Source organism: Bidens hawaiensis, unplaced genomic scaffold (genome assembly GCF_021521415.1).
Source record: "Bidens hawaiensis isolate Kalapana, Puna unplaced genomic scaffold, B.hawaiensis_p1.1 tig00038981_1, whole genome shotgun sequence".
Classification (NCBI taxonomy): Eukaryota; Viridiplantae; Streptophyta; class Magnoliopsida; order Asterales; family Asteraceae; genus Bidens; species Bidens hawaiensis.
In genome coordinates, this window is record NW_027505580.1 from 3,783 (window position 1) to 147,961 (window position 144,179).

Here is a 144,179-nt window from a genome sequence, read left to right on the forward strand (position 1 = left end):
GCACCTTTTCTCTGCGCAACCTACTTCAAGATAAATTTCGGGACGAAATTTCTTAAAGTAGGGGAGACTGTGACATCTGCCCAAATCCGACCCGACCCAGGTACCCGTTTTCGAATCCGATTCTTTTTATGATTTAAAATTTGATTATTAATCTTTGTAAATTTAACATTTAATAAATTATATATATTTTTATATTACTTAATAATAATAATAATTCCTTTCCGCCGTCCCGACCTTTTCTCTCTTGTCGCCGTCCCGCCCTTTTCTCTCTTGTCGCCGTCCCGTCCCTCTGCTTAACCCTTAAGCCTGGAACCCCTTTTTCTCAACTCTTTGCTTGTCATTTGGTTCTTCCCGCCTAAGGATGTCTGCGCAGCTCCACGCGCCAGACTCCTTACAAGGAAGCCTGCGTGAAGACCAGCTGTTCCTGCGATACGCGAGACGAACTCTTCCCGCGGCGCGCTAAGAATTGTAGTTCTTCCCGCGACGCGCTAAGGATTGTAGTTCTTCCCGCGGCGCGTTAAGGATTGTAGTTCTTCCCGCGACGCGCAAAGGATTGTAGTTCTTCCCGCGACGCGCTAAGGATTGTAGTTCTTCCCGCGGCTCGCTAAGGATTGTAGTTCTTCCCGCGACGCGCTAAGGATTTAAGTTCTTCCCGCGGCGCGCTAAGGATTGTTCTGTCTGCCTTCGCCCTCGCGCGCTCGAGTCTTCTCGCGCTAGACCTTAAGTCTTTTCTTCAGTTTAGGTCAGCTTGTATGCTTTTGAAATATCTTATCTTTTGTATGAGCACTGTAGGTCAGTTCCGACATCTGTCCGAAAAGCCACTTAGGTCAGCTTGTTTATTTGTATGTGTGAATCATTAACCGCTTTGTTCGGCCTATTCCGAAGTTTTCATGGATCCATTAGATGAACACGGGAGACCTATCGTTTACGGTTTTCTTGTTTTGTTTACACATGCACGTATGATTATTTGTTTTTGTGCTCGATTGGGAGCACGGATTGAACTATGAGCTATGATCTATTTAGGCTTGATCACAATCTGATTACACCCTATGTTAAACCCCAGTTAAGCACATGTTGCGCGCAGTGTTTGTTATTATCTATTTATATCTATTAAACTTGATTTCTCACCGACACGCAAGTGTTGACGTTTTATTTTAACACATGTTCAGGTTTGCTGTAGCTGCTCTTGGAAATCTCAAGGATACGTAGGATGTTTTCTTTTTCTTTGGACCTAGAATAAAATGTAACAAGACAAATTATGTTATTTGAATATTTTGAGTTATGATATGATTTATGTTACTCTACGATTTGTGTTCTGCGCGTGCGCAATGAAAATGTATTTATTAAATATTGACACCCAAATAGTGTCACGAGTAATGTAACAATACGTTGCGCCCCGATGTATAATCCGCCATCGGTCGGGGTGTTACAAGGAGATGGATCAAATTACACACAAATTCATACAAGTAGACGGGCTAAAGCTTCATATAGCTGAGATCGGATCAGAGTCCACCCCAGCAGTGATTTTTCTTCACGGGTTCCTGGAGATATGGTACACCTGGCGCCATCAAATGATAGCCGTCGCAAACGCTGGTTATAGAGTCATCGCACCTGATTTCCGAGGATATGGATTGTCTGATGCACCCCTTGAACCTAGAGGTGCACAAACCGGTTTTTTTAAAAAAACCGGTTCGGTTAATAACCGGACCGGTTAATAACCGGTTTTTTTCTGTCAAAACCCTAACCGGTCTAACCGGTTTAGAAACCGGTTAGAACCGGTTAATAAACCGGTTTTTTTATTAACCGGTTTTTTAATAACCGGTTTTTAGGTTAACCGGTTTTTTTTTTTTTTTTTTTTTAAATTTCGCGGTTTCAAATACGAATATTTGTTTTTTATATTTTGTACTTAATGAAGACCATTATTTTTTCACAGTATAAACAAACCGGTAACTACAAGGCAAACCGGTAACTACAAGGCAAAACGGACTGACCGAAGCCATTCTTTGCTTTCGTTGTTAGGGTTCTTTGCTTGGAAGATGAGTATGAGTGTGTGTTGGTGAATGTGTTTTCAACAAACCAAAGATTAAAAACACATAACTTTCATTTATAGTTTTTACATTAAAAATACAAACATTAAATCGTTATCGCATATTCGTAACTCAAAAATACAAACATTAAATCATTAACACTGAAGAAATCTCTGCCAAGAACTGTTGTTCATGATTTAACTCAAAAATACAAACATTAAATCGTGAACTAGCAGATGCTCCTGTTGTTCCCAATCGCAGTTTGTTCATGATTTGCCTCCATGTTTGCTGTTTCTTTAACTAAATTAGAAAAATCCAAATCAACAAGTAAATAAGAGCACATATTAGGAAAAAGAATGCTTAGACACGATTACATGAACAACTTGCTGTTTCTTACTCATGATTTGCCTCCATGTTTGCTGTTTCTTTAACTAATTTTCTTCGCTACCCCGATCCCGAGCTATTTCTTAGGTAATCGTCGTACGCGGCTTCTTCATCGGTCATTGGTTGAGTGTGTCCTTCATTGACCTCGTCTTCATACAAGCCCGCTTCATACTCCATTTCCCCCTCGAGTAAGCGTTGATGTTGTGCCCTATCTAAAGAGTCCAAGTAATCCTTGTAGCAAATCGACATCTCTATAGCTGGTGCAGTGAGTCGAGTCCTCCTAATCGATATAACCCTGCCAGAAACAGAAAAAGCAGACTCCGAAGCTACCGTGGAAGCTTGCGTGGAAGCTTGGACCGTTAGTAAATCTTTGGCCATGGCGGCGAGGATCGGAAACTCATCCTCCTTACCTCTCCATCAAGCCAGCAAATCAAGACTTCTAAATTCATCCGGAGTCATGTGTTTCACAAAGTTGGTACCACCATACCTTCCAAGTTCACTGCTTGGGGTGTTTACCCTTTGACGTTTACCGGCGTCTTCCCAAATCATGTAGTACATCCCCATTTCAAGGTCGGTTTGGGATTGGGATTGGGCAACAGCTCTTAACGAGTCATGAATTTGGGAAGACGACCCGTATTTTGTAAGGTAGACATCATACATGTTTGACAAGGTGGTGTTGAAAGCATTCTTTAAAGTTTGGCTATAATAGGGGTTTTGATCGTCGTTTAACCCAAGCTCATCACAAATTTTTTCTATTAAAGCATCAACACCACCAACATTGATGCAAGGGTTTAACGCAGCAGCACATGTCAAAACAGCGGGTAGTTGTTGAAAATATTTTCTAAATTTTTCTTTCATTTTTACACCCATATCAAAATAAGGTGCACCCCTACAATCAAGTTCACTCAACTTTGTGCACATGACAGCAATTTTTGGTAAAGCAATGGGGCTTGTTGGATAAACTAGTTGTGCAAGATTTAAAAATTTGAAGGACCTCCGTAACGATCTCAATCAATAACCAGTTTCTAGGATCATATGATGCACATTTACCCCTACTTGACAAAATTTGATGAAACGCAATTAATGATTCTTTTTGTTGGATGGCTTTCTCAAACATATTACAAGTCGAGTTCCATCTTGTTGGACAATCCCAATTTGGCCCCAACCATTGACAATTAGCTTCTACACAAAATTTTTTGTATCTTGAAAATGTTTTATTGTTGCTAAAAACATCTCGTAACATTCTTTTAAAACTGTTTCTTTGCGTTTCGATCACGTTTAACCCATCTTGCACGGCCAAGTTGATAATATGTGCAATGCATCGGCTATGAAAAAACGCTCCATCATAAATAGGTTTATACTTTAATTTTAAATGGCCAACCGCGGCCGTATTGTTGGACGCGTTATCAAACGAAATTGAAAAGATTTTATCTTCAATTTTGTATTGTCGAATGACTTTATCCAAGATTTGAAAAATATTTCTACCCGTGTGCGGGTAATCAAACAATTGAAACGCAACGGTTCGTTTCATCATTTGCCACGACTCGGGGTCAACCCAATGAGCCGTCACACAAATGTATGAGTCGGGCGAACCATGAGGTACCGACCAAACATCCGTTGTTAAGTTTACACCAGTTTGTAAGTTTGAAAAGTATGAAATTAGTTCGGATTTAGCGTTTTTCCATGCTTTAAGACAATCTCTTCTAAGGGTCGAACGACTTACGTGTTGGTAGCGTGGTTGAACATAGTTTTGCATCATCTCCGTGAATTGAGGGTTGTCGAAGTGGTTGAAAGGAAGTGTTTGTTGAATCACAAAGTTTGAAAACTGTTGACGTACAGCTTCAACGTCGTACGTAAACACCCCTCCTTGATTCGTCATCTCCGGCTGCGAACTACTTCCCGCTTCGTCCTTCAAGGCCTTGCAAAAGCGCTGTTGTATATGCGCTTTTAAAGTGGAGTTTGCATCTTTGGCATAGAACTTCAAACAGTGCTTGCATCGAGCTTTTTGGCGACCGTTAGACAGTTCGCATAGGTCGAAATGTTGCCACACATCTTGGTTTCGTTTCGTGGGGATGATCCGAACGACCGTTATGTCTGTGTTCGAGGCACCCATGTTGACGGATGAAGCAGCACTTTGGGAGGCCATGATAATAAGAGCGTATAATCGAGTACGAGTATGAAATAAACGACTACGAAATAAGAGCGTATGGAGTGGTAATGTGGTATAATTGAGTGTGAGATAACAAAATAATCGCGTATGAAATAAACGTTTAGAGCTAGTAGAGTTGTATAATCGAGTGTGAGCTAACCTACCCAACCTAAACTATATATAGTTGTTTGTGGGGGTAAAATGTTAAAAAAAAACGGCTAGAAATCAAGAAAAAAAGGGCAAAAAAGGACCCAAACGGTCATATGGCCGTTTTATAACGGTCAAAAACCGGTTAACCTAAAAACCGGTTAACCGGTTTTTAGGTTAACCGGTTTTTGACCGTTAACCGGTTAACCGGTTTTTAAATTTAACCGGTTTTTTTACTAACCGGTTCAATAACCGGTTTTTGTCCACGAATGAGTAACCGAAGTACTAACCGGCGGTTCAATAACCGGTCTAACCGGTTTTTAAAAAACCGGTTTTCGTAAAAACCGGTTTCCGGTTTAAACCGGTAAACCGGTTCCCCAACCGGTTTTTTTGAACACCTCTACTTGAACCTGAGAAAACCTCGTTCACTCATCTTATTAATGATTCTACATCGATCCTTGATGCTCTCGAAATTTCTAAGGTAAAGCATACAGGGCGGGCCCGGAGAATACAAAATAGTTCCGGGGCCTGAAGTGGCGAACCCAGAAATATATTCTACTGGGTCGGAGGAGGACCAGTGTCAAAATTTTATAAAAACTGATTGAGAATCTAACATATACGATATATGTGCCCATAAAAAAATATTTCACAGGGGGTCGGCGACACTGCCTGGGGTGTTTAAAAAGATGGCCCCTAAAATGCAAACTTAATTGCTTATATATAATTTTTTTGATAAATTTCAATAACGGTCGGATTAACGATTTCGAAGTTGGGGAGTTTTATATTATTTAGTACTAATCATCAAGAAATTTATAGTTAATAGTACCAAATTTGATGCCGCAGAGACATTTTCTTTTCTTTTTCTTAGGTAGTGTTTGGTATGTGGTAATGAAAGAGAGAATGGAATAATTCATTCGCGGGTAATGAACTTAAACATGTTTGGTTATCAAAAGGAATGGAATAATCAATTCCACATGGAATCCCATTCAGTAGAAATCATTCCTCCCCTGTTTTATCCTTGCCGATGAGCATATGCAACAACAGTCCATTCATGATTCACCAATTCGTCTGTTCATACATTTGCATTTGCTATTGTTGAAAACTTGAAATAATCAATTACACAATGGACTTTCATCATCTCCGTCAATGGCTAGTCCTCCTTTCCCTCATCAATTTTCAATCTTCTTCAATCAATCACCGTCGAACGATTATCATCAGAAACATATGAAGTGCGTATTTGTCTATGAGAGCTGTGTATTTGTTAAAATAGATACACAAACTGAATCAATTTTAATTTGTAAAAGTAAGCTTTGATCTTCAAAGTCAGGAATCTGGATCTGTGAATATAGTAACAGGCCTTCAGTTTTTCATTTGGTTTTTATTGTACATTTCTTATTCGTGAAATTTTAATCAGTATTGCAATCTTCAGCTTCATACACCATTTAATTGATTTTGATTACTTTATTATTGTTATTCAAATGTTTCATATTACTGATTTTAATTGGATAAAGCTGTGAAAAATGAACATAATATTTTTTTATTTTAATGTATGGATATTTTTGTCAATTCATATAAAAAGTATTCTATTTCATCGTTTTTTTCAGTCTACCAAAAAACACAAAGTAATGGTGTTTTTCATTCCCGTTGAGTAAGCAAACATGACAAAGGAATGCAATGATCAATTCCATTCCCGTGTTCATTCAATTCCATCGTCAATTACATTCCACCGTTCATTCTATTACCACATACCAAACACACCCTTAGTTTGTATCTTATTTTTGATGCAGTTGAGGGAAATAATTTGATAAAAAGCTAAAACAAGTTAAAATTCATTGAGATAATTGTTGTCAAAGAGTTAAATCAGGACCGTCTTCGAGAATTTATATGCCTCGGCCGAGCCGAAATAAAAGGCCCGTAAACTCTAACGAGTAACGAAATAATATAAGCAAAAAAAATAAATTACACCTTATTTAAATGGTTTTTTGTTTGGTTTAAACAATTAAATTTTTAAATAAGCTTACTTTGTCATGATTTAGGTTGTGTAAAAAACTTTTTGTATAAAAATAAACTTAAATTGGTGTGAGGTTATAGATGTTGTGTTGAACTATTTATATATATGAAACGAACCCTTGACGGTTAGAAAATTCTGTAAGCTGAACCAAGGCTTGGACTATAGGTCCGCGAACTGACGTTCGTTCTCATATTGTAAAAGCTTCCACCTAGTTTTTAAACTCCTAACCGTGTAAGGGATTAAGAAGGCCACAAATGAACTCTGGAACTAGATTGTGTTAAACCCAAATATGTTACAAACTAAAACTACAAAGATCGACATTGACTTTTTAAAGTTATACCTCAAATGTGTTAATCATGTCGAATCGATTCAAATCCCAAATTCGAAATCGAGACTTGTCAAAATTATATTATATAAATCATTAACTAACTATAAAAACTCTAAACTTGTTGTAATATTAATCTTTTGAAAGATATAAAATGCCAAATATCTTATTTATTTGAACATTCTTAGGCATTTGTGATTGCTAAAGATTTTGGAGGATGGATTGCGTATGCACTCGCACTCCTCTACCCGAAAAAAGTGGCCGCAATCATAACATTAAATGTGCTATTTATGCTTCCTGGTGCTATCACCGATCACTTTGTCTTACCGGAGGGCTTCTACTTCATTAGATGGCAGGTAAAACACCATGGCTTAAAACTTACATTATATTCATACTTATAACTGATAGTTATTGTGGATTTTAACTAGAAACCGGGTAGAGCCGAAGCGGATTTCAGCCGTCTTGATGTTAAAACGGTGGTTAGAAATATCTACATATTGTTTAGTCAAAGTGAAGTGCCGAGCGCAGGTGAAAACGAGGAGATAATGGATTTGGTGAAGCCATCAACTCCTTTACCGTCGTGGATTACCGAGGAGGATATTGGAACTTACGGGAGTTTGTACAACAAGAATGGGTTTCGAACCGCACTTCAAGTCCCATATAGGTATGCATATTTTGTCATGCGATAAAATACCCAACATATAGCTTATATGTGGTAAAAAAAATGTGTTGGGAGCATCCGTGACCGTGGGGTTTGAGTATTTTTGGGTTTACTTATTGGGTGTGTTTTTAGTATTTTTATAAAAAAATGAGTATTTATAAATGACAACTGACTAGTGACTAGACATGTTTTAAAGTGTTGTCAGATTCCTTATTGTGGATGGTCTTAGCATAGTATATGATATATCTGTCGTTTATAGGTTAATTGGGTGGAGGCCTAATTACTTTATGCATTTGATTGTTTTGTGTATTTGGTTAACTGATGATTAAACAAAGTGTAAAAATAGGTTTATATTGTGTGTTAGTAATAATTGAGGATTAGGCAGGGGTGTATGTTTGTGAAACTGTATAATAATTAACGATAAAAACGTACCTAGGTACATACATGGGTATATACATAGATACATACGTACGTACGTACCTACGTGCCTACGCGTGTATGTCCCTACGCATGGACGTACCTACATGCGTACACGCCTGCGTGTACATCCCTACGTGTTTACGTACCTACGTGCGTACATGACTGCGTGTACATCCCCTATGTATGGGCGTCCGTATGTACATACAACTGACATATGTACCTACAAACGAACAATCATGTGCATACATACCTACATACAAATAGTTTGGTTATGTATGAATTAAAAAATATGCTATGGTGTGTATTAGTTATGCTAAGTGTGTACTGATTAGTATTACTTGTGTATGTTATTTGAAATGGAAGCTACTATTTAGACTATGTAAGGATGAGTACCATGTTATGCAGCGAGAAATTCGTGGTGTTATAAAGGATAAAATCACTTTAAATAATAAAAATAATTTATGATCATGTTAATAATAATAAAACTAGTTATCACATAAATTGTTTACGTGGGCATAAGTTGTTTGTTATGTAGGATGTGATGTTGTAAATATTGCATAGGTAGTAAAAATATGAAAATGTATATGTGATTACTTTTTTATGAGAATTATGGCATAAACTATTGTTCATTGCTGTAGGAGAGGATCATCAAGGAAGAAACAAAAAGTTCTTTATTCAAGGACAAAGTATGAAGCTAAAATTATGTTATCTGACATAAATACAATTATACGAAATGAGCCAACATTATGTATGTTCTTAGTTAAGAATGACGATTTGGTTTTAAGCAGCTTTTTATACCACATATGTTATGATGATTTTAATAGCCTTTTTTTTAGTATGTCGAACTCATTGATGTGTTTGGGATTTTTTTTGAAGTGATAATGAAGTGTGTTTAAAATCTGATTGTGAAATATGTGTTTGTGTATTCTAAGTAGCGTGCACTAAAATAATTTGCTTAGTTAGTGTGATACTGTGATGTTAAAGAGTTATACTATGTATTGACTTTTTGGACAAAACAAGATTGCAAGAATTTTTTATATTTGAACTAAAACTCATGCTACATTTTATATTTAGATTCTTTTAAGAAGATTCAAAGATGTATATAATATTAAGTTGCTTTTGAGTAGCAAAATATCCACGAGTATTGGAAAATAAACATTAAAAGTTTTATAAAAAGGATATTAAAAAATGTGTAACCCTCCCAGATAAGTATTAGTTACCAAATATATAAAAAATACCTTTTTACCAATTTACCCCCAATGATTAAAATAAATGAAAACCAAAAGATAAATTGTGATTGGTTGGATTTATTTTTCGCACTTCTCGCACTAAAAATACTTTTGAAATGAACCTAATCCTATATATACATATACATAATATATATATATATATATATCACTCACAAACATATATAATATTAATATATATACAAACACAAGCATGCGAGAATTAGTTCGCGCCCCCCTTATCGCCACACAAATCGCCCCGGGGGGGGGGGGGGGTTGCACCCCAACTCGCTGGAAATCGCCCCAAATGTCCGCCCACTACGTTTAGCCTTATATGTTCCCAGATAGTCCGCAACAACCTCTGAGCAGATCTTATCGAGTATTTGAAGTATTTGTATCTCTTAAACCAATTAAATAACCAATTTTATCTTTTTAGTTAATAATTATTGCATTTTAAATATAATCAAGTAAGTTTTTCTATATTTATTTTGTATTTAATTAATAAAAACATAAATGTGTAGTATTTTTTTTATTTAAAAAGAAATCAAACAGAAGCACTAAGAAAAAATGCAATGACACACCATCCCAATTCCCATATATAGAACAAAAACAAGAAAAAATGGAAAAAAACTTACTTGTCATGTAGGGAAAACTAGAAACAGTGGGATGACTCCCTCCACTAACATAAGAAAAATAAATATCTTTGATGGCCTACATCGCATAAATAACGTGGCTGAAGTACATTAATGCATTGCCCACCTTGCAAACACATTTTTTGTTTTCATGAAGATATATTCAACGTACATACATTAACTTTATTTTTGAAGTTTTCAAATACACACACATATATATGCTAATATGCATTGCATTAACTTGGGTTTTGGTAAACCTCCCTAAAAGCACACAGGCGGATTCGGTTAAAGCATTATAACTAGAGTCAATTAAAACGTTAGGTTCACCTCCACGAAGAATGGAGGTACGTATTACAATTTACAAGTCATGTATTATGTGGAATACTTTATGAGTAAATAAAGGCAAATAATGTTTACGGCGTGCCCATTAGTCCATCACAAGTGATCGAAGACAAGCAAACTGATACAATCGAACACAATCCGTCCTGCTCCCATAAACAGATTCGACAGTTATGGTTACTCATCATGACTTATGACTTGTGCTAGTCATGGTTTCATTCTGTGTTCCATAGGTCATTGTCATTTATTCTTGTATATGTTAGGACAAAAAATATGGCTCATCATTCAATAATTGAAGAAACACTAATTGACCCCGGGCAGATTATGGATAATCTGGGGGTTAAATAGATGTTTCCCATGAGGGGTTAGGTCCGGCAAAGATGGTTCTTCTGATGACCTGCAAAACAGACACCGTGAGCTCGTCACTGAGAAGGGGAGGTACCTCCTTGTGACCACCCTCCGGCGTGAGAATCAGACTAGATTGCTCTTGAATATAAGTGTATATTAAGAGATTGCTAGAGAAGATAAGATGTGATAAGATATATGATAATGTGTCCATACCATTCCAAGGTGTTGGAGTATTTATAGCCGAAGGTAGGTTTCCAAGAAGGTACAGCCGGCTGAATAGTATTCCTGTTCTGCCAACTGTGGGCTACGCACATGCCATGCTGGTGGTTGGTAGGTAGGCAGCGGCTGATAGTGACCAGGCCGGCTGTGTACTATTCCTTTTCCATCAACTGCAGGCTATGCACGTGCTACGACAGGTTGGTGAGTAGGCAGCGGCTGATAGTGACATTAAGTAATAGAGCATGCTGCTCGTTGTACTGTTGTCAGTGAGCTGTCGTAACTTTGGTCAGATCTTTTGTCCATACCTCGTCAGGTACAGTACAAAAGATCCTCCAGTATCGTACGGACTGGCTCATTTGGGCGGGAGTTTTCCCGGCTTTGTGCGGGAGTATTCCCGGCTTGCTCACTCCTTCTTCAGGTGACATTACTGAATTATTTAAGAGTTAAGTGCCTTGTGCGTGTAGCCTTGCTGCGCGGGTAGCCTTCCCTGATGGCTAGTATCCGTTGCTGCGGGAACAGGCGGAGTACGTCGACCATTGGGAGGCTTTTCCTGCGGGAACAGCTTGCGTACTGCGCGTAAGGACGTCACGTCTCTGAGCATGGTGGATCCTGCGGATCCAGTTGGTTTCTGCACAGACGTCTCTCTTCAAGGTGAGTCTTGCGAGTTTAGCCTTTGCGCAGACGTCCCTGTTGAAGGTGAGTCTTGCGGGTTCAACTGCGCAGACGTCCCTCTTTGAGGTGAGTCTTGCGGGTTCAACTGGACTCTGCTGGGACCTACCTCTTCAATAATGGAGAAAATCAATTGTAATGGGGACCGGGGCCGGGGCTTTTTCCTCTCAGCATCTTGCTGATTTTGTTTGTTGTATTTGGTTTTGAATTTTGATAAATGAAAGTTGGTTTTACTGGTAATTTAAAAACAGAAATATGTAAATTTCAAGCACATGGCGTCAGCTATTTCATTATATCCATGGCCTACATTGCACAAATAACGTGGTATTAGGGGGGGAGGGGTGGTAGATGTGATGGCATCACTCATCACACATCCCACCCAATTATACTGTATCACATCACCAACCCAAAATCCATCACATGTGATGGTTTTTTACTAGGGGTGGTGATGTGGTGTGATAGTGTGTGATGGAATTTTTTATTTTTTATTTTTTTTGTAACTTTAAAAATTAAAACAATATTTAATAAAACTTAAAAATAAAAACAGTAGTTTAATAGCACATAATTCAACTTAAAATTTAGAAATAAAAAATAAAAGTTACAACGAATGTCTACTCCTCGTTTGAATCCGGAAATTCCAAACCTAAAGAACCTATATGCGCAACAAGATCCCATGTCAACCGATGATGAATATTTTCATCCCGCAAGTCTAATTGGACATCATCGGGAACGGGAACTTGAGTCGGAGTATCTGGTACCCAATCTGGAGAAATTGCATTTCCATATTCTTTTATTAACAAATGGGTAATATGATGCATGCATACACGTAGCTAGAGATCGTGGGTTTTTTCATTGCACGAACCGGTCGACTGAGTATGCACCATCTACCCTTTAAAACACCGAAAGCTCTCTCGACATCTTTTCTTGCTGATTCTTGCAACTTCTTGAACGCCTTTTCATTGGTCTCGACAGGAAACGAAAAGGCTTTCACAAAAACAGACCATTGCGGGTAGATACCATCGACAAGATAGTAGTCACGTCTGTAATATCTCTCGTTGACAAAGTACGGACAGAAAGGTGCGGTGCCATCTGTTACGCTCTGAAACAACGGTGATGTGTACAGAACAGTGATGTCGTTGTTTGAGCCGGGAACATCAAAATAAGAATGCCAAATCCATAAATCATTTGACGCAACCGCTTCTAGTGAGATGGTCGGTCGTTTGATATCACCCCTAACATACGCCCCTCGCAACTCCCGTGGACAATTCCTCCATTCGATATGTGTACAATCGATGCTACCGAGCATCCCTGGAAAATGCCATCTAGCCTCGTGTGTGGCGTAAAGACGTGTAATGTCGTGTCTTGTTGGTTTCGTAGAAACTCTTTGGCATACAATTTTATAATCGCGTTACAAAAGAATTGTAGACATTCACGTGAAGTTCTCTCAGACATTTGTAAGTATTCATCGAATTGGTCGGGTGGGTTACCTGTCGCTAGTTGACAAATAGCGGATGTGCATTTTTGAAACGGCGTAAAACTTCGTTTGCCTCTCGCGTCGTAAGATTCTTGAAACCATTCTTCGTTTGCTTCGACGTCGGCTACAATCTTTAAGAATAAATATTTCGGCAAACGAAAGCGTTCCCTAAACGTTTCGTCAATGTACTTCGGCTCCTCCACAAAATAGTCGTTCATTAGCACGTTGTGGGCATGTATACGATCACGCACCACCACCTTTTTCTTTGGACGACTCGGGCCTTCAAGTTCTTTGTATAGCAACGGGAACCATTCGAGAATGTCATCGTCCGAAGATGAAGAGCTATCGGTGTCTAAGGGCATCGAGTGTTTCGGAAATTCCATATTTTTTTGTTGTGAATGAAGGGGAAGTTTGAGAGTGTTTTTGAGTTGGATTTGGTTTATGTTTTTGTTTTGGTTTTATATTGTTTTTTTTATTTAACCCCCCCCCCCCCACTCCTCCAACGGCTACATTTCTTGGAAACCACCCCCCTTCACGCGTGACAACCATCACGCAAACAATCCTTTTTAGCGTGACAAGGGGGCGGCGGCGGTGTTGAAAGTGCCATCACGAGTGATGGGGAGGCCACCACGCACCGCCCTTACTGTGATACCAAATAATGCTATGTCCCCATTTAAATGATCATATAGACATATATTCTTTTGTTCTATATACGTTGACCACTTGACCTCTTTGAAAATTTGAAATTATATAAATTCTTTTAATTTTTTAATCTATAAAATGTTCAATATATATCGATCTTTTGTAATTAGAAAGTAAATTTACCATTGTTATTCATCGTTTCTTTATTTATGTTGAAATTGAAGTTGGAATTGTATTTAGCCTAGGCTTTAGAATTTCAAAAACATAAATTACATTTAGAAAAAAAACTTTTATATGTTTATTAATAGGGACAAAAATGAGAAGATGAAAAAAATTTGTATTCACAACATAACTTTCAACATTGTGTTATATTACTCAACATTGTGTTATATTTTGCAATCTATTGTGTCTTTTTTTTAATTATCATTGTGTTTTTTATTTATTATAATCATTGTTTTTTTTTCGGTGTTGTGTTTTTTAGTTGTTTTTTCTTTTGTACGAGAATGACCGGATAAGCATTTTTTTTTTTATTATTTTTTGTTTTTTAATTCTAATTTGAGTTATGATTTTTTTAATTATTTTTTTAAGATTTACTATACCACAATTTTTGTCTCTCTTTACATTTTAACTTTTATGTTTAATTTCGATCAATAAACTGTATGAACAAAAATTATGTTTAACTTTTTCAATCATTCCAAATCATAATATCTTCATCATCACATCTATAAACAAGATCTAACAACTATAAAAACAACAAATAAAAGTTAAAACAAGAACTACAATTACATATCTTCTTACATGTGTTGGAGTTAGGCCTGTAAACGAAACAAATAAACACAAACATGGCATTGTTCATGTTCGTTTGTTAAGAAAATAATGCGTTCACGAACGGTTCACAAACACTTACCGAACGAGATTTTATGTTCGTATTCGTTCATTAAGGAAGTTAGTGTGTTCACGAACACAAATAAAATTAGTAGAGCCTAGATATTTAAATCAATTTATTTATCACTGTGAATAATGAAAGTCTGTAAACGAATCACATGAACATGAACAAGGGCATGTATGTGTTCGTTCATTAAACACAAACACTTAATCGAACCAATATTTATGTTCATGTTTGTTTATTTAAAAATTGACATTTGTGTTCGTTTATGTTCGTTTTTATAAATCTAAACGAACATAATTGAACAAATATAAACGAACAAATATGAACAAATGTAAAAGAACACAAACAAACATAGACGGACTTAAATGAAAACATTTAAATTAACACAAATAACAAATATAAAACATTTAAGCAGATGATCTATCTAGATAATATTTAATTATTTTATATTAATAACATAAACGAACATAAATAAACAGACATAAACGAACGTTCATGAGCATAAATGAACGAACGGAACATGTGTTCATGTTCGTTCGTTTAATTAAACGTACACAAATTTTTTGTTCATGCTCGTTCGTTTATTAAATAAGCGAACATAAATGAACTCATCGCCAAACGGTTCACGAACAATTCTTCGAATGTTCGGTTCGTTTACAGGCCTAATTGGAGTTGAAGCAATGTGATTATGGAGAATTCTTGTATTGGAGTTGAAGTAATGTGATTATGGAGAATTCTTGATCTATTTTCTTGAAATGATATGCATAATTCCTTTTTTAAGCGTTAATTTTATTTTGAAATTAAAGCTAACTTTGACATGCTTAGGTAACTGTGTGCCTTGCTTATTTTTACCGTCGTTTAGGTTAAAGCCTAGAAAATCTTTATTAATTCATCTGTATACCAGCAAACAAATACATTCTCACCAGCACCATCCTACAGTCCATCGCAAAGTGCGAGCTTAAATACTAGTTCATAAACCAATACAAAAAAAAATAAGATAACTTCCGCGGGACATGACATCAAATCAATAACCAACAACTATGTATTTAATCCGTCCAAAATGCACGGTTATGTAGTTATAGCTTCCTTAAAATCTTTATTTCTTTTGAACATACATAAATTACAAACACATGTAATCAAACTAAGAAATATATATTGAAAACTTCAAGTTGGGTTTGCACGAGTTTAACTACGTACACTTGGTTCCCAAGAACTTAAAATAGTTACACAACCTATTTTTAATATTGTTGAACCATAAGCCAGATGTTCTTGCCATATGATGAATCATTTCATTCTTTAAATAAAGCATAAACCAAACATTGTTGAATTTAAAACTTTAGGGCTGATGTTCCTCATAGGCCTTTTAGAAAGTCGATGATTGTTCATAATAAACCGATCATGATACCGGACACTAATCATCACATTCCCCTTTTTTGGCACTGCTTGGAAAGTTGTATGTGGCTTTGTGCATTTGTGTAGTTCATGTTTTGGGGAAACATAGATTGCTTTCGCTATGTTTGACTGTAGTTCAGATTCCGTGTCATATAAGTTGGATGAGTTAAATAACATCTGAAATACCTTGAAGCATGACAAATGAAGGTGCTTCCATTCATTAGGAAAATCACCATCATCATCTGTAAATACATGTTTGAGCAACCCGTTCCTTTTCATATCTAGCAACCTTTTCACTGTCGAGATTGAATGATCCATGCTTGCATCTGGATTTTGGTTGAAGTGAAGCAACACAAGGTTCGTTGTTCCCTCCTCCTGTTCCTTCTGCTTGAAAGTAATATAATTACTTAATAAGTATTGTATAAACTATAAAGATTGTTTATGTAAAAACTGCCTAATAAACATAGGTATACATGGGAGAAAAAAGTGGGGTGTATTATGTGGTTTTCACAGTTATTAACAAATTATTGGTCGTTAATTCATTCAACCCATTAAGGTTATATAAAATGTTCTGATGGATGACCTGGTAGCTTTGAATATCATTTAGAAGTCGAGTAGTAGCCATTAGTGATTGTGTGATGTTCTCGTATTTTTGGGGCTTGACTTTGTTTTCGGGTATGCTTGGATCCAGGAAACACGAAGACGTGAGGACCAAGATATGTGTAGCAATAGAGATCATGCTGGTTTGCAGGTACTCATCCACTGAAGGTATGTAGCCACTCCTTCCCCATGCAGTTTCCGTTAGCCACGAGTTAAATGTCTCTTTCCACTATCAATTTATAAGGTTAATCAGACGTTTTAAGAGTAAATTACTCGTAAAAAACATATACGACAATCCAAAAAAGGTTTTTTCTTTAACATTTCATAATAATAAACTAACCAAGCTTCTAAAATCTTCGGTTAAGTCAATCTTTCCATGAAGCACCAACGTGTTTGTGATATCTCTCACAAGATCATCCAACACATCGAATATCACCTTGCTCGGTCCACTTAAACCGTCTCCGTCCCATCTATTATTAATAAATAGAATCATTAGACACTTAACTTTTGGTAAAAAGCAAATCTAATATTTATCATAGCAAAGCCTTAAGGTTGGCTTAGTGCGTGTGAACTGTGAAGGATACCTATTAATAGCGTCAATCATGAAGTGTAACTCTTCAAGAGAGCCTCTCATATCAAAAAAATCATCTGCGACTGTAATCAAGATCGCACTTTTTGCCACGAGCATTCGTATAAGAGAATCATGCGGTAAACAAGTACTAGCTGAAACAGCGAAGTAGCAATACAATGTTTTTTCTCGACCGAATCCCATTTCACTAAGCCCCCATTTCTTGGACCACCTACACATTATATGAAATCATATTAACGCATACATGAGGGGAATGCTTAATGCATGATAAATTAGTTCAAAAATGTACCTTTTCAGTTCCTCTAGTTCGTTTTGATAAATTAGTTGCTTGAACTTGTAATTTTGTAACGCAAGTTGCATTAACTCCATATTATGAACACATGATAATCTATAAAAAGAGGCCTTCCCAATCCACAGTGGTCCTTCTTTGTTTTGTTCAATCCACATCCTATGGTCAAGATGGTCAAGCCTTGCGGTCCACGGTGTGTTTAGCTCTTCAAAGATCTACAAGATCATTAATGATAAAAATAATAGTGAGGTCATGACAGAGAACCTGTAGAGCAATAATAAACTTTTACATGGACCTTGACTATGCAATGGTTTTATCATTTTTTCAAAATGTTTCATCATGTTTTGTAAAATTATAAAAAAGGGTTATACAAAACATTTCTAAAGTTTCTAATAATTTAAGTTGTTTTACAATAACCTTAACTTTAATTTTTGTTTAATAGCTACTCACACAATACCTAATATAATCTACTACTAACACATTCATTGACAACCATGTATTCAAACCCATAGAAATGTTCTCTAGATTTTGTGGTTTCTAAATGAAACACGCACAGACACACATTTATACATACATACATACATACGTACATACATACATACATATAGAGGGAGAGAGAGTGATGGACAGTATGCATACCATTTGCAATAAATTGGGGAATATGACAACATTATCATCATCTACATTTTTCATGGCTGAGATTTTCTGAAGCATTTTTCTTGAAAATGATCTTGCGTCGTGTACATCATTTTCTTCGTAGAAGAAAAGATCTGTAGCTTTATATACATTATACAACGCACTTGAAAATTGCGCATAGTTGTGCTCCAGGTGACGCAAGATTTCATTATCATGTAGAAACCAACAAAAGGTACCTTCAATAAATAAGGTAAATGTATTAAATGTCAAAATATTTCATCGTAGACTGCTCTATAGACTATAGTAACGTAAATATACTTACTTGGGCATATATTATACCCATGAGTCCGGAAAAGTCGAAAAGCTAACGAGTCCTTGAATAACTTTTCAGCTATAGAGCGGTTATCTTCCGGTGAATATTCCTTGACCAAATAGCTCCTGAAACATTATATTTTGATGTCATAACGTCTCATATTAAATAATTGTTCTACATATAGTTTCTTTGATATAATTGATATTCACCTGTATACTTTTCTCAGGATGTGATCAATCTCATCCGCAAAATACTCGGATAAGCCTAGCCTCTGCACTTGATCAACCATGCTGAGTTCAACAAGTTCTTGATCCATCGGGTACTTTTGTGGAACTGGTAATTAAGAGGTCATGACAATATTTGAGTCACTCAACTATCAAGTCATGTGAAAATTAAGGATATGAATATCTAGTTAATTACCTCCATTTGGACACTTTTCAACAAGTGACATCAGATATTTAAGGCACTTTGGGTTTGTAGTAGATATGTAAGCTTGTGCTGTAGCTGAGGGTGATTGGAAAAGTGAGCCATCTTCACTTAAATGCTTTGTTATGGTTTCTTGATCAATATCATATTTTGCTGACTGAAATGTCTCTAAGTAAGCCAGCAGTGGAAAGTTTTGCCATTTATCAACAATCTCTTCCCTGCAATATAATTCAATTTATTCACAATTTTGTCACACTTGAAGTTAGAAAAAAAAAAAAAACTGTCATCATTATTAAGACAAATAGACCTGATTGGAATAGTGATGGTATGCTTACTTGCAAAGAATTTGTTGTCTTTGGTTGGATATTTCAGCAATCAGGGACTTTGTGTAGTCACAGATGTTAAGCTCTATGCCTGATGATTCTGCAAGCTCAATAGTTGCTGGGAACACAATAGAGAACCATCGAGGAAGACAATGACGTTGATCGTGAAGCATATCCACCATATTTGCATTAACAAACTTTAAGCCTACATATATATGCTTTAAAATTATTTTTGTGGAACAAAATTTAGAAACATATTTGGGTCGTTAAGAGGGATGCGCAAGAATGTTTTTGATTCGGCTAAATATTTCTATTCTTTTTTGAAGTTATTGTACTTGTGTGGGAAACGAACTCCATTGAGTGTGGTAAAATATCATAAGTGAGAGGTTAAATTTTGTGAACTCCATACCAAGTGAACTTCAATACAAACTGTCAGAATTTGCATGAGTTCACTTGCACCGGGTAGCGAACTACCTAGAACTAAAAAACTTTCATAAAACGGCTAAAAGTAATTAGTTATATATTTAACCAAGCTAGTTGATTTTTTGAACATAAATTTGTAGCATACATAATCCGTTCATTTTAATATGTTAGGATCAATGCACCAATACCTTTTTCTATGTTCTTTGCACCGACTCCCCACTTTCGGAGCACAACCATTGAAGCAATAGTAGCAGGAAGAACATCAATGGTGGGAAGATCCCCATTAGCGGATTCTCCCCAGTAACCTTGTTCCGTTTGGTTATCGACTAACCATTCTAGGCAGCCACGAAACAAGGGGTTACTATGTTCCACAGGGTGAGGTATCATTGCTAACCATGCAGTGTCATAAGCAGATGGTGAAACAAATAATTGATGATTCTCAGATTTTACTTTTGAAAACAGATCTTTCTTTAGTTTAGTGACCAAAGCATGGATAGAGGCTAGAGAAGGTTCCATGGAAAGCCACAAATAGAAGGAATATATTTAAGTGGAAATGTTTTAAGGTGTCTTTTGTGGTGAACAAAAACTGTTATATATGGACGTTATATATAGGCCAGTTTGGATATCAATAGTCAATATTTAATTTTTATACGGTTCTACATGTGCATACTTCACGTGTTCACAGGACAATTTTATTCATGTGGCCCCTACTCATGCCCAACATTCTACATTACAAATATGACCTTTCATGCGTGTGGCCCCTTCTAACTCGTGTACCACATTTTTCAATCTATATATATATGACCCAAGGTATTTAAAGCGACGGACCAAGTAACATTTTCTCTACGGTGGGTGTTTGAAAAATATATATGCCCAAGTTGTGGGACTAATTAAGTTTGTTCACATGTAAAATCTAAGGCTGGTCATGAAGATCCAAGTGTCCTATACAAGCAAAGAAAAATTACCTTAGGTCTGGATGAAGTATATAAATTAATAAATTTTAAAAGACGATTAACATTATAGTAATACACCTAGCAGAATTATAGTATTAGAATACCGTAATAACTAACCTGTAATTCGTGAAGTTTGACACGTTCTTCGCCTCTTTTAGTTCTACTTCCACAAGCAATTGTTCTATAACATGTTCTTGCTCTTGTGTGTCTTATAATTCTACTTCTACGATCTGCTCTTTAACATGTGTCTCAACATTCTAAGCCATGAAAGTCGTGTCATTTGGGTTCGATACTTTGTACAAGCCTAAGCTGTATAACGTCACGATAGGGTGGACATGCCTATTGTGTTTGGTTAGTTTAAGTACAGTAATCTTTTGTTGGAAAATTTTGAACAAAATAATGACTTTTAGTATTTATTATTACTAATAAATTAATTATTAACATGATCGAATAGTAAAGATGAATCTGATATCGATACTTTAATATGTGTGTTAGGTGAAATGGACAAATGAGTTTGTCTCATATTGGTAGAATGATAAACTTGTGAGTGTCCAGTGCAAAAAAATTTCATTTTAAAACGGTTAAATGAGGTTTACACAATGGTTTCAAATCTGTTTTAAATGCCACAACGCTTTTATACCAAAAAACAACGCCTCTTTGTAGTAAAAAAAAATTGAAAAAACTATTGTAAATGATAATGCTTATTTGATTATATCAAAAAAACTATTCTACACATTTGGCTTCTTTTTAAATTAAATTAGGTTTGTAGTAACCAACACATTGTAGTAACCAAAAGCTCAAAATTCAAATTTGTGGGGGAGGCTGTAAAACTTATATTTATATCTTTGTTTAAATAAACTGAACATGTTGCCAAAAGCTAAACTCCATGTGTTTATATATTTTGTTTAATAAAATTCCAAATTAGGATATGTGTAATGGAGGGGCTATAAAATGGGTGCTGCTAAACGTACCCCACCCCCATCCATTTTTACTAAACATACCCCCTCCTTTAGGTTATACATAATACGATTTAAACATTTTTGTTGTTTTTTTGTCATCTTGTTATCTTTTATTATCATTATTATTTTAATAAAAGCATTTTTATTCTATTTTTATTTAACAACTTTTTTTTTCTATTTATCTTTTTATGTATATTTAAAAGCCTTTAATAAAAACATATTTTTTCGTAATCAGAAAAATGTTTTTTTTCTTATATAATAAACATTGTTTTTCTTGTTTTAAAAAATGTTTTTTTTCAATACTTGTTTTAATCTTTTTGAAGAGCGTTCTTTTTAAATTAAGAGAGTTTACATTCTTTTATAAAAAATCATATTAGTTTTTATAAATAAAAAGGTTAAATAACATACAACTTGATAAACAAATTTGGCTCTTTTTTCAAGTAACATTAACTCATGTATCTAAACCTAACAAAAAACAATCTAAGTAGTGCTATTCAGGGGACTCTATCCAGATCTATGGATCTCCCCAGCATCCAAGCGAGACTCCATCCAATTTGTTGACTATTACTTATCAGATCTTGCTCTACAATCTGGTTTGCTTTTGTAGTCCAAATAATCCCGTACCATGACGTATCTGGAATAGTAGTCATTAGTGAAACAAAAAGACTTGTACAGACCACGGAAGTTACTCCATCTCCCACGGTCCAAAGACGGGGCTCTTTTTTCAAGTAACATTAACTCATGTATCTAAACCTAACAAAAAACAATCAAACTGTTTTGAATACATTTTATATAAAAAAAAATTAGCTAGAGAAAACATACAAAACTTTTTAATACATGTAAAAAAAATAAACAAAATTTTAATAAGATATTAATGAAATAAAATAATAAAATCAATAACAAAAATATATAAATAATTGTAAAACAAAAATAAAAACTTAATCATTTTTTATTTGATATTTTGAGAGAATTATAAAATAAAATAAGAGGGACTATAATGTCAATTACAAATGTTAAGGGGAAATAAAAGTTCGGGGGGGGGGGGGGGGGGGGGGGGGGTGTATGGTTAGTAAGGGAGGGGGGTACGTTTAGCCTGACCCTATAAAACTGAGCAACTTGTGACATGTGACTTTCAGTCAATAAATGATGGATATTTGTTTTAGGGGTGTAATGGTGTTGTAGCTCTATGTATGTATGTATGTATGTATGTATGTATGTATGTATATATATCACACAAACTATTATAAAAACAATAATAAAACAACAAACATTGCAGGCGACAAAAACTAGTCGCCCCCACCCTTGTCTCCCTCTTGTCTCTCAATTGTGGGGGAGGGGGGTTGTTCTCGCCCCTTGTCGTCGAAAATTGTAGTCCATTTCGCATAGCCTAAGAAACTAATAATATATTTCAGTTCGATTTGTGGTGGGAGGAATCAATATTATTAAAAGAAATAAAACTTCATCTTTTGAGAGCATCTCATCCCACCATTATCTCCAAACCAAAATTTACAATAAAACGCACTATATTTCTTCTCTCTATTTCAAATAAATAATATTTTTTTAATGTCTTTATCATTATTTTTTTCTTTTTCTCTCGCTCACAACCACTTTTAAAAAATATTTAAAAATTATAGTGAGTGAACAATAACTTTTCAAATATACAGAAAAAATCACTACATTTTCTAAATTATAAAAATTATTCACTCAAAACATCCTAAATCACTTTTCAAAATTATATTAACATCCCTTACATATCAGGGGGTTTGATGAGAATGTTGTGAGCATTTGTATCTAGTTTCAAAGAAAAACAAATAATAATAATAATAATAATAATAATAATAATAATAATAAATCATTTATAAACTTACACAAGCCCAATGAACCAACCCAGTTTAGGCAGCCCAACAAATGAATTGATCGCCGTTAAAACGTGATGTACATACATGGTATCAGTGGTAAAAATCGCAAGTCGTTAGTCAGGGGTGGGTGAGGACTAGCGATTAATCGAGATTAATTAATTATCAACTAACAATTTTAAGTTTTATGTATACACACATTTTTTTATTTAATTTTCAGTTTTATACATACACGCACATTTTGACCGGAAATTGGCTAGAATCTCGTTGAAAGCCGCTGATTTTTGCTAAAATCTCGTCGAAAACCGCTGATTTTGGTCGGAATTTTGCTAGAAACCACTGTATTTTGGCCCGATTTGACCATTGACCGATTTATTGGCCGATTAGCCCAAAATTTATTAGTGAAATAGAGGCTAGCGATTAATCGACATTAATCGCCGTTTAGTCAGAATTTTTGCAACACTGCATGAGACGATGATGATGGATTTTTAAAGTATTTCCCCTTTTACGCCCGGAGATATTATTAAACTACAAACCAGCCCCTAAACTTTAAACTTCAAATATTTACATTTAAACTTAAACACCATTTCGTTACTAAATAATCATCGATCAAAGCATATAACTTTAAATACTTTAATCATAAAAGATATATCTGATTACACCAAAAGTTCAAAACAGGTCGGGTTTCGGTTTCAAAAATTGATAGAATCTCACCTTTTCTTTTAACATGTTCAATGTTTACTTTGATGCTTTGGATCTCATTTACTCGGTCGGTATGGTAGACGTTTACAGATTAATGTGTTATTTTTTAAAATCATTTTATTCCTATGTAGTTTACCATAAAGGCTATTATGATCAGGTTAATCTAAGGGGACATTGGTGATCAGATTCGTATCTTAGCAAGTCAATACCTGGATGGCATGGTCTTGGACTATGCAACCGTGAATTTGCAGCAATTCTGATCTCACTATTACACATTTGAGCCTATGCGATTGACCTTCTGGTATGATCAGTTTACATGTTATGCACACACGTGGCTAGAGATGGTTTACTATTGCTCCATTACATAATTACAATGTCTTTATTACATGCAAAAACACTTGAGGTTATATTGGCTATACATGCTTTACGATACAAACGAGGTTGTTGTTAACTTGATGCTGCCAGAGCTTTACAATCGTCTATGGTGGTGATGGACAACCGATTTATAAGGAGACAAAGACAAACATAAGAGGTGGGCCATTTGGACTGGATTTTTCGGCAACCATCTATGGCGGCGGCGAACGATGATATATTGTTAGTCGTTGGCTCCTCATATTATGATAATTTTCCAAATTGGTGATGTGAGGGCTTTTCCCGTTATACGACTTGTGTACGTATGGGTTCATGATTTGCAATTTTATGGTCGTTTATGGTACTGGCAATGATGATTGAGGTCTTTTGTTGTTGTGCTGTTTTGTTGCCGGCTTGCTGTAACAGTGTAGCATAACCACACGATAATATTGTTCGCTTTGACCGGGACATACCACCATCACCTCACCTAGTAGTACCGTGAAACCTTTATTTGTTATGAACATACGGTTTTGTCTGTAGATCTAGTTTTAAGGCAGCAACAAATTTTGATGAACATTAGTAAATTACAAACATATGCAATCAGACTAAGAAATATATATTCTAAACTTCAAAGTTGGGTTTCACAGGTGTACCCAAGAATCTCAAGAGTTACACAACATACATGCTTTACGATACAAACGAGGTTGTTGTTAACTTGATGCTGCCAGCGGCTTTACAATCGTCTATGGTGGTGATGGACAACCGATTTATAAGGAGACAAAGACAAACATAAGAGGTGGGCCATATGGACTGGATTTTTCGGCAACCATCTATGGCGGCGGCGAACGATGATATATTGTTAGTCGTTGGCTCCTCATATTATGATAATTTTCCAAATTGGTGATGTGAGGGCTTTTCCCGTTATACGACTTGTGTACGTATGGGTTCATGATTTGCAATTTTATGGTCGTTTATGGTACTGGCAATGATGATTGAGGTCTTTTGTTGTTGTGCTGTTTTGTTGCCGGCTTGCTGTAACAGTGTAGCATAACCACACGATAATATTGTTCGCTTTGACCGGGACATACCACCATCACCTCACCTAGTAGTACCGTGAAACCTTTATTTGTTATGAACATACGGTTTTGTCTGTTGATCTAGTTTTAAGGCAGCAACAAATTTTGATGAACATTAGTAAATTACAAACATATGCAATCAGACTAAGAAATATATATTCTAAACTTCAAAGTTGGGTTTCACAGGTGTACCCAAGAATCTCAAGAGTTACACAACATACATTCGAAGAAGCCTAACATTCTTGTGATTTAATGATCATTTCATTCTTCAAGTGAAACATATGCCAAACATTGTTGAATTTAACACTTTAGAGCTGAAGTTTCTCACAGGCTTTTTAGAGAGTTGAGTAGGGATTTGAGCGTATCTGGCAGTGATCATCACGTTTCCCTTTTTGTGCACTACCCGGAAAGTTTTATGCGGCTTTATACGTTTGGGAAATTCATGTCTCGGGGGAACATAAATTGCTTTCTCTATATCTGAATGTAGGTCTGAGTCTATCAAATGGATTGGCTGAGTTAAATAACATTTGAAACACCTTGAAGCAAGACAAATGAAGATGCTTCCATTGATTAGGAAAATCGCCATCGTCATTTGTAAAAACATGTTTGAGCAATTCATTCCTTTTCTCATCTAACAAGTTATTCACTTCAGATATTGAATCATCCATGCTTGCATCTGGATTTTGGTTGAAATGAAGTAACACAAGGTTGGTTGTTCCCTCTTCTTTTTCCTTCTGCTTGAAAATGATATTACTTATTAAGTATTGTGGAAAGAAAGTTTATGTTATTTATAAATTTATAAGATGTTCGAATGAATGACCTGGTAGCTTTGAATGTCATTTAGAAGTCGAGTAGTAGCCATCAGTGATTGTGTGATATTCTCGTATTTTTGGGGCTTCACTTTGTTTTCCGGTATGCTTGGATTCAGGAAACATGAAGAAGTGAGGACCAAGATATGTGTAGCAATAGAGATCATACTGGTTTGCAAGTATTCATCCACTGAAGGTATGTAGCCACTCCTTCCCCATGTAGTTTCCGTTAGCCATGAGTTAAACGTCTCTCTCCACTATCAATTTATAATGTTAACAAGGTGTGTTAAGAGTATATCAAAAAACATATACAACAATTCAAAAACGGTTATGTTTCTTTTAACATTTCAAATTAATAAACTAACCAAGCTTCTAAAATCTTCGGTTAAGTTGATCTTTCCACGAAGGACCAGTGTTTGTGTGATATCTCTCACAAGATCATCCAACACATCAAAGATCACCTTGCTTGGTCCACTTAAACCTTCTCCATCCCATCCATTATTTATAAATGGAATTAATTGTAAAACTTTTGGTACTGTGAAAGCGAATAATAATTCTTTAGGTTGGCAAAGAGCAAGAAAAGGGTACCTATTAATAGCATGAATCAAGATGTGTAACTCTTCTAGCGAGCCTCTCATATCAAAAAAATCATCAGCAACAGTAATCAATATCGCACATTTTGCTACCAGCATTCGTATAAGAGAATCATGAGGCAAAGACGTACTGGCTGAAACCGCAAAGTAGCAATACAAAGTTTTCTCTCGACCAAATCCCATTTCAGTAAGTCCCCACTTCTTGGACCACCTACAGGATATAAATGAACTATATTAACAATACATTAAAGCCTCTTTAGTTCATATGAAAGTAATTCATTATGTTTACCTCTTTAGTTCTTCTAGTTCATTTTGGTAAATTAGTTGCTTGAACTTGTAGTTTTTTAGAGCAAGTTGCATTAGCTCCATATTATGAAGACATGATAATCGGTAGTAAGTGGCTTTCCCAATCCACAGAGGAACTTCTCTGTTTTGTTCAATCCACATCCTATGATCAAGATGGTCAAGTCTTGCAAACCATGGTGTGCTTAGCTCTTTATAAATCTAGAAAAGTCATAAATTGTAAACTTAATCATGATGTGTGTATTTGAAATGGGATTATGTACGACGATAATCATTAATCGTATTGATAAGTGGAATTAAAAAAACAATCTAATATACACACTTTGTTCATAATGTATGGAACAGAATCACATGTCGTTGGAAGAGTAAAACAGGTGGCTATAAATCCGGTCTTGTGTATATCATACAAAACAATTTTCTATAGATGTGTGCACTTGTAGTATATTAATTATATCCCCGGTCACACACATATTCATAGCGATTTAATGTGTGTGTATATATTCATGGCGTATTTATTGGTTACAATAATCATGTCCCTTTTCTTGTTTGATGGTTTTGATTTTTCAGATCGGTTGTCTACATTATTCAGGTTTCTAAATGAGGACACGCTTACACCCATGCATTCCGCGCCACACATAGATATAGATAGAGAAAGAGATGGCCAGTGTTTACCATTTGCAATAAATCAGGGAATATGACAATATTATCATAATGTATGTTTTTTGTGGCAGAGATTTTCCAAAGCATTTTTCTTGAAAATGATCTGGCCTCGTGTACTAAAGTTTCTCCACTGAACATAAGATCGGTAGCTTTGTAGATGTTATATAATAAGCTTGTAAACTGTCCGTAGTTGTGCTCCAGGTGATGCAACATTTCGTTATCATGTAAGAACCAACAAAAGGTGCCTAAAAGATATTAAGTCATAAATCAGATAAAGTTATTATTCGTATGACAGTAATTAACTAGCAACTGTGTTTGTGACTTAGTGTCCTATCCTACTTACTTGGGCATATATTATACCCATGCATCCGGAAAAGTCGAAAAGCTAAAGAGTCCTTGTATAACTTTTCATTAATAAAGCTCCAATTATCTTGCAGTAAATATTCTTGGAGTATATAGCTCCTGAAACATCATATTTGGTCATATTAGTGAAAACTTCTATTAATTGGTGAATATCAATCAATCAATCATACCCAGTAAAATCCCACCGACAGCAGAGCTATAGGTAGGGTCTGGGGAGGGTGGGATGTAGGCACACCGTACCTCTATCCAAAGGAATAAAGAGGTGGCTTCCAGAGAGACCCTCGGCTCTAATTGGTGAATATATCTTCATTAATTAAACAATTGATATTCACCTGTATACTTTTCTCAGGATGTGATCAATCTCATCCGAAAAATACTCGGATAAGCCTAGCCTCTGCACTTGATCAACCATGCTGAGTTCAACAAGTTCTTGATCCATCGGGTACTTTTGTGGAACTGGTAATTAAGAGGTCATGACAATATTTGAGTCACTGTATCAAGTCATGTGAAAATTTAAGTGATACTTTGTAAGGATATAATGATCTTGTTAATTATTACCTCCATTTGGGCACTTTTCAACAAGTGACATCAGATATTTAAGGCACTTTGGGTTTCTAGTAGATATGTAAGCCTGTGCTGTAGCTGAGGGTGATTGGAAAAGTGAGCCATCTTCACTTAAATGCTTTGTTATGGTTTCTTGATCAACATCATATTTTGCTGACTGAAATGTCTCTAAGTAAGCCAACAGTGGAAAGTTTTGCCATTTATCAACAATCTCTTCCCTGCAGTAAAATTCAATTATTCAAGATTTTGTAACACTTGAAATTATAAAAAATAAAAAATAAAAAAAACCCTGTCATTATTATTAAGACAAATAGACCTGATTGGAATAGTGATGGTATGCTTACTTGCAAAGAATTTGTTGTCTTTGGTTGGATATTTCAGCAATCAGGGACTTTGTGTAGTCACAGATGTTAAGCTCTATGCCTGATGATTCTGCAAGCTCAATAGTTGCTGGGAAAACAATAGAGAACCATCGAGGAAGACGATGACGTTGATCATGAAGCATATCCAACATATTTGCATTAATAAACCTCAAGCCTACATATATAACACGCTTTAAAATTATATTCAACAAATTTTGGAAACATATTTAACTGGTTTTATTAAGTTCTTGTACTTCTAGACGTGTCCGTACGTTACCTCTCCATGAGAACTCAACAAGTCTACTTGGGTGGGAAGCTATGGAGTGTGGTGAAAAACTGTAAGTGAGAGGTTAAATTTCGTGAATTCTATATATGGAGTTCTTTTTGTCAAGCAAATGAACTTCAAAACAAACTTTCAAGAAGTTGCATGAGTTCGCTTGCGTTGGCCGGGTTGCGAACTAGCTAACCTCCTAGAACTAAAAAACTTTTAAAAAAATAACGGCTAAAAGTAATTAGCTGAATATTTTAAAGATTAAACTGCGGTTTTTGTCACTGTTGTTTTGACTAAATATGCGATTTTAGTCCAAAAGTTTCAAATTTGCGATTTTCGTCATTGTGGTTACATTCACTTGCAATTAAACCCGACCCCACTAACCCCATTAATCCATGTCGTTAAACCCATTAGCGTGCCCTTCACGTGAGGGACAGTTTTGTCTTTTTTCTTCTCAAATAATCCTCAATCATAATTCGCAAGCCCCTTCACGTGAGGGGTTAGGGGGTGCATTTTGAAAAAAAAAGGAAAAAACTGCCCATAACGTAAGGGCACGTTGATGGATTCAACGACCAGACTTAACGGAGTTAGTGGGGTCGGGTTTAATTGCAAGTGAATTGAAACCACAGGGGCGAAAATCGCAAATATGAAACTATTTGACTAAAATCGCATATTTAGACAAACCACATAGACGAGAACCGTACTCTATTTTAAATTTAAACTTGTAGTATGCACTATGCATGATCCTTCATATTAATATATTAATGTCGATACACAATACCTTTTTCTATGTTCTTTGCACCGACTACCCACTTTCGGAGCACAGCCATGGAAGCAATAGTAGCAGGAAGAGCATCAATGGCGGGAAGATCACCATTACCGGATTCTCCCCAGTAACCTTGTTCCGTTTGGTTATCGACTAAGTATTCTAGGCAGCCACGAAACAAGGGGTTACTATGTTCCACAGGGTGAGGTATCATTGCTAACCATGCAGTGTCATAAGCAGATGGTGAAACAAATAATTGATGATTCTCAGATTTTACTTTTGAAAACATCTCTTCCTTTAGTTTAGTGACCAAAGTATGGATTGAGGTCAGAGAAGTCTCCATTGAAAGCCACAAAATTAATGTAAGGAAGTGTTTTGTCGTGAACAAGAACTTGATGGCATGTGCAAAGCATGTTATATATATAGACGGTTCCTTTTAGGTACATATGAATAATCAATATAAAAGTTATGTACGGTACCATAGTGCATACTTCACGTGTTCACAGGAAACATTTATGTTTGGGGCCTCTTATCATTCAAGACATGACTTTTTATTTATGTACCCCCTTCTATCTCGTGTACCACATTTTGTAGTATTGAAGAACCACATCCATAACACAAGTGTAAACATATTTATTTTCGAAGGAAACCAATTTTAAATCAAACAATGAAGGAAATCATTAGAGCATCCCTAAGGGTGCGTTTGGTTTGGTTTGGTTTGTGAATTATATTGGTTTAGGGGGGGTTGTATTGGTTTATAAGGTTATTTGTGTAAATTACCAATACTATTTTGAAATCCTTTGGAATATGGAAAGAATCTCAATTCCTATACGATGAACTTGATTGGACATTATATCCAATTCCAATCCCCTCTCTTACCCAACCAAACACGGCAGGCAATGGAATTCGAATTCCAAATCCCCTGAAAATCCCTTGAAATCCTCCAACCAAACATGCCCTAAGACCTTCCGTTGTGAGCTGTATCGAGGCGTTTTAGGGGCGGCTTGGACGGCGAACACCGCCGAAGGGCGGTATAGGGGTTGGGTCATATGGTGAGGACGGATGGTTAGGGGGGAGGGGGGAATATGTGGGTCATAAGGAATTTTGGTGGAACCAGGTCAAATCCAACGGTCTCTCGATGGTTTAATTAAATAAAATTCCATCTCTCTTTTATATATCTCATTTTCTTTAATACGCTATCAAAACATCTCATCATCCTCTCTATACTTTTAATTTTTTCTCCAAAAAAGGGACTACAACTCATCTTCGACACCCGATCATACACGTGACTTTTATCACCCCAAACCCGACGCAATTCTAGCTTCGGATTCAAAGGATGAAGCGATATTTGCTACGGTTCGAGAGGATTCTCAACAATTAGTAAAGCATTGCGAAAGCTCACAACCACGTACAAGACGACCTCCTCTTGAAGGGGGTCGTCCGAGCGCTCATGACCGGTTGATAAGAGATTATTTTACCACAAACCCATATTTAATTCAAAAAAAAACTATGTTGTTGTTTTGAATGAGTTGCCAGCTATTTTTATGAATTGTTGGTTATTTAGAACGCGAGTATGAACATTTCCAACAAAATGAGGATGCAAGACGTGAACTATGATTTTCTCCTTTCCAAAAATGCATGGCGGTAATTCTTCAATTGGCATACGGGACTTTGAGAGCATGGAAGAGTATTTTCATATTTAGGATTACAACATGTCTAAAGCTTGATGTTGTACATTCTATTCGGGTTTCTCTGAACCTTCATCAATAATCTTCCATTCTTATCACGTAGCCTTAAAATCCCATTGGTTATTTCAATCTTACATCATTTTTCATCCAACTGACCCAAGCTAAGAATATTGGTCTTTAATTTAGACATATATAAAACATCACAAAACGTTTTCTTTTCACCGGTCTTACTTACCACAGTCACATTCATTATCAAGCTCAAGCTCGCCTACTATATGTGTGTGCGAGCGCACGTGCGTATGTATGCCAACCTATTAATGTTTATATATTTATATTTTTATTAGTTATAAGGATAGTGTTGTAAAAAAAATTTAAAAAAGATAAAAATAAAATATGTAACTCAAATGTTGATCAGTTCTTCATGTAAGTAATATAAAACATGATAAATATTAAACCTATGAACCTGTTACAGCATGAAGAGTAGTAATCACAGCAAGATATGGATGTAGAAGACATAGTTGTCAGTTTGATCGAGTTCCCCTTTAGGATGTATTGTTAAGGATGGTTAGGGTTCTTGAGAGAAACCCGGTTTAGGAGAGAGGAGGCACACAAAATTGTTATGTGTGTGTGATTCGGTTATGATGTTAATATTTATCTCTCTATACATACACCCAAGGGAAAACCCTTTATTAGTTAATAAAGGTAATACGGTCCATCAACAATTACCAAACTAATATATGATAAGGTATAATTAATATTTTGATATAATATAATATAAATGATAATAATTACCATATTAATAAATATATAATATATATTTATTGTTACATCAAGTCCATAAAGTCACATATAAGTTACCCAAGTAATAACATATGTGTATCTTATACAACGTATATATATGTAGCTTACGAGATACACATATTTAACATGCTATACATATTATCTTTTGTCCCAAAAAATAAGATATAAAAAGAATGAAAAGAGAACCATTGTTTGGAAGTCATTTTTACAAAGTTTTCTTATATATAAGATTTTTCAAACAAACATATAAAAAACAATAAATTAAACACAACTGGCATTTGACAACCTGTATTCCATAAAAGATCAATTTTATCAGTTTGTACAGCTAAACATTGTTTTATTGAAAGAGACATGATGGAACTAGTCTAAGTTGGGGATGTGTCAAAACATTTCTATACACATGTACATGTGATAAGTTATTCTTATGATGTCATGTATAAACTCAACACAACTAAAGAATTCTCTTTACATGGTCCATATTGCATAAAAAACATGCCACCACTTAATCCCCCACACCCACCCACCACACACACACACACACAACCACGTATGGCCTTAGTGGTCATAGCAATTAAAAAGTATGGCTAAATAGTACCAATATTTAGAAAACTCATGAATTAAAGATAAAACGTTAATTTACTTCTTTTACATGATTAAAACCAAATCGAGTCATCAAATACGTTTAACGGCTATATCCTCCATCTTCTATTACACATTTCTACTGATTATCTATATAACAATTTTATAAAATACGTCAACGACAATTGTTGGTGAACACGCTGACACTAAACCATTTGTATAACCATTTAGCTTCACACGTAACAACTTAGTGGCCCTATAGACCAGCGTAACAAATATATCACATAGTTAAGCGCTAACGGCCCTATAGACCGACTCAGTAAGCAGGGACATGATGGTAAGTATGGTGTGGTATGCCTACCTTCCAACCACATATGTGTGGACAATGGCGGACCCAAAAAATATTTTAAGGGCGGGGGTTGGGTGATTTTTAGAGTCGTTTGCCTATCGTCATATAACAAATATATTTTGTTCGAATCAGGTGAGTGATCAAAAACGAAATGAGTAAAGTGTCGTTCAAAATTAATATTCTAAATTTATATATATTATGTGTATATATTAAATGGGAAAAAATCAAATTTGACAAGGTAAAAAGTAAAAGAACTATTTTAGACCGAATAAATGTACACAAACAATAAAATAATTAATACAATAAAATTAAAAATGAAAATATACATGAAGACAAATATTATATACTCTTATTGGTAGCATACACTTTCTTATTGGAACTAGTAAGACTATCTCACTTCTCTTCAATTGAAATTATTCATCGTTAAATTGTTCATTTTCATCTTTCTCCCTTTATTTCACCATCAATGTTCACCTGAAAATGTCATGTATATAATCTAACATAACTATTTCACACTTCATGAAATTAACTTTTTGATCTTTCTTATACTCTACCTAAACAAACAACCACCGATTGCCGCCCTCCACCACTAGCCGCTGCGTTCTGTCACCTACTGACAATTTCAAGACATTTCAATGTCTGCTAAGCTCTAAATGTGGTGAAGAACAAGAGGGCAGGGGGCAACCAGAGGATTCGGGCCAATAGTATTTTTTGCTTAAAAACTACCCTACATATATTTTTTCAAGGGGAGCAGCTGCCCACCCTACTGATACCCTCGGTCCGCCTCTGTGTATGGATCCAGACACATGTATATCTAGCATAAGAGCCAGCGAATACTAAAGTTTTAAGGACCTATAATATAATGTAAACTTTTAACTAGTTCTAATGACTTAATAAATAGTATAAACGAGTTTGGGGTATTCACCTTTTGATGAATAATTAACAATTTCTCTATATTTGATAATGATTACATTGAACAAATAGTTCAATAATAATAGTTTAATAATTACTCTAGATCCAATAATCTAGCTTTCAGATGGATTTGATTCATGAAGTATATGTGCGAAAATCCCAAATCATAGAACTCATTTATATATTTATTTTTGTAAAATCAATATCATCCAACGTTTAAGAACAAACGGGGCAGAAAGCTTGTTTGACATGTTTTTTGTGCGTCAAGTTTTTGGGATGAGAGTATGAGACGATGACCGGTGGTAGAAAAATTTAATGGGATTAAATTAAAACAAATAATTAAAATAAAAAACCTAATTTAGTAAGTAGTTATGAAAAAACCCTATTTTGGTAAATATTTTTTCCAAAATCCCAAATCTAGTAAAAGGTTAAGGTTAAAATACAAGGTCAAGTTATTTTACAAAGCGAAACAAAAATGAGAATGATTTGTAGCAAAAAAAAACCCCACAAAAAAATAATACAAATATCATAAATCAAAATTTAATAGAAACTTCCGTTTAAATTACTCGTAGTGGTTTAACACCCTCAGATAAGGAACTTCCGTTTAAATTGAAGAGAATGCAGTTTCCAGTTGCAGTTTACTTTGCAATGACCATTAACAAAAGTTAATGTCAGTTTAAACATGGTCAACTTTGTATAGTTTTATCAAGAGTAATCGTAGAGACAATGTTAAAATGCTTGTATTAGAGAAGCAAAGTAAAGTTATAAACAAAATAACAAATATGGTTTATAAGAAAATATTTAGCAGTTTATGAATTTTATATTTTGAAATTTTAATTATGTTTCTAAACATTGTACTATGTATCCTATTTTTTTTTTAAGTTTATGTTTTTGAATTTTTTTTCGTATCAATATTAATTGCAATTAAATATCATGTTCTCGTCTCAAAAATTATATTAAAACATGTTTGAAATTACATGAATTTATTAAACGATTTATATATTTTCATCTCGTACACGAATTAATATGCTATGAATAAAGTTCAAAAACAAATTAATACATGGAAACAACGTACCTACAATAATGTATTTTAATTAGGACTCATTAATGCATGTGGGCCTTCCGCCTTCATGCACTCATACTTCAACATCAAAAATAATTTACATCAATAATATTTTACGACAGAAATATGGACCTATGCTTTCTACCGCTAATTTGTTATAAGGATTTATGTCATCATCAAGAATGCTTGGGGATTGATGGTATTTTAAAGTAGGAATGAGCAAGTTCGGTATTGATACAGGTACTGATTTGGTACCGTCGGTATCAAACGTTATCAAAAGTTTTGAGTTTCAGGATCGGTATGGTACCAGTACCGGTATCTTCCAAATTTTTACCTTCAACACCGGTACTGTAGGTATCGAACCGAATATTTCGGTACCGGTACCGATACCAAGAATTTGTGATTTTTGAGATCGGGATTTTCGGTACCGGTACAGGTCAACCCCAACTTCAGAGTAAATTAATTATAGAAAACGACATTTCTCCTTATGCCTAGTTGCATGTTTGGTGAACTGATATATATGATACTTTCATATGGACACTGGACGGCTAGGAGATTTTTGACAGCGTTACATGCCCAATTTTTAATATATGGATTGAATTTTGTGGGCACATTAAGCTAAGCCTTTTTGGATTCAATTGTCATATGGATACCGGTTTTCAATCTGGGACCGGATTAAACTTGAAATGGGTCAACACACCAACCCGGTCGACTATTTCTAAAACATTCCAACACAGCGAGTCAGGGCTAATATCTCATCGGATCATAAACTAATCTCATGGTTACTTTGTTATATAACTTACGGTAGATATAAAGTTCTAACCAAGCAAAGCCAAAACTGATTAAATAAATCGAACAGACAATTGAATCCAAAAAGGCTTAGCTTAATGTGCCCACAAAATTCAATCCATATATTAAAACAAAAAGAATGAAATGGTCACTCACACGAACCCTACACCTGAGGTGATTACAATCAAACTTGTGTTTCACCCGGCGTGTTGCGCCCGACAGGTCAGTAAAACACAAGTGTTATCAGTCCCGAGCATTGAGGCGTTAATTTGACGTTAATTCGATCGCTTTCGGTTACGTGTGTTATGATACTGGACGGACTAAAACAAAATAAAAAATATGAAAATTGAGATGGACCAACGGGGTGGCGTCGGTTGGTAAAACTCGGGCGCTGGTAAAACCCAAATGTTGTTGATCCCAAACGTTGAGGCGATGAGTCTAGAAAAATCCGGCGGTTTCCGTCACGTTACGGTACCGGAAATAAAAAAAATAAATTGAAAATCCGGTTGGTTGTTCCTCCCCTGGAATTGTCGTGTGCTTTATCAGTTTATCTTTCATTTTCTACTTGGGCAGCCAAGTACAAGGCCCACATTATTATCTCCCTTTCAAGCCCACAATCACCTAGGCCACTTAATCAGCTCACAAGGCCCACATTGTTTTTGTTCATACTATGTTACTTGCATAGTGTTCCATTAATCAAAAATCACACATGAAACGGAGGACAACACATTCTACTATATATATTCATACCATGTACCTATATATATATATATACATTGCCAAATCATTCAACATGTTCTTCATCCTTTCTGTCTGTCTGCATGCCCTTCATCCAACAAAGCTAGACTTTCTTTGTATCCACCAACATAAATCGCCTCTTCAATGACAAACTGTGTGTACCGGTTAAGAAAATAACCGACATTGTAGTCAAAGATTTTCAAATCTCCATATCTAGATCCCATGATTATCCCTGCATCGTCTCTCAGTTGCAAAACACACCCCATATCATTAGGATAATGAACGTCATAAATCAATGTCCAAGACGATGCGTTCTTATACTCTCTCATAGAACATATGATATAGCTACATATACCAGGAAATGACAACCTACTACGACTTGAATATATGACAGTCAAACGTCCTCTGACCACACTCACCTTAAGAAACATCGCGGGTTTTTTGACCAAATATTTTGGCAACTCAATTTCACCAAAAAGCTCGGTACTCATGTCAAATGTCATGACTGAAGAATTTGACTCCCCGACTGCCCAATCGCATATGATCCAATTCACACATCCATTGATGAACACTTGTGACCACGCATCGAGACACATGGAGTAAAAAGGCAAATCATGAGGAAACCTCACTACTCTTGAAACTCCACTATTGACACTGTACACCTCCACCTGAAATGGTAACAATTTATGCCAGTTTCTATACTTTATGATTATAATAATAATAGTGATGAACTAATACTAGTAATAGTGATGCAATACCGATATCAGAAAGTACTATATGTTAAGCAACATTTACCTGAGGTGTAGAGAATAGACGATAATCATAAGCCAGTCTAACAACCTTAAAATCATCGATTGTCTTGTCATACCCAAACCCGTAAACAAGACGCAAGTGTTGCACATCGCTCGAGTGAAACATAGAGGGAGTTAGAGTCAAGTGTTTTCTAATTGAAGGGTTCCATAAAATGACTTTATCTTCTCTAGATTTACATTTATCATGAGAAAGGCATATAACACCGTTGACACACCCGACTATCTTGAAAAAGGATTTGGGGCAAAATTTACAAAAGTCGAAAGGAAATTTAACTAGAGTACAAGGGTCTAGCGTTAAACTCTCATCGTCAAAATGCACGCTATACAGTTCTTTGTTCCCAATAACATCAAAGTGGCGAATAAAATTGCGCCGGTTTAAATTGTTGAAAACTTTAAGATGCATTAGTTTGAATTTCTTAGAAGAAATCAAAGAACACCAAGATCTGCACACGGACCGGAAACAAAGAAGTGATTTTGATGGTAGTCTTGTAAGGATGTCAAAGATCAACTCCTCAGGAAAGTGATTAGTCATTTTTTTTCCTAGAGAGAGAAGAACAAATCTTTTATACCGATTTAGAACATGAATGTTTGACTTTTATAAGTGAATTGAGTAGATATAATATAGATATGAATAGAAATTTGGTCAAGGAACATCTTAGCAATACCTATATATAGGGTTTGGTAGCGGTGCAATGAATTTAGAAGATATCCTATAGTTTTCTAACCGTTTCGTGTTGTATGTTATCCGAATACTATACTTTTGTCACACCCTGTCATGGGGGATGGATCGTTTGTGAACAAATTAAAAATCTTGCTGAAATATCCTTATCTTTAACATAAAAATCTTGCAGATTTAGTGAAAAATACGCGAAGTGGTTAAAATTTCAAACCATGTACAAGAGACCATATGTTATGAACTTATGCTTGATACTCAAGTGATTAAAATAGATAAACCTTGTAGACGAAAACCGAACTTGACTCTAGTATAAAATATCTTCATATTTAAGTATCAAGCTATATGTAATCCTTTTAGTACAAGTGAAAGTAAAATGGTTCTAAACTGATCAAAGTTGGTAAAATGCATTGAAGGTACTATTTGAAAGTCAACAGTAATGCCGATTGAAGTACCTTGATTCCCAAGGTTGAGGCGAGTCAAAAGTCAAAGGTTGACTTTTTCGGTGTAGCGGATATGAAAACTCTCAAAAGAGGATTGGGTCGGCAAAGGATGGTTGTGGGAGGGGGTAGAGGCGCTGAACATCCACCACAACCGCCTAGAAATCAAAAGAAAAAAAACATGATAATGCAGATTTGTTGATAGCTGTAGTTGTTGTCCGTTTTCAAATTAATTTTTTTTACAGAAAATTTTAATATACCGGTAGTTAGGCATGTAAACGAACCGAACGTTCGGCGAACTGTTCGTGATTTGTTCGACGGGAAGTTCGTTTATGTTTGTTTATTTATTAAACAAACGAACATGAACAAAAAAATTTTGTTCGTTTAATTAAACGAACGAACATGAACACATGTTCCGTTCGTTCATTTATGTTCATGAATGTTCGTTTATGTCTGTTTATTTATATTTGCTTATGTATTAATAAACAATAATTAAATATTATTTGGATGAGTCATCTATTTAAAGTTTATATTTGTTCATTTGTATTCATTTAAGTGTTTCTATTTATGTTTGTTTATGTTTGTTTGCATTCATATATATTCATTTATCTTTGTTCAGTTATATTCGCTTGGATTAAAAAAACATATATAAACGAACACAAATGTTCATTTTTTAAATAAACGAACATGAACATAAATATATGTTCGATTAAGTGTTCGTGTTCGTTTAAAGATAATTGAACGAACACGAACATGCCCTTGTTCGTGTTCGTTCAATTCGTTTACATGCTTTCATTATTCACATTGATGAATACATTGGTCTTAATCTCTAGGCTCTGCCGATTTTATTTGTGTTCGTGAACCGTTCGTGAGCACATTAATTTCCTTAATGAACGAACACGAACATAAAATCTTGTTTGGTAAGTGTTCGTGAACACATTATTTCCTTAACGAACGAACACGAACAATGTTCGGTTCGTTTACAACCCTACCGTTAGTCAAGTTGTCAGTTAGGGAAATCTTGAAAAAGATTACTGTTAATACACGAAGTGCAAGTGAGTATATTTGTATTGTTGTTAACGTTTGTAAAAGATTTAAAGTTTATTCAACTCTTTGATGCTGATAGAGTGATAGACCAAACACCCTTAGTTACAAGACTAATTATTTGAGAACTCACAAGTTTCATTTAGAAACAAGTACAATCCTTTATAATTAAGTGACCAACTCTCTTTGTGTGATCAGTTTTCTTTTAAACATTTTGCAAACAATGCTTGAAAGGTTACAAAATTTCAAATTTCAGAAACTCAAGTCCTACCAAATGAACGATGATTAATGTAGCACCTCAACTCGGTTAAAGCTAGCGTGTCACACGATACAGTAAATCAAAATCATAGTTTACCGATTTGGAAGAGATGTTGAAGAACTACAAAATCAAAGTGGGTTCGGTTTGGGCGAAAATAGTGTTGTTTGAAATGGACACCTCTAAAAGCCTTTTGCTTTGTGTATGGAATTTGATAAGAGATGGAGTTCCTTTGGTGGTAAACTTGACAAAGGGGTGTGTGATTGTAGGTTGGATGTGTGTAAATTGTGTAACAAAGCTGTTCAAAACTCTACGCACTTGGCTTTGAATTGTTAAATTGCCTTAGAGATATGAAACAAAATTATAAACAGGGCCGGATGCAGTTCCGGGGAGGGGGGGGGGTCTTTCGAGTCACAACTGGAGTTGGTAGATAATGCGCAAGTGTTAAAGGTGCTTAAAAAGGCAACTTGTTGTGTGTTGTGGAAGAACCAGAACGTTTTCATGTTAAAAGGTGTGATTCAACTGATCAAAATGATAACTGAAGAAGTTACGATGCTTGCTTTTAACTAAATTAAAAATTAAAAGGAGATCCATGTGGGACACAAAGCTTCTAGTTGTAATTGTTCGATTGCGTTATTTCTGTTTTCTTTTCCTGGCTTTTAGCAACTTGCTGAGAGCATCCTCAATGGATGTTTTTAAAAGTGCTTTTGAAGAGAGAGAGAGAGAGAGAGAGAGAGAGAGAGAGTATATGGAGGAGACATGGAGAGGATTAGTTTTTGTATAAAAACATTCAAAAACAAGTTTTTATGTGTGATTAGGAAAATGAGGAGAGAAATGATATTTTTACAAGGTTGTGAGTAGCGCAACAAAGAGAAAAGATGATGATTGATTAAGCAAGTGCGAACTTGTCACACAAAAACACTTTGAAAACTGAACTAAGGCTCTATATTCACACCCACGATGAAATAGAGTAAAATAGGGTAAAGTAGATGATGTTATGTCTAGTAAAATTAAGAAACGTAAATGTATAGCCAATGGCTTATTGTGGATGCTTAAGTACTTTAATCTATTCATTTCTTTACGCTTAAAAAAAAGTGGTTTACACTTTCCAAAACAAAATGACGATAGAAGAACAAACATTTATAAAGTGAATGCTAACGTTAAATTGTTTACAACATTTGTTTTCACATGCTTATGCTGGGGACCAATAACACTAAATTAATTATTAATTCTCTTCCTTTTACCTACCTTTATAAATGGAAGAAATTCATGATTCTTATTTCGATTTAATATGTAATAATTAACAATAGAATTATAGTTGGCAATTATTAAGTGCATAACACAACAATCAATAAAGTAACGGACCAAATGTTTATGTGGGTGTAGAGATATATTTTAGTAGATTAGGATAAAAATCATAAAGGTACTCTCTTTTTTTGTTTTTTTTTGTTTTCGAACGGTGACTTTCACAGTTAAGTTATCTCACTGCGTGAACACGTCGCGTCCCGCCACCCCCACTCAGGCCAACTATGTTGACATGATCGGGATCCACGCTGGCATCCCAGTTTGGCTTGGCGTTCCCGGTAAAATCCAGTTGTCTCACCCCGCCCGAAGGCACGACATGTTTTAATGCTCTGGTAAAATCCGGTCGAAATCAGGATTTGAACCCGGGACATCCGGGTCATCCATCATGTTCCTGGCCATCGGAGCAAGCCCCTCTTGTTACTCTCTTTTTTTTTGTTAATCATACTTGTTTTTTAAACTTTCATTTTCTTTAACTTTTTGTAGATGTAGGGTACCAAAAAGACCCAAATACCTTTAAGTACCACCCGCAGGTTACAGAGAATCCTCTTATAAGCCACCCGCGGGACACATGGACCACCCGCATATCACGAATGATGAGGAACGTCCTCACAACACGCGCGGAAGCATCCTGGCATCCTAAAAAGTCGTCCGCAGGATGGGATATCTATCCGCCTCAACATCCGGAAGACAATGACAGCGGGACAGCTGTCATCACTCAAATACTCTCTAAAAGGAGGTTCATGATTCTTACTTGGGGGATACGTGACTAAACAACCAATGAATAAAGGACATCTGGCCAGTTTGTTATAACCGTGCACATGGCCAGGGTGCAATCCATCCTATCATTGGGCGACGCGTGTCTAGGTTGTTATACTCATGCACATGGGACGTATAGCTCTACCTATCACAAGAGGACACGCGTCCAGGCAGTTATCAAAGATCTTCTAGAAGAGGACAGCTGGCCCAATCACTTTCCTACATCCTTCGGCTATAAAACCTTGTCAAACGGTATGAGGTATTCATTCACTCACTTGCATTTTGACTACACTTAGTCTGTTTACTTCAGTACTTTCTTCATTTACAAACGTTACTGATTCTCACGCCGGATGGTGGTTACAGGAAGACCCCCCCCCCCCCCCTCTTGTCCTTCCTGTAACGAGACTCACGGTGTCTGTTGCAGGTTCCGGTCATTGCACTTTAGGAAGTCACACTCATATCATTGGTAGTAATTATCGTATCTTACCCAGTAGACTCATTGGATCCAGGACCCATACCCGGGGAGTGGATCCGTGTTTCTTCATTGGCGCTATCCTGTTGGTGTTAGAACTGCATAATTTTGTCTCTGTCGGTTTTTGGTTCGTTTGATATGAGTAAACTTCCTGAAGGGCCGACGGGAACTGCTGCACCCGATTCACGTGTAACTAACACAGAATCACCTCCGGGTCTTAGTGTTTTTGCACGTATTACGACTCCGGGTGGCCGTGCTCTTGAACGTGTCACTGCTCCGGGGTCACGAATCACTGAGGTAACACCTGGGGGTTTTTCCCTAGAAAATGTTACAGCACCAACCGATCTCACTCCCACAAACATGGGACGTGCCTTGGCACCGGAAGGTTCTAATTTGGGTCAAAAACGAATTACGGATGAGACTCTCCGGAAACGGCCAGAATTGGATCTGGAAAATAATTCAGGCGATTCTGACATCGCGAGATCTCACCAACGTAATTCTAGATCCAGAGGAGCATTAACTCCTGAAGAGTGGCTCCGCATGCAACAACAAAATTTGGTGGCTGAATACGAGCGAAGAAAACGTAATGAAAGACTTCACGCTCGCACTTTGGATTATGAGGAATCCCCTAGAGGATCTCCTTCCCCTCCACCAATAGTGCGAGGAAGTCAGATTCATTACAGCCAACAGGCGGAGCCGGAGTTTGGCGAGTTACCAAGGCTACGCCCTCGTCCTCGCATAGACATGCGGATACCATCTTATTTGGACGAGTTTAATAGTTACGATTCATCTTACCACCCGGGAGATTACAGTATGTATACCGGGGAAGTAAGATGAGCTCCCAGGCGAGAAGTAGTCGTCTACATGACACCGTCCGCCACACCGAGTACCATAGCAATGCTGAGCGAGACTTTACCAAACCATATCGCCCCGCGGCTTTCGCCAAAAAATCAAAATTTATACCGAGCATTGCCACATCACCCTTTCCTGTTAATGCTAAAATACCTACATCGGTAGGTAAATACAATGGTATGACTGATCCAAGCGATCATCTCCGGAACTTTGTGGCGGTAGGTGGTGTTAGTGGTTGGACGCTTCCCTATTGGTGTCACATGTTCGCATTGACACTAACAGGGGCAGCAAGAGAGTGGTTTGAAAAGTTGCCTGATGGTGAAATTTCCAGCTAGGACGATTTGGTGAAAAAATTTTCTCAGCAGTTTAGTCAGCAGAAGAAACATACTCGCAGAAATTTTAGATGTCGTTCGTCGCGATAACGAGTATAGAAGATTTTATCACCAGGTTCAACGATGAGAGCCTGAACATCGGTGGAATTAGTAAAGACATACTTCGGGGCGCCTTTCGCAAAAACGTCAGATGTGATGATTTAGTCCGCACACTTACTGGCAGAGATGGAATGCCAAAAGAGTGGGACGATCTCATGACTGCGGCAAAGGTGTATGCTAACACTGAGAAAACATTGAGAAATGGTAACCCGAAGCAAAAATTCAAAGTCGAGTTTCAAATTCCAAGACCTAATAGACAGGCGAAAGGCCCTATTTGGTCAAGGCTTCAGCCAAGTGCGGAAGCATCAAAACCATTTGATGCACGATCCCTCATAGGCAACTAGGCCACGATGCCCTTAAAGTCTATATGCGATAGATAGACTCTTGTAACCATGCAGGACCCTCGAACCGAGGTCCCAATAATTGGACTCCTCTTTCAAAGACTTCTGCTGAAATTCTCACAACGGAGAATGTGATTTTAAAAAACCACAATCACTGACTAGAAGATCATTCCTTGACCCGAAAAAGCGTTGTTCGTATCATGATGACATTGGTCATAATATGAATGAATGCAGAACATTAAAAAATGAAATTGAAGCAGCTGTAAAGTCTGGAAAACTTGGACACTTGGTAAAAGATGGAAAACCTGACAATGGTAAAGCTCCCGTACGGGATATCCAAGGCCCGAGTAAAAAGCAAGTCAGAAATTTAAACGTCCATATGATACAAGGCGGGTACGATACAAGGAAAAAGAGGAAGGAGTCTGATGATGAGGACTGGAAGAATGAGCCAATGATCTTTCCTCGTATCAAGGGGGGACCGAATAACAAAAACCTCTTGATTATCACTGCCCAATTCGGACATTACCGTTCCCAATACGTCTTCTTCGACACCGGTAGTACTTCCGACATTATGTATGAACAATGTTTTGAACAGCTTGACGAGGAAGATAAGGAAAGATTAAAACCTATCCACGCTCCAGTATCGGGGTTTGGAGGGGAAATAATGCATCCGCGGGGTGTAATTTCATTCCCAGTCACCTTAAGTGACGGAATTCACTCTATGACTGAGGAAGTCGAGTTTTTGGTTCTGCCAGCAACATCAAAACATGACATTATTCTTGGACGAGAAGCGATTGGTGACTTTAATGCTCATCCGTCCACAGCACACGGTGCAGTAGGAGTTCCAACTTACACTGGCATAGCAATAATTTATGTTAATCGGCAGTGCTTTGCAACCGAGAGCTCAAAACCAAGCAAAATTCCAAAACAAACTGTGAAGACTGAACCAGAGAAATGGGTTTTGAACAAAAAATTTCCTGATCAAACTGTAACAATAGGACCTGCTATTTCCGAGATAGTGAGGACCTCCTTGAAACAGTTATTATCAAAGAATATTGATGTTTTTGCATGGCAACCCGCGGATATGACCGGTGTTCCAAGGAACATTGCGCAACACAAGTTAAGGGTAAACCCGTTGTTTACGCCAATTGTTCAGAAACAACGTAAGATGGGTCCGGAACAAACAAAAGCAATGAATGAGCAAGTCCAGGACCTCTTACAAGCTGGGATCATCCGCCCAATTCGTTAGCAGACCTTGGTTGCTAATCCAGTTATGGTTCCCAAAAGCAATGGGTCATGGCGGATGTGCATTGATTTCAAAGATCTAAATAAAGCATGTCCCAAAGATTGTTATCCCTTACCCGAAATAGATCTTAAAGTTGATGTTGTGGCACCATTCAAATTCAAATGCTTCCTGGATGCCTACAAGGGCTACCATCAGATCCGCATGGCAGCGGACGATGAGGACAAAACAACATTTCGTACAGATCAAGGCACTTTGTGTTACAAAATGATGCCTTTTGGACTGAAAAATGCGGGAGCCACATATCAACGAGTAATGGACATAGCGTTCAAAGACCAAATTGGCCGAAACTTAGAAGTGTATATGGATGATCTCATAATAAAAAGTGTTGAGGAAGACCAGATGTTGAGAGATATTGAAGAGACGTTCGAAACCTTGAAAGGTATCAACATGAAGCTGAATCCGGCCAAGTGCTCATTTGGAATGGAAGAAGGAAAGTTTTTGGGAGTGATTGTCACGGATGCGGGCTTCAAAGCTAATCCAGATAAAGTTCAAGCTATAGCCCTCATGCCTTCCCCATCTTCCCTCAAAGAAGTTCAGACATTAAATGGTCGACTGGTTGCCTTGAATCGTTTTTTGGCGAATCATGCAGCCAAGTCCCATCCTTTCATTTCAACTTTAAGAAATTGTCTCAAGAAAGCACAATTTAAGTGGACCGCCGAGGCCGAAAAAGCTTTTTTGGAGGTTAAAAAATGTTTGATGGAACTTCCCACGTTAACAGCACCCCAAGCGGGAGAACCTTTAACGTTATACCTATCAGCTTCAGACATTGCTATCGGGGTTGTCCTTCTGACAGATCTCAAGAATGTTCAAACACCAATCTACTACGTCAGCAGAACACTATCAGACCCAGAAACAAGATATTCCATGCTAGAAAAACTTGTTTTGGCACTGGTCTACGCTGCACGACGCCTCCGCAGATACTTTCAAGGGCACCCCATCAATGTCTTAACTGGATACAAGCTCAAAAACGTTCTCAGCAAGCCAGAATTGTCTGGGCGATTGGCCAAATGGGCCATCGAACTAGGTGAACACGCAATAGAATACAAACCTAGGCCAGTAATCAAAGGGCAAGTGTTGGCGGACTTCGTGACAGAGGTCCCGCATCACAAAGAAAAAGAATGTTTGATTGAGCAACAACCCCAAGCACCCCCGGAATCAGGACAGATTTCGTCCTTATTTACGAACGGAGCTTCAAGCAGTGAGGGATGTGGCGCAGGCCTCAGGTTAGTCAATCCCGAAGGCCATGAGTTTACATATGCCATAAAGTTGGACTTCAAAAGTACCAACAACGAGGCAGAATATGAAGCTTTTTTGGCAGGCTTGAGGATAGCTAAAAAGCTTGGGGTTAAGCATTTAGAAGCCCGAGTGGATTCCATGTTGATTGCGGGACAGATCAATGGCACATACGAAGCAAAAAATGATATCATGGCTTCATATGTGTCACAGGCGAAAGATCTGATGCTCCAATTCTCTTCTTGCAAAGTCATTCATATAAAGAGAAGTGAGAACAGATCAGCGGATGCCCTCAGTAAATTGGCTTCAACAAACTTCGAACACTTTGCCAAAGACATCCGCATCGAAATATTAGACCGCCCGTCTGTCCCGCAACGTCAGGTTTTAGTGATTCAAACGGGAGTGGAATCCTGGATGACACCGATTACAGCATACCTGTCGTCTGGAGTACTTCCGGAGGGTAAAACAGCGGCCAGGAAGATAAAGCACAAAGCCTTGAATTACCAGATTCTCAATGGTGCCTTATACCGACGTTCTTTCCTCGGACCACTATTACGATGTGTGGATGCTGAAGACGCGAACTACTTAATCAGAGAGGTTCACGAAGGCATTTGTGGTCTTCACGCTGGCCCGCGTATGGTCATGGCGAAGTTAATGAATGCCGGATATTATTGGCCAGAGATGCACTTGGATGCTGTGAAAGAAATCAAAAAGTGCGATTCTTGTCAACGGCATGCCCCTAACACGCTGCGACCAAAGAACGAGTTAGTTCCAGTCACCTCATCTTGGCCGTTCCAAAAATGGGCTATTGATATCATGGGACCTTTCCCTAAAGCCCCTGGACGGGTCAAATACTTAATAGTAGCCATCGACTACTTTTACAAAGTGGGTAGAGGCTAAACCGGTTGCTTTCATAACAGCAGCAAATGTTAAAAAATTCCTGTGGGAATTCATCATATGCCGGTTCGGCCTCCCTCTGGAGCTCGTTAGTGACAACGGGACACAATTTGCGAACAGTGGGTTACAGGAATGGTTAAAAGAGCTACACATTTCTCAAACCTTTACCTCTGTAGCTCACCCGCAAGCGAATGGTCAAGTTGAAAGAACTAATCGGACCATCAAAGAGGGAATCAAGGCCAGATTAGAAACTAAAAGGACGGGTTGGGTCGATGAATTGCCCCATGTGTTATGGGCCTTCCGCACTCAGAAAAATTCCAGTAATTTCGAAACCCCTTTAGTTTAACTTATGGCAAAGAGGCCATGATTCCGGCCGAAATCGGAATCCCATCCGCCAGAGTTCTCATGATTGAAGATAACGATCATGAACTCCGGATGAACCTTAACCTCCTTGAGGAAAGGAGGGAATTGGCATCAATCCGAGAACATAATTATAAACGCCAGTTGCAAAAATATTATAAATCTCGGATCCAAAGATGTGAATTCGACGCGGGAGACTTCGTCTTCCGCAGTAATGAAGCCTCAGGGCAAGAGCCTCCGGGCAAGTTAGCCCCTACCTGGGAAGGACCTTATAGAATCCAGAAAATTCTATCTAAAGGTGCCTATAAACTAGAAAGGCTGGACGGGACGGAGATCCCTAGGTCTTGGAATGGGGCTCAACTGAGGAAGTGTTACTTTTAGTAAGTTTGTCTATTGGCCTGCGTGCCTAGTCAGATGTCAAAAACCATTGTAATTTCGTTTCTTGTAATACGGCTTACGCCTCAGTTATGAAAAATTTCTTTTCAGTCATACAAGACTTGTATTATTATGTAATCCTTTATTGGCATACAAAGAAGATCCTATACACATTTATATTATGACAAATAAACAAAATATAGTGGATACAAAATCAAACCTTCTTTATTCACACAAATGGGATTACAAACAAACAAAAAAAAAGGGATCAAGTTACAAGAACAGAAAAATTCATGGTGCAGCATCATTATGCAATGCACCCTCGCCTCCCGCATCATCAGCATGATCGTCATCTTCTTCTTCTTCGTTTTCTTCATCAAGTTCAAGAAGAGTCTTTAGTTGCTGGATGCTATCCTCCTTATCAGCAAGCTCGGATATCTGTTCCGTCAAAGAGAATTTCAAAGAATCAAAGTCCTTTGATTTCTGTTTAAGGATGGCAACAGTATCTTGGCCAGCCAAAACATACTCCTCGGGAAGCTTGGAGTTTAATCCAAACTGATAACCTTTTTGGAAGCCTAGTTGGCGACCGGCCTGTTTGGAAGCTTTGAGGAGGATAGCAACACAATTCCCAAGCTCATCACTAGCCCGGACATCAGCAATGACCTGCCAAAATCATCATGCATAAATAACTCTAAACACTTAGATTATTTGTGACTAGAATAAAATACATACCTTGGGAATAGCTTCCGCCAATAGCCATTTTTGATCCGCCTTGGCCCGGACAAGCTCCATCTTGTGACCAGCGCATTCCAAGGCTTGATCACAGTTTCTGACATTAAGATCAGCCAGGCGCTTGTCCGTGGCTGCTGACTCAGCCTGCAGGGTTTCCAGCAACTTGGTCTGGTCAACCATCATCTTGGATTGTTCATCCAGTTGCTTTTGGAGAGTAATCCTGGCTTCCTCGGAAGCAGATCGGACAACCTTCTCCGCCTCCAGAGCTTGGTTGGCTTCGCTAGCTTCATTGATAGCCCTAAGAGCTTCTTCTTTGGCATCGGAAGAAGAGGCCGCCAGTTCATCCCATTCTTCATTCATCGCCAGCCAATCTCTGGTTATCTCATGGGTAATGGAAATAGAATTTGCTACATAGTAAGTATGGGAGTTCAGCAACTCCTGGCGGACACTGAGGCGACGTCTTTCCTTTTCACCATGCGGAAGACTCTCCCGCAGAAATTCATAACATGCGTTCACGTCACGGAATGTCGAATCCCGACGTAAGGTCCAATTAGGTTGATGCGGGGCAGGGTCTTCCTCTTCATGAGTAGGGGAAGTTTGGGAAGCATAAGGGAACGTGCTTATCCCCCGTTGATCCCTGAAACGGTAAACATTATAAGAGGGCGACACCTTAGCATGATCAGTCGTGTCGACCCTCTTACCCTTCAAAGGCGAATCATCCGCCACAACTACCGGGTCCTCGGCAGTATTAGGAGGCGGTGGTGGCGGACGAACAGGAGAATCCTTCAAACCGGAAATACCTTCAGGGAGGTTATCCAGGTTCACTGAAAAACATCAACAAATGAGTTAGACACATTCTAATTCACATAATAAAGATTTAGCTTACCTAACGAAGGATCGTCAGCGTCGAGTTGATCCAAACGAGCTCCCAAAGCAGCAGGGTTCGTCTTTTTAGATTTCTTCTTCTTTGAGACATCCTTGATTGGATTAACCTTGCGTTTTCCAGCCGCTTTGGAGACGCCCGTCTCACTCGCTTGACTATCACCCTCAGCGGTGAGGTCATCAAACGCAGGTCTCTTACCTTCTGCCTCAATTGTAGCATCATCTTGATCCGCCGTTTGGCTAAGATGCAGCCCTCTGACGAGTGTGACCTGCGGATGAGTCCACAGCTCTATTAACATCAGTTGAACAAGCTTCTTCTTAAAGTGATGACTCCTCGCTAGACGAGAAGAGCACAATCACTCCGCTGGAAGTAATAGCAGTCATAGGTTTGGGTTTCATAATGCCCTCACCTTTCTGGATACAATCTTTAACATATGCCTCACCTTTGGCATACATCGCCTCGAAAACTTTAGGTTCCGGGCGGAAAGCTGTAGGGAATATAAAATTATGACGGGTGCGCTCAAGGAAAGGCGCATCCCTCTTATCGATTGGGCGTCGCACCATCATTCCCCCCTCGCGATCCAACAAAGTACTAAAGGCGGAACCTTCACCTACATAAAGCAAGAAAACAAAGTTAGAAAATACTTAATGATAAAACAGAGATAACAACAAACTTACTCTTGTTGGTCTCCTCGTAGTATGGCTCTAGACTTGGAAACGGCCACAGGCGGCTAATCTTTGCACACACCATCGCCCCTTCATGAATTGGGCGTAGAGGAGTTGGGGTGGAGATCAGCGTTTCATACCACGCCTGATCTTCGTGAGCGCTGGCAAGAACTACGGGCATGGGAGCATCCGCCTTACGTTTCGTCATCTTGAACGGAATGACGTCCTCATGAATCCAGAAAAACTTTGGCTTCCAGCCATGAAGGCTACAGAGCCATTCCGTCCCTATAATCCTCTTCTCCATGGAGGCAAAGCTGTACCATCCATCACGAAAGGTCATCTTATAAAAAACGGCAAACATGCCAACAGTCGGTTCTAAGTTATGAGTGTGGCAACAAAATTTGAAATGTCGAATTCTCAACATCTCAAAGGGATGGATCTGGGATAGATGAATCCCATAAGTCGTTAAGATCGACCGACAAATTTGGTAATCGGAACCCGGAAGTTCCCCGTGGTGAAATGGTCCACGTAGACAGCCATTTTATTCGGAGGAGGATTAGTGGCAATAGAACCACTAGCAGGACGTTCCGGTTTCCACTCCGTCGTTAATCCGTAAACATTAACAACGTCATTATAATCTTCTTCTTTAAGACAGACAACAACGTCGTTGATGGTGGGAGTATTCTTCTTCTCTTTAGCCATTTCAGTTTCAAGAAAATTAAGGAATCTCAGAAAGTTGCAGAAAAGTTTCAAGTGTTTGGGAGAAATCTGAAAGCGATAAAGATTAAGTGGAAACTGCAAGGGTTATATTTATACCCATCGCAATTAATGCGGTACATAGAGTGACAGAGGAGAGAGAAATGACGGACCGCCAGATGGTTGACACGTCAGGAGGGAAATTCAAGATAGTGAAAACAGGCTGTCATAAGGCGCCAGACACGTCTTATCAGTTGTCCTCAATGAGCTTCTCTCTCCGCCACGTCATCATAAGTTATCCAAACGTTTAAACATTTCAAAAAGCTGTAAATTTCAAAAATATCTTTTAGAGATATTTTTTTCCAAATAGTTGAATGTCCACAAAATTCGAAGAGGTTTTCTCATTAATGATTCAAAAGATAATTACAAAATGAGAAAGAAAAATTACAAGTGATAAAAATCTAAGAACATCCTAAGGGTTCGAGCCTGATGGATCTTCCGGAACCTTCTGCGAAGCATCTTCGGAGGAATCATCCTCAGATTCTTCCCCAAGGTAACTCTTCAAAAGTTTTACGCCGTCGTATACGGAAGCAAACTACGGAAGCACATCTTGTAAAGGAAATACTAGAGTGTCATGCTCCTTGACCCGGTCCACACGATCTTGTTTGACGTTTACACCATATAGCGGATGGTCTTGAAATGTGCGGTTGCTTCGAGCATAACTTACTCCTTCATGGAAGCCCGCCACACGCACAAGCGAAGAAGAGGCAGCCATCACATTAGCAAAGCTATCATTCAGCTCCTTACTTCCTTTAATATGGCGGACGACCTGTTGAGACAAAAACATAAGTTCCCAATATCAAAGAATAAGAGAGAAATAATAAACGATAAAGTTTAACTTACAGCATCAACTCCCTGAGTAAGGAACCACTGACGGTCCTGCTCTGTACGCCCCGCCCGCGCTTGGAATTCCTTCGGTTCCGCGATAGTTTCCTCATGAGCTTTGAGGAGGGAGTCATAAGCAGTCTGAATTTCACCGCATTTTGATCTTTAAGACTGACTCGTTCCTTTTTCAACTTTAGCTCCTTCTCAAGCTTATGAATTCGGGCACCCTGAAGAGCAACTTGATTCTCTAATGAGGAGTTGGTTTCCTGGGCACGGGCTAAATCATCTTTTTCCTTCTAAGCCTTGGCCCGATCTGCCTCACGAATAGAATTTTGCCTTTCACAGGCATCTTTCCATCGTCGAGCAGTGTCCGCGTTACGATCCTTCTCACTCTTGAGGGCGTTCTCCGCGTCGACTTGCTTCCATCTAGCAGTTTGGGCGGCAATACGATGCCCCTCAGCCTCTTTTTTGGCAGCCTCAGTGGCCCGCCGAGCTTCTGCCACTTTCCCGCCAAGAGTACGCCACTCACTTAAGACCTCCTGGCTACCGGCCAAAGCATTAGCTAGATGATAAGCTACGTTTGTGTGAAGGTCATGAAGGTCACGTTGAACTGCCATCTCAGCGGGTGGCGTACAATGTTCGACGAAATCCATACAAGTTCTAGGATGGGAGAACCATGACCCGTTAGTAATTCCCCATGAAGGGACAAACAATTCGTGAGTATCACCCAGACCCGTATCCCCATAGTAACGAGAACCCGAAGGTTTAAGGCGAGCTGGGGTTGAAAAAGGCTGTTGGGGAGGAGGCTGAAGAGGAGACTCCTCAGTCCTATAACCTTCCTCATTAACAGCAGGATCGTCCTGTTGACCACCAGTACCACCCCCAGCCTCAAAAAGATAGTTAAAACGATCATCAGTCTCAAACTGGATGTTAACCCCATCTATAGTGGCAGTATCAATCGGAGGGGTTGGCGCTCTCTCCTCTACCAAAGGTGAGGATGGTTGATCCTCCGTGTTAATATTACTAGGAGGAGTCGGAGGCTTATCCTCTACATTTTTCTCTGGAGAAGGAGATGGTTGCTGATCAGTTTGAGGAGTTGGTGTAGGCAACTTCTCAGAGACATCTTCACTAAAGATCAGTGGATCTACAAACACAAAAGTTATTTTTAGTTACACATCTTATGAAAATATAGTACTTAAAAAGATTAATATGTACCTTCAACAGTGTCAATACGGTCAGCAAGGCTATATTGTGGCTTTTTAGCACGGCGAATTTTTCGTTTCTTCTTCGAAGGTCCCTCCTCAACATCCGCAGTCTCGACGCCCGCTTGTCCTGCTTGAGAAGCCATAAAAGCTCTCTTTTTCTCTAATTTTGCCAACAAATGGGAGACGGAAGAAGGTTCAGGTATGTCATCATCAGATTCCCTCTCTCCTTGGGAGATCGAGAAGTCAGAACTATCGTCGTCATCGTCATTCGACAATAAAGTGGCGATCGTCCCGTCAGAAGTAATAGCAAAAAGCGGATGAGGGTTCAGAACATACGCACCTGTTTCAAAGGTGGCGTTAGAGACAATGGGCTCAGCCCGCACATTCTTTGGGAAAAGGAAGCGGGACTTAGTTTTCTCGAGAATAGGCATGTCACTGGCATCCCGGATGCCATGTCGGACACAACCCCTATCTTCAAAAAGGGCGTCGAACATCGAACCCCGACCTGAGGAGATAAAAAAAATTAATTATAGAAGGTATCGCAAAAAGAAGAAAAAATAGTAAGAATAACTTACGCTCATATAAGTCAACAAAAATAGGCTCCATAAATTCTGAGGCCCATAAGCGACTCATGTCTGCCCACACCAGGGCTTCTTCTGGCAGTGCCCGCATTTGTGTTGGTTCCATCGTAAGTACACGATACCATTCTTGACCTTCATGATTAGCAGTAATAATATCCGGAAGGGCAGAACTCACCGGACGACGAACCATGTTCAACGGAACCACGTCCTCAGAAATCCAAAAGAACTTATTCCGCCAATCTTTAGATACTTTTTCAACTTCATATCCGATGCTTCGGTCAGAAAACCCCTGACATGTATACCAACCATCACGAATGGCAAGGCGGTAAAAAACTGGAAATCGATCAATATGTGGCACCATGTCACGTGCTATGCATACGAATTCGCATCATAGCACGAGGATGCAATTGAGATAAATGGATTCCATAGGCAGTTAACACCTTCTGAAGGAATCTCGTTATGGGTAAACGGAAGTTCCCATGAACAAAATAATCGGTATACAAAGCCATTTTCCCAGGCGGTGGGAAACTAGCTATAGAACCGATAGAAGGAAACTCTGGTTCCCACTCGGGTGGAATACCATACCTTTCCAGTAATTTTTCATATTCTGAGTAGTCCCATGCAATTTCTATCTCATCAACTTCAGTTTGAACATTCGACATTTTAGGAAGATTTAAGGAAGACATATAAGAAAGATTCGATACTTTATCAAAGAGAAAATAAGAAGATAATCAGAGGAAAAGAGAGATAAAACTTCTGAAGAAAGGAGTCTCTTCTTATTTATACCCATCGCAATTAATGCGATGGGATATGAACAGTAGAGAGAGAAAGCATCACCCAACCGGTGACTGCCACGTCACGCGGGAAATTCGAAAAAGAGAAAAAGTTGTACAGTTGGGTACAGTGACAGCCGTAAAAAACGTTCCATCACCTGTTCACGCGCTTGCGAGTGGTCAACTTGTCATTTTTCATGATTATCCATACCATCAGAAGATATTTTCTACCTAACTTCTGAACTATAAAAATCCCCAAAACGCATTAAGTCCAGAATTTCACCCGCATAAAGGTTTCACACAGAAGAAACACTGGATTGGGGGGACTTGTAGAGGTAGGGTACCAAAAAGACCCAAATACCCTTAAGTACCACCCGCGGGTTACAGAGAATCCTCTTATAAGCCACCCGCGGGACACATGGACCACCCGCATATCACGAATGAGGAGGAACGTCCTCACAACACGCGCGGAAGCATCCTGGCATCCTAAAAAGTCATCCGCAGGACGGGGTATTTGTCCGCCTCAACATCCGGAAGACAATGCCAGCGGGACAGCTGTCATCACTCAAATACTCTCTAAAAGGAGGTTCATGATTCTTACTTGGGGGATACGTGACTAAACAACCAATGAATAAAGGACATCTGGCCAGTTTGTTATAACCGTGCACATGGCCAGGGTGCAATCCATCATATTATTGGGCGACGCGTGTCTAGGTTGTTATACTCATGCACATGGGACGTATAGCTCAACCTATCACAAGAGGACACGCGTCCAGGCAGTTATCAAAGATCTTCTAGAAGAGGATAGCTGGCCCAATCACTTTCCTACATCCTTCGGCTATAAAACCTTGTCAAACGTTATGAGGTATTCATTCACTCACTTGCATTTTGACTACACTTAGTCTGTTTACTTCAGTACTTTCTTCATTTACGAACGTTACTGATTCTCACGCCGGATGGTGGTTACAGGAAGACCCCCCCCCCCCTATTGTCCTTCCTGTAACGAGACTCACGGTGTCTGTTTTGCAGGTTCCGGTCATTGGACTTTAGGAAGTCACACTCATATCATTGGTAGTAATTATCGTATCTTACCCAGTAGACTCATTGGATCCAGGACCCATACCCGGGGAGTGGATCCGTGTTTCTTCACATTTTTCTTGACATATTAGTCCTTCTAATATATTTTTTTTAAATTTTTAATTCCTTCAAAATATTAAATAAAAACTATTTGTTTTTCAATCATTTCATATATTTCTATTAATTTTGTCTTATTTCTAGAGAGATATTCCAACAAACCCGTCGATGTCGCCATAATACTAATACTAATAATAATAATAATAATAATAATATATTATTATTATTATTATTATTATTAATTTAAAACGTGTGAACTCCGACACTCTCTCGTTAAGGAGGAATGAATCACTACTCATCATAGTGAGAGTAACAGTCAAAGCAATAATACCATTACCCGCGGCTATTTTTGTTCATTCATAATTACACACACACACACACACACACACTCAGTCAGTCGCCGGAAACCACCATTATTATCGGAATCATCATCCTCCTTCACTTCACTTCACTCTTCACTCATTCATCTGCCTGCCAATTTCTCAGGTCACCCACTCTTCCGATCTCTTCTTATTAAATCTCAATAGTTGCTGTACGATCTACCGACGAAATTCACTCACACCCAATGAGACACACAGATTGATTAATTAATTTATTTATTTATCTATATACATACTCTTGTTTTGCGTGCCTGCTTGTTTTTTGTTGAAATTTGGAGTTTTTTTTTAATTATTATTATTATTATTATAAGCCTATCAGATGTGTTTTCATTTAGGATTCTATTTCTAGGTCATTATATTTTAACACTTGTTATGTATATTAGATTCATTGTATACATATACATACATTGCATGCTATTGCCATTTACATTTACTGATTTACACTTGCTTAAAATTAACTTAAAACCTTTTTTTTAAAGACCTAATTGTTGTTGTTAATAAACTGTTTTTCTTTAGGTTGGTATAGTATATTTTGTAGGTTTGAATTTTAATGTCATACTCACCATTTCTTATTGGGAAACACACTTCGGTTTTTGAGTTTTTGGAAACCGTTCGGTTTTGGTTCTTTGGTTTTCTGTTAGGATTCAGTTCGGTTATGGTTTTTTCGGTTTTGTCATTTGAGCTTGAAAATTTTTGGGCTGAGAAAAAAACCTTTGGCCAAAAATAATGAATTTGGGCCTAAATCATTTTGTTAAATAATAACCAATTAATTATTATACATTTGGGCTAAAATATCTTAGTTACATATTTACTAAGTTATTATAAATCACCTACAATAAAATGTAAAAAAAATGAACATCTTTAAATTCAATTCAGTTCTGTTTTTTCGGTTTCTATTACATACAGTTTGGTTTTTACAAAAACGTAAAACCAAGCAATCAGTTTTTCTTTCGGTTGCATGCACAACCATTTTACATTGAAAACTAAGATGAAGTTACTACATGGTTGATGATCCGTTTTGTGCAGTTCAAATTTGAATGTTATGCTAATTCTGACTTAAGTTTGTGTAGATAAATTTGTATATATTGCTCTTTTTCATCAAGATTACTAATTTGCTAATGGTAACAATCAAACAGGGTGGGCTTTATGTTTTAGTGTTTACAACTATCTTACAGTCATTCTCTATGATAATTGTTTTGCTTTCTAAGTGAGTTATTGATATGTTAAAATAGTTTAACAGTTGCAGTGTGGTATGAAAACATATATATAACACAAGTTGTTGATGAGAGACGCTAAACCATGGAGGAATCTATTGAAAAGACACCTCCATTTTGATTGGGTAAACTTTATGTGATTGTAGTCGGTCATCTTTTGATGAGAGTTTCTGTTAGTTTAAATTATTGAGAATGCTTAAGGAATAGTATTTATACATGCAGGGACGTTATGGGATGAAGATGAGACCGTTCATGGGAGTTGTATTTATCATAATGCTGTATATTGTGTATAGAACCACAAATTATCAGTATCTCCAAACAGAGGTAAACACTGCATTAGTTCTAATTGAGTTAATGATTTGTTTAAAACTTAATCTTTTTGTCTTGTAACAGTTTGTGTATAATTTCATGACTTCACTAACACAAATCCTTTTCTGATTTGTCTTATCAGCTGGACTCAAGATTTGACCCACTCTATTCCTCAAAGGTAGATATTGAAAACCAATTAAACATTATGAAAAGAATTAACATTTTGAAAATCAAGTTATGACTTAATAATATTATCTGAATGCTTAGGACTATGCCATTGCCTCTACCAGTTTAAAAGGTTTACCTCGCGGTATTATTGAAACTAAATCTGACTTGGAGTTAAAGCCTTTATGGTCAACAAGTAGTTCAAAGTCAAAGGTTAGACTTGAAATCTGACTTTGGATTGTTATTAATATTTTTGTTTTGCTTGTTGTGTAAGCTATTGTTTAATATGGCAAGTATTATATATTGAAGGGTGATGAATCAAGTACACATAATTTGCTCGCGGTTCCAGTGGGTCTTAAACAAAAGCGTAATGTTAATACTATTGTTCAAAAGGTACACGAATTGTTGATATTTGATGTTTAGTATACCTTTTGATACTTTAATATGTGAATGAGTGAATCATATTGGCTGACTTTTGACTTTACAGTTTCTCAAAGAAAACTTTACGGTTATATTATTCCATTATGATGGAAAAGTCGACGGATGGAGGGATCTTGATTGGCATAACAAAGTAATACATATTGTAGCTCAGAACCAAACAAAGTGGTAAGGTCATTAATCATATACAAGATAAAATAGAATGAGCAAAAAATTTTGGCCTGCCAAGTCTGGCTCGTTTTGACCGACACATAAACTTACATGTTTGTGTGTTTGACTTGATCCATTTTGGCATGTTACCCAAACTGCTTATTTTCCACCTCTGTCTCATTTTTTCAATAACTTTTTTTGGTTATTAAGTCTTTACCTGTGGTCAAATAACTACTACAAATAACAATTATTTTTGTGTTACAAGCAATTGTCTAATTGTTATTATTATGAGTGTAAAGGAGTCGAGCCAAGCCCACAGTCACTTATGCTCGAACTCGGTTTGTTTCGAGCTTCTGTCTAAAGCTTGAGCTCGAGCTTGGTTCATTCATATTTATTTGTTATTTTGTTTAATTACACATGACACACACTCACACACATAGGTGGGTTCTATGCAGAAGACATATTTTTGCAAGAACAGAAAGAACAACATAAACCATTCTTTTATTCAATTTAAAAATTTTTGAAATACAAAAAGGTGGTTGAAATGCAATGTTTATTCATCTCTTCTAACATTCTAGATATAAATACATAAACAAATTTGTATAATAATAAAACCTACACATGCTTAGGTTATGTGCAGGAAAGTAAATCATGTGTAGGTGTAAGAACCTACACAAGTGTAGGTAAACGTTTATAAATGGGTAAGTTACATATGAACAAATTAATGACTTTTTATGTACATACATAGAAATTTGTATGTAACAAATAATGTTATTTAATATATATATATATATATATATATATATATATAGGTTTAAGTTCAAGAGAGAAGTCAAGTTATTGCAAGAAATGTGAGAAGTCAATCTAACCAATCAGAAATTTTCTTTTGATTTTTTCATTTAATTTAATATAAGGGTATGATGGTAAAAATTGAGTTTTTTTATATTTGGTAAGTATTAAAGTATTTAGAGATTTCAATTTTTTATCTTTATTAATTTATGTATTTCTTAATTTAACATAAAAAAATTAGCCTTATTTTGGATTCATGTGTGTATCATATCATATTCGATTTTTTTATGTTTAAATTTGATTTATTATTTGTTGAAAAATATAACATAAATATGCGTTGTTATTTTTCCATCCTATTTCATGCATTATATATGCCCTTCAAAATAATAGCTAATATTAAAAAAAGAGTCTTAAAACATTGACACTTCAAAATAACACCGATTAAGCAAATATTTTGAATCTATGATATTTCCTACACCATTAACGTAGCAAAAAAAATAGCAAACAAAGACATCATACAAACATAAATCCTACAAATAATTTATTATTATGATACCAACATAATCAGTGGCGGACCCAGGATTTTTTGCCAATGGGGTCCCATATTTTCGGTGTTCAAATTTTCCGAGTCGGTCGTTGTTCAGGTCGGGTCGAGGCGAAGAACATAATAAAAAACAATATCATAATAAAACTTTCTTTTCAATCATCACTACCTGAACGGGTCAAAATGGGTCGGGTTGACACATAAACACTTTGTTTTCCCTTTCTTAAACATTTTTGAGATAGAACCTAGATCCACCCTTTCATAAGCATGTGTTGAAAACCATTAACTTAAACTAGTGAAAAATAAAACTGATATTTTAAAGTGTTTGAATGTTTCTAAAGAAAACCATGCATAAAGTTGAAAACAATGATATGTATTTTAGAGGTGTTTGAATGTTTCCAAAGTTATCATTGCAACATTAGCAATCAAATGATTGATTAACACTAAAAATTAACACAAAAAACCAAAAACTGAGCCTTGTAAGACTTGAACCCATGACCTTTCAAAGATAAAACAAGGGACTTTCCACCAGACCACATCAACATTAATAGTATGGGTTCTAAGTATTAAATCTTATAGGGTCCTCAAAAAATTTAATATACCACTTCTAATAAATTTTTAAAAAACATTGGTGTCCCGGGACCCCGATCCACACTATGTGGGTCCGCCCCTGAACATAATATCCTACACAACCAAACTTTTCAATAGATTATTTTACATAGACAACATACATTTAAAGTTTCCAGCAAACATTCCAATTAAACATCCTACATAATCAACATGCCAACATATTATCCTACACAACCAACTTAGAAATTTGTTTATGACACATACATCCCAAGATAATATCCTACACAGCCATGCTACAGAACTTGCTACCTACACATATTCGCTTACACATGTATGTTACCTACACAGTCTCTTACACACATACCCTACACTTAATAGCACAACCCTACACTAAATACCACAACCCTAATAAGTGTAGACGTGATGTAAAATGTAGTACATGAAACCAGTTTTATTCAATAAAGAGCTCATCTACTTTTCCCAAATAAATTTTACATTCATGCTCAACAATATGAAAAAATTATATATATTATATTATGAATGTAGTAGTTCTGGACGTAGAGATCTTTGATTTAAAAAAAAAAGAATCATATATCATATGCTATCCAGACATCCACTAATCTTTTAAAACTTGAGAATTTAATCATACATGGTTTTTGAGATAATTAATTTTAAAGGATGATTACGAAAGTTAATTAAGGCATGGAAAATAACTAATAAATTAATTGTACACTTGATTGATGAGAGTTAATTCTGGTCACATCCAATTGACTAGTCTACCCTTTGTATTAAAAAAGATGTAATAGTTATGTGTTGGTAATTACAACTATGCCATTTCTATTATACACCATTGATTATAATAATCAATGGGGGAAGGTTATACAAAATTGCACTAATTTTGACGTTATTTTACTAATCTCGTGAAAATAACGTTAAAAGTGGGGGAAGGTTAATCAGGCATCATGTGGTGGCGTTGATAGCCGAAAGACAAGGGCACATGCACCAATTAGCCGGTGTCCCGATGAATGAGTGCTATGTGCCTTATGTCCAAGGCTTGATGCAAAACTACTATCGAGCCGGGGGTCTCATCGGAAGCAGCCTCTCTATCCCTATGGGGTAGAGGTAAGGTTGTCTACATCTTACCCTCCTCAGACCCTACCATAGCATTGCTATTGGTGGGATATACTGAGTACGATGATGATGATGATGACCATTGATTATAATAATCAATGGTTCAGATTGATTTCTCGCATTTCTCACAATAATAGCACTTCTCTCTTGAACCATCCCCTATATATATATATATAATATATATATATATATTAGCAATTGATAGAAAAAAATTAATGATTTGAGTTTGTTCTTTTTGTTCTCGCAGCAATTCAGTATTTTGTATGAACCTCTCCCTATATATAATTATAACTTTATATATTTTTAACATTATACATATTATTCAGTTATTTATATTATATATAATATTACTATGTACAATAAATTTCTTATATTGGTATAATTAATAAGCTCAATTAGGCTCGGAAGACGAGTCAAGCTTTGGCATATGAAGCTTGGGATCAGCTTTTTAGTGAAGCGATCTCAAGTAGTTGGTTTACACCCCTAATTAATATATTTAATAACATCATAGGTGGTTTGCAAAACGATTTCTGCATCCGGCGGCTGTGTCTATTTATGATTATATATTTCTCTGGGACGAAGACTTAGGAGTGCAGCATTTTAATCCCAGAAGGTAGCTTTAACGATCACCAACATTTTATATTCTCTCAGTTGACTAACCACTGACCAATTTTTGGTGTTCATATTTGCAGGTATTTGAATATTGTTAAAGCAGAAGGTCTAGAAATATCACAGCCAGCTTTAGATCCAAATTCAACTGATATACATCATCGGATCACAATTCGAAACAGAATGAATAAGTTTCATAGGTGAATATTTTGAACCGTTTAATTTTCTGTTTTGAGTTGTAAACTTGTAATTTCATATTTTGTTTTACAGGAGAGTGTATGACAGCAGAGGCAGTGTGAAATGTTCAGATGATAGTGAGGGTCCACCCTGTTCTGGGTAAAGTAGCATATATACTTACAATAATATTTTCTATCACTTCATTTTTTACTATTTGTCGATAAGTTTTGATATAACGTTTTTATATGTTTCTTTAAATATGAAGATTTGTAGAAGGAATGGTCCCGGTTTTCTCAAGAGCCGCATGGCATTGTGCTTGGCATCTTATTCAGGTAGCCTTACCTTTTTTTTTCCTTATTCTTTTTTATATTTTTCGTAAAATTGTCAGAAATTGATAAGTTTTAGTGTATTTTCTTATTAACACCACGTTAGAAAAGGATTGAGGTGAATTAATCTTTTAAATTGGACATGTGGCAAGTCAAAGTCTATTCAATGTTTAGCCATCTTTTTTAATTCAATTAGTTGATAATAACAAATAAATTTTTCAAAAACATACATGGGCACGGATGACGTAACTCAAAATAAAATAAAATAAAACTAAAAACATATAAAATGGCTTGTATAAATTTAAAATTTCTAAAAAGTTATAAGCAAATGATTTTCATAGTTATTACAATGTAATTTGTCAAATAATGCTTTTATGATTTCATCTGATCATAAATAATAGATTTTGTTTTTCAAATTTAACGTGTCCAGGGACTTTTATGATAAAAAAAACAGAAAGTATGTTGCTTTTCTATGTGTAAAAGATTGTTAAGGGACTTTTACGAGAGAAAAACAGAAATTATGTTACTTTTTAATGTGCAAATAATTGTTAAGGGACTTTTATGAATAAAAACTGAACGTATTTTGGTTTTTTATAGTATTTGCCCCTTTTCTTATTCTTTTATTTATTTGGTAAAATTGTTCAAAATTGATAAGCTTTAATAAATTTACTTTCAGAATGACCTTGTTCATGGATGGGGAATGGATATGAAACTTGGCTATTGTGCACAGGTGATGATTTTAAATCTATGGTTTTTAGTTATGGTAATATTAAGTATAGATTTCCTGAAATATTACATATCAATACTCTGGAGATATCGATTGTTGTGATAATAATAACAATAACATTCTGAAGGGGGACCGGTCGAAGAAGGTGGGAGTGTTGATAGTGAATATATCGTGCATCAAGGAATACAAACGTTAGGCGGGGCTTCTGCTAAAAAGGTTATTCATTTAGTTCTATCAGTTAGATTAAGTGTTTACCTTCCCCTGGTTCTATCAGTTAACAGTTAAATTTTGGTTTTCTGAAGACCTCTACTAATGTGGAGTTATCAAAGGTACTCTTTTTTATTTTTTTTTCGTTATGATGATTTTTATGTCCTGCCTTCCAGATTTGTTGGTTTGTTTTGTTTTATACTAATGGTTTCACTGGCCTTTTGTGTTCAGAAACATCCTGCTGTTGATGTTCGAGCTGAGGTAAGCAACTAAATTCTCTAATACCCTAAATGTTAATGGTTTTCGAATTGGAACGGTTAGATGGACGGACCCAGAACCGGATATGACCGGTCTGGTTGAGTGCATTTGAATCGGTTGGTTACTGTCGGACTGGTTGAACCTGTGAACCAAACCGGGTGGTCGAAGTGGATTTCATTTTATTTATTTTTCCGCAAGATGTCATTTACTAACTTGTTTACTACCTCAGGCTCCGTATTTTAATTATTTAAGGTTCCATATTTTTTTAAATTGCAAATCCACACCAAAAGATGCAAAAGTATCATTCTTTTGAATAATTTATATGTATGTGTATGAATATTTTTTTTATATATATGTGTGTTAACATATATGGGATCATAAACATTTCAGGACTTCCAAATAATTTAAAAACTTTTAACAACCAATCATTTTATTTATTTGTTATATATATATTTAATGTTATTTGAGTGTAGTTTGGTCATTTATTATATGAAATTTAAGGATTACATATATGTAAATTGGCCATTACATAGGTAAACTTGTGATTACATATATGTAATTACAAAAATAACATATAATAAATCACAAAACTACCCTTAAAATATATAAAATATAATTTAAATGAAATGACTAGTTGGTAAGAATTTTCAAGGTTTGTAACTTTTTTAGAGTTTAAAAATTTATTTATGGTGTCATCCGGTTTTTGAAACCGGTCTGACCACTGGACGACCAGTCTGGTTAAGAAAACATTGCGAAATATATGTTTGAGTTTTAAGCATTTTGTTCTTTAGATAATTCGTGTTAGCAGAGGCACGGATTGTTATGCATAATAAATTCGGTTGGGTTAGGTCAGGCTGAGCCAACCACCCACGATACTTTTTATGTGATTACAAAGGTGCATTATTAATTTATTACCAAAGCGTTCCACTTTTGTTTATAAATGCGAGTTAGGAGCTTGTTATGCATTTTGAATACACTTTGGTTTGACCCGTTTGACCAGTTAGTGATAAGACATAATCAAAATTGACCCGTATGATGGCAGATAAGGAGGCAATCAACAACCGAGCTTCAAATATTTAAAAAACGATGGGAAAAGGCTGTGAAAGAGGACGCGTGGTGGGTGGATCCTTTCTATAGACAAAGACAGATACAAACCTAGGGTCTATGACTCGGGTGTTAGTTTTGACCGTGTGATTCGTTTAGGTTAGTCGTGTCGGTTATATAACATTCTTGTTTTACTATATTTATTTTTCACATGAAATACTAGATCATTGTGAAGTCCATTTGTTATCATCATCATCAACTCATGGTTTGAACATTAAAGGACTCTTTTGAGGTTTATTGAATAGTAAATGTTAAATTTCTAGATCTTTGTATACATTTCATGTATAATGTAACTGATTTTGTGTAAAATGGAGTTGATCATGCATGTTGGATATTGTCATTTATGTACACTCAAAATAAGTTCTATATCAACCAAAGCCGATTGTCTTATCGAACAGCCAAAGCGCAAGAGACAACTGAATTGCAAAGACCGTGTTTATAGATGTCCTATCTAACATGAATCCATACACCGTGATCCCAGTTTCATTATTCTCAAAATACGTCACTGCAACGCATACAACCGATCGATCATATTCAATAATCATATTTCATTATCCATCAAAATAGAGATGCATTAATTGAAAAAATAAAAACTTACCTAAAGCTTGTCTTTGCTGGTATGAAATTGTGTGCTTATAAACTGGAATGAAGTTTGTATTGTCTAGTTCATCATCACCATCTCCAGCCTCATTTTCTGAATGGTGGTCAACTACCCGTGGAGTAATATTAGCCGTTGGATTTTCATCAGTGGTGGTCATATCAACAAACGAGTCCACGGTGGCACACATGTGCCATTTGGTGACCAAACTTGTTAATGATTGAGCTTTGTGTGTGATCTTTGCTGCACTACGTTGGCATATGTATAGACCAAACACGAGTGTAATCGAGCATAACTGCACCAAAAGTCAAATTTTAAAAGTCAACTGGGCTGGACTAGGTTATAACACGACCTGAACACCACACGAAGTTCGCGAGCCAGTTTCAGGTTGAACCTGCGAACACTTTAGAAAAACGGGTGGGTTTGGGTTGACTTAAAGCAGGTTGACTTGTTTAACGTGTTTATTTTTTTATTTTTTTTATTGATATGTGTTTTAGTGTGATAAATTTAAAAGAAAATTGGCGTCAAATTTTATAAATTAAACGTTATTGTTTCATACATATTAGTACTTTTTTATTTAAATTTGCAACTCGTGAACACGTTTAGATAAATGGGTTAGTCAGGTTGACCTGTTTATTATCTTTTTTTTTTAAATGTGTTTTAATGTTATAACTTAAAATAACATGGTACTTTATGCCAAAATTTTAAAAGTTTATGTAAAAAGGAAAATTCTGATATATACTTTTATGTTCAATCCATCTGTCTGACATGATTTTCAAGCTCGTATCATGTTTGGGTTCTCGTTAAATAACACAATTTTTATAAATAATACACAATTATTAACATAATTATAATATTATCAAAATAATGCAAGTCTTTTAATATTTCTTTCATCATCATCATCATCATCATCATCATCATCATCGTACTCAGTATAAAATATTTCTTTCATGATTTTCAAGTCGTTTAATAATGCAAGTCGTTTAATATTTCTTTAATATTTCTTTCATCATCATCATCATCGTTTAATATTTCTTTGCATATATTAATCTAAAAGCAATGTTTTCAGACCCGGCCCGGGCGTCGACCCGGACGTCTTACCGGGTCAAAGGTCGGACCGACCCGGGAGGGCGGACCGGTGTTTGACCGGGATGACGTCATAAATAATTTAAATATATATATTTATATATATAATTCATATACATATAAAAATTAATAATAACAAAAAATAATAATAATAACAAACTTTAATGTTTATTTGTGTTTCATACATTGTTCTTTGAATACATATGATATATATTTGATCAATAAAGACATCTTGGTTTAGTTGGCTCATGGGTAATTATTAACAGAAGTTCGAATCCCACCATACACATTTCATTTTGGATTTAATAAAAAATGGGTTTTACCGGTCGACCCGCCGGGTCACCGGGTCCGGGCCGACCGCCACCCGCCAAACCCGGCCGGGTTTTTCAAAAACGGGTCAAATGCCTCACCCGGCCCGGTTCTGAGACCGGGTCCCGGTCCGACCGGCCGGGCCGGGTTTCAAAACAGTGTCTAAAAGAGAGAGAGAGGATTACCGCGAGTTCTCCGGTAGTAGATACATTTACAACCGCGCCATCCACAGTTGTAACAAGTAGAGAAGCAAACTGACTCATTGTCACAAGTAATAATGTCAATAAAATAAACGCTCGAAACCTATGACTTATAACGCGAAGGTTTCGCTTGATTGCGAGGTGTTGGACCAATATGGGGCCCACATCAGACAATTTGTTAAACACTTGGGCAAAATCTTCCAACCTAAGTATTTGTAGAGAACATGTGAGTTTGAAAAGAACACAAACAAGCAAGAACATTGATATGCGGTATAACCAAGAAGTCACGTGCAGCAGGCATGCCATTGCGTGACTAAAGTAGAGGTTGTAGATGTAGGGTATGTGGGCCCCTCCCGAGGTGAACCACCATATGTTGTAAATAATGTCGCAAAGAAAACATGGGAGGATGAAAGCACATAGGAGCATTGTAGATCCCTGCATAAGGTAAATTTTGTGCATATGTTAGTTTGGAAAGAATTGAATAAGATGTTTATTACATCCTAAGGGTAACTTTCACATCCATATAGACAACAAAACAAAACATGTGATTTTCCTCTTTTGGACCTAAAATTGAAACTTTTGAACAGCCAAAAAGTCTTGCTGTATTCACCATTAATCCCGTGAGACACTTATGGTCAGGTTTGAAGAGAGTTCATTGCCCTCAGCTTTCATTATTGTCTCAATTTTCACTTCTAAGTTCTAACACTAAATATTAACAATCTAGCTAGTGCCCTTAGGTAACTAACCCGAAAATGTGAGGGGTATATATTACTATGTTCAGGCCATAAGTAATAGTTAATGTGGGTATTTTCTGTCACATCATCATCACATTTTTTTTTAGTAAAAACACGTGTAATGTATAGTGTCCCTTCAATCATTACCACTTTTAGACACACATAGGCTTTATTGTAAAAACGTTAATGCCCATATACTACCCCATAATGCCATTGGGGGGGGGGGGTAAGGCCTTTAACGTTTAACCACCCATATAATGCTCTATTACACGTGACCTAAAATACTTTTACAAATTACTCATAACATTTATACACGTTTACCCAAACCATACCCATAAACATGTTTTATTTCCAAAATAATCTACAAATTCACTAATTTTTAATGTTTATATTATTTATGTTCATTAAATTATATAAATTTTTTAAATTGTAAACTTGGTTTGAACTCAGCTAAGGTGGGTTGTTTATGAGTAGGTATATTATGAAGATAATAAGATTTCAAGTCTAAACCTCAATTGTATTGATTGTTAATGTTATGATTACTTGCTTACAAATAACCCTATTTAAAAACATACAATTACTTGTTAGACAATAATATGAGAAAAACTACTAATTCAAAACTTCATAGGTTTGTAAGTACGACAACTAGATCCCCGCACTTACGCAAAATTACACTAACATAAAAAAATATATAAAAGTAACAAAATATATAGGAACTTAGAGAAACATACATGAACCTCCTGTGAATACCTTTGTCTAACTTTACCACCAACGCTGTCCAACTTATCCAGAAACAGAAACCTCTGGAGGCCATACTTCCTAGTAAACCGCCACAGACTAACGAACGAAAGCGTCGATAACAAAGTCAGAGAGACTTGAACGATCCAGTCGAAGGGGCGGAAGTAGTTTGGGTGATAAACGGGACGTTGAAAGCCAAAGTGGGAGAAAAGTGGAACTGCAAAAGTTAAGAGGAAAAAGGTGGTCCATGAGAGTGCTGATCGCCATGGATGGCGGTGATCGGCGATGAATATCCAGGACAAGGACTTGGATTCCAGGATGTTGATGATGGAATAGGAGTTTGAATTCTCCATTTGGTTTTTATGTATATGTTTAGTGTAATTATTAAGCAGATATGTCATATGTGGGACATGGAAGACTTTTTGGAGTTAATAAAGTTGTAATGGTGTGGGTAGTAGGTATACAGGTGGACTATGTTTCATCAAACTTTGTATAAATTATTAGGGTAGTAGGCGTCATATGAACGTGTAAAAGCATTTTTAACCTGGGTTTTATCGACGCTCTAGTTATGCCGGTCAAATAAACGTCGATTTAAATATTTGATCTTTTTATATGTTAATCTTTAATTTCATATGTTGATTTGACAGATTTATTTCTTGGGTTTTAACGCTCAGGTTTCACCAACATTGCTTATACAAATAGCATTTCTGAAATACTTTTTTGTGATATTATTAAGATTTTTAAGAGTTAACTACATGGTTGGTCCTTGTGGTTTGCGTATATTTCACGCTTGATCCCCAAACTTAACTAATTGCAAACTTGATCCTAATACTTATAAACTCATTACTAAGGTGGTCCAGATGTATAAGTTTTGTAACTACAGTGATCCTTACCCACTAACATCGCTAAAATTTACAGTTAAGTCCGTGAAAAATGACGAGAATACCCTCAATATAATAATATATTCATCCTAGAAATCCAGCTACAAAAAACCCCCAATCTTAATGAACCTTAATCAAGAACATCAACAGCCAGAAAAAGAACAAACGTTAGATAAGAAACCTGAATACCGACATGATTTGGGTTTTTAATTCGACCTTTTGTCAATCAATTGTTTTTTTTAAGTTACACACAAATGTAGTACGTCCACCGTATGTGAAATGATAGAAATGCCATTAACTTAGCTAGAAAACTTAGGGGAAGTTAGTCTTAGTTCCCAAACTTGTTACAAATCAAAACCCCAAACCTGTAAGTGCTAAGCCTTAGTACCCAAAAATGTTACTTAAACCAAACATCATGGATCATTTATGCAGTTAACTCTGTTTATTCTTTTGAAATTCTTAAATCATCTATGAATGCTTATCTATTGTAAAAAAACTAATTGAAGATGAATGTATAGACATATTAGTATATTACCTTTACAAACTCTTTCAACGCTGACTTTGTTTCTTTTTATACGTCTAATGAAGAATATAAATTTTCTACTACAATTGCATTGCATAAAAGGAAAAAAGAAAATTCTTTTGCTAAAAACAAGTAGGCAAGTCAAAATGAAATGACACGCACCTCGTACCTAAAGATATATAACGTTTGTACAATGACATATTAAATGTAGAAACCATATATACACACCAAACATATAAGTTTAAGGTCGTTGTTAACAAGATATGTACTTATGGTATTTGTTTACCATAAAGACAAAGTTTGTAGGCAAAGTGCCGTCCCTGCAATTGAAACAATCAAGGTTCAAATATTAAAACCAAAAGTAAAACAATGCATAAACATATAATCCTTTATATAAACACTACTCATCCATCTTTCGTTTTATTCGCTTCATCTTCTTCTTCTTCTTCTTCCTCGTATTGATCAACGAGATTGAACGTCTACAACAGTGGGATATAACTTTGGTTGTGATTTGAAAACTTCAGCGCACAATGGCTGGCCATCATGATCAGAATCCATTTGCTCATGACGATGATATCAATCCTTTTTCTGTACGTATGCATGCTCTATCTCTTTCATCCAGTTTCCAAGCTTCAACAACAAATTATGATATTAAGAATATTTATTCTTTGGGATTTTATTTTATTATTTTGTTAAATATAAGTTATGATAAATTGATGATATTATTAATCTTAGAATAACTTTTTGATAACTTGTGCTAGAAAAGCTTTTTCTTTTAATCTTTTGTTTCTATTATCAATAATAGATAAATGTGTATTAGTTATTTAAATATACCCAATTTTTTAAAATATGATTTTCTTAAAATGTAAAATTTATGAATAAATCTGAACATCTATATATAAACCACTACAAAGAAAATTCTATGTAAGATATTTTATAAAAAAAATTAACATGTGATATAATTTATTTTTAAAACATAAAACCAAAGATATATAGTTTTTGTGTTTATAACTTATTACACAATCTTGTTTTACAAAATAGTTTGATTTACTACGAAATAGACTATCTATTATAAATTATGTTTAAGAAACATGCATGTAGAAAAAGTGGAATACAAAACTTAATTATAAAAAATTACGCCACATTTATATTTTTAAAAATTAAAAATAGTTTTTTTTCTACATATTAGTTTGTTTCGTATTATATAAGTTTGATATTTAATATTTTTTTTTTTTTGAAGAATGATTAATACTGAATTAGTTTATTGTGCCAATAAAATAATAACTTGAAAATGGATTACGTACAGAACCATCACGGGGTCCCGAGAAACTCACGGCTAACGACTCTTGGTCCCAAACCTCCAGTTTATGGTCATGTCGCCGCAGCTAACAATTCTCTTGATACACCTGCGGTAATTTAACTTCTCTATTTTATTTTATTTAATATTTAACCAAACTGAATTTATAGTTTAAACGACTCAAAATATTTACACAATTACCGTGCCTCATATATATCAGATTCGTTATTTATATCTTTTCTAGGTGTGTGTATTCTTATGTGAAATACGATAACAAAGTAACATGATATTCATGTGGTCTGGATTTAGTCTAAACAAGTTTTAATCACTTTCGGGTGAAACCTAACACATTTAGTTTAAAGGGTTATGTGTGGGTTAATTTGAGGGGTCCGCGACTTGACACTTTTATTTTTTAAATTTCTCTAGAAATTTGTGTTTTATGTTATGACTTAAACATAGTGTTGTATATCATATAACATATTTAAGAGTTAAAAGAAAACAAACATTGAGTTTTATAATTAAAAGGTAATTTGTTTATACATATTATTTTGTTTAGTAAATGATTTCACAATATTAAGACGTTGCAAAATATCATATAAAGGTAAGTCGTGCTGTTTATAGAGATTTGCCGTTGGTGTCAATATATATTCAATTTTCAAGTTAAAAAGAAACTCTAAGTTCCCCCCCCCCCCCCCCCCCCCCCCCCCCCCGCCCTTCCTTTTCCCAAGCCATAGTTTGAATGTGAGTACGCCACTGCAATATACATTTAGCATTCAAAGACGAATTGTTGAAAAAGTAACATAGCATATAAATTTTGATAACAATAAGTATATTTATATTTTACAAAATATATATAAAATTTTGTATGTTATGTTACTTTTTTTAGCAATTCGTCATTATATACTAAATGTATGTGTAGTGGCGAACCCACATACTTTTGGCCTTTAATGATGAATTATTTAAAAAGTAACAAACATATATAATTTCGTAACAAAGAGTATATCCAAATCTAAAATAAACATCTTCACTTTTTTAACAATAACATTAATCCATAAATAATTTCTGAGAAAGAAAAACTAATATATCGCCTTTTATTTTAAATTTTGCATTAAATTTTTATTTATCATGTGTGTTAAAGTCTATTTGAATTTAATTAGATATTGATAAAGAAGCAAAAAGAGTTGGAAGCTAAGGAAGCCGAATTGAACAAGAGGGAAGAGGTAATACAAATGTTTTAAATTATGAAACTAGTTTAGTTATGTATTTAATTACTTTTTACATAAACCATCTAATTATACACGGATCCTTAGAAGAAAAGAAGAGGCCCTATCAAGAAGCATGTTCTTGACTTTTTCTTTGAATGTCTAATCTTTATTTTCAATATTTAGTACCGGATTCAGAAAACTGTTCTTAATGAGTTAATGGTGTCATCATAAGCCGTCACTTTAAATAGAGTGTCATTGTCTAATAGCAATTGTTACAACACTGGATACAAGTATAATTAATAAGCTTTTTTTTATCGAAATCAAGTGAGTACCGCCTCTCAACCTAAACATGTCCTTTGTTTTACCCTGAAATAGAAAAGAAATTTAAACCAAATACGTTATTTAGATATCAAGTTTATCACATTAATAACAGAATATTGCTTACTTTTTTTAACAACTAAATCTTATTCTACACTTTAACCACCTTACCACCTCATCAAAGTAAGAATGACCCGAAACTTGCTTATTAATCTTATCTTACTTATTGTTGGTGTTATTATTTTTAATTTGGGTGGCTGCTGCTGACATGAGGCTTAAGAATTGGCCTCCATTTTACCCATTGGTTCATCATGATATTGCTGGAGACATACCAATCCACCTTCAAAGAACACAATATGTTGCCTATGCAACATTATTAGGTACTCTACCAGCCTTAATTTTTGGTTACCATTATAATGTTATGATTAAACCAAAATTAAGTATGATTAAATACGTGGGTTCATTCAGGAGTGCCGATTTCACTTTTTTGGAATCTTATCACAAGTATAGCAATATTTGTGAGTGACGAAGGTTTGTGTTTAATATACATGCATATATATATATATATATAGACACACACACTAGCCCGTTAACTAATTTATGATTACTTAATCGATCTAGCGGGAGTTTTCATATTCTTCTCGGTCATCTACTTCTTATTGGGTCCTCCTGGAGCTTTTTACTTTTGGTACCGTCCACTCTATCGTGCTTTCAGGTATTCATAATAATAACTATTTATTTATTTATTTATTGAGACTAACATTTCCTTAAATTTCTCTTAATTCTCTAGGAAAAATAATGGTATGAACTTTGGTTGTTTTTTCTTCAACTATGCGGTGAGTACTTTTCTTTCTTTCTTTTTTTATAACTTTTTTTTATTATTATAATCATGTCCTAATCACTTTGAACTCATGAAACAGAACCACACTGTGTTATTTGGCTTTGCGGCTGTTGGTCCTAGTATTACATTTGTCGGATTACATTTCAGGTACGCTCATTTTGCTTTTAACGTTGTCATTGTTAGTTTACTTACATAAAACAAATAAAACTTGTTTAAATAATTCTTTGTTATTATTGTTATAGCGGATTCTTCAATGCATTGAACTTCATGAGTAAACACCCCGCACTTGGGGTAAACTTGAAAATCCAATCAATTAACTAACTTTAACATTTAATAATATTATTAAGGGATGATTTTACGTTGTAGATCATGAGCTTCATCTGATTCGGTTTCTTTGCGTTGGAGTTTGTTCTAAGCATATGGGTCATGCAACAAGTTTATCGAGTATTTCGAGGCAATAGCAAAGCAACTACCGCAGCCGCATCAATTGACCTTTGAGCAATAATAAGCAGTCGCATATATATCAACTCTCAACTACAAGATTATTCTTCTGATTAAGGGTTCGTTGATTGCTTATTATAAAAAAACTACTAGTAACAATACATGTTCTTATAAGAAAACTTATTTGCTGATAGTTTATAGTTATTGGTTACGGATGTAAAAAGAAATATTTTTTTGGCTTGTTTGTTAGACATTTTAGCAACATATCATGTCGATATGCATTCATTTTATATTTGTCTATTCACAACCTGAAGAAACGTGGATCGGCTCACTGGTAGACGATCAACTTTCCTCGGGTATGAGTATGCTATTTCACCGATGGTTCTCCGGAGTATGAATTCTTCCACCTACAAAACGAGCAGCACCGTGAACTTACCCCTCAGAAAGGGACAGAGGGGTCCTCTTTGGGGTAACCCTCCGGTGTGAGAATAAGAGATTGTAGGAGAAGATAATAATCTGAGAGTGAGTAAGGAATTGGAATGTATTTTCTTGCTTACCTCCCCTTGTGGAGGTGGTGTGGTATTTATAGTGTTAGGGTTTCCAATGATTGGGCTCAGATCCCATTAGGGCCTTTTTGGCCTTCTCCTATTGCTTTGCGCCACGTGTCCTTAGGACACCTGGTGCTTTTTCATTGATTATTCTCTGACCCAGGTATTTCACCTGACCCATGTGCAATCACGTGGTAGCACATGGGTTTTGCTGAGTTGTCCACCTTTCATTGGCAGCTGTCAACATCAGCATATTCTTATTCCTTAAAGGATACCTTCTGGAAGGTTGTCTGACGAGCACAATCAAGGTTGTCATTATCCTGATTTGGATAAGGACGAGGTTGATTATGTGCATGTGTGATATGCGTCTATCCTGAGGATGCGCGAGGTCTTCTCTTTATTCTCACGCGCAGATGTGATATGCGCAAGCATATGTAATATGCGCCACGCGCAGATGCGCCACGCGCAGATGTGATATGCGTGAGCATATATGATGCGTGAGCATGAGATATGCGCCACGCGCAGATGCGCCACGCGCAGATGTGATATGCGTGAGCATATATGGTGCGTGAGCATGTGATACGCGTGAGCATATGTGATGCGTGAGCATATGTGATATGCGTGAGCATATGTGATGCGTGAGCATATGTGATATGCGCCATGCGCATAGGTTTTGGCTTTGTGCCTTCATGATATCTTGATTTCAAGCCTCTTGTCTATATCTTGTGGGTTGACCCGCCCCGCTCGATGTTAAGGCGGGTACATACCTCTTCAAGCCCCCCCAGTCTAATGTGTGTCTTGTCTCGCGCGAGCGAGGTAAGATAGATATTAGACTTAATAGTTCTCTTTTAATAGGGTTTGTCTTTTCCTTTTTTATTTCTCATCGTTGCGCGAAATTCTACCCTTTTGGTTGAAATGAATCGTCCATGTACGTGGTTGGTTGGTGCTGACATGCGTCAGAGATGGAGACATGTGTCAGACTTTTCGTGTGCTCGAGGTGCTACAGTTGCCTTTCCTGTCCCCTCACACGGTGTCAGGAACACGTGTCGCGCTCGTGTTGGCCTGCACCTGCGAGTGGGGCCGCGTGAACTCTGATCAGTACCTGTTTCGTTCCCTTTTATGTCCCCTCACACAGTGTCAGGAACACGTGTCGCGCTCGCGTTGGCCTGCACCTGCGAGTGGGGGCGCGTGAACTCTGATCAGTACCTGTTTCTCTCTCTCCAGGGCCTATAAAAGCAAGTCTTTTGAGTTGTTATTCTTCATCTTCATTGTTATTTCAGAGCTTTTTCTTTCCTTCCATTTTTATTCCGATTAAGAGCCTGTCTTTTGCTTCCAGATTTCCGTTCTTGAAGTAACCTCTGTTTGAGTCACAGTTGTATGTCTGATAACCCAGACGCCACAATCTCCCCCAGCAAACGCCGTGTAAAATCATTAGTCATGTCCACTTTGAAGAAGACCGGCAAGGGAAAACGGGCTGCCGAGGCCTCGTCGGAGGAGGTGGGGAAGGGCAAGACAGTGAAGAGGTGGGATGAGATTCCCTGCAAATTGAGACAGTCTGATTTCGACAGTCTCATCGCCTCTCAGGGTTTTCTCCCTGAGTACGGCTGTCTGCTCCCGGCGGCCGGGCAAACGGCGGCAGATCCGCCCACCGGCTATATCTCCTTATACTGCCATTTTTTCACTCACTGCAACCTTCGTCTCCCGATGACAAGGTTTATGGGTGCGCTGCTTCAATTTCATGGGATTCACATATCCCAAGTCCATCCTTTTGGACTTGTGCGCATGACTCATTTTGAGTTCATGTGCAAAGCTCAGCGCGAGGAGCCCACCCCTCGGCGCTTTCAATATTTTTATAAGCCAAAAATCCAAGATTCTTGGTTCTCGTTCATTCCTCGCAGTCAGAAGGTCAAGTGCTGCACTGTTTCCTTCAAAAGCCTTCATGACTGGTCTGAGAAATTTTTTTATATTAAGGCTGGTGTGGTTCCCATCCGCATGACCATGCGCGCGATCACTTCTGCGCCCGCGGATGAGAATGTTCTTAAAAACCCAACTGGCGCATGGGTTAATAAGTTGACTGCTGAACCATCCCCCGCCAAGAATATTTGCGAGGAGGCGCTGGTGGGGGTTGGTATGAGCAGGAGGTGGACCGACAGCGCGACTGAGCCTGTTATCCAAGTTGATGGCTTATGTGAGTTATTAGCTCATTGCATTATTTCTGCGCGAATATAATTCGTTTTGCTGATATCATTTGTCTTGTTTTATGCAGTAAGCAAGGAGTACGTCCATGCCGCCTATGATGAGCATATGGAGGGTGGCTCTGTCGCGCTAGGCGCTGGGAAAGTTGGTTTCCCCGATCGCTTCGATGATATGTTCATCCCTGTTGATTTGGGATTTTGCTTTGACAGCGATGCGCCTGGTAGGCCTTTGTACTTATGCTTATGCCTTTAGAATACCAAATTTGGTTAACATTTCTGTTGCACGTATTGTAGATGCGCTCGAGAACTATGAGCTGGAGCTCGCGGAAGAAGAGGTGGAGGAGGAAGCTGAGGTGCCACAACTCAAGCGTAAAGCTAAAGGGAAAACTGGCGCAGGGGGCAGTAAAAAACAGAAGAAAAATGATGCCCCTGTTGCTCAGGATCCTCCTACTCAAGCGAATGGACTTAAGAAAACTAAGGGGTTTACCTCCAAGTTTTCCTTGTCTTCTTTGCCTCACAAGGTGTGGGCAGTCCTCCTGTCCACAAGAGGTATGGTGCCGCCACCTCCTCTCTTCGCGCGGCGGAAAAGGGAAGCGGCGCTGCGCCTGCTGTTTCCTCTTCTCCAACAGGTATACTTTGTTTATACTTTATGGTTTTATGAGCGTGATTCTGATAGAGTTATTAATGAATCTTTGCTCACTCAAATGTTTGTAGAGCCGGCGACCTTAGTGGATCAACCTCAGGCGCAACAAGGTACCGAGGCTGCGCCGAAGGTTGCTTTGAAGTCCCCTGTTTTACCCTCGAAAAGGAGGAAAATGGACTTCATGGCGATGTTTAACTCGCGAACGGCGGTGCGCCAAGGTATATATTGCGCTTTTATTTTCTGACTTTTTTCTTTTAGATCAAGTCATGAATCATTTCTCTTTGTTGGTTTTTTCATAGGAATTTAGCTGGCACACAAGCTGCTGGCGGCACTGCTGGCGCCGGCGCCAGCGCCGTTGGTTCTGCTCCTGCTCCTGCAAGCACTGAATCTCCCCTCATTGGGATTACTAAGGAGCAGGAGACTGTTTTACGCGCTGATCTAGCGGCGTCGAGACCTCCCTCACCTCCTCCTGCGCGCAGCCCTCCTCGCGAGACTGGTTTTGATTTTTCCAAGTCGCAGGAGAAAAGACCTGTTACAGAGGATGATGAGGAGGTCAATTTTGAAGACTCCGATGGTGGCCGCGCAAGCCCTGTAGCGCCACGAGATTTCGTGGCGCAGCCTTCTCGTGGGGCTGGCGCTGACTTTTCTGCTTGCTCTCCGCAGGTATAAGTTCGTTTTGCTCCGCTGCGCGGACTTCCATATTAGTGTTTAGATGACTAGAACGTTGTTTTGTGTTTGCAGGAAGCCGATCACATATACCGCCCGAGATGGAATATTACTGAGGCTAGCTCATTTCAGTCCATGGGTGTGTGTGAAGACTTCTGGGCTCACTCTGTGCCTCCAGCTGAAAGGAGGTTTCAGGAGGACCGCGCTCGCGTGGACTTGCTCAATGACCATCTTTTTGCTGGGTCTGCGTTATTTGCTGCCTCCCAAGAGCTTCGCTATGATTATGTAAAGGTGCGTGATGCTCTTGCGGAGGCCAAGCAAGAGGCTAAGGTGTCTGCTTGGAATCTTTCTGACGCTCGAGAGAGAGCTGAGAAACTCCAAGCAGAACACAGCGAGAACCGAGCAAGTGCCAACGCTGCCTTCGTGAAGCGCGGGCATGAGCTGCAGGCTGCGCGGGAGAAGCTGCAGGCAGCAGAGGCGGATGCGGCCAAGTACGCGCGGCGAGTGCGCGATTTGGAGCTAGATGCAGAGGCGCGTGATCAAACTCTTGTGCAGGCTATCACTGACAAATCTTTATTAGAGAGTGAGGTTGCGCGCCTGAAGAAAGAGCTTGAGGCCGCGCGGGCAGAGAAGGATGAAGCCCTGGCGACGGCAGCGTCTGGCCAAGAAGAGCTCGATGCTGCGCGAGCGGAAAGGAATGAGGCCTTGGCGGCAGCAGCGTCCGACAGAGAAGAGCTAAAACAGACCAAGGAAACTGTTGAGTTGTTAAACTCTCAGATTCCTGCTCTTGAGACGTCTGTTTCTTCCCTCGCGCAGGATCGCCAATGGCTAGTCTCACAGGGTATGATTCGTTGCGCTTATGCGATGAAATACTCAGACGAGTTTCAGACCCTTGTGATGGATTGCAACGCTGCCTCGCGCTTGGTGGGTCGAGCTGAAGGGTTTAAGGATGGCTGTGAATATAGCATGCTGAAGAAGAACCCATCCGACTACCCTTATCAGCTCGACGTCGTCTGCGCTGACATGGCCGAGGTGGGGGAGAAGTATTTGAATACTCCCATTCCCATCCTTGAGCAGGTATTTTAACTTTAATGAGTTTACCTTGACTTATTTTCCTAGTCTTTTTGTACTCATACTTTTCTTTATGATTTGCAGATAGCCTCGCTTGCTGATCAGCCCGATCTCGGCGCTCTAAAGAAATTACTTGACAAGTGTGAAGGGGCTGGTGGCGGCAATGATGGCGCGGGCAATGCTGCCTCTGCTAGCGGCTCTGGCGTGGCCAAAGGACCCGCTCCTGACACTATTGTGATAAAAGACGACTCCATTCAAGACGAACAGCTTGACTATGGCAAGTTTGGAGATGACGAGGAGCGGGCTGCGTCGGATGCTGAGGGAGGTAATGATGAGGGCGATGAAGAGGCTGACGTTGATATAGAGACTTGAGAAGCCCTTCATGTTTTTTTTTATTTGTAGTTTGTATCTCATCATTTTGTAAATTTGTAAATTTCTATGTTTTGGAATGAAATTTTGTTTTTCCCTTATTCGCATCTTGCGCATTCCCCATTCATCTCTTTATATTGCATGTTTGCTTGTTGAATATAAGATATGCTTGCACGTTGAAATTTGAACAAGGTTGTAAGGAAATTATTTTACTTAATCCTTGTCATATTTTAAGTGATTTTGCAATATCCTGACTATGCTGACACGTGCCTTGGCGTTTCATTATTCCTCTTTTGCGCGACGTTATCGCGCATTTATTACAGGGAATTATGAGTTTTTTTTGTAGCCTTTACGTGTCAGTATGTGTTACTCTGATATCCATTACAATTCCATGCGCGATCTCGACCTGAGACCTTAACAACTATGTTTTGGCATGTGCTTTGCCTTAGTTGTGCTTAGGTATTTTTATGGTCTAGCTGCGCAGCATGTAGGATGGATGTTGTGAGTGATTTGAGCTAAGGCTCGTATTATTGGGCTAAGGCCCTGAGCTAAGGCTCATATTATTGGGCTAAGGCCCTAACGTTTTAGAGTTAAAACTCGTTAACGCGTTTGAGCTTGAAGCTCGCGCATGTATGTTTTACTTCGTTTTATTTTTAGTTTTGATGTCAATACAATGTTGTCATATTGCTCAAAATTAATAAAGGGAAGTGTGAAACATGTATGCAAAAGGTAATAGAACACACATTAAGAGAAAATAGCGCTTATCATTATTCATAATGGCTTAAAAAGCCTTGATTACAAACTTGACAATTTTTACATGAAACATTTTCTAAGCTGTGCTGCGTTCCATGCGCGCGGGATCTTCTTTCCATTCAAATCTTTTAAAGTGTATGCGCCTTTTCCCAATTCTTCCGAGACTTGGTAAGGTCCCTCCCAGTTGGGGGACATTTTTCCCGGAGGTATTGCGCGGCTAGCTTCATTGTTCCGAAGGACAAAATCGTTCTTCTTGAAGTGGCATTCTTTCACGCGCTGATTGTAATATTTTTCTAGTTTTTTCTTGTATTTGGCTTCACTGATGATAGCCGCCTCTCTGCGCCCTTCAAGTAAGTTGAGATCCAACCTCCTTTCGCGCTCGTTATCAATCTTACTCATCATGAGCACTCTATGGGATGGGCATCCAATTTCTGCTGGAATCATAGCCTCCGTTCCATAGGTTAGGCTGAACGGGGATTCGCCATTGCTGGTTTTGCTTAATGTCCTGTGCGCCCACAGGACATTAGGTAGCTCCTCGACCCATGAATGAGATTCTCCCTCCAACCTTTTCTTCAGCCCATTCAGCAAGCTTTGGTTCGCGCGCTCCACTTGGCCATTCCCCTGAGGGTGGTATACTGAAGTGAAGATTTGGTTGATGCGCAATTCCTTGATCCAACTGGATATCTTCCTGTCGGTGAATTGTTTGCCATTGTCGCTCACAATTTCCATGGGCAGGCCAAAACGGCATATGATGTGGCTCCAAATAAATTGCTTCATCGCCTCGGCTGTGATTTTTGCTAGTGGCTTGGCTTCAACCCATTTTGTGAAATAGTCTACTGCCACTACCAAAAATTTTACTCGCCCTTGCGCTTGTGGTAGGGGACCCACAATATCGATTGCCCATTTGTGGAAAGGCCATGCGGAGGTCACCGGAATCAAGTTGTTCTTTGGCCGCATGGTGTTTGGCGCATAGCTCTGACACGCTTTGCATTTTTGGATCTATTTTAACGCGTCCAAGTACATGCCTGGCGAATAGTAACCTACGCTCATTGCCTTGGCAACCACCATGTGCGGGCCAGCATGTATTCCACAGATTCCTTCATGTATCTCTCTGATCACATAGCTTGCTTCCTCAGCATCTAGGCATTTCATGAGCGGTCCAAGATAAGAGCGTCAATATAACGTACCATCAAGCAGTTCGTAGTTCTGCGACTTGTGTCTTATCTTCCTCGCCTGTGCGCGATCGTCCGGTATCTTTCCCTCCTTCAAGAGTTCCATTAATGGAGTTATCCATGATGAAGGTGTTGTATGAATTACAAGGACAGACTTCGCTCCCACCGACGGGTTGCTCATTACTTCCACCCTGACATCTTTGCCAAAGTGATCGAAGCTGGTTGATGCCATCTTACTCAGCGCGTCGGCAGACTTGTTTTCACTGCGCGGAATATGTATGATTCTGAAGAAGTCAAATTGCTCGATGAGTTTTCTCGCCTGCTCTAGATACAGAGGCATGGTGTTCTCCTTGGCATCATAAAGGCCATTGACCTGTGCTGCTACCAAGTATGAATCAACATGGGCCTCTAGCTTTTTAACTCCGAACTTGTGCGCGATGCGCAGACCAGCCAGCAGGGCTTCATACTCAGCTTCATTGTTGGTGCTCTTGAAATCCAACCTGATTGCGTAAGTATACTCATGACTTTCTGGATCCACCAGCTTGAGGCCTGCGCCGGACCCTTCATTGTTTGAAGCTCCATCAGTGAATAATCTCCAAACATTTTTTTCATTATTGGCTTGCGGAGGGTCTACCTCGCGCTGAGCCTCTTCAATTTTTCCTTCAGGGATTTCTGCGATGAAATCAGCTAAGACTTGTCCCTTTATTGCTGGACGGGGCTTATAGGCGATCGTGTGCTCTCCTAATTCCAGCGCCCATTTTGTCAGCCTTCCTGAGAGCGCGGGACGCCGCAAGACTTGCTGGATGTTGTAACCAGTCAGAACTTCAATAGGATGACCATTGAAATATCTATGAAGCTTGCGCGACGCGTGTGTTAGTGACAAAACTAACTTTTCCATGATGGAGTAGCGCGTCTCAGGATCTGTCAGCACCCGACTCACATAATAGATTGGTGTTTGGATTCCCTTGCGATCCACCAACAACACTGCGCCGATGGCGCGCTCTCCTGCTGACAGGTACAATGTTAGAGTTTCGCCAGGAAGTGGAGCTGTGAGCGCAGGCAGATTTATCAGACATTCTTTTATCTCACTGAAAGCTTGCTCGGCCTCAGGCGTCCACTTGAATTGGCTTTTCTTTAGGCAATTTCTCAATGTGTTAACAAATGGGGTAGATTTGCTTGCATGGTTCGCTAGGAACATGTTAATTGATACCAATCTACCATTCAACTTTTGAACTTCCTTCATGGTGGATGGTGAGGGCATGTCAAGGATAGCCTCCACCTTCTCTGGGTTCACCTTGAAACCATCATTGGTGACCATTACACCTAGAAATTTCCCTTCTTCTACGCCGAATGTGCATTTGCTCGGGTTGAGCTTCATGTTTACTTCCTTTAGGCGCCAAAGGGTTTCTTCGATGTCTTTGAGCATTTGTTTTTCCTCCCTGCTTTTAATCACCAAATCATCCACGTAGACTTCTAGGTTTCTTCCAATTTGCTCGTTGAAAACCGCATCCATGAGTCTTTGGTAGGTGGCTCCTGCATTCTTCAAACCAAAGGGCATTTTTGTGTAACAAAAAACACCCTTGTCAGTTCTGAAGGCAGTCTTGTCCTCGTCTTGTGGTGCCATTTGAATTTGGTGATAGCCCTTGTAGGCGTCCAGGAAACATTTGAGCTTAAATGGCGCCACAGAGTCCACTTTCGCGTCAATGTTTGGGAGGGGGTAACAATCTTTTGGACATGCTTTGTTGAGGTCCTTGAAATCAATGCACATCCTCCATGACACGTTGCTCTTCTTTACCATCACAGGATTGGCTACCCATGTTTGGTATCGTATTGGGCGGATGATATTTGCGCGCAGTAGATCTTCTACTTGCTCATTCATGGCCTTTGCCTTCTCATCCCCCATGACTCTCTTCTTTTGAGCAATTGGCTCTACAGACTTGAAGGTATTGAGAGAATGTTGCGCCAGGTCTCGCGGAACTCCAGTCATATCAGAATGTTGCCACGCGAAGACCGACATATACGTTGTGAGCAATCTTTTCATTCTCAACCTTGTGTCGTCTGATATCGTAGCTCCAATTGTGATTGTTTGCTCTGGGAATTTTGGGTTGAGAATCCATTCCTCTGGCGCGTTGTTTGCCATTGGAAGTTTCATTCTCCCTTCCCTCGGTATACTTGTCACTGCGCACAAATGATCTCGGTACACAAATGTTACACCTGTTGGTGTTGGGAACCCCAGCGCGCCGTGCGCTGGTGATGGTATGGCGTTGAATTGAGCAATCGTTCCTCTACCCAAGATCATATTGTGGCATGAAGTGGTGGGCAAGACCAAGAAGTTGACAATTTCGGCTCGCTTGTGTTTCTCATCCCCCATGGTTAGTTCAAATTGTATCTGACCTAGGGGGTGAATGATTTCATTTTAAACACCCGAGATTGGTGCATTCACAATTTCGAGCCTTGCTTGGTCTGCTGGATCCAACTTTCTGAAACATTGCTCATACATGATGTCTGATTCACTGCCAGTGTCCACCAGGACTTTTGACACTTCATAATGAGCAATGTGTGTAGTGATGACTAGAGGACTGCTGATAGACGGGCCTCCCCTGATTCTTGGGAAGATTACTTGTTGCTCGCGCCAATCTCCTTGGACTTGCGCGCTTCTCTTTCTCGATCTTTGCCCTTGCCTTCCTCCCTCGGCTACACAGATTCTTTTGAACTTTTTGCTGGCTGAGGCTCCATCTGGTTGTTCATTCTCTGGTCTTGGGTTTTTTACCTGGTGAGCCAACTTGCCTGATTTCACATCTCTTTCAATCGCATCCTTCAAATGGTGGCATGCATCGGTGTTGTGCCCTGTGGACTTGTGAAACTCACAATACTTGCCACTGTTTGATGGTCCCTTGTGGAGTAATGGCTTGGGGCTTTTAAACTGGACATTCTCTGTGCTTAACACTTGTGAAGGCGTTTTAGTGAGGGGAGTCCATATTCTTGGTAGAGGTCTGTTAGGCTCTCTGCCGCCTTCCCTCTTGTCACCCTCTCCGCGATTACGAATGTCTTTTTGGGGCTGGGGTGAGCTTGGTTGCGCCTGCTTTTCTGCGGGAGAAAAACTGGTTTGTTGCAACCTGGATCATACAGAGTTTTGTTTGCCCCTTCTTTCGTTGTTGCGCGGTGCCTCTGCTTGATGCCCTCTTTCTCTTGCTCTATCTTGGGCAATTTGTTTTTCATTTCGCGCGAAGACTCGCGATGCTTCCATTAGCTTAGCCCAAGTGGTTGGCATGCCATCTCTGCTCACGAGAGCTCTGCGGAGTTGATCACTGCGCGCACCTTGTATAAAGGCCACGCGCAAGAGTTGTTCAGTGATACCTCCAATTGCCAGAGATTCCTGATTGAAACGGGTTATGTAGTCTTCAATGGTTTCATCATTCCTGCGCACGCAGTGCATGATGTCATCGGGGTCGCGCGTGTGTCTGCGCTGCTGTACGAAGTGAGCCTGGAACTTCTCCAATAGCTCTTCGAACCCATCGATTTGTCCAGTCAGCAAGCTTTCGAACCAGACACGCGCTGCGCCCGTGAGGCAGCGAGCAAACATGTGACACCATGTTGGCATCGTCCAGCTTTCTAGGTTTCCAGTGTTGTAAAAACCTTGTAGGAAATCGTCTGGATCAGTTGTGCCGTCGTACTTGCCCAAACCACTTGGCATCTTGGTTTTGTGCTGAATGGGAGCCTTCGCGATGCGCTCAGTGAATTTTGAATGCTTCACCAAGATGGCTGGCCTGTATGGTGTGGTTACGTCCACTTGCCCTCTCGCTGGTGGGTTGTACGGTGTGTACAGATCCATATCGGCTTTGGCCCCAGGCGCTATGTTCATGTGCGCGCGGAGCTGTGAGCCTCCTGCATGAGTATCTCGCGTCTTCCTCATGCTGTGCACTTCTTCATCACTAAAATCAGCGTGTTCAGTGTGAACAGAGTGACCATCTTCCGGCGCGCACGACCTTTTTGTTGTTCCTTGAATGGTTTGCTTATCAAACGCGAGCCTTTGTGTTAAGTCGGCTAACTTTTTGTGTTTGACCAGCTCGTTGTATTTGTCCATTAAACGTCGTTGTTCGTTTATGAGCCATTCTTTAGGGTCATTGGTTTCAACTTCTGGACCCATTGGTCCTTTTTGTTTCGCGTCAGTCAGATTTTGGAACGTGAGATCGTCTGGAGGAGTTTCAGTCTGGCTATGAGGAGTTGTGATGAAGGGATGGTTACTAGTGGTGCGCGCAGAATTACGTGGCACCCTCAGAAACTGCTGTCCCTCATTAACATCCTCAAGCTCAATATCCTCCAGAACTTGATCGCTGTTTCGAACACCAGAAACCATGGTGAAGTTTTTCAGAGAGAACTGATGAGATGGTGATTTTGTTGCCGTTGTAACAGGTGATGGCGCCAATGAAGAAACGTGGATCGGCTCACTGGTAGACGATCAACTTTCCTCGGGTATGAGTATGCTATTTCACCGATGGTTCTCCGGAGTATGAATTCTTCCACCTACAAAACGAGCAGCACCGTGAACTTACCCCTCAGAAAGGGACAGAGGGGTCCTCTTTGGGGTAACCCTCCGGTGTGAGAATAAGAGATTGTAGGAGAAGATAATAATAATCTGAGAGTGAGTAAGGAATTGGAATGTATTTTCTTGCTTACCTCCCCTTGTGGAGGTGGTGTGGTATTTATAGTGTTAGGGTTTCCAATGATTGGGCTCAGATCCCATTAGGGCCTTTTTGGCCTTCTCCTATTGCTTTGCGCCACGTGTCCTTAGGACACCTGGTGCTTTTTCATTGATTATTCTCTGACCCAGGTATTTCACCTGACCCATGTGCAATCACGTGGTAGCACATGGGTTTTGCTGAGTTGTCCACCTTTCATTGGCAGCTGTCAACATCAGCATATTCTTATTCCTTAAAGGATACCTTCTGGAAGGTTGTCTGACGAGCACAATCAAGGTTGTCCTTATCCTGATTTGGATAAGGACGAGGTTGATTATGTGCATGTGTGATATGCGCCTATCCTGAGGATGCGCGAGGTCTTCTCTTTATTCTCACGCGCAGATGTTTCATGCGCAGATGTGATATGCGCAAGCATATGTAATATGCGCCACGCGCAGATGTGATATGCGTGAGCATATATGATGCGTGAGCATGTGATATGCGCCACGCGCAGATGTGATATGCGTGAGCATATATGGTGCGTGAGCATGTGATACGCGTGAGCATATGTGATATGCGTGAGCATATGTGATATGCGCCATGCGCATAGGTATTGGCTTTGTGCCTTCATGATATCTTGATTTCAAGCCTCTTGTCTATATCTTGTGGGTTGACCCGCCCCGCTCGATGTTAAGGCGGGTACATACCACTTCACAACCTTTGAATACAAATAAATATATTGAATCAGGGTTACAATGTTACCCTCATACAAATCTTATAGATAGCATTTGAATTATCTAATTTAGTTAAAGCCCATGATTCAGTGGAAAGGTATTTGATTTATACATTTTGAGTTGTTTGTATTCTTTAAAAGGAAATTTTAAGAGTATGAATATTTATGCAACTTTAATTAGAGAAACCCTGCTAAAATACATAAGCAGGTTTACATATTGGTGATGAGAAATAATACTATACAATGACATATCAAGTTCAAATTCGATTTTAACCGGGTTTTAATACACTAGGTATCTGAACAGTAAGTTTTTTCCAGAACAGTAGATGATGGGCTTGGGCTATCTTGTTTTGTTTGCGATCGCGGATGTATGTGCTCGCCTTTTACCATTGGGTTACCCGAGTAGCCGGACTTTATTCGTTGGTCATTCAAAAAAAATATGAATTTGAGAAACTAATGAAATATCATTTATTATTCGTTTTTCTTTTTTGTTTAAACGATCAACAAATAAAGTCCGACTACCCAGGGTAACCTAATGACAAAAGACGACCACATACGCCTGCCATCGCAAACAACATAGGATAGCCCAAGCACGCTAACTCCTGTTCCGCAGAAAACTCGCCACTTGAAGGACAACTACGATAAAACCCGATTAAAATCGAATTCTCAAATCTTACGGACTTCCATTCAAATCTTCACTTTCTATCTGATACCGTTTCTTTTTTCTTGAACGGCAAAAAAAAAAAAAAAAAAAAACGGTATCGTTTCTTAATACAAAAGTAACCAAATTACTCATCTTTTTGTCCACCCAAAACAAAACAAAAAATAAAATGAAGAACCCAAAGAAAAGATTCTAAAACCAACAAGAAGTTATCATCTATTTCAAAGCTCTTTGCACCTTTTGACTCTCTCAAGAAACAAACAATCTTGCCTCAAGTTTCAATTTTAATCACAACCCTTTACTCCAATTCACAATTAACCAATACCCAATTGGATTTCAATCCTATTTCTCTGCAAATTTGTGCTAATGGCTGGCCGTTATGATCCTAACCCCTTTGATGAAGGAGATGAAGTTGAAGTCAACCCATTTGCTGTAAGTCAATTTCATTCCAATTAACAACTTTAATTCATCTGTTTAATCTTTAATTTGTTTAATTTCAATTCTCACTGTTTTTGCTTCTAGGGTTTCAGTTTCTGGATCCGGTTTTGTTTCATTTTAATTTTTTTTCTTTTTTTTAGGTTTTTAGTTTTAAAAGCCTGATGGGTTTTGTTTAGATGTGCAAATCCAGTTACATAGATATAATATACACACAAACATATATATGTGTATTGTATATTTTTAATTTATCAAAATTTGCTTCAAATGTGTTTACATATTCATAGCTTACATACAGTCATGTTTTCATTGGTTTTACTAGGGTGTACATGGGTCGGTTTTTGGGTTTATGAAAACCGTTCGGTTTTGTTTTTTTTTTATTTTACCATTTAGGCTTGAAATTTTCGGACCCAGGAAATAATGGCCCAAATAATTAACTTTGTTGTAAATTATTAATAAATTAATTATTACACATTTGGAACTAAAATTTTTGGGGTATACCATTTATAAGTTACTTGGGTTTTTTTCTTCGAGTTGATAGGAAAACCGAAACCGAAACTGAAAAACTAATCTTTTTTTTACGAAACATAAAACCAATTGTCGGTTTTCATCGGGTTCAGTTACGCGTCTAGGTTTAACTCTTAGGCCATATGCTTCTCTAGATTGTTCATTTTTTGTAACGATTTCACACGAGACATGGTTATTTCATCGCAAAGATCACCACACTTTCCATTGTATAATATCCCAAAAGATATGCATCGTTTTCTTATTAAGAAAGATTTCAACACAATCAACAAATTTATATTCAACAATCGTTACAACTTAAATTGACATTTGATTATTAGTCAAGGGATCTCATTAAATTAAAATCGAGTCATTGGTTTGTTTCCACATAATCAGGATCAAGGGAAAGGAGCTGGAAAGTCAAACTTTAGCGGAGGCCCGTTTTACACAACAGTAAGTTTAAGACAATTGTTTTTCAGAATTTTAGTATCTAACAAACCTTTTTGATCTTTTAATTATTTTTTTTTCAATATGTTTTCCAGTTTAATTAATTTTTTTTCAATATGTTTTCCAGAGTGTTCCTTCGGCTGCAAACTCTAGACTTTCACCCCTGCCACACGAGCCTGCAGATTTTTATGACAGAAGTGCCCCTGTAGACATTCCTCTTGATTCAGCTACTGTAAGTTATTATTGGTTTATATTAATCATAATTTTAAAACTGTATTTTAACCTAATCTGGAATACTTATATTTTAATGTCATAAGGTGACTCTTGTTTTTTAATCGAAAACAAAAATTTGTGTTCATTTGTCTATTAAATCTTGAAAATAGTAAGAATTTGTCACACACTCAAAACATTTGATTATCATTGTTCACTACTTTAAATGACTGAGAATCACATTCAAATGATATACCCTACAATTGTTTTGTTAATAATCTGTTTTCGGTTTGCATAATGAATTTCAATACACACATCCAAACACCACCCTATGACCCTAATACTGTCATTACTGTGTATGTGGCATGTAAACGAATGTTAACGGAACATTTGGTTAACCGTTCATGAACTGTTAAGGGGGAAGTTTGTTTATGTTTGTTTATCTAATAAGCAAAACAACATGAACAAAAAGTTTTGCTCGTTTGGTTAATTTAGTCAAACGAGCAACCGTGAACAGACGTCTTCCTTATATTCGTGAAATGTTCGTTCATTAACGCTTGTTTAAGTTTGTTCTTTTATGTTTGTATATATATTCACTTGACTCTTTTTAGGTCATCACAATTCAGTCTAGTTTTATGGAGTTTATCACTGATATAATTTGGTTTATTTTTGTTATCTTGTTAGGACCAACAAATTAATTAATGTCTGTGTTTACTTTAATTGGTATTCAGTAAATTATGTACATTAGTTTATGTTCGTTCATCTCACTTGTAATTGTTGATCCTAACTCAATACTTTTTGTTGAAATGTGTTGTGAAGGATTTGAAAAAGAAAGAGAGAGAATTACAAGCGAAAGAAGCTGATTTGAAGAAAAGAGAAGATGTACTTTATGTTCTTTATTTTTTATTTTTTTAAAGCATTTAATAATATATAAACGTGTAACGTCTTATAATCTATATTTTGCAGATTGTCAAGCGCAAAGAAGAGGCAGCCGCTCGAGGTTTCATCTACTAAACTAATAAAAAAATTAGGGAGAATTTCACATATACGTTATACCCCTACAAACTTGTGAAATATCATAGATACCCAAACTTAAAATGTAACCCTTAAAAACTGCTTAAAATATCGAATTTACCCAAATCATTTAAGATAACTGAATTATTATAATTCACGAAATAACATTTACCCTTATTTTTCTAAAACTTGAAAATTTTCTATTTATCCATTTGTTAAAACGTTTATTAAATATTTTTACTAAGTTTATTAAAAATAATTGTCTACTGAATAGAATTATTGACTACAAAACTCATTGTTTTATGAAATCTTTAACACCTTTCTTTTCTATATATAACTATAATTATGGATAATATGATAACTTCAAAATCATATATCTGATAGGGGTAGAATGGTTAAAACTAATATCCTTTAAATTGAGTATATATGATATTTCACAAGTTTGTAAGTACATATATGAAATTCTCCCAAAAAAAACACTATGATATTCATCTACATTTGCCCATTTAAATTATATTTCATATTGCTACCTGTTGAAGAAGTAGAATTCCTATATTAAGGGTAGAATAATCTTTTAGCAGTAATATGTTATAAACCTACATTGACAGTATTTCTATCCTTTTTGTTTCAGCTGGTATTGTTCTTGAGGAGAAAAACTGGCCACCTTTCTTCCCGATTATTCATCATGATATTGCAAATGAGATACCGATTCATCTACAGAAGCTTCAGTATGTTGCGTTCACGACATACTTGGGTATGTGTTATATTATTGTTCTACAGATTATTATTCTTCATGCTTGAATCTTGTATTCGTTGGTGTTACTTAGTGTTAGTATTTTGGAGTTATGAATATATCTAGAGGCGCACAAAGGCCAGTCCTTTTGTAAATTATAATTTTTTTTATGTTTTAAATTTTACAAAAGTTTTTTCAGTTGAACATGAAAATTGAAAATTGAAGTTTTAGAACTATATAGACATATTGTTAATTACAGTAACACATGTATGTAGACACACACACGTTTCGCGAATGCATCAAATGTAGGCCTGTAAACGAACCGAATGAACACGAGCAGGGCATGTTTATGTTCATTCATTAACTTTAACCGAACAAACAATCAAACACGAACAATAGACAACCAAGGTTTTCTTGTTCATGTTCGTTTGTTAAGAAATTGAACGAATTAATTTTCGTTTAACTTTATAAAGTAGATAAGAGCAAGAAATTGATCGAACAATTAACTTTAACTCATTTGACGTTTGTTAACATTATAAATGAACGTTCACATTTTGTGAACGAACATAACTGAGCAAACACAAAAAAAGAAAAAGTAAACTTGAAAATCAATCTGATGGGTCATAAGATTTATAAAAGCACACTAAATTGCAATGACTGATGTATTAAATTTATAAAACCATAAACAAACATAATGGTAAGTGAACGAACATAAATGAATTTAAGTGAACGGACGTTCATGAACGAGACCTGTGTTCATGTTCGTTCGTTTAGCTAAATGAACAAAATGTTTTGTTCAAATATGTTATGTTCGTTTATTAAATAAACGAACATAAACAAACTTTCCGCCGAACGATACACTGAGCAATCGGTTCGTTTACACACCTAATCTATTGAGTTTAATAGATATAAGATTAAGAAGTGCACAAGTTACATGACACTGAATAAAGTCATTTTCAAGCACATACTGTAGATTTATAATCAATTCAAATATTCATTTCTAATAAATGAATTATTAATGTTTATTCCAATCAGGATTGGTTCTTTGCCTTTTTTGGAACTTTATAGCCACAACAACCGCATGGATTAAAGGAGAAGGTTGGTGTACTAATACAATAATTGTTTTTGTTCGAACAAATATTAATACTGCCATAATATCTTCTGTAACAGACCCGAAGATCTGGTTTCTTGCTCTTATCTACTTTATATCAGGGGTCCCACTTGCCTATGTATTGTGGTATCGACCACTTTATCGAGCTTTTAGGTATATTCTTTGTCCCTTTTAGGGGTGAAAAAAAAATTATTACTTACACACTCCTTTTTTTTCTCTCATAGTTTGAAACTTTTACTTCCCTTTTACAAATTGGTTTCTTGCTCTGCTACTTTATAAGCTTCTTGTAAATATCAAAATTTTCCAAACATTTAAACATTTTTATTTGTGCGTGTGTAACTGTGTAGTATATGATCAAAATCATTTCTGATGTTTCAAATAATGTAAGAGCTTTATGAACACTTAACTCGTTTTATTTATTTATTATATATATTTAATTTTATTTAAGGGTAGCTTTGCCATTTACTTATTTATTATGTGTAATCTTATGATTAAGTATATGTAAATTGGCTATTGCACGTATGTAAATATGTAAGTACATATTTGTAATAACTAAATCACATATAATAAATGACAATTCTACTCTCAAATAATATTAAATTTGTAAAGAAATAAATAAATCAAATGTTTGATTGTTACGAGTTCTTGAAATTGTTAAAATTTTGGAATTCTGATTCTTTTTACAATCTTTAAGGAACTTGACCTTGGGTTGATGTTTGCAGGAGTGAAAGTGCGTTTAAATTCACTTGGTTTTTCATATTTTACTTGGTAAGTTTTGTCACAAGCGTTATGAGAATTTTTGTATGTATCGTCATTTTCCTGTTTTAGTTGATGATGACTTGCTTTCAGATTCACATCGGCTTTGTCATCTTTGCTGCTGTTGCTCCTCCCGTTGTCTTCAAAGGAAAATCTCTTGCGTAATATTTTTATCCTTGTTGCAAAAACTATATTATTACAATGCGATTGGTTGAAATTACCGCTTGTAGTACGCAGGATCTTTAATTTGTTTACGCATTTCTTGCATTCGTTTTTATGTTTAACTTTTAATTTTCTTTTAAAACAGGGGTATCCTACCAGCTGTGGATCTTATAGGCAATCATGCTTTGGTTGGGGTAAGTGAAATGATTGTTTTGCCCTTGTATGATGAGTTGGGTTTATTTAGAATTTTATTAGTATCGTTTGCTGTAGTTATATTTTAATTAGGCATATTATTATGTAAGTGTTCAATCATAAATAAACTTGGCGATCAAGTTTTTTTTTTTTTTTTTTTTTGGATTTTTACTTTGCTTTTGTACTATCTACTGACGGTATCTATTTGGTTTTTAGATCTTTTACTTTGTTGGATTCGGGCTGTTCTGTCTGGAATCACTGCTTAGCATCTGGGTTATTCAGGTCAGCATTCTCGTCACTTTTCCCATTTTACCCTTCAGCGTTCAAATGTTTTAAAAATGTGTTTATACCAAATAGGATGATCTTTTAATTATGATTAATGTGTTAAATAAGATTATAGAAACGCATTGGTAAAGTAAATATCCACTTTGTTTTTATAAAAGCGATTCAGGAGTTTTAATGCAAATGGGTCGAACTTGACATCTTATGTAACTTGTTATGCAGCAAGTGTACATGTATTTCCGTGGGAGTGGACATGCTGCAGAGATGAAACGTGAAGTTGCTAGAAGTGCAGTTCGAGCAGCAATATGAGCATGTCTTTATGGTGGTCTTATCTTCACTTAATTTCTCGATATATTTTGTATTTTTGTTAGTGAATTTACTGTTTATGTGAGGATATGTTCTTTCTTTTTTCCCTTCAGAAAGGTATAGAAAGAATGTAATAGATTTGTGTAAATCTGTTATTTGCTTACAAGAGATGGTGATACTTGTTTATTGGCATTATATTTTGTGCTTCATGCTTAAACATGCATTAAAAGAAAGGACCATGAGGTGCTTCACGCCGGGGTGTCGCCCCTTGGCCGTACTTGGGGCTAACCCCTTGACCCTACCAGGACGCTTCCTATATCTACCAAGGGGGTGGGGCCCCTTCTAACACCTTGTGACACCGAAGCCATAGAGATTTTTTTGTTACCGAAGTCATAATGATGTTGAATGAGCGTATATTACACATCTCCTATCTCGTGTGAATATTTATTTTGATTTCTTATTTGGTGTACAAGTAAATCTCAGTTGTCCAATATCTTGATGGCACTAAAATCACTAACATAACGAGCCATGTTATTAAGTTCACAAATATTTTGTTAGTAGCATTTTCTTTCTAATTCATCTGGATAGAAACAACTCATAGAACAATTCTCTCAAGCACAACGGCTGAAACAGTTGTACATGAGTCGAACAAGAAGACAACTCTAGATCCTTTGTAACCTACGCCCAACGGAGTTATTGGTAGTACCCATCAACAAGAAATCCCAAACAACTTTTAATAGTTGAGCGTTATTTAAAAATGTTTTCAGAACTAGACCGGACATCAAAACTAGTTATCTTAGCAGTTGGATAAAGACCCACTGCAGTTACCTTGCATAGTTCTTTGTATCTATTAATAATTTTATTCAATTATTGTAAGGAGGCTGGCTGCGGAGGTATATGTATTTTATTATTATTATAACTCCCACATGTTTTTCATGGCAAAACATCAGTCCACTTGCTTCTAAACTATGCATACATGATTCATTTAACCTAAAGATTCCCATTATTCTACTTTATAAAAAGCGTTAGTGCATAATGAAAAGTAGACAACGACAATGGCCACAAGGCCCACAACGGCCAACGCATTAACTTATTAATTAACTTTTTTCATTACTAGTTTATTATAACATAATATATAAAATAAATACTTTAGTATATATATTTAGACTTTTCTATAGGTTTGGCAACATATGAATTTTCTATATATTACTTTGAAATATTTTATTCTATATATCTTTTATAAAAACTTTCATTTATAATTTGTTTTCGTTTACGCAGATAACTATTGTCAAAATTAACTCAAATACTCTAAAATTAAAATGTTAAAAATTGTGTCGAAAGTGGTAATATAAAACTTGATTGTTCAAAGCTCAAATTATGAAGGTTGAAAAATCATTGCGTCAAAGTTGGATTCTCGAAATTTGGGTGTTTTTATGTTAGGTCCGTTCGCAGGAACGAAAGAACACAAGCAAAAGAAATGAATAAAATGTGTATGTAAGATGAAGTCAAAGTTCGAACTAAAGATTTGACAATTCAAGTGAAATAGACCTTGCAAAATTAACATGTTTTATGTAAGTAATATTGTTACCCAAAGATATGTCTCATAACATTATATTATCTATAAAAAGAATAGAGTTAAGTGTCATTTTAGTACCTATGGTTTGACCAACTATGCAACTTTAATACCGATTCTTTATTTTGTGCAAATAGCTACCTCAGTTTTAAAAAACTTGCATTTTTAGTACTTTTTTTTTAACCCCGTCTATTTTTCCCGTTAAGTTAGGGATAATTTGATAACTTCGTTATTTTTTTTGTTTTTTTCATTTCCTTTTAACGCTTATATCTTGTAAACCCTAAATCCCCAAATCATAACATCAAAATCCAAATCTTAAATCCCCAAATATCGTAAAAATTTAAACCCTATGATGATATGGAGAAAGGGTTTTGGAATTTAGGATTTGGATTTTGATGTTATGATTTGTGGATTTCGTATTTACAAGATATAAGCGTTTAAAAGAAAAGAGAAAAACAAAGAAATAACGAAGTTATCAAATTATCCCTAACTTAACCGAAAAAATAGACGGGGTTAGAAAAAAGTACTAAAAATGCAAATTTTTTAAAACTGAGGTAGTCATTTGCACAAAATAAAGAATAAATACTAAAGTTGCGTAGTTGACCAAACCACAGATACTAAAATGGCACTTAACTCAAAATAATAATAGTATTGCTAGCTTTTATTAACTAGAAAAGTGGTGTTGAACAAGTGAAGGTCAAAATGGTCAATATACCCGTCAAAAGTAGTTGTGAACTAATTTGCGAATTTGCTAAAAACAGGGGGCATATTTGAAACATCCATTTCTATATATATCACACAAATCAAATCAAACCAACAACCACTACAATCACATATTTCCTTTGGCCTTTGATACACCAACACACAACACAAGAAGCAAGTTCTTGGTTCATATGGCCCGAGTAAGAAGATCAACCGCAACCGTTCGATCTACTACCACTCATAGTCGTCCGATTCCTATGAGAGGTCAAGTGAAAGCAGCAATTGTGATGGGACTAGCTCACTCTTTGGCTTCCTTCTTCTCCTTCAATCACCGCGCTTAATTAATAATCGAAAAGCCAACCCGCTCCCCTCGGTTTAAAGAGAGGAACTAGAGATTGGTTTTGGTTTTGTTAGAGATAGATTATAATATAGATCATGTTCCTAGGTCTCATCTACTTTATGTATATGTAATTATGTAAGAATATATATTTTTGGATCAATGATTTGTTTGTTTGAATTTCAGTGTGTTTGTTAGATCTATGTTCGATTAAAGTAACTCAATCTGATATTGCTATGACAATAGTATGAAAAATGTTCCGGACGTTTATTGTCTGGTTCGAATTCGGTGGAGAAATTTTTGAACCGGCCATTTGGAAAAAGATAAATCTCGGGCTGGTTAAGTAAGCCGAACTAGTCAGTTTTTATATTTTTGGTTAATAAGATTAAAAGTTATTCATTTCAAATTCATCGTGTGTTATTTACTTATTTAGTTTGATTGTGGATGGAACTTGACTTTGGGTTCATATTTGGGTTCGATAATATAAGAGTAACACCGAAAACAAAGTATTATAGGTGTGTTCGTTTCACAGAATTCGTGGAAATTCAAATGAATTGGAATTAAAATCTCATGACATGGCGTGTTCTTTTCGTTGGAATTGGAATCTTAATTTCATTTTGGTGTGTTCAGTTCAAATAATTGGAATTGAAATTCAATTCTTTCAAATTCCTTTAAATACGAGGGATTTCAAATCCTTTCAAAATGTGGAGGAAATCAAAGAAATTCATTGGAATCTTATCTCAAGGTTTTTTTTTATTATTATTATTTTTACGAGGACAACGAATAAAACATTTTAACTTTTTTAGATTTTTTGTTTTTAATTTATATTTTGAGTTATGAATTTTAGATTATTATTTTTGAATATTTTTTGAGGGGTTTTTTTATCTTAATAGAAAACTTATAAAAAATTCAAAAAAAAAAATAATAATAAAAAAATCATAACGCAAAATATAAATAAAAAACAAAAAATCTAAAAAAACTAAAATATTTTTACCGTTATCATTGTTTAAAAAAAAGAAAATAAAAACCTCTTTGATTCTTATTCATTTGTTAAACGAGCACATTAAGAATGCATTTGGATTTCAATTCCCCTCAATTACGATTCTTATTGGAATGCTCAGATTACAAATCCAATTCCTTCAAATTCTAATCCTATACAAATTCCAATTCCAATTTCATTCCGTGAAACGAACGCGCCTTAAGTATTATAGCTCTGTTACTGTTACTAGAATAATCGAAATTCAATAATGAAATAATAGTTATTATAATAATATATAAATTTCTCTAACTAGACTTTAACTTTAGTAGTGTGAACGAATAAAGGCTACATATATATCTAGAAAAGCAAAGGAAACGTGAGAAAGACAGTTGGAAGTAGGGTATGGTCAACAAGGTCAAGATTCCTGTCAACATGTCTTAAGAAATAACCAACCACCACACACTTGTTTCCAAATCTATCTTGTGGCCAAAAGCCATCGATTACGGTTGAGTGATGACATTTTTTTTCCAATATATGGATTGAGTAGACCAGGTACAATGAAGGTGTGCTATAACTTATAATTTGTCATCATGTCTTTCTCTTTCAAAGAAACGTTCAAATTTGTCTTAGTGGTGGTTGGACGAGACAATCTTATCTCGGCAACCATGATGTTTTACCAACATTTAAATTTCAAGCTAGAGCTTGAACCAAGGGACTTCGCTCGGCTCGACACAACTCACTTACATCCCTTTCAGTAGATCTTGTATAAGTGGAGATTTGGTTGTGGCTCTTTCTAAAAAAACATTTATTAAAACAACAAAACCACTCTTAAGACCAAAAGAGCCACAACCAAATCACCACTTATACAAGACCTACTGAAAGGGATGTAAGTGAGTTGAGTTGAGTCGAGCCAAGCGAAGTCCCTTGGTTCAAGCTCTAGCTTGAAATTTAAATGTTGGTAAAACATCATGGTTGCCGAGTCCCTTGGTTCAAGGTCGAGTTTGACTTGTTTTTAACATTAATTATTTGAAAAGCTCGAGCTCGGTTCATTAGTAGTTTTACAAGCTCAAGTTTCGCATGCTTATTATTTTTCGGTGAATTTAAAAACAAATTTGAATTAGTTTTTTCTATTCTATTTTACTTATTTGTAGTGGACATAACTCAATAAGGTGTTTGGGCACTCAAATTAGTTGGATTAAAAGACTCACACCACTTATCCAATATTTAGTTGGACATAAAGTATTTGAGAAGGCTGCATTTAAGCAATTCCCACGTGTTTGTTGTGACAACATTCTCTATATTATCTTCTACTTTTAATATTCCCATACTATAAACCTGTCACAACACACCTATAATGTTTCCTTTTCATTACTACTTTATTTAGCTTAGCATATAAAATATAAATTAGCTTATTCTATATAATATAAAAATATAACACATTTATAACATCCTAAACTTTAAATGTATTATATTGGAAGTATTTACTTTATATAATAATAATGATACGTTCTTATTCATGATAACTTACAATTGATTAAAGAATAGAAAACTTAATGATCAAAGGATATACACAATTCGTAACACTAATTATGTCATGTCTAACAACTTTCAATAAATTTGACAGATGAAAAGTTTATTATGTGAAATCAAACAATAAAGATATTTATAAAATAATAAGTTAAATTCTAAACAAAAACGATTAATTATAAGAATAAGAATTGTTGAATACTATAGAACATTAGTTCTACAGTACAAATTGGTAGAAACTGTATATGAATAAATGAACCAACCTTGCAAAATTAGCATATTTTATATTTCTATAATATCTTATAAAAGTGTGTATCTTATGTATAAAAGAAAAAGATAGAAAAGGAGTGGGAAACGATAAAAGGTCAAAATGGTCAATATACCCGTCAAAAGTAGTTGTGAACTAATTTACAATTTTGCTAATAAAAGAGGGGGGCATATTTGAAACATCCATTTTTATATATATCACACACAATTCACAAATCAAACCAACAATCAAATATTCCCAAGCAACACACAACGCAATATTAAGAAGCACAGTTATTGGTTGAGATGGCTAGAGCAAGGAGATCAACCGCCACCGTTCGATCTACTACTCGTAGTCGTCCAATTCCTGTGAGAGGTCAAGTGAAAGCAGCAATTGTGATGGGACTAGCTCACTCTTTGGCTTCATTCTTCTCTCGCACTTAATTAATAAGTGGAAATTCAATCACGGTTTTGTAAAAAGAGAGAGATTTTGGTAGAGTTAGACTATAGATCATGTACGTATGTATGTATATATGTTCAAATTTGTAGAGTGTTTGATTAATGATCAATGTTGGATTAAGATAACTTGATGTGTATTGCTATGACTAGCAAAAAGCCCGCGCGTTGCAGCAGGTGTAAAATATGACATTTTCTCTTAATAAATGTGAGGTAACTTTTGACCCTTGAAGTCAAACCTTATACCTTTTCAAAGTAGTCTTGTTTGACTCTGAAAGTCAAAAACGCACATCCATTTTAGAAAAGGGATATTGGTTTTTAATATTCTCAACTTTCGCTCGTTGGTAGATAACACTCCCAACTTTCACTTTGTCTCCCACCACTCTCAACTTTCATCATATTTGTTTTTATCACTTCCGCGTTAACTGAAGGCTAATGCCGTTAGTGGAGACGCTGATGTGGCCTTTTTTATATTTTTTTTAATTAAGCCAGATGAGGTGTCATGCCTAGTTGGAAATTATTTATTTTTCTTTTTTTAATCTTTATAAGCCTTCATCTTCTCCATCCTCGAACCTCCCTTCACAACCACCACTTCCAGACATCACCACCACTGCTACCAATTCTCCGGCCGCCATTCTTATCTTCTATTACGTGACAAGATTTACTGAAAATATAATATGTCTAGATATTAATTGTTAAAACTTTCATCTATTGATATTAACAACCTTTCATTGTTAGTTTTGAGTTTTCTTTGGTTTGATTTATTACTTTAGGATATCAGGGTTTAGGTAGTTTATCTAGATCTAGATGTTGATTATGTATTAATCGTCACCTAAACAGGTGATACCGTTGCATCGTGACGGGTATACCTACCAGTTAAGAATGGCAGCCGAAGAAGGGAGGTTGGAGGGTGGAGAAGATGGAGGCTTATAAAGATTAAAAAAGAAAAAAAATATAATTTCCAAGTAGGCATGACACCTTATTGGACTTAATTAAAAAAAATATAAAAAAGGCCATGTCAGCGTCTTCACTAACGGCGTTAGCCTTCAGTTAACACGGGAGTGATAAAAACAAATAGAATGAAAGTTGGGAGTGATGGGAGACAAAGTGAAAGTTGGGAGTGTTATCTACCAACGAGCGAAAGTTGAGAGTATTAAAAATAATATTCCTTTTAGAAAATAATGTATTTTTGACAAATCTGATTATTTTAAGTAAACAACATATTAAAATGAGTCAATGACTATAAAGTTATTTTCTTTTACAATTTTGAAGCATTTCTATTTATAATATGCTCCAACATGTGTTTTAAACTTCTCATTTGTAACTAAGCATTTGTCCAAACAATTTCTCAAATCACTATTTTTTTACAACGCAATCAAATAACAAGATTTCCTAGATGATGATGTTCAACGTGACACTCATATCTCAGTCATCACTATTTTTGTTGAAAAACCTCATTATATGTAATTTGATTGCATATAGTTTTAGAAATAGAGCTAAAAGGACATTTTGCAACAAGTTAAGACATGAAATATGATGAAATCCAATTAGCATGTAACAAAATCAAGTCAGTCAAGTGGAATGAAGATAATGCAGCCAAAAAGGCCAACTTGGTAACGCACTACTGTTTTACACACCTGTGATATTCACAGTTGAGTTAACTCTACGGGCTTTAATGAATCAAAGTTCACTTGGTTACACTTTACTAATAGTCACCAACTTTATTTAACCACCATCACACAACATAAATACAGTCTAAAAACTAACAATTCGATTAATAAACTTGTGTTTTCTTTGAAGACACGCTATGGGAAGACATATCCCTACGGTTATCAAGATTGACTTTTTCTTAACCTTCATTGACTTTTCTAATCAACACTGACCTCGCTTTCTCTTTCTTTGAAGGCACACAATTGGTGTGTGTGTGTGTGTGTATATACCATCATCAAGATTGATTTTTTCCTTATTTTCTTTGACTTTATTAGTCAACTATGACCGCACTTAAAAGGCACGTTACTGGTAGATATATCTATACCACCATCAAGATTGACTTGTTCCCGATATCTGTTGACTTTGTTACCCAGCCCATTGTATTGAACTATGTTGCGGCAACAGCGTATGTAGAAACCATTTTCCCGGAATCTTGAACGTGTTTTCTGTCATTTATAAATGATCGCCCACAATATTGATCTTCATTTGCTATCAGCCATTAGATCACAATATTCTTATATTGGCTGATGTCATCATGTGATGTCTGCATAAATATATGAAATTTCATTTCTTTAATGGGATATAAATTTCAGAGGTTAATTAAGTCAACATTAAACCCACAACCACAATCTTCACTGAAATTAACCCATAAAACCATGTGAATCGGTCTTGATTGAAGCGTTTCCCTACAAATGTTAATATAAAAAGAACAATGGATGATTAAAAAACATAGGTCAGGATCGATAAGTTTAATACCTGAGGGGTTTGGATGTCAAAACTGAAACTTGTATAAATATATTAACCCATAATAACCTTTTGAGCAAAAATGGTTGCTAGTTTAGGACCGTGGTTTTCAGCTCTGGTCTGCCTGGAAAGGTAAACTGGATTAAAATATAAATCAAATAGATAAAACATAGAATTATAAATAAAAATAGCATTTAAAGAACTTTATAGTAGTAAAATGTAAACCTCTACTGATTCAATAAATGGCACAAACAACTTTATAAGACCATTTTGCATAATTTTATTCTGCAATTTAAGTACAAGGAAAATATTCATAAAACTAAATTTACAACATAATAAAGACTTAAATTTGTTTGATTAACAATCAAATAAACCAAGAAATATGTATACCAGGGACACGCCTTGTTTGATTAAAGATTAGATGGAAATGACATTCTCGAACGTATGGAGAAATAGGCATTTTAAGAAGTTGCAGTACCTCCACCATTACCTACATGAAAATAATATCAATTTAATTAACTGATTCAAATGTCCATATTAATTCTTGATTTCTGTAAACGACCAAACTTGTCGGTTTCAAAACTGGTCATGCCAGAAGTGATTTTGATTTTTGATGAAACTACCTGACCCTGTTTTGCATGTTTAAGAAACCAAAAGAGTGTAAAAATCACCAAAGAAACCTTAGATTGACACGTCATAGGAAAACAAAAAACGAAAAGTAGTGAGGGAAACTTGGCAAACCTGTGGCAGGATGAGGGCTATGAGTAGCTAAAGTTAAAACCGGCTTGCACCCAACTACCATTTTATTAACCGACCGGTATGAGCAATCCTACCCACGATTAAATTTCCCTCAAGATCAATCACTTGGACCATACCACCCACATTCCCGACCCATATCCGTAGCATGTAAGTACACAAACACAACTGCGCTACTGCACAATGGTGTTGATGAAAGTCACGAAATGGTGGTGGCATGAATCAACGTATGATGATACGTGGCCAGAACTAATGCAATACAAAGTTGTAGCTTGTGCACAAAAAATGTATTACAACCTCTCTTGCAAATTAGTATATAATAAATGGCATTAGTACACATGAACTGATTCTTCTACCCTGATTGTAAAAACTTTTAGTTTTGGAAAACTCTCTCTTCAATTTGACAAAATCTCAATTTTAATCGGATAATGTACTGAGTTAAGAAATGACATAATTTGCCAAACACTAAAAAAATCAAATTGCCAGAGAGAAGTCAAAAGTATGTTTGAAACAAACTAATTAGAAGGTATAGTGCATTAAACATAAGACCTTAAAATTACACCTTGTTGAACTCATTCTCACCATTACATGTGGATTCTGTATGCGAAAATACACAAGTCTTAATTGTCCATAAGTGATCTTATAATCAGTTGACTATCTGCAAAATACCTCCTCTAATTGAAGTGCAAAATATAAGTATTTAGTGAGCTTATAAAAGCATAAAGTGTTAAATTGTATAAGTTTATAATCAATCACCTTGAGCTGTAGTTGAACCGAAGGCATGGTTGAAATGAAATATATTTTTTTCCATCTTTATTCAGTTTAGAGATGTATGTGTATAACAACCAACAATCATCACATGGTTTATATCAGAATACCTTTATAAATTTCTCATTTTCTTGAACCTGGAACTGCAATAAAACCTGTATAATTTTCTCATTTTCTTTTGTTTTGGGAAAGAAGGCTATATTTAATTGAATAGGTTTCTAATGTGTTAGAATTTTAATATAAAACCTGAAATAAACAACATAACCACAAAATCATCTCACAAACAAATTTTAGGGCAAAGATCGAGGTATGAGATATCAAGCACGTTTCAATCCAAAATTAAGATGTGGTTGAACAGAAGCTTACATAATTTAGCCACAATTATGAGAAATTGGCTCAACAGAGACAATAGGAGGTCTAATTCTGCCGTGCTTCATTATCGATTAGGTCACATACGCCGATGTTATGGAGGAGTAAACCCAATTGATGAAGGGATGATTGATACAATAATAAGTAATTGTATAACGGAAAAAGTTGTTATGGAGGAGTTACTTGATGAACGCATCCAAATCCACTCAGTTAGGCTCATTCAAAGTCGCCGGAGGATAACGTAACTGAAGTATCGAATTCGGAGCGATGAAGAAATAATATATATAACGGCTTAGCGGTGTGTACGTGGTTTGAGCAAAAAAAAAAAGAACAATTTCTTAATTAGAGAGAACATTTACTGATATCTCAATCAATAAAACTGATGAATTTGAATTATATACTATATTAAGGGGAGAAATCAACTAAAATTAGAAAAATAAAAAGTTACAATTTTTATGTTGTAAAGACTTGTACATATATGTAACTATGACTTGTACTTTACAATCCACACCTCGGTTTTGAATAAAATTCATATCAAAACGTAGATAAAAATAAGAACGGTGCAATGGTATGTTTGATTTTTTTAAAAACATAATACATCTTTAAGATATAAGAGAAAAAGTAAAAAGAAATAATTTTAAGTAATTTATGGATAAAGATGAGGGGGTGAAAAAGTAATTATTGATTAAATTTACAAAACAAAAGCAAAGATGAAGGGGAAAATATGTAATTACATATTAACGTTTCAAATGTTACGTAAATGCTATTGATTAAAAGTCATTATTACCCCTTAAAATTCAAAAAACCATGCTATAAGAGTTGTACCTAAAGCAAGGAGTTTGGTACCTCTTAAAATTTAAGAGGTCCCTAACTCCTACTTTATATATAATAGAGATAGTAACTAAGCAATTTTTATGTTATTTTATTATTATTATTATTTTTTTCGTTAAAACAAAAACAAAGTTAGACAAAACACATATTTTGAACATATAATCAAAACTCACATTAAACTTTCCAATCTACCCCAACTAATTCCCCAAAAAAATTTTATGTCATCTCATATTTATTTTGTTTGGAACGGTATCTTTAATAGTTTATTAATAAGAGTGAGTAGTGAGTGGCTATTAATTAATTTAATAACTTAATTATGATTTTCGTGGCATTGTAACTCTTATTTTTCTGGAAGGAATTTGGGTTCATATTTTTAGTACGATAATGTAAGAGTACACCGAAAACAAAGTAATAAGTATATATTGATGTTACTATGTAATAGAAAATCAATAATGAAATAATAGTGATTATAATAATATATAAATTTCTCTAACCGAAGTTAACTTTAGTGGTGTTAACGAATAAAGGCAACATATCTATAAGAAGGATATATATAATATATAATTATACATAAAGTAAAAAAGAAAGTTGAGATAGGCAGCCATGGAAAGTAGGTTATGGTCAACATGGTCAAGATTCCAGTCAAAAAAATTATACTCTCTTTAATAAAGATTAACCACCTCCAATCTATCTTAACTCTTAACAAATCACCAACACATGCACTTGTTTCCAAATCTAACCTGTGGCCAAAAGCCATCGTATACTTTTCTTTTTACCGGACCGCAACTTCCATTAAAACGGTACAACTAACAAGACGCCAGTCGTCAGAGACCCGAAACAAAATTATACCAATCGGTCCACGAAATAGACTTAAAAGATCCAAACATAGTCCAACATTTTGATATTTTTCATCACTTCATGCATCATTATCTTCTTCTCGGAGAAGATTCATTTATTATTTATTAATGAATTTGAAAACAGATTTGAATCAGTTTTTCCTATTCCTATTTTACTTTATTTGTAGTGGAAATAAGGTGAGGGCGTAAAGTGTTTGTGCACTCACTCAATATAGTTGGATAAAGACACGTACCACTTATTCAAAAATTAGTTGATTGTAAAGTGTTTGCATTTAAATAGTTTCCATGTGTTTGTTGTGACAACTTTTCTCTACTCTTAATATTCCCATACTTCCACTAATAAACGTGTCATAACATACCTATTATGTTTCTTTTTCGTTACTAGCTTAATTATTTTATTTTAATATATAAAATATATATTATCTTACTTTATATAGCATATATAAAAGTGTAACGTTTTAGTTCATTACATTACTAGCTTACTTTACTATATAAAATATACGTTAGCTTATTTAATACGTTAGCTTATTTGCCTTCGACACTTTTGGATCTCTAGCTACCGAGGCGGTTCGCTTCTTGGAGCGGGTGCAAAAGGTGGTCCACAGTGACTCGCAGAGCCCGAGGAACCAAGGATTTATATTTAGTAAAATAGGCTTTGCGATTCAAAAGGGGATAGCGGCGCAACTTGTTGCTCGCTTACCCATTATCCAGATGTAACTCGGTTTGTGTTATATATAAAATGATATTTTTCATTTAAAAAAATAAAATAAAATTAAAATTAAAACGTTTTATAGTTTTTTAACTTTTTGTCAATTATAACGTCCTAAAATTTTAATGTATTATATGAAAGTATTTATGTTGCGTAATAGTTACTCTTACGTGAACTCCATGTTTAGGGCTTTTAGGGAGCTTTGTGAACCATTTTCTACAACATTCAATTAGTGTAAGCGGTTTCGAAATCATAAATCATGAGTCTAAACAAGTAAAGATTCTGGAACAGTTGACTGAGCGATCAACGGATATACAAGATTTGTAACACTAATTATGGCATGTTTAACAACTTTCACTAAATTTAAAAGAAAAGGAAAAGAAAAGTGGTAGGAAACAAGTAAAGGTCAAAATGGTCAATATACCCGTCAAAAGTAGTTGTGAACTAATTTGCGAATTTGCTAAAAACAGGGGGCATATTTGAAACATCCATTTCTATATATATCACACAAATCAAATCAAACCAACAACCACTACAATCAGTCACATATTCCCTTTGATACACCAACACACAACACAAGAGGCAAGTTCTTGGTTTAGATGGCCGGAGTAAGGAGATAAACCGCAATCGTTCGATCAACTACTCATAGTCGTCCGATTCCTGTTAGAGGTCACGTGAAAGCAGCAATTGTGATGGGACTAGCTCACTCTTTGGCTTCATTCTTTTCCCGCAATTGACTAGCAGAGTCAATCACGGTTTTGGACAGAGATAGATTTTGCTAGAGTTAGACTATAGATCGTCATCCGTATGTATGTATGTATGTATGTATGTATGTATGTATGTATATATGTTCGAATTTCTAGAGTGTTTGATAGATCAATGTTGGATTAAGGTAACTTGATGTGTATTGCTATAATTGTAACTCACCAATGTTAGAAAGAAACATGAGTTATTAAAAGCTTTTATTTTCTTATGCTAATTGCAATGAAATGGTGGAAACCATAGACACAAGTTTAGTTCAGTTGCTCAAAATAACATACAACATATGAAGCAAATGAAACTTTGAACATTACAAATTTGTTAGCCTTTAAGTTCACCACCATGTCACATAAATCCAGATGTGTTTTGGGTGCTCTAATACATATTGCAATCTCTGGTTCCATGTGATTTTTATGTCATCTCATACTTAGAGGTTAAATCATTTAATAAATAATAGTACATATCTTTGATGTATCTATTTTTTTGAAATGGCATCTTTAAATTTTTTAATAAATGACTGAACATAAAATATTTAGGGACTATTATGTAGTATTTTAATAATTCTATTAAGAGGCTATATCTGATTTAGTTAGAGGTAGAGTGTGTTTGGTTCGTTAAAAAGACACCTCTTAGTAGTTTATGAAATCTCTTAATAGTTAAATTTCAGAGATATATTGAACGATTTAGAGGCTACATCTTAATCGGTCAAACCTTTTGATGATTCAAAACATGATTGCCAGACATCCCCTTAGTTAACTTACACACACATCTAGATAGTTTTGTATATTAAAAGGTACCGTAAGACTTCTTAACTTATTATGATTTTCGTGGCGCTAGTAACTTTTTATTTTAAAAAAATATACTTTGGGTTCATATTTTATTTGTTCAATAATATAAGAGTAACACTAAAACAAAGTAATAAGTATTGTTACTATAATAAGAGAAATTCAATAATGATATAATAGTTACAATAATATTGAAAGAACCCTAAAACTGTAGCAATCATCGTTCATATCGCAAATTAGGGTTCGATTTCGCATATTAAGGGGCAGATCGATATAGAGTTCTTCCCGATTTGAGCTTGGAGAGGTGAAGCACAGGTTGAAGAATATCATAATTCCCAGGAAGAAGAAAGATAAGGAACATGGGGAAGCGATCGAAAGGTAGTTAGCACGTTCAAAACCAGAGATGCTTCAAGGACTTGGACTCCACGCTTAAAAATCGATAACACTATAACAGTAGCTAAATGTGAGTAAACCGTACAATATGTCTTAACAAATCAACAACCACCACACACTTGTTTTCAAATGTATGGTGTGGCCTAAAGGCATCTATTACTTTTTTTTCCCGAAGCGTAACTTTTATTAAAACGACACAAGTCCCAAAACAACAAACACTAACTAACTGACAAAATTACACCAAGCGTTCCATAACATTACTCGAAAGATAAACTATTTTTGATGAAAAGATAACCCACATGTTGAGATACTTCATCACTTCATGCACCTTCTTCCTAGAGATAATCGTTTCGTTTATCGTCTTCTAAATGCACTACTATTGAGTGATGATAGTCTTTTCTAATAGATGGATTAAGTAGACCATACACAATGAAGTTTGGAGTTTGATATGATAGGCTTGTGATTCTAAGAGTGTGTTTAGGTTAGGTTTGCTTATTTAACTCCAAAACTCATTTTTGTCAAAAATGCTAATTGACTTATAATTTTTTTAAAGGAAGTTTTAAAAAGTGTTCGGATTAGTTTTTGTAATAATAAAAAAAGCAAATATTTTATCTCATTTATAATATAGTTGACTTAGGTTTTTGTAACTCTAATTTAGATCTGAAATCATTATAAATACTTGATTTTTACTTTTATTTGTAGTGGAAATAAGGTGAAAGGACGTAAAGTGTTTGAGCACTCAATTTTTTTGTAGTTGGATAAAGACTCGCACCACTTATCCAATAAGTAGTTGGCCGCATTTAAATAATTCATTCCCACATGTTTGTTGTGACAACTTTTTCTCTCCACTTTCTTCTACTCTTATTATTCCCATACTTTATAAAACTATATAAACGTGTCACAACATGCCTATTAAGTTTCTTTTTTCATTACTAGCTTATTTTAATGTAAAAGAGTAGTAGAAGGTAGACTAAGTAAATAATCTAACATGATCTCCTTTGTGTAGTAGGGCTTTATAGAGAGCTTTGTGAACCCTTTTCTGTAGCAATCAAAACTAAGATTTTATGTGTCAAAAAGAGTAGTCAAGATTTAAGAAAAGATAACTTAGCAATCAACGGATATACAAAATTTGTAACACTGATTATGGCATGTTTAACAACTTTCAGTTAATTTGAAAGACGAGAATTTTTTTTATATGAAATCAAACAATAAAGAGGTTAATCAGTAAAATTCAAAACAACAACGATTAATCAATTATAAGAATAAGAATTATTGAATACTAAAGAAGTTAGTTCTAAATTAGTAAAAGTTGGTAGAAATTGTATATGAACAAGTGAACTAGACCTTGCAAAATTAACATATTTTATAGTAGTAATATTCTTAGCTGCCACATATTAGTTGTAAGAATAAGAATTTCATGTATAATATAAAAATGAAAAGTGGTATTGAACAAGTGAAGGTCAAAATGGTCAATATGCCCGTCAAAAGTACTTGAAAACTAATTTGTAATTTTGCTAAAACCAGACATCCATTTCTATATATAGTTAATAGACATATCATACAAATCAAACCAACAAGGCAACAACACAAAAAGCTAGAAGCACCAACACACAAAGCTAGAAGCACACTTCCTGATTGAGATGGCCGGAGCTAGGAGATCAACCGCTACCGTTCGATCTACTACTCATAGTCGTCCGATTCCTGTGAGAGGTCAAGTGAAAGCAGCGATCGTGTTGGGACTTGCTCACTCTTTGGCTTCTTCTCCTTCAATCCCCGCACTTAATTAATAATTAGAAAGACAACCACCGTTCTAAAGAAAGGAAGTAAAGATTGATTTTGATAGATTTAGATGATAGATCTTGTTCCTCTCATCAGTATGTATATGTAAATATGTAATTATTTATGTGTACATATTTTGATCAATGCATGATTTGTTGTTTAAATTTGAAAAATGTTTTGGTAATTAGTTAGAAAAAATATCGTGTTAAATGTCTAATGATGTTCATGAAACCAATTCCTAAGTTCAATGGTCCATGGTTAACGATTATGATGTCATTATAAAACACAATGAAAACTTTCTTAAGCATGGTATCGACTCACGAAGCTTGTTTTCTTACTTGATAGAGATAGAGATGTTGTTAATGAACCGTCTTTATTTCCCTTTTCAAATTGAGTTTTATGGTATTTTATTATTCCAAGTTGCTAATTTTACCTTGTTGAGAAAGGTTAGATAATGTAAAGATGATTAAATGTTACTGGTGGGATTCTCCTGAATGATGTGACTGAAATTCCATCACTTACCGATGCGTGTTTTACGATGATAGAAAACCATATAAACAAATACTAGCAACATTTCCGATAATACCCGCATTGATTTTGACATGTTGTCTAGTTGAATTAGGTTTTGTTCATCACGGTACCGATATGGTAGCTGCAAGTGTACTGGTCATGTATAGCACAGAAAAGCAAGTCCGGATATCGAACTCGAAAACACGTTTAACAATCCTAATACTAGACCTCTACTAAGGCTCGGCTGAAAATATAATAATTTATTTTTGAAAAATTTTTAGCTGATTAATTAGATTAACAAAACAACTAAAGAAAACTAGTGAAAAAAACTAAATGAAAGCTAACCGAGGACTCAGCTATGACAAATGGAACCACCTAGGTTCGGTATCCTAATGATGATCAACGAGCTACGGGTGCTAACGAACACATGAAACCGGGATCTAAAGATAGATAACTGAGGGCAAATAGATCTTCAGGTAGGTCTCACCAGTGACCCCTAATTAATTCTAGAAAGTATGTAACAATTACCAATGTAAACTAGCTAGCATACCCTAATGCTATATCTCCGGGTAGGTCTCAATAACACAGCTTCCTCCAATACACATACTCGTAACAAGTCTAGGGAAAGTTGGGTAATTCAACCTAAATCACTAAATAACTCAACTTACAAGTCAACCTAACATAATAAAGATAAACCGATCGATGTCTCAAATGGTCAACGTAAAACGGCTAGGCAACATGACAAGTGACTCTAATTATCTAGTAGGATTAAAAAGAGGTGGACTACCGGGTTAAGCAAATCTAGTCAACAAATCTTATGGTACGTTTAACACAATTCAACCACAAACATCAATTAAACCATAAAACATGCGATCCTAAAATGGCACGAAACAAATTCATGCAAGACAAGAGCACACAGGATTTAATTTGACAAGGATAAAATCATACACAATGGTATATTGCATAATTAAGCAAGAGAAATCAGAACTTCACAACTAGATAATAAACACATACTATTTAAACAACCTAAAAACTCGTTTATCAATTATTATTGGTCTAAACCTTGACGATTCTAATAAGTTTAGCCTCTCATATCAATCATAAACGAAACAAAAACAGTTAATCACTTCATGCAAGAAACTTGAAAGAAAAAAAAATTTTCAAAACGAATAATTAACGTGAACGTGATGGACATGTTTTGACTAGAGGTGCACAAAAAACCCGTACCCGGAACCGGACCCGAAAAAAATACCCGGAACCTTTTTTTTTATACCCGGGTATTATATACCCGAAACCGGAACCGACCTTACCCGTAGGGTATGAATAGGGTATGCTTTTTGAGCTCAATACCCGTACCCGGAACCGTACCCGATTTATACCCGTAAATACCCGAAACCGGTCATACCCCATACCCATACCCGGTTATACCCGATAACAGTTTTCTAATACCCAAAATAATATATGCGTTTTTATAGTATATTTTTATGTTTACTTCACAACTTTTATGTTAAAGTTTAGAGTAAAGTGTCATTTTCGTCCTTGTGGTTTGACAAATAATGCGAATTTAATCAAAAAAGTTTATTTTTTGCATATGAACCCTCCACGTTTCTCAGTTCTTGCTGATTACATCCAAATCACTAACCCCGTTAAATTTAATCGTTAAGTCAGGGGTAGACATGTCTTTTCACCATTTCTTTATTATAATACTTATTTCAGTGAACTACGATTTTCGTCCCTCTGGTTTGTCCAAATATGCAGTTTTAGTCCAGTAGTTTCAAATTTGCAATTTTCTTTCCTATGGTTTCATTTCACTTGCAATGAAACCCGAATTCCCTAATCTCGTTAAGAGTGGTCGTTAAACCCATTAGTGTGTCATTCACGTGAGGGGCAGTTTTGTTCCTTCTTCTTTTCCTTTTTCCCCAAATACACCCCAGCCCCTCATGTGAGGGGGCTTGCGAATTAGAGTCGAGGTTTATTTATGGAGAAAAACAACATTGGTTGTCACGTGAGAGGCACGCAAATGAGTTAACGGCCAAACTTAACGAGATTAATAAATTTGGGTTTAATTGCACGTTAAATTAAACTACAAAGACGCAAATTGCAAACTTGAAACTATTGGACTAAACCGCAGATTTAGACAAACCACAAGGACGAAAACCGCAGTTCACTAAAATAAGTATTATAATAAAGAAATAGTGAAAAGATATGTCTACCCCTGATTTAACGATTAATTTTGTTGGACTAAATTCGCATTATTTGCCAAACCACAAGGACGCAAATGGCACTTTACTCTTAAGTTTATTTAAAATGGATATTATTAAGTTAATGATTTGTACTTTAAGTTAATTTATGGTTTTTGTAATATAGTTTAACTATTTTTATAAATTATAAAGCAAATTTAAATTTTAAACAACTTTAAAAATGAATAAATAATTTACAAATTCAAAATCGGGTATTAATACCCGGTCGTACCCGGTTCCAATACCCGGACCCGATTATACCCTACACGGGTACATAAGGTTGAGTTTTTCTCGTCAATACCCTACCCGAACCCTACCCGTACCCGATTTCTCTCAATACCCGATTTTCCAATACCCGATCATACCCGAACCCGGGTATTAGAAAAACCCGATTTGTGCACCTCTAGTTTTGACTTCCAATTTCCAAAACAAAGTCACTCCAGCCCAAAACCTAGAACCCAACAAGCCCAAATCTATGTACCTGTTTTGACTTTTGAGTGATTTTGTGTTGCTAAACTTTCAACGGCCCAAGTTATTCACAAACTTTGGCCCACTTCTTCTAAATTTGAGCACTTTTTAATGTCTTTTATTTCTCACGTATTTCTTTCTTTTGAACAGAAGTTGAAGTATATACCGCACATGGTCATGGTCACATGTTGAACTTCAATTGGAAGCTCATAAAGTAAAAAAGTTCTAAGGAGATTATAAAATGGTTGGGCAAAGAAGCAGTAAAAGTTGTGATTCAGTGTAAGAGCAACAAAAAGGCAAGTATAGATCAATCACCTTATAGCTTTATACTTGGGAGTTCCATATACATAATCAGCCAAAACTATCTTGCTGATACAATGAGCAAGAAAATTTGTTAACTGGTGACATACTTTTTGAATGGATATTAACTGTGATTGCAGATATATTATCCGCTTGATTCACCAACTTATCGTGTGTCATACAAATGAAGTTTCAACACCATACAATCGAGAAAAGAGGAAACAACATCAGGAATGCACTCGACTTATAGGTAAATCCAAAAGGATCCTTAAGATCCTTAAAACACATAAACTACCTAGCATAGATCTAGACTCGCTCACTGGCGAAGTTTCATTGAGGCCCGGGGTGCCCTCCCCCCTGTTTTTTTGCCCAGTAGTGTAAATTTACCCGTTTTCGGCCGGAAATTTTTATACGTAGTGTAAGTTTAGCCTTTTTTGGCCGGAAATTTGAGCCCCCCCCCCCCCCCCCCCCCCGGGTGCCTCAGCCTCGCCACTGAACTCGCTGGCATATATTGATAAGTGTCATGCACTAACCATGAGTCAAATGTCCAATTGTGGTGTGACTAGGATTCGACCATATTTATTAAGTTTTAATGAATCACTCATGGTAAATATCATGTAAGGGTGTATACATTAATGTTCTTGTGATCTATTATATGTGTCTAGATCATTGTACTTGTGATTGCTATTTATATATCGTATCATTACTACGGTGATTATATTTAATATTCGTTCAACTAGTAATCAACTTGGCTTATATAAATATATATATATATATATATATATATATATGGGAGGGTTATTTTGAGAACCATTGTGAGTTTTAATAACTTTAAGAACTCAATTTTGAACCACACATTTAATTAAATGATTTAAAATATGTGGCTGAGATTAAATTTAATTAAAAAAATGAAGCAGGAGAGAGAATAAATATTTTTGATAATTACACAAGTTTAAACGTTAGTTACACATGTGTAAAAAGTCGATTCGGTGTGTAAAAAAATACCGCAATTTTTTGTACATCACTTACACTTACGTATTACACATGTGTAAAAAAAAATTCGAAAAAAAAATTGTTACGTTGAGTTCTTTCGAGTTCTTAAAACTCAAAGTGGTTCTCAAAAGAAATCAATCATATATATATATATATATAAGGTTGGTATTGTAAAGAAAACAGAAAGATATATGTAGCTTACGAAGTTATATATACATTACGTACGTGATCATGCTGAGTGTCGGTTCAGTTTTAATATAAATCACGTTGGTGAACCTTACCTGACCCGACCTGTTTACATGAACTAGTTATTGTAATATTATTGTTTCTCTAGCCATGATTAACATACTAATCACTCCTAATTTGTTTTAGAGCGGGGAAAAAAGGCTTGTGGGTTAACCCATCTCAACCCAACTCGTTTTGACATGAACTAAAAACTACCCTTTTTAATCCTAGTTCGTTTTAACCTAATGCGGGTGACTAATCTAAAGATGTATTGATCAAAAAGGATGCAGAGACAACATTGTTACGAGTCAGAAAAAGCCCAAGTGCTAAGAATGTTTCACTGATTGGGTTTAACTTATTATTTACCATATATTTTAGTGTTGAGGCTAAAAAAATTAATTTATAACTTTTTCAAAATACATTAAATTAATTAATAAATAATAAAACAATTCGAGCTTAAACTTGAAAGAAAACAACTTATAAGTTACACTCAAGCTTTAGAAAAGGAGCTCTAAACGAGCTCATGCCTGGTTGGGCTCACGCTCAGCTCAATTACAAATGATAAAAGAATACTTTTCAAAGTAAAATCCAATAAACTACGAGCCGCCAAACAAGAACCTAGAAAACCCGGTCTACAAGTACAACACTATATTACAAAAACTCACCAGTTTTAAATATCAATTCAACATCGTCAAATCTGGAGTCACTTGGATCTCATTGCCCTTGAATTTTGTAAGCATAATAATAATAATAATAATAATAATAATAATATTGCTGCAGTATTTCCCGTTTTGATTTCACTTTGAGTCTGATTAGTTTCAGCTTAATTTCAACTGTTTAGTCGTAATTTAGTAATCAAGTTGTGGGTTTATCAGGAATTTGCATAATCTGTTATAAATAATAGTTGAAAATCACTACAATTTGATTTAGGCTTTATGAATAAACATTGGAACCCGAAATATAATAGTTACAGACGATTGGTATATGGATTTTGAACTTTTTGTAGTTAAGATTCCACTGTATGCTTAGCAGTTAACACGGGTCGTGTCGGGTCGGGTCGGTTAGGGTTAGAAGTTAGAACAACATTAATGTAAGGGAGGTTGAGGTTTCTAAAATTTAAAAACCGATCGGTTATTAAATATTTTATATTTTGATAATTAAAATTCATCTGTCTAGGGGTGAGCATGAGCCATTCGGTTAGGGTTTAAACCGTACCTATAGCTGATGTTTAGTTTCTGAAGTTTAATAACCGATAAGTTATTGGGAAAGAGGAGTCGGTTAATTCACGATTGTTAACCGTAGGTGATAATTTCATTAATAATCCCAATCAAGATTCTGGAAAATGAAAATAGTAGAGTTCGCTATACGCATTAAACGGTCCGGTACTGGTAGTGTAAAAATAGCGAAATACACCTGAACGGAATCGTGTTAAACCGAAAAGCGTAAAAATGATTGTCGGTACTAGTAAAGATGTTCGGTTGGTAACGGTTCAGTTTGTAGTGGTATGGTATCGGTACAACAATGGTAGTTGTATGGTATCGGTACGATGCGGATACTGCATATAGTTTGGATGTAATAAATTACTTTATTTTGAAAACTTTCAGTAAAAAGTTATATCGAAATGTTATATAAAAAAATTTAAACGCAACTGCGTGTTTAGGTTTTATTCAAATAGTTAACAAACGCAAGCTATATGAGAAAAAACAAATTAATTGATAAGTGAATTATTATTAAAAAATCTATATGGCAGGTGTCAAGATTTGATAGGGGTGAACACTAGTTACTTCATTACTTTTAATAGTAATACTAATAAGGAGGTTATTTCTGTTATTTCTATGATTCATACACATATAACGTAATCCAACCTTCAGTTATTTCACACTTTCAGTCATTTTTTTTGTAACGCAGTTTTTGATAAATTAGATAATAGCGTATCATGGATTTAAGTAAGCTAGACCGCGAAGAACTCACACTGTTGGGAGCCGGTGCTTGCACTATGCTAGCTCTTCATTTCTCATCTCAACTTGCTTCACAACATCTTTATTACTGGAAAAACCCAAAACAACAAAGAGCTATTATGATAGTTATTCTTATGGTCCCGGTTTATGCGGTCACTGCTTTTGTGGGCGTGTTGGATCTCAAGAGTAGCAAACCGATTCTCCAACTTTTGGATTTGATTAAGGATTGTTACGAGGCGCTGGTATGTGAATTTTTGTGTTTTGACTTTTTTTGGCCCTTTGACTTTTTGTTGATTTTTATTGACCTTTCGATTTCAGGTTGTTACTAAGTTTCTTACTTTATTGTATGGGTATGTGAATATGGATATTAGTAAAGATACAGTCCCTGATGAAGTTAAGGGAAGAGAAATTCGTCTTGGGTTCCCGATGTCTCTTTTCCAAGTGAGTATATGTTTTTGTTACAAATTAAAAATACACTTTGGTTCGGTTTACCGGTTTAAAGGTTTGGTTTTGCCGGTTGGAACCAATTCTTATGTATATATTATTATTCTAAATCTCTTGTTGGGTATACATTTTTTAAACTAATAAAGATAATTCATATTAAACAAGTGGTTCGGTTTACACGACCAGTTCCCAATTTCAACTGAACTGTTAAACCACCAAACCATGCAAACCGAACCAACAGGCCAACCCTTTTTTTGGTCAAAGATGTGGGTTCCTATTAGGGATGTAAATAAACCGAACGAGCACGAACGTGGCATGTTCATGTTCGTCTGTTTAACTTAACCGAACAAACAATTGGTCTTGAACAATTAAATGAACAAAGTTTTCTTGTTCGTGTTCATTCGTTAAGAAAATGAGCATGTTCATTCTTTAACAATATAAGCAAACGGTTCATGAACATAAACTAGCATAAACTAGACTAAATGTAATGGGTCTATAAATATTAAATGAATATACAAATGTAAACTTACGAACATAAAAGAACGAACGTAAATGAACTAGCAACGAACGAACATGAAAAACGCAAATGAACGAACATTCATGAACATAAATGAACGAATGAGACATGTTTTCATGTTCATTTGTATAACTAAATGAACAAAAAATGGCTTTCGTGTACTAAACAAACAAACATAAACGCACTTCCTGCCCATTGGTTCACCACCTCGTGGTTTGTTTGCATGCCTACTTTTTATTGTAATAAGAGTGTTTTGATAGTCATTTTAAGAAAACTAAAAATGGACTAAAAAGTGTTTGTGGGTCAACCCATCTAGACCCGACTCATTTCTAAATTTACACATTAGCCCCCCACCCCCTGCTTATCTTGGCACATATACATATACTGTAACTATATTTTTTGTGTGTGCAGCCTCGTACAGCTCATCTGAATCAGCACACGTTAAAGCTTCTGAAGTACTGCACGTTGCAGTTTGGCGTGACGCGACCCATATGTTCATTTTTAATGATCAATTTACGGTTACTTGGGATGTATCCTGGTTGGGTCAGCTTGACATTCACAGTTATTCTAAATGTTTCGTTCTACACGGCTATGTATTCTTTACTAGTCTTTTACCATCTTTTTGCAAAGGAGTTGAAGCCTCACAAGCCTTTAGCCAAGTTCTCATGTGTTATTGGGATCATCTTCTTGTGTTTTTGGCAGGTAAACATTATTTGAAAGCCTTTCTAGTATTTAAGCGTGTAATTTATTACAGGCCTGCAAATCAATCGAGCGAACACGGATGGAGCATGTTCGTGTTTGTTTTTTAACTTTAAACGAACAAACGATCGAATACAAACATTTAGATGAACGGGGTTTTCTTGTTCGCGTTTGTTTGCTAAGAAAGTGAATGTGTTTATTCGTCTATGATTATTTATTAATAGTATAAACGAACAATTCATGAACGTAAACAAACAAACATAACTGAACATAGATGAATGAACATAATTGAGCCAAAACCAATTAAAAGTAAATCTGAATATGGGCCTAAAAAGTTAGTAAAACTAGACTAAATGAATATATTAACGAACAAACGTTACATAACCAATGCAAATGAATGTTACTGGGAACATAATTGGATTTAAATGAACGTAAAAGATTGTTCACAAACATAAATGAAAGAAAGAGATGTGTTCATGTTCCTTCGTTTAACTAAAGAAAAAAATTCTGTTCCTGCTTTGTACCTTATCTGATAAGCGCACATAAACGAACTTTGTGCCGAACAGTTCACTGAACGCTCGGTTCATTTACAGGCCTAGGTGTAAATGAGCCTAGCTCCCAAATTCTATATTTACAGCTCGATCTTTGCTCGTTAATAATTTTCTAAACTCTAGCTTAACTCAGGTACTATTTATTATATATTTTATTATTTTGTATATATTTGTAATTTATACATAACAAAATACATTTAGTTTTAGTTATTTTTTTTATTATTGTATATACAGTAATATTTTTTATGCAATTATATATATTATATCAAAATAATATATATTATTATATAAGTTATAAGCTCAGTTAGGCTCGCGAGAGGCTCGATACGTAAACTCGTAAAGCTCGTTTCTAGCTCTAACGCTATAGTAGTGTTAACGCAATATTATTTATGATTTATGTGTAGAATATGTGTACTACAAAGTGTAAACTTTATTAATATTTATGATCATCTTCTATGGGTCAGATGGGTAAAATTTAAGAACAACCTATATAGCGGGTCAGACGGGTAAATTTTAAGAACGATCTATAAAGCGGGTCAGATGGGTAAAATTTAAGAACGACCTATAAAGCGGGTCAGATGGGTAAGTTTTAGACTGATTAAACTTTCTAATCAAAAATATTAGATTATGTATTAATATTGTAGTTTTTACAATCATGTTAATTACAATAGGTCATCAATTTCTATATGACATGATTGATAAAAACGTGTTGGCGGTCCTGTTACAAAAGGTTTTGACCAGTTATCAATGCTGCTACTTATGCCATGCATGTGTGATTACATATTATCTATTATCTTTATTCGGGTATCCATTTTTCTGATATATGAGTTTATTATTCAGGGAGTATTCATCGACATCCTAGTGAAAGCAGGTGTCATAAAATCACATCATTTCTGGATGAAAGTTGAAAATGTTGGGGAAACAATTCAAAATGTTGCAATAATCGTTGAGATGGTTGGATATTCTGTTTTCCAACAATACGCGTTTCACTTTGAACCGTATAGTGGAGATGTCCAGGCGATGCTGCAAACGGGTAAAAGGAACGAGTGACGTGTATCATCTCTTGTTCATTTTGGTGTTGTAGAGTTTGTGACCTTAGCGTTGTATTATGTTTCCCTTTCGGTTTTTAACACATGTTTGCTACTGACGAGGGGTCTTCTCGAATCGGTCTTGTTTTTTTTTTTAACTCATGGTTAACAACATACTTGAAGTTATCTCTTAGTGCAAAATCAGATTAAATAATATTGTATCGTGTTGTGTCATTTGGTCCTTAAATAATTGATTTAGAGCATTTTAAAAGGTATTTAAAATGGGGCTAGCTAAGGTGTTCAAATCAATGGTTTGTTTTTTTAGTGTCAAGTGACAAAAAAGAGTGTCACAACTCACAAGTAGAAAGATAGCGGTGAAGTACAAGGCTGAATTCGGATCGACTCAAAAGTCGTTAGGTGAAGGCATAAATAGAAATATGATAGTTTGTCAATTTGATGTGACATGACATTTATTTTGTGAAATTTCTTTTTATGAATATGCAACGTCAAATAGTGCATAGCCATGTTCGACGATCCAATACAATAATTGCTTAAATAAGTTTAAATCGAACTTTTTTATGGTTCTACGATAAACTTCCGCCTATCACTTAATTACGATTTTTTTATTATTATTTATAACCATCAAGCACCGTTGAAATCATTTTATACACATAAAAGTCTAAAATTCACTAACACAAGTTTTGTGACCGTTATGTAACTATGGGAATTCCTATTCAATCCATGATATTTTGTGAGTGAAGCTTTTATAATGTAATGACTAGTGAGTGAAAGAGAGATAAATATATTGATTATTCTGTATATTTAAAATATTACCGTTCAACCTTTATATTTTTTTAGTATTTTTTGAAAATGATTATGACCGAGGAGGAAAGTAAAATATAATGATAAAGATATAAAAATAAAAAAATATTATTTAATTAAAAAATATAGTAATTTTAAATGTAATTTTAAGTTTAAAGATAAAAAAGGAATATAAATACCATCTTACCCCGAGTGAAAATGTACTTTTTATAAATCTCAAACTACAAAGAGAGTATGAACGTTTAATCAAAGTAAAAGGACCCAAAATGTAAAATTCTCTCATTTTAAAACTTTTTATACCGTTACAGTCTTCTTCTTCTTCTTCACCAACACACACACAATTAACATAACGCTAAAAAAGGCTCATTTGTTGTCATCACCAAACAACATACTGAATCTCACTCTAAAGGCTCTCTTATTCACCGTAGCCATCGCATCTGCAGCTGCCGCGGTCGAATTCACGCTCTTAACCTTCAATTTCCCGGCAATTTGGTCAGCTTTTGACTCCTATATCAAACCACCCTACCTCTACCTGTTCATCAACATCATTATCCTTCTCACAATCACCGCCACGTCAGATATCCACCTACATGATGATCAACCTCCGGCTAGCTTTCTGCAGGTTCCGACTGAAGACAGTTTCGGTATTTTCGATAGTGTGTGTGTGCCTAAGGGTTTTGAGGAGTCTGAATTGCAGATTATATGCTTGTCATATAATAATAATATATAGGTGCTAGAGCTATGAAGGTGGCCACGGCGGTTGCGGAGGAGAACGGTGGCCGTCAATCACGATTGCGGAGATTGGAAACTTTCGGTCCGGAAATGGCAGTGGCGAGTAAGAAAAAGAAGGTGGTTAGGAAATCTGCGACGCTAGAACCACCGTCTGCTGCAGTCTCAACAGTCGTCGTCGGTGGTGTTGTCGCCGGATTCCGGTGGAAAATTGAGGAAATATGGGTCGCTTAGTAACGACGAGTTGAACCGGCGTATCAAAGAGTTTATAAAGAAGTTTAATAATGATATGAGGCTGCAGAGACAAGAAGAGTCAGTCGAGCAGGTTATAGCGTTGAGATGATTAAGTAGACCCGTCAGTTATCTAAATAGTCATTAAAAAGAGGTCAGAGCGTTGACCAGTTATGGACCCGTAGTGAGAAAAAGTAGTTCTAGGCGATATGTACCCGGTGCATTTTATGCTCTCTCTTTTTTGTATCGGTTAATGAAAACGAGTTTACCTTTTCCTTTATGCAATTATTATATGTTAATTGTTTTAACAAAAGTGGAGTTGTTTTGCTTTCTTCAGGCCCGGTGATGACCGTCGTTTGAGTCAATCAAAAACCTAATTATTCTAAATAGTTATAGCAAGTAAGGTATCGTATCACAAGGAGTATGTGGTCAATGCAATTCGTATAACAGATTTAATATTATGAAGTACTGGTTTTTTAGTGCTGATCACACAAGCAATAGTTTGAATTTAAAGAACTAAGCAACGAACAAGTAAACGAGTTGTAAGCAGTTAACAAAGCAAATCACACCCGGGAATTCAAGTAAGCAATCAACAGTTATCTCATGCAACCTAACAGATTAATTATTAATGATTAACTGAAAACTGATCAATCAGACAAAACCTTAGACATCAACAATTACTTTACACACGGCACTAGTTATCAAACAGTCCTTGCCAGTGTGACTCAGTTAAGGGCAATTGTATGTTTTATCGTATTCAATCTAATCAAACAGTTATATGACTAATTATCTAGCAACTGGTAACAGATCGTTCAGACCAACGTAAACCTAAACCGACCGAACACACAGAAATACCAAACATTAATAATCATATATCAATCATCAATAATAATACAATAGTATTCAGTCACATGAGAAAAACTGTAAAGATTACAAACTATACATCCCGGGTGCGATTCTGGGAGATTAGCTGAGCCTAGACATCATCAAATCTTCGATACGGTTGATATGAATCATGCGGAGGGTCTTGGCACAAGCTATGATGGTGGAAATCGCCTCTTGAAGCTGCTGGAATCGCCTTTGGTTCGTAAAAACGAAGTTAGGGTTCTTGTTTATGAAGAATAAGTTATAAACTCAAAATCCCGTCTGCAGTCCCGTCGCGGTACGCGACGGGGTTTTCTATGGCCTATCGCGTACCGCGATTGACCATTAGTCAACACATCATTTTATCTCCCATCGCGGTACGCGATGGGGACTTCAGCACACCCATCGCGTACCGCGATGGGTCTCTGACACAGCAACCTTCACTTCTTTTATCGTTTTGCGTGCTGGACATCCCGGGTCTTCATTCCGTGTCACAACAGGTCCACAATGAGTACTTTAACGCCTTTGACCTGAAATTCAATAATACACGTATGAAGTATCGATAGTTCTAGAATAAACAGTTAAAACTAAATAATAAACGAACTAAAGCATATACAAAATAACCGACCATCACCCGGCTCCGAAAACGGTTAAATTTTTTTGGGCCGAAGGCGAATTTTTTTTTGGACCTTAATAAAAATGAGTATCTTGTTGGGTTTAAACAATTTAATTTTTAAATAAGCCTTAAATTTTTGTGCCTTATGATTTGGTTGTGTAAAAAACTCTTTTTATATAAAATAAGGTTAAAATGTCTCGAGGTTAGAACCCACAACCTTTTGGTTGAAAGCCCACAACTTTGTCAATGAACCAAGCTACTGATTCTGTAATTATGTTTAAACATTATATATACATATTGTGTTTCACAAAAATATATATATAATTTTTATTTAAAAAAATTCTAGGCCTATCGGGGTGTCGGGCCGGGGTCCGTCGACCACCCGGCCCTCCCTTGTAGCCAGCCCTGCTTTTCTTTTATGCAATATTTATTTTGTATAAGCCAGTTAATCTTACTAAAGTTTAGCTATAGATGAAAAAAGATTTAAGACTCTAATCGTCAGCATTCTATAATGTTTTACATAGGTTTGAATACTTTTGCAAATATACGTACAATCAAGCCTGTCAAAATGGATTGGCCGATAATTGGTCATAAGTGGGTAGGCTATATGTCATGATACATACAATTTCAACCGTCACTCATGAGTTCTAGGAATTTATGAATTAATCATGAAACAGTCAGGGTCGTCTCAGACCCCCCCCCCCCCCCTCCCCCAAGGGCTCGACTGATAAGTGCATAAAGTTTTGAAATATAGACATTTAAATATGTTATTTTTAACATTAATAAGTGAACTTGACTGAAATTGTTGATTGATAAGAAACAAATAAGAACCCAAAAATATGAACAAATCCATTAAACAATCTAATAAAATGTCATCAGGTCTGGCATTCTAATAAAGTAATGAACTTGTAAATAACCTAATAATGTGTTTTATTGGGCCATGTGTGCACACTTACCCATTATCACATGGTAGGCTTTTATATTCTGCATGATCACATGTTTTAAATTATCGCATGTACGATTTAGAGTTAGACCTTTCTACATAGCTCCGTACTAGCATGAATAGGGCATGGCTAGTATCATATTTTAAAGAATCTTGTATTCTTGTAAATCTTTTCAAGCAGTACACATTCTTCTTGTTTATTAATAAAGTTCCCTTCACAAATCCATAGTTGTTAAAGCGTTGTATCGTTTGGTCAAAATAGCTTACTCAAATCTAAGCGTCATATGAGCGTTGTAGAAATCACTCTGTGACAAGTATCGTTTGGTCAAAATGGCTTACTCAAATCTAAGCGTCATATGAGCGTTGGAGAAATCACTCTGTGACAACTAGTAACGGAGCAAAGTCCATTCACTAGTATGGCAACTTATTCGGGAAAGATTGTACCAACAAACTTGCTCTTGGAGAGAAATTCGCAAATGCGGAAAATAGAATTGAGACATGTCCAAAGACCTTGTGCTAAGCCTGGACAAATTAGGTCAATAGGACATTAATACCGTTATCACCTGATGTTATTAGGCGTAGACTAGAAAAACTCAATAACGCATAAAAACATACACTAAGCCCCATTAGCAGACTTATCGTGTAACGTGGTTATGCATTGTGAAGTTAACTACAACCACTCGTGTTTGAAAACGAAAAACATCGGGACCATATTCAAGTGGTATAATAAAATCAATATTAAAAGACTAACAAAAATCTCCTAAGTCATAAGGTCATTCTAGGAAACAACTTATTTCACCTACCAAATCATGAGTTCATGACTTATCCTTACTTTATTTGGTTCTATAGAATACCAGACCAAATCGTTTACTATAATTTGAAACAAAAAAAAATTAAAAATTAAAATCATCGAGTGTACAAAAGAAGACCCAAAACTGCTAATAATACAGATTTAAACGGGTGTAAACAAAGTAGCCAACCCTTGATCAACAACAATTTGCAGCTTATCATAACGCATCAATGACGTTAAGTGGCACTTGTACGTTCCTTTGCCTCTTGCCAACACTTCCCCATCGGAATCTATAATTCCTTCATTACTCGACTCGCCCGCCCTAGAACCCGGCTCCAAGATCACTGCTTTCACCTGTTCATAAATCATGTTTATATCTTACGCGTTAAGCTAAAAGAATTGGATAAAAGGAAACAAGTTGAACGTGTTTGACCAGCTCATTTAACTACCTCTAGCAAAGTATAGTACTAAAAATGTCATGTGATGCACTCACCTTAGTATATAAAACATGTGGGGATTTTACATAACGTCCGTCACTCATTTCAGACATCAACGATAACAACCTTAATTTCGGGCAGTCCCGCATAACAATCAAGTCTAGATAACCATCATCAAACTGCATATAAACGAATTATTTAAATTAACAAAGTATTCATGATCAATAATTTGCATACACAAATGACAGGCAAAACCGGTATCTAATTGTTAATACAACCCCAAGAAAATAGTCCCATGAAATGTGTGGTCTCATCTTCATGTTTATGCACAGATAGTTATATTTGTGAATTTCAGACACAACAAGCAGGGGTGTCTTGAAAAATAGACGGATCAAGTAGGGGTGTGATTTTCAGACACGACACAAAACTTAAAAAAAAAGTGTTGGTTTCGGTTTAGTCTAAATGGGTTCGGGTTAGTTTCAGGTCAACCCATGAACACATTTAGCTAAAAGGTCAGGTTTGGGACGAAATTTCCAATGTTAAAAATACTGAATGCATATAATAACAATGGTGGTCATTTTCACTTTTAGGTGTGTATGCCATCTCCTAAAAACAAATTCAATTCAAAATTACTTTTTGAACAAACCATTCAGGCACGCCGAGAAGATACGAAAAATCATTGTACTCCTTTTCTTATTATGCAGCAATGCTTATAAAAATCTCAATATAGTAAAGGCAATAGTGAATAGCTTAGACCACCTAAGATGGAGCTTTCTGGCATCCGACCGACGCTTACGTGGAAGAGAAAGGGTGAACAGGCGGGCTAAAGTTGCCCTAACAACCAACTAAATCAATTCATTCCGCAATATTAAGTAATCCAAATAAAGAAAACAAACCGCATTTGTTTGAAAACAATGGACAAAAAACTAACCTTAGCATCAGGTGCGGCCAAAGCACCTTCAGAACCCCAAGAAACATTCTGAAGCCAAATACCAATAAAAGGACCGTTAATCTTTCTCCACCTTGAACTCCCCGAATCAAGCTTCGGGCCCGGGTAACCACAGTGCTGAGTTTTAAGAGGTTCAACAACAACACTTGTTGGTTCTCCCACATCTTCATAACCAGGAGCAGGTACAAAAGAAATGCACCCATTATATTTCCGCAGTCTTAGAATCCGTTGTAGACCCTAAATAAGTTGTGCTGTTATCATTTTCATAGTATTGTGTCCAGAAACAAAGACAAAAGAAAAACTGCAGGAACGTGAGTTTGACCAAACTGTGATAAACTAATTTGTATTAAATGAACTGAAAATTAGAGTTCACCATTATATAGACTTTGACCCACTATTTGCATAGATAAACACAAACAAAATCCTAAAACAGGGCTCCTAAAATTAGCAAACCCAAAATAAATTAATAATCAAAAAACAAGTAAACAACTCTAGAACATTCAAACCCAAATCAAACTCAAGCTAAGATTCTGACCCGTTTCAAATGTGAATCCAAACGATTTAGCCTAACATTGTAATTAAAATCATAATTGAAACATTTAACTTTTGTAAATTACAATCATTCAACAACAAAATCTTACTGATAACTTGAAAACTCAACAGTACGTCAGTACCTAATAAATCACATAGTTTTTTTTTATTCTTTTCTTAATAGAGACATTGTTTAGATTAAAATCTATTTAGGATAATAGTTCTTTAGATTTCAGTGTTGCTATCAAGCCATACGCCACGTCTATGTATAGTGTTTCATTAATCTTAAACTTGTTGAAAATATATGGAATTCATGTGGAAGCCCACGACTCTTTTCTACATAACTATTTTGATTTTTTAACTTTTATTGAGGTGTTGTCATCTTCACTTAAAATTAAAAAACTAAAAAATTAAAAAAAATTAATGGATAGTCATGTCTGAGTCGGCAGATATCCTCATATTAGAAGATTTACTACATGCTATTGTTCCTAACATGATATGGATACAACAACTTATTCCTTGCTATATATGATCAGTGCACAAATGACGTACACAACTGCATTCTTATCAATGACGGTAGAAAGTTAAAAACTTACATAAAAATCCATTCGGGCACTTCCCATCCACCGATACTGCTCAGACTCAATATCTATATCAGCTATCAGTCCTTTATAAATGAAATAAGTGTTCAAAAACTGTGTATTTTTTAAATAAATGAGCACGTATGTAAGAGTTAACTACTTTAACTGTACCCCATGCAAGCATCAAGACACTAAAAAATCTAGCATCCCCTTGCCAGATTGTGGCTACATCCAGAGAGCGTTTATGACCTGCAAATAATGGAACATGTAACAGATTTTTTATTGATAAACAAAGATTTTGTAAATTATATTATCAAATAAAATTATAAAACTATACCTCGAATTACAGCAAGCATAGCATGAGCAGGTGTACATGGTTGACCAACTGACTCTAGAAGCGATTTTATCATTCCATTTCCAGTACCTTTATATATAAAGTATTCATGTTAATACCTGCTCATCACAATCATATTCCACCTCAAATTATAAAAATAACACAAAATATTTGTAACACCAAGTAATGACGAGACCTAGGCCTGTAAACGAACTGAATGTTCCAACTTCAGAGCTTTCCCCCCTTTTCCGCCGACTCTTTGGCCAGTGGCCACTAGGGGTGAACAGTTTGGCGGGAGCGGGGAAGTTCATTACTGCTTACTTAATTAACAAATGAACATGACCACATGTCTCGTTCGTTCGTTTATGATCATGAATGTTCATTTACGTTTGTTCGTTTAAATTAGTTTATGTTCATTTGGTTGAATTCATTTGTTAGTTTATATTTGTTTAATTTTGTTAATATACATTCGTTATATATTCATTCAAACTTTTTTGGCCCATTACAACTAACTTTAATAACTTTTTAGGCCCGACAGATTGTTTTACACATTACTTTTATCTATCAACTAGTTTTATCTTAGTTATATTTGTGTACCTATGTTCAGTTATGTTCGCATGTTTACACTAGGGACCCGTTCATTTATCCTTTTAAAGAACAAACATAAACGAACACAAGCATGCTCATTTTCTTAAGAACAAACACGAACAAGAAAACCCTATTCGTTTGATTATTTGTGTTCGATCGTTTGTTGGTTATAATATAAAGAAACAACATGACCAAGAAAGCAACCGAACGAACTTTATGAGTCCTAAAATTGGTAACACTAAATAATAAACAGACCTGCAGGTATAGCTCCAATAGGTATCTTAACTGCTGCTTGCCAGTCTTCTCTTTCAAGCAATCCATTAACAACCTACTAATGAAAGACAATCTATTAACCATAGTATGATTAGCCTAACATTGATTAAAGTTATTATTAATAACAACAAACCAACCTCAACTAATATTCCATCTCCACTAACACAAAGAATGCCATCATACTTTGCAAGATCCAAATTATGAGACACTTCCTTCGCGTGAAGCTGATATTTAGTTTCTAACAAGTAACCACACTGAGAATCATTAGCCTACAAAAAGTAACTTGCGTATGCTTAAAGGATGCAATTTCAAATTTCAACAAACCTTGTAAAGTATACTGTATATTAGCATCCTCGAGTATCGGTTTTACATCATCTGTAAACACCTTAGAAGCTGATTTCCTCCCTCCAAATGGATTAACAAATATAAACAGCTTCGTTGGCCTACCTAAAACACATAATAATCTAGTAAGATAAAAAAAAAACAAACAAACATTCCTTAAAGCCAAATCAAGCTTAATTGATAACAGTTTTAGGTCGTCTTTGAAATTAATCATGTAACATGAGCCACATGCATTAAAATTGAAACAAACACTGGCCAATAGCTCCATAATATTCATAATCTCAGTTTTTTTAGGTCACTTTACATCAATGAACAACTAATTTCATCAATACAACTAACTGTAACAACTAATTCCATAATAAGAAAGCATTTACCAAACTTGACTAATAAATCAGTTAAAATTCTAACGATAATCATAGAATAATCTAGGGGTGTTCAACGAATTGAATATTCGAATTATTCAAATTTTAGAGCTACATTCGAATTCGAAATAGATTTGTCAAATTCGATTCGATTTCAAAATAGCCATCGAGTTTAAAGTTGAAATTCAAATGGATTCGATTTGAATTCAGTAAAAATGATCATTTATTTTAATTCCAATTTCAAAACCACTACAAATTTGAGTTTCTTAACAATAAAAAGTACAAGTTTTTAAAACAAATAAATCATTCAAAGTGGTAACATACAAGTATATGAATTAATAACCAAAATGATGAACTTCCATATTTTAGTCTTTAGAACTTAAAAGACCTATGCAATGTATCTTTTTAATCAATATGTATAGTTATAACAAAAATACAAATTCGTATTCGATTACAAAATCGAATTCAAGTTTATAGAGTCCGATTGGAATACCAGGATCAAATAAGACACAAATGAATGAATAAAATAAAATACCTAGGGATTGAATGTATCCGTGAATCTTGTGGTACATATTCCGTAACGAATCCTCCTCCGATGCCTCAAACACGAGGCTCTTCCTTGCCAAATTTCCTCCATAACATCCAAAGCAAGATCGTTCAGTCTCAACGAATGACCTAATTATGAGACTGTGTTGTCCGGTGATTGATACGCCGAGGACTTCTCGGTCGACGGAGAGGCACCGGAGGGAGTTGTTGTGATCATGCCACCGCAGTATGCCGTCGGTGGATAAAGTCAACGGTGTTTTGCAGCCGTTGACTGTAACTTCGTCGTAGAGTATATGCTGTTGCTGTTGATCCATGGGATAAGATTTCACTCGGGATGGTTAGTGAGAGTGATCAGTGAGGAAGTCAAAAGTCAAGGATGTGTAGCGAGTGAGGCGGACGGAGTATACAAAAACTAAATTCTCTACGGAGGATCCAATCATATTTTAAATCTAAATCCCTTGCGTTTGATAATGGAATGAACGGTGGAATAGAATTGATGATGGAATGAAATGAACACGGGAATGGAATTGATCATTGCATTCCTTTGTCATGTTTGCTTACTCAAAGGGAATGAAAAACACCATTACTTTGTGTTGTTTGGTAGACTAAAAAAACGATGAAATAAAATACTTTTTATATGAATCGACAAAAATATCCATACATTAAAATAAATAAAAAATATGTTCATTTTTCACAGCTTTATCCAATTAAAATCAGTAATATGAAACATTTGAATAACAATAATAAAGTAATCAAAATCAATTAAATGGTGTATGAAGCTGAAGATTGCAATACTGATTAAAATTTCACGAATAAGAAATGTACAATAAAAACCAAATGAAAAACTGAAGGCCTGTTACTATATTCACAGATCCAGATTCCTGACTTTGAAGATCAAAGCTTACTTTTACAAATTAAAATTGATTCAGTTTGTGTATCTATTTTAACAAATACACAGCTCTCATAGACAAATACGCACTTCATATGTTTCTGATGATAATCGTTCGACGGTGATTGATTGAAGAAGATTGAAAATTGATGAGGGAAAGGAGGACTAGCCATTGACGGAGATGATGAAAGTCCATTGTGTAATTGATTATTTCAAGTTTTCAACAATAGCAAATGCAAATGTATGAACAGACGAATTGGTGAATCATGAATGGACTGTTGTTGCATATGCTCATCGGCAAGGATAAAGTTGGAAATAAAAAAGGGTTGAGGAAAGGAATGAAAATAAAAAAACACTGGGGCAAGGGGAGGAATGATTTGATGGCGCCAGGTGTACCATATCTCCAGGAACCCGTGAAGAAAAATCACTGCTGGGGTGGACTCTGATCCGATCTCGGCTACGTGAAGCTTTAGCCCGTCTACTTGTATGAATTTGTGTGTAATTTGATCCATCTCCTAGTGTGATGTTTTGCTTACGAAGTTTTTCACGTAAAACATTTTGGTAAAAGGAGTTAAGGATGATAAAGTCACAAAGCATTATCAGTTCAACACGATATTATCATTAGCTGTTTGAAAAGAAAAAATAAGATGGCAGGTGGGCCGGTTAAAATTTTGATGTTTTTTTATAGGGTGTAAACGAGTCGAGTCAAGCATGAGCTCTACTAGGCTATACCTCGGATCGTTTTGACTTACGAAAGCTCGAGTTCGAGCTTGACTCATTTGAATAACTTTAAAGTATTGAATATTTATAATAAGTTTAAAATAAAAAAATAAGTTATTAAATTAGTTAAATAATGATTTACGAACTATTATTGTATAATAATTAGTGACCTATGTTTATAATAGATATTTAATTATGTTTGTACTTCAAATTTCGTTGAATAAATACAATACTTATAATCTTATAATTTATAAAACATTATTTAACTTGCATCCTTATTGATCATATAAAACATCTTTAATATGTTTAGGTTATCTTCAATATTTGATTTTATGTCATCTTAAAACATTATTTCAATCTTAGAAATATATAAATTTTAAATATGTAACATTTAAATGTGTGTGATAATAGTAAAATTAAATCTATAGATTCAAAAGAAAATCCATAAATTATGTATAATTAAATCCTAAATTTCGGTCGTTTGAAAAATCTCGTGTAATACATGGGTCCAAAATCTAATAACCAATAAAAAAAAATAAACATACTGGTCCGAAAATTATCCAACCCGAACCGGCCCATGTCCTTAATATAACTTTTAGCTCAATTTCATCTTTCAATAAAATCCCATGTATAGCCCAATTCCATCTGCCTATATCTTTCTTGAAATGAAAGAATAATACTTGATACCCGAAGCCTTGCTTTTCTATTAAGCCAACTTGTGTCTTTACCTTCTAGAAATGCAATAAAATAAAGATTGTTAAACGGTCTATTATAGATCCACCGACCACTAGTTTGAAGATATTTAAGAGCTTCCGTTGAGTAAGTAAACTCCCCACGAATGACAACAAATTGTCTAACCATAACGAGCTAGTTTTATACCCGTCCGATAGACGGGGTATTTTAATGCCATAATGGTGTAAGTTGCTTTTCTTGCATTGTAAATGAAAACAATATTTGTCTAAGATCAACGTACAACTCGATTAAGCAATGAGTACAAGAGAAGTTAGACTACATTAACAAACCATTCCAACCACCATACTCTCTCTCTCTATTGTAGCTTGAATACTTCTGATATGGACTTTGGAGAAACACTAATCATTAATTATTTGAGGTTATTTTTGTTTGAACCATAAGAGCTTCCATTGAATCTTTGTAATGTTTAGTTATTGATATCATGTTAGGATTTTGTGTGTAACAGAACTCGATGATTGGATTTGTATCGTGGCTATGATGATTGGTCTAATATAAGGAGAAATCTTATCGTGGCTAGGCAAGATCCGGATGGCATGGTCATGGACTATGCAACTGTGATTTTGCAGCCATTGTGATTCCCCGATGGCATATCCGAGCCTCTGCAATTGGCATTCGGTTATACTTTTTGCAGGTGCATGTGTTGTTGCTTATCGTACAAGAGGTTAAGAATTGATGTGTATGTCCCTAATTGAGCTTTCGGTTTTATTGTTTGTTGGTTAAATATTTGTTGCCAACTGTTGGTGGCAGTGAAGATGGTGGCAATTGTCTGTTGTGCGGCCAAATGTTATCGTTGTTGGGTTGCAATTTGGAACTGTAGGCGGCCATAATGTAGTGATGTTGGGCGTTTGTGCGTGCTCTATCTCAATGATTATGAAATATGGTTATCTGAAAGGTGTTCGGATCTAGACTCGATGGTTTCCGTTACTAATGAATATAAACTCTTTTTTGGGTGTTAAGGCTATGATGACGGACCTTGGGTCATCTGAGCTGAGCCACATTTTTTTTTTTGCTATGTTTAGGCTTATTCATTATGATTCAGCTTTTAGCTCAATGATGGTGAATGTAGGGTCATCTGAGAGGTGTTCGGATCTTCACTCGATGTTTTTTGCTTTGCTAATGAATGAAAATCCTATTTATTTTGGGTGACAAGGCTATGATGACGGACACTGATCTACTCACGCTTTTATTCGCTTTGATCATCTTTTTGGGCAGTCTTATTTTCTATGTTAATCAACGCGCAATTTGATGGTAATATATACATGGTGCTGAAACATCCAGTTCACATACTAATTGCATTATTTCAAAAGCGCCAACTTGACAGGTTCATCTTAAGTGTTGCTATGTATATTGAGGGAAATCACTCACCTTTGATAGAATATATAGTCATTGCTCTGTATATTGGATTGTTTGGGCTTCTAAATATACTATGTTTCAAGGGTTACATACTTCATTGAATGGTTGCAATGCGGCGGGTCTAAATACCAGTTTACCTTAAAATGACACACCTAACCAATTCCAGCCAATAGCATATGTTTTTCGCATGAATTGAGCCCAAATTAAGTGTTCAACCCCAAATTTAAACAAATTTCCAGCAAACTACGTGGACCTAGTTAATTGTTCTTACTCCTATATACACCTTTCACCTTTTGGTAAATTCTGACCAAAAGGAAAATATTATCTACTTATAAGAAGTTATTAGTCCTAATTAACTCTAAAATATAGAACTCATATGTGAAGAGAATCCATCAATTAATGAAACTGAGGACCTCACACGAATAATACATTATACAAAGACTACTGAATTACCTCTATTTTTGAAGTCTCATATCTCACACAATAAGCTCCACTTGTCTGCAAATTCTGGGTAAATATATTGTATCCTCCTTTATCACCAGCCTCAAGGTCGCATAATAAGTGCAAGAAACACTATCATTGGTTTATCCCTGCAATTCTTCTTGTTCATTGCACCACAGAGAAACAATTTACAAATATTGATTAATGATTCCCAGAACATAACGTTTTCACCCGATATACAAATCCCTTCCAAAATCAAGGGAACAAACAACCGTTCTAGAAGGTTTTCAATATATTATATAATTGTGGGTTAAACAAAATGACAAAACACTTGTTGGCGTGGAAGTACACAAAAGATTTAAGATTTGTGAATCTATTTTTGCAACACTTCATGGTAGTTTGTATACATCTGTTCAGATGTAAACATCTGATTCATTCAGACTTTAGACTGTTTGGTTTCAAACAGAAAAACATCTGAATAGTTAAAATTAGGCCTGAATCATTTAGACTTGTTGTTGCTGAATGGGATAGAGGCTCATTCAGATCTGAATGAACCAAACAGCTCCTAAGTTTGTAACGGTACGTTTACTCAAAGGGTCTTTAAAAAAATAAAATATCAACTACCACTTGGTAATCTAAATCTTAAAAAAAACGAGTAAGAAGTGGTGTTGTACTTCAGAGTATCAAACGGATAGGGGATTTTGAAATTCAATCCATCGGCTTATTTGAGATACGAAACACCACTTAATTGAATCGATTGGGCAAATCTAATATGAGTTAGGATACAATAACACCACCTAGCTAGCTCATGATTAGAAACCCAAAGATTAGCAATTGAGAATATCACTAGTTAATAAAAGATTATATATAGTAAGGACTTTCAATCATAAACACCACTTTTCATTGATTGAGAAATTGGAGTACCTAAAGACCTAAACTTACCACGCCCTAAACTACATGAGAACATGTAAAACAGTTTTTTTTTTATTTACGAAGTTGAAATTACAAGTAATTAATGCGAAAATTAAAATGCAAGAAATAAGCTACTAGTGGTGATGTTGGGCGTGGGAACTTTATGACCCGTCACCCTTCTTCGTTGTTGCTGATCGTTTCTAGGTGTCGTTTGACCTATTTCCTACGGTTAGTAGTTGTTGGGTGGGACAGTGTCAACTCGTTTAACTATTGATTTGATAAACATGATAATTTTAAATATCATAAATATAAATCAAATCACAATCAATTTAAAGAATTGTAAATCGTCACATATTCAAAAACTTAGTAACTATAACTCTATAAGGTAAAGCTTTCCAATACTTTTGCAATATGTAAAATATTTTTATTTTTATTAAATTAAATTGAGCACAAGCTATATAAAAAAATAATAATAATAACTGAGTTGAAGTAAAATGTTACCCCTCCCCCTGTCGTATTTAATTTCCATGCCAGTTTTTTGTAAATTTTATTTATTTGTTTTCTTTTTATTTTTATCTGGTTGGATAGCACTAAGACATTTTTTTTTAATTTTTTTTACTTGTTTTTTTTTAATATTTTTGACGTTTTTTTAATAATTTGCTTTTTATATGTTTGAGTTTTTGATTTGGTTTAATTTTGGGTTTAGAATCGATACTCTACTAACCTAACCAGTAACAACCGAAATTACCTCGATACGCACTTGCAACGAGCGAGTTTTAAGGATGCTATGTGACGAATTTATTCTTGGGATTAGCTCTAGTGTCGTTTCTAGTACCGTCATGAACATAACCGATACCGACCGAATTTGCATTGACTCACCACACATCGAGCGGGTTTTACCTATGCCACGTCATTAAGATATATATTATTTTTCAATTTTTTTTAAATATGATAACTATTGGTACTCGGGCGTTAAATTTATTTGTTGGGTTTTGCTAGGATACCCTCACGAACATACTCGATATCGATCAACTTCGCAACTCGCATCAGCAATGAGCGTGTTTACCAATCAAAAACACGTCATTTTAAATACAATGTTTGTTTTGTCATAAGCTATATGAATATCAATACTTCTCGGCGTTCACTAAATTGTTTTTTTTGGGTTTATTGTTGTTAATGTAACAAAAGTAAACCATACCAACCGGTTTTATTTCCTATATATATATTAAAAGTAGAATAAAAATTAAATATATGAAAATATTATATAATAACTAATTTCACAAAATAGGTTTGAAAAAATATATGAAAGAAAATGGTGAGTGGTCTTACATTTTAGGAGTTGAGGTTGGCGAATGGACGACGTAAATTCGGATGACTTGGAAAATTATTTAGTATTGACCAAATTCTTTGACCAAAAGCTAAATAAAACGAGAAACACGTCACATATCTTCGACTCCACGTTTGATCGACATTTCTACGAAGCCACTTTGTACCATCGAATATGCTTAATAAGAGAACAAACATAGTAGTAGTATTTTTATATATTTTAATTCTTTGAAAGAAAAAAAAAATTGAAAGAAACATTTTACCAAATATGTTAATTACGTGAAACTAGAAATGTTAAAGACAGTAAGGCCACCAGCAATCCAAATAAAACATACATTTAAATTATGATATAAATCAGATTAATAATATATATATATATATGATTTATTTCTTTTGAGAACCTCTTTGAGTTTAAAGAACTCAACGTAACAACTTTTTTTTGAATTTTTTTTACACATGTGTAATACGTAAATGTAAGTAATGTACAAAAAATTACCGTAATTTTTTACACACCGAATCGACTTTTTACACATGTGTAACTAAAGTTTAAACTTGTGTAATCAACAAACATATTTATTCTCTATCCTAATTATTTTTTTAATCAAATTTAATCTCACCCACATATTCTAACTCATTTAATTAAATGTGTGGTCCAAAATTGAGTTCTTAAAATTCTTACAACTCATCAAGTTCTCAAAATATTACCCCTATATATATATATATATAGGTATTGGTTCATTTCAGAAGTTTTTTTACAGCGAGAAGTGCGAGAAGTGATATTAACCAATCATGTATTTTCTTTCTTTTTTTTTAATTTATGTTAAAGGGTAAACAGGTCATATCATATATTTTTTATATTTGGTATGTTTTAATAACCTGTGTATACCTCGTCTTCATCGATCGTCACTTTCAATTTTTGATTTCACAATCCCATATAACTAGGCTTTCAAACCATCATCGCATATCGTGTCTAGATTGATTGTTGAAGATGACGTCCAATTCGTTTGTGATATTCAACAGGCGTATGTTATGCCCAATATTATTCTTCCCTAAATCAGCCCTAAATCTTTATCGGTTCAGGAAAATCAGGTTTTACTTCTCGTTAATCTTTACATCAATTTCGTTTTACCAATCTAATTTCGATTTACCAATGTTTTCAAATTATCTATGAGAATTGAAATTTAATTTATTATGTTTCAACAAAACTAATAGGATGAATTTTCTGGTAACTGATGATGTTTTGATCTTATGATTTATAATTACTTAGCATTTAATGTTTTTTTTCTATTTAATTTTAGTGTTAATTTGGTTCAATGTTTGATGTATTGCAAGATATATATGAATATTTTTTTTATGAAAGATCAAAATCATTATCTTTTACATGCTTAACTGAATATTCAGCCTTAAATGGGTCTTTATTATTATAAAAACTGTTTATTTTCCTTAACCTATCATCTTCACATAATCCTCAGTCAAGCATCAGTTTGTTCCACACCTTCCACACCTTAACCTATCATATTCACATAATTTATCAGCTTTTCTCAAATTATTAGGTGCAATGGACCATGTTTCATCTTCACATAATCCTCAGTCAAGCATCATACCGACTAATAATTACGAAAGTAAGTTTCACATTTTGCTCAATTTATCAACTACACAAATTCACGTTAATCACGCAGTCCAAGTATTAGAAACCACATTTTGCTCACTTTATCAATTTATTTTATATAAAACACAAAACAATATTTGTTTCCTTAACTTTTTATATCGTCGGTATATTTTGGTTTGATTCATTCATTTGTGTGTATGTATGTTCATACAGTTGTATGTAGGGACGCCTCTCTGTGTGTATGTACATTTTCTCAAATGTGTATAGGTTTTTTTTTGTGTATGTATCTTCATACAGTTGTATGTATGGACTCCTCTCTGTGTGTATGTACATTTGCTCAAATGTGTATAGTTTTTTTTGTTGTGTGTATGTATGTTCATACAGTTGTATGTATGGGCTCCTCTCTGTATGTATGTACATTTACTCAAATGTGTATAGTTTTTTTTGTGTGTATGTATGTTCATACAGTTGTATGTATGGACTCCTCTCTGTGTGTATCTACATTTTCTCAAATGCGTAGTTTTTTTTGTATGTATGTTGCCTACAATCTTGTTATACGCGTTTTATTTTGCTAACCAAACATGTTTAAGTTCATTACCCATGAATGAGTTATTCCATTCTCTCTTTCATTACCACATACCAAACACTACCTATGTGTATATCTTTTTACATAAAACTTTTATTAAAACTTTTAGTCTTTTATTTATGTACTTTGTTTTCACAACTAAGGAGTGTTTATGGGTGTTGGTCTTAGCTATCGAAAGGCGAATGTATTTTGACGTGATGAGTTTAGCCAGTAGCCCATTTAAAAGATTTTGTGGTCGTTCAAAAAAGTATGTTAGTTTGTATAGTCTTCACTTTTGCATCATTTTTTAGGTGTTGTTTGTTTTTAAGACCAAAATTGTGTGCAATCTGATTTCATGTCTGCAACTTAAGATGTGGTCTGAAAGTCTGTAATCTAAAAATTAGTTACCTATCGTATATATCACAGTAGATATAAGTCATTTAACGTCTATAACTGCTAAAATAATTGGTGGTGGTGTACGAACTATGAAAGTGGGTGGTGGCAGACAATTGTGGTAGGCGGTGAACGGTGGTGGTGGTGGACAACGGGTGGTGGACGGTGATGGTGGCCGACAGTGGGTGGTGGTGATGAACGGTTGTGGTGGGTATTGGACGGTGGTGTTGGCGGTGATAGACGGTGGTTGTGGCCGACGGGGGTGGTGGTGGGAGGTGGTGGTGGTGGCAGACGGCGGGTGGTGGTGGCGGCGGACGGTGGTGGTGGGTGGTGGTAGTGGACGATGGTTGTGGCTGACGGGGGTGGTGGTGGTGTTGGACATTGGGTGTTGGTAGAATGTTAAGAAGTGTGAAGATGATGGATATTAGCTTATTTTTTAAGACCATAAAAGCAGTTTTTAGATCTTTTTATTTTTTTTAAACAAACTGTCTTTAAAGGCTTATGTCTGCTCTCCCACAGACATAAGCCTCTTGCAGATGTTTGTAGCAAAAACAAACACAACCTTAATCGTCAATGGTATACTTTTTACGTCTTCCATCATATATGCATGTTTTTTTTGTATCTGCAATTCGTTTCTCATGAAATAATGTTTTACAACATATTCTACGACTTGAAGTTGTGTTGGTTATGTTCTGGATGTCGCATAAGTGCGTATGATAGAAAAGAAGTTCCACGATGGGGTAATGGCCGTATGGGAAAAGAGTGTCTCACAACAAAATAACTAATGAGCTCAATTCAACTTATACATCACATAATAAAACTTTTTTAAAAAACACCTTGTATGAAAAAACTTAAAACTTTGCTTTAATATAATATAGTCACACTCAAAACTAAACAAAATAAAAATAACTAGGTAACACCCGACGCGTTGCGCCGGCCGCCGGGCTCGGTTTAGTTTGTTACAATGTTCATACGGTAACGTCATTCATTCTAACCAAAAGAGAAACTAACAAAATAAAGTCGTGATATGCCCAAAAGAATATAAGACGTATTATATCAATAATCAATTAAAAATGATAACTTTACGTTATTCATCCTGCAAATGACTTGATACCATTGTCTGTCACATATATGCAATTTATTTTACAGTGCAGGTTTTATTGCCTTTGTTTTATAGTTTGCTAAAGAAACCATTTTTGTAATATGAATAATATTTTGACGTTCAAACAAACGTGAATTGTATATTAACGTACAAAAATAATCTCCACTACGGTACGATCTTCATCCCCGCCAAGCCGTCATAGAATATCCGAGAGCTCTTGTAAATAACTTTAATTGATTCCACCATTGCAACGCTGCCAAACTACAATCGTCACACCAAAAGGCTGTAGTCGAAACCCTTAGCCATTAATACCTAAAATGATAAACCCTTAGTCAGACTACCCTTGGCGAGATCGCCACCTATCTTCACCCTCCTCACTAGCCTAACTACATAGCTGATTACCTACTACTTGTTCAGCGACATAAACATGTATTTGTTTATGAAGCTCATAAGGTTGTACCAAGGTTCCAAACATTATACACAAATTACAAGGCTATATTGTATTTATCAAAACAACAATGGACTGAAGTTGCAAATATATAAAATTTATTGTAGAGACGGTCTCTCCAACGCATAAATGGTTGGGAGTTCACGTTCTCATCATCTTTAGTAAAATCAAGGCCACCACGAAGACATTCATAACAAGCTCTACCGTAGTTTTTAGCGGATAACCCCAATTTAGGTTTAATAGTACATCCCAACAGGGGACGACCATACTTGTTCAATTTATCCATCTCAACTTGGATACTGTGAGGCGGACCGTCGAAAGTTTTAACATACGCAGTAAGAATTCGCAAATCTTCCAGACGTAGAGCACCATGGCTTTTAACCCAAATACATTAACTACAATGGAAGTAAACATGTTAGTTTTGCTTAATACATAGTATAATATAAGGGGAGGTAAATGACATGTCAAGAAGTGGACCAGTCTCTAAGTGGATGCCAATAGGGTAAATTTGGTATCAACATAGAGATTTTTTTAAGTTGAGATTAATGTCGGTTAAGAAGTCAAAGTTTGAATTATTAAAATCCAATATATTCATGGATTATATTGAAAAACGGTGGCGTCGGAATAAGGCATAGTCAGGAAACTGATTTGACGAAAAAAATATGTTTCGTTGCAAATATATATATATATATATATATATATATATATATAATAAACAAATAAATAAAAAATATAATAAATTTCTTAAAAACATGTTGAAAATCTAACAACTCCCATTAACTTATATGAGCTGTTAAACTCTCTTATTCATAAGCCGGAACAGGAAGATGGCGAGTGTCTAACAATCGGGATGGAGTTGGATGGTCACTAAAACATGGATTATAAATGAAAAATAATAGGGGGAGTTGGTCTACGGTTAACTGATTTATAATTAACTCACTATAACTTTCAAAACTGATTAATCAGAACTGCCATAGCATATCGGTATACCTCTACCACATCTTGATTATAGTTATGATTGTAAACCAAAAGTCTCAAAACCGACTCATACTGTCATACACACCCATAGTTTTACGGTTGTCATTTTTTGTACTTACTTAAGTTTTTTATATCATAATCTCCCACTTTCCATTGTTAGAAAGCACCGGGTTTTCCAAGATAAGTCACCACCGAAAGTCAACTTTTTAAGCTACCTTAACAACAACCTAACAAACAGAATCACACACAACTCCTACAGCTACTACTACATAAATCCCTAAATTCTAGGGTTCATACTCCACCCCCAAATCAATCCCAAATCAACCATCTTTCTCAATCTTTTCAATCTCCTGAACAAAACCCAGTTCTTTAAACTCTGAATCGGATCCCATCATGGACCGAATCAGCCGATTACCCGACGACGTCATCTGTCACATATTATCCTTCCTCCCAACCAAACACGCTGTTGCAACTTCAATTCTTTCCTCAAGATGGATCAATTTATGGTCTTTCCTTTCAGTTATTGATCTTGATGATACCCTTTACTTCAACCCATCCAGAAGACACCCAAATTCACCTCTTTTTGTTAACTTTTTAGACAGGCTTTTGTCCCATAATCAATCACAAACCATTACTAACTTCAAGCTTCATATCCATGATTCACATGGACATACTTTATCCAGGATCAATCGGTTGATTCATAATGTTGTCACCAAACACGTCGTCGAAATCGATTTGGGTATTTTCTTTAGTTTCCATACTGATGATGACTGTTTAAAGATTCCGAACAGCGGGTCTTTGAAAGTGGTGAAAATTAGATGTGAGGATGGGTTAAAGATGCCGGCTTTTGCGGGTTGTTTTCCGGGTCTTCGCGTGTTTGACGTCAAGGTTTCGCTTGTTAAGTCGGGCGATGAATTGCTTACAAATCTGTTTCCTCGTTTACCTGCTCTTGAGAAGCTGTGTCTTGTTGGGGACTTGACCGATTGCTCGGGGGAAATTTATGTTAATGTTGGTGGGGTCGGGTTGAAACGGTTGGAATTGGAGTTGAATATTGATAATTACGATGATTGTGACGCGATGGTGGTTATTGATGCGCCGAGGTTAGAGTACCTTAGGCTTCAAGACGGGTTTATGGCTTCGTATATGGTGAAAAACAAGCCTGCGATAAGTGAGGTTCGGCTTGATGTCGGGGAATATGATGAGGAGTTTGTTGAGTTTTTGGAGGAGGTGGGCCATGTACGACTGCCTCGGTTCAATGAGCTTTTGCAGGGTTTGGTTAATGCTAAGTTTATATCGGTTGCTGCAAGTACTCTAAAGGTTAGTCCTTATTTGGATGATGTAGGTAGGGTAGTAAACGAGTCAAGCCGAGCCAGTTGGGCTCGAGCTCGAACTTAGTCGAGTTGGCTTGGGCTCGGCTTGTAAAAGCTCAAGTCAACGCGTTAAACTTTTTTAAAAATTTTCACACATAATACATAATTTATAAACTAGAAAATTTACATAACATTGTATGCATTTCCTTTTTTTATTTTTTAATTTATTTTAAGATTAAGAGGCACATTTAACATATTATACTTATTATTAAAATTTGGGGTTTAATTTAAATGAGCGGGCCACAAACTGAGCCAACTTTGGCTCATTTACAAACCTAGTCGGCTCAGCTTGGCTCGTTTACAAACGAGCTTTTTCAAGCGAGGTGCGACCTTTTTGAACACTGTTAGATGGAGGTAAAATTTAATCAAACAGTATGCAAGTTTACTAGTGTTCAACTAAAGTCGATCATCATTCATTAGATGGTCTGATTCTATGTAATTTTGTGTTTAAAATTTTTAAAATAAAGTGAGGGAAATGAAACAATATAAAACTTATGTGAATTTTGGTTGCGAATAAGTGATGGTTGAAATAGGAGGTAATAGAAGGGAAAATTCACTAATAATAACAAATTGTCATTTGCTTTGCTTAATATTCAGATTTATAACACTTTTGAATACGTTATATAGCATGGTAACTACTAGGGATGGCAAATGGGTTGGGTTGGGTCGAAACGGGTCATGGGTCGGGACGGGGTAGGGTCGGAATGAACTAACTACTGATTAAATTTGAGTGACTTAAGAAAAACAAAAAAACTTTTGAGTGAGTTTAATGGGACAATTGGGAAACTTGGTTACTATTGTACAAAGATGCTAATAGCCCGAACTTTCAAGAATTATATTTGATAAGTTGATTATGATTGTTGAAGGTTGTTTTTTCACAAAGATGGAACCTGCCCGTGTTGCCTTCTTTGACAAAACTAGAACTAGACGTGCACACTAGTAGTTGGATGCTGCTGTTATACTGGCTTGAAAGCTGCCCGAACTTAACGGTTCTCTCTTTGATCATAAAGGTGAGCTTCAAAATACTTAAAATTTTTGTTCCTTTCATCCGGTCCCATGAAACACAAGCTAGTTTCATCACAATTCGTTGA

General features: G+C 36.0%; 9 protein-coding genes, 1 long non-coding RNA gene and 2 pseudogenes across 11 annotated transcripts in view; 7 read left to right on the top strand and 5 right to left on the bottom strand.

Annotated features, from left to right (window-relative positions):
• The first annotated feature begins 5,118 nt into the window (after positions 1-5,118).
• Positions 5,119-7,732, top strand: LOC143614073 (epoxide hydrolase 2-like). Its single transcript, XM_077087612.1, has 3 exons — positions 5,119-5,188; positions 7,232-7,399; positions 7,472-7,732. The coding sequence occupies exons 2-3, from the start codon at positions 7,334-7,336 to the stop codon at positions 7,730-7,732; spliced, it is 327 nt and encodes a 108-aa protein (XP_076943727.1). The 5' UTR covers positions 5,119-5,188; positions 7,232-7,333.
• A 7,830-nt stretch (positions 7,733-15,562) lies between these two features.
• On the bottom strand, positions 15,563-20,695 carry LOC143614071 (S-linalool synthase-like). The gene is made up of 11 exons (XM_077087610.1): positions 19,742-20,695; positions 19,143-19,335; positions 18,802-19,025; positions 18,591-18,714; positions 18,391-18,506; positions 18,072-18,304; positions 17,433-17,647; positions 17,139-17,354; positions 16,895-17,024; positions 16,538-16,783; positions 15,563-16,338 (listed from the first exon to the last, which is right to left on the bottom strand). Exons 1-11 carry the CDS (start codon positions 20,067-20,069, stop codon positions 15,859-15,861), a joined length of 2,505 nt encoding a protein of 834 aa, XP_076943725.1. The 5' UTR covers positions 20,070-20,695; the 3' UTR covers positions 15,563-15,858.
• Positions 20,696-25,718: 5,023 nt separating this feature from the next.
• Positions 25,719-30,484, bottom strand: LOC143614076 (S-linalool synthase-like; annotated as a pseudogene).
• A 6,638-nt stretch (positions 30,485-37,122) lies between these two features.
• Positions 37,123-38,483, bottom strand: LOC143614077 (F-box/kelch-repeat protein At3g23880-like). The gene is made up of 2 exons (XM_077087615.1): positions 37,856-38,483; positions 37,123-37,728 (listed from the first exon to the last, which is right to left on the bottom strand). Exons 1-2 carry the CDS (start codon positions 38,402-38,404, stop codon positions 37,123-37,125), a joined length of 1,155 nt encoding a protein of 384 aa, XP_076943730.1. The 5' UTR covers positions 38,405-38,483.
• A 17,996-nt stretch (positions 38,484-56,479) lies between these two features.
• Positions 56,480-65,524, top strand: LOC143614066 (uncharacterized; annotated as a pseudogene). Its single transcript, XR_013150236.1, has 16 exons — positions 56,480-56,653; positions 57,794-57,886; positions 57,984-58,085; positions 58,213-58,248; positions 58,338-58,448; positions 58,545-58,628; positions 58,723-58,841; positions 62,369-62,470; positions 62,550-62,666; positions 62,737-62,802; positions 62,909-62,975; positions 63,646-63,699; positions 63,824-63,912; positions 63,999-64,025; positions 64,135-64,164; positions 65,204-65,524. The product of XR_013150236.1 is annotated as an uncharacterized LOC143614066 (transcript).
• Positions 65,525-65,633: 109 nt separating this feature from the next.
• Positions 65,634-69,419, bottom strand: LOC143614079 (uncharacterized). The gene is made up of 4 exons (XM_077087616.1): positions 68,924-69,419; positions 67,444-67,893; positions 65,864-66,158; positions 65,634-65,770 (listed from the first exon to the last, which is right to left on the bottom strand). The coding sequence occupies exons 1-4, from the start codon at positions 69,329-69,331 to the stop codon at positions 65,634-65,636; spliced, it is 1,290 nt and encodes a 429-aa protein (XP_076943731.1). The 5' UTR covers positions 69,332-69,419.
• Positions 69,420-70,558: 1,139 nt separating this feature from the next.
• On the top strand, positions 70,559-74,379 carry LOC143614074 (secretory carrier-associated membrane protein 3-like). The gene is made up of 11 exons (XM_077087613.1): positions 70,559-70,924; positions 71,641-71,745; positions 72,789-72,862; positions 72,945-72,993; positions 73,435-73,534; positions 73,623-73,685; positions 73,776-73,869; positions 73,945-73,990; positions 74,075-74,142; positions 74,238-74,286; positions 74,362-74,379. The coding sequence occupies exons 1-11, from the start codon at positions 70,865-70,867 to the stop codon at positions 74,377-74,379; spliced, it is 726 nt and encodes a 241-aa protein (XP_076943728.1). The 5' UTR covers positions 70,559-70,864.
• Positions 74,380-88,122: 13,743 nt separating this feature from the next.
• Positions 88,123-94,281, top strand: LOC143614075 (secretory carrier-associated membrane protein 3-like). The gene is made up of 13 exons (XM_077087614.1): positions 88,123-88,358; positions 89,262-89,318; positions 89,440-89,544; positions 90,342-90,404; positions 90,489-90,522; positions 91,168-91,290; positions 92,305-92,367; positions 92,440-92,533; positions 93,103-93,148; positions 93,230-93,297; positions 93,444-93,492; positions 93,707-93,772; positions 93,995-94,281. The coding sequence occupies exons 1-13, from the start codon at positions 88,293-88,295 to the stop codon at positions 94,079-94,081; spliced, it is 921 nt and encodes a 306-aa protein (XP_076943729.1). The 5' UTR covers positions 88,123-88,292; the 3' UTR covers positions 94,082-94,281.
• A 1,317-nt stretch (positions 94,282-95,598) lies between these two features.
• LOC143614070 (uncharacterized) lies at positions 95,599-96,866 on the top strand. The gene is made up of 2 exons (XR_013150237.1): positions 95,599-95,712; positions 96,301-96,866. It is a non-coding gene; the product is annotated as an uncharacterized LOC143614070 (long non-coding RNA).
• An 18,817-nt stretch (positions 96,867-115,683) lies between these two features.
• LOC143614069 (uncharacterized) lies at positions 115,684-120,510 on the top strand. The gene is made up of 5 exons (XM_077087607.1): positions 115,684-115,826; positions 117,018-117,294; positions 117,371-117,493; positions 118,425-118,715; positions 120,104-120,510. The coding sequence occupies exons 2-5, from the start codon at positions 117,031-117,033 to the stop codon at positions 120,311-120,313; spliced, it is 888 nt and encodes a 295-aa protein (XP_076943722.1). The 5' UTR covers positions 115,684-115,826; positions 117,018-117,030; the 3' UTR covers positions 120,314-120,510.
• Positions 120,511-124,875: 4,365 nt separating this feature from the next.
• LOC143614068 (sphingosine kinase 1-like) lies at positions 124,876-130,636 on the bottom strand. Its single transcript, XM_077087606.1, has 10 exons — positions 130,219-130,636; positions 129,304-129,426; positions 129,117-129,217; positions 128,962-129,034; positions 128,122-128,208; positions 127,956-128,033; positions 127,800-127,870; positions 126,655-126,909; positions 125,780-125,902; positions 124,876-125,640 (listed from the first exon to the last, which is right to left on the bottom strand). The coding sequence occupies exons 1-10, from the start codon at positions 130,541-130,543 to the stop codon at positions 125,449-125,451; spliced, it is 1,428 nt and encodes a 475-aa protein (XP_076943721.1). The 5' UTR covers positions 130,544-130,636; the 3' UTR covers positions 124,876-125,448.
• An 11,222-nt stretch (positions 130,637-141,858) lies between these two features.
• The window catches only part of LOC143614072 (F-box/FBD/LRR-repeat protein At1g16930-like), a 2,939-nt gene continuing 618 nt past the window's right edge, over positions 141,859-144,179 (top strand). The window contains exons 1-2 of the mRNA XM_077087611.1: positions 141,859-143,035; positions 143,955-144,098. Coding sequence (XP_076943726.1) covers positions 142,112-143,035; positions 143,955-144,098 — 1,068 coding nt within the window. The 5' untranslated portion in view covers positions 141,859-142,111. The remainder of the gene's footprint in view (positions 143,036-143,954; positions 144,099-144,179) is intronic.

Bases quoted from the DNA above. Each gene is read 5' to 3' on its own strand.
- LOC143614073 (XM_077087612.1), top strand. From the start codon at position 7,334: ATGCTTCCTGGTGCTATCACCGATCACTTTGTCTTACCGGAGGGCTTC. The intron at 7,400-7,471 runs GTAAAACACCAT...GATTTTAACTAG, and splicing joins TCTACTTCATTAGATGGCAG to AAACCGGGTAGAGCCGAAGC.
- LOC143614071 (XM_077087610.1), bottom strand. From the start codon at position 20,069: ATGGAACCTTCTCTAGCCTCTATCCATGCTTTGGTCACTAAACTAAAG. The intron at 18,715-18,801 runs GTAATTAACTAG...CTTAATTACCAG, and splicing joins TGAAAAGTGTCCAAATGGAG to TTCCACAAAAGTACCCGATG. The intron at 16,339-16,537 runs GTCATCCATCAG...ACTTTCAAGCAG, and splicing joins ATGATATTCAAAGCTACCAG to AAGGAACAGGAGGAGGGAAC.
- LOC143614077 (XM_077087615.1), bottom strand. From the start codon at position 38,404: ATGACTAATCACTTTCCTGAGGAGTTGATCTTTGACATCCTTACAAGA. The intron at 37,729-37,855 runs GTAAATGTTGCT...TTACCATTTCAG, and splicing joins GTCTATTCTCTACACCTCAG to GTGGAGGTGTACAGTGTCAA.
- LOC143614079 (XM_077087616.1), bottom strand. From the start codon at position 69,331: ATGACATATCTGCTTAATAATTACACTAAACATATACATAAAAACCAA. The intron at 67,894-68,923 runs GTATGTTTCTCT...TACCTTATGCAG, and splicing joins GGTATTCACAGGAGGTTCAT to GGATCTACAATGCTCCTATG. The intron at 66,159-67,443 runs GTAATCCTCTCT...CTTTTGGTGCAG, and splicing joins CTACTACCGGAGAACTCGCG to TTATGCTCGATTACACTCGT.
- LOC143614074 (XM_077087613.1), top strand. From the start codon at position 70,865: ATGGCTGGCCATCATGATCAGAATCCATTTGCTCATGACGATGATATC. The intron at 73,991-74,074 runs GTGAGTACTTTT...CTCATGAAACAG, and splicing joins GTTTTTTCTTCAACTATGCG to AACCACACTGTGTTATTTGG. The intron at 74,143-74,237 runs GTACGCTCATTT...TTATTGTTATAG, and splicing joins TTTGTCGGATTACATTTCAG to CGGATTCTTCAATGCATTGA.
- LOC143614075 (XM_077087614.1), top strand. From the start codon at position 88,293: ATGGCTGGCCGTTATGATCCTAACCCCTTTGATGAAGGAGATGAAGTT. The intron at 92,534-93,102 runs GTATATTCTTTG...TGATGTTTGCAG, and splicing joins CCACTTTATCGAGCTTTTAG to GAGTGAAAGTGCGTTTAAAT. The intron at 93,149-93,229 runs GTAAGTTTTGTC...ACTTGCTTTCAG, and splicing joins GGTTTTTCATATTTTACTTG to ATTCACATCGGCTTTGTCAT.
- LOC143614069 (XM_077087607.1), top strand. From the start codon at position 117,031: ATGGATTTAAGTAAGCTAGACCGCGAAGAACTCACACTGTTGGGAGCC. The intron at 117,295-117,370 runs GTATGTGAATTT...TTTCGATTTCAG, and splicing joins AGGATTGTTACGAGGCGCTG to GTTGTTACTAAGTTTCTTAC. The intron at 118,716-120,103 runs GTAAACATTATT...TTTATTATTCAG, and splicing joins TCTTCTTGTGTTTTTGGCAG to GGAGTATTCATCGACATCCT.
- LOC143614068 (XM_077087606.1), bottom strand. From the start codon at position 130,543: ATGGATCAACAGCAACAGCATATACTCTACGACGAAGTTACAGTCAAC. The intron at 129,218-129,303 runs GTTTGTTGAAAT...GTTACTTGTTAG, and splicing joins TATACAGTATACTTTACAAG to AAACTAAATATCAGCTTCAC. The intron at 125,641-125,779 runs GTGAGTGCATCA...ATTTATGAACAG, and splicing joins CACATGTTTTATATACTAAG to GTGAAAGCAGTGATCTTGGA.